At 44.7% G+C, this 130,850-nt stretch overlaps 2 protein-coding genes across 2 annotated transcripts; both read left to right on the plus strand.

Moving 5' to 3' along the window:
* Positions 1-31,230: 31,230 nt before the first annotated feature.
* FAM124A (family with sequence similarity 124 member A) lies at positions 31,231-97,497 on the plus strand. Its single transcript, XM_075919087.2, has 4 exons — positions 31,231-31,436; positions 46,142-46,173; positions 77,017-77,756; positions 93,748-97,497. The coding sequence occupies exons 1-4, from the start codon at positions 31,378-31,380 to the stop codon at positions 94,579-94,581; spliced, it is 1,665 nt and encodes a 554-aa protein (XP_075775202.1). The 5' UTR covers positions 31,231-31,377; the 3' UTR covers positions 94,582-97,497.
* A 16,699-nt stretch (positions 97,498-114,196) lies between these two features.
* Positions 114,197-129,775, plus strand: LOC149525769 (protein CFDP2-like). Its single transcript, XM_089777329.1, has 2 exons — positions 114,197-114,877; positions 129,710-129,775. Exons 1-2 carry the CDS (start codon positions 114,197-114,199, stop codon positions 129,773-129,775), a joined length of 747 nt encoding a protein of 248 aa, XP_089633455.1.
* Positions 129,776-130,850: the final 1,075 nt, after the last annotated feature.

The raw sequence follows: 130,850 nt of genomic DNA on the forward strand, positions 1-130,850 counted from the left end.
GCCCATGTAGCAGAGGAGAGGCACAGCAGCATTCCACAGCAGCATTTCCAAGAGCTGATGGCTTCCTGCCCAGGCCAGACCAAAACTGTGCTCCTGACCACTTCTGCACAATAAAGAGCCAATAGAACTTTTCGTAAATATTAGACATAGGTGCTGGGACTAGGTGTGTGTGTGTGTGGGGGGGAGGGGGGGATATGCTGCTGCACCCCCTGGCTAGGGGTGGTTTCCATCATGTACAGGGCTTACACTTTGGTTCAATGGCTCTCAGCACCCCAACTATAAAAATTGTTCCAGCATCCCTGCGTGAACCCTTCTGTTTTGGCCAAATTCCAAGCGGAATAGCTACTTTTGGCTTAGGTCCTGTACATTTCCTCTACAGTTTGACAGTTTGGAGGTGACATGTTCATCTTGGCAAGGCCGGACAGCCCTTCCAACCCCGGGGGGAAGAAAGGGGAGGGGGCCGAGCATGAAGCGGCAGCCCGCCCAATGTCAGACGTGGTGCCGGCAGGCCATTCAAGAGGAGCACTGCTGGCATGAGAAGGGAGACCCATCCGGACGGAATAGCCAGAGGGTGCGAGAGGAAGGTAGGAAGCGGCCCAGGGCATGGCTTATGGATTAGCGGCGGGTCACAACCCCACCAACCGGACCTGGGGACGAACCCCCCAGTCCTTAGGGCCCTGGGTCGGGGCTCGGAGAGAGGGCGGGCCCGAGCCTCCCTACCTTCCCTTGCTGCTCACCCTACTAACCTTGTGCAAGAGTTTGAGTACTGGTCGTGCGGATGCAGAACCGACATTGTTAAGCCCCAGCAGGCTGATTCAGGGGACGGGGGAAGTGTAGGACGGGACAACCCTCCCCTGCGGGGTTACACGTGGTGGAGAATGTGGGTAATGTCCCATCTCTGAGGTGAGGGTTTAGAAAAAAAAGGGGGGGGGATGATATAGTGCGGGTGAGGGCCTTGGCGGCCCCGAGAGAGAGATTTGTTACTTTATTCAGGGAGGTTTTTCAGAAAGAACTTGTGGTCTGCGATGCAGACCCGCAAGCTGCTAGAATGGATGGCAGAAAATCAGACACAGCACCACCAACAGACACAGCTAATTCAACAACTGATGTCCCAGAATCAAGAACAGCAAAGGCAACTTTTACGGGAGTTATATGAGCAACAACAGATCCAGCAGGAGAGGTGGCTGCAGCAACACCTGGCTTAGGGGCCCTCGGCATCTGGACTAGCAGGGCCAATGGAGGCCGGCCTTGGCAGCGGGTCCCAGTTACTGATACATTTAATGAAGATGGGCCCAACTGATGATCCCGAGGTGTATCTGGTGACCTTTGAGAAAGTGGCCACCATAGCCTGGTGGCCAGAAGATCAGTGGGCTACCCTCCTGGCCCCCTATTTGTCGGGGCCAGCCCAGTTAGTCTACCACAGCCTGCAGAAGGCCCTCCACTACCACAAGGTCAAGGAGGCGATCCTAGATCAGTTAGAGAAGGGGTTCTTAACCAGTGAGGTGCGCCTCCCCAGGGGAGGTGTGAAGGGGATATAGGGGAGGTGTGAGGTGCCTCCCAAAAAATGTATCGCAATTGCCTTCTCACTGGATAAAATTCTAAAGTTTAGATTTCTTCATAATTAATATTATGAATGAAAATTATAAACATTAATTTCTTATTAACTTCTAGAGATCGGCACACTACAATAGCAGTGCGAATCAATCAGGCCTATGTGACGACACACTACAATAACAGTACGCGAGCATTGCCAACTTTCATCTTCAAATATTACGTAAATTCGATAGGAAAAGGTTCAAAGTAAAAAGCTCATATTATTCAATTAGGCATTGTAACAGGGTTCACTCACCCCACAGCGCCACCAGCTGTTGGACTTGGGAATTAGCTTGGATGGCTGGTTCGCGAGGTCCCAGGGTTCAGGCAGGCCTCGGGGTTCGAGCCGGGCCTTCAGCTCAGGCTGGTCCTCCGAATCGCCAGGCACCAGTAGAGCCTTGGGTCAGAGGGTAACCCTGCTGGGCAGCTTGGCCAGGCCTCAGCGGTCCAGGCAGGGAAGCCTTCACTGGCCTGAGGGAAGGCGGCTGTGGAGGCCCGGGCCAGGTCTCAGCCTCGTCAGCCAGGAGCTCTGGGCAAGCCTCTGTCTCCCTCAGAGGCTGGGCCCTTACTGAGCTCCATGGCAGAGTTCTTATCGTCCTAGCCATGTCCCTTAGCTTCCTGTCATGTGAGGGGGCGGGGCTAGGCTGTGCACAAAATGGCTCCCAGGCGGGTGTGAACATGAAGTTCACTTTCAGGGGAGGTGTGAAGGTAAAAAGGTTAAGAACCCCTGAGTTAGAGGTTACGCCGGAGACCTATCAACAGAGGTTCCACCAGGAGCACTACCCCCCTGGGGCCTGCCCGAGGACCATGGCTCAGAAGCTCCGGGAATCTGGCTGACGTTGATTGGAGCCCAATCAGAAGACTGGGTTGCAGGTGGAGGAGATGGTCTTCCTAGAACAGTTTATACAGATCCTGCCCACGGAGGAGTAGTGATGGGTCCAGAGACACCGCCCCACCTCCTTCAACAAAGCTGTGGGCCTCATGGAAGACTACCTGGCTGCAGCGGGAATAGAGGAGAAAGGTAAACCGAGGAGAGAGACGCCGGCCCCACAGAGGGGGATGGCCAGGTTCCAAAAGGGCAGAGAGAATCAAGAGAAAGTAGCCCCAGGGCTGGGGGAAAGTGGAGGAGGATGACGATTGGCCCCTGTGTGTCCTGGCCCTTCAAGAGAGGACCCCGCAAGAGTGCAAGCTGGTCCCGAAGAAGGTAATCCTACTCTACTGAGTAGGGCAGGACCCAAGAACGTGTGTTTTGTGTGCGGCCAAGAGGGCCATTTTAGACGGGACTGCCTGTTCATGGACTGCTCCTTTGGGCAAGTGCTGATGGTAAGCCCAGGGGGACAGCCTGGAGGGGGAGGGAGAATAATGGTAAGGGTCTGGGTGGAGGGCACGACAGTGGAGGTCCTTGTAGACACAGGCAGTAGTCAAACCATCGTGAGGGCAGACTTGGTGAGGTACTTTCAGTTGGCAGAGCCCCCACTGCATATGCAATGTGTGCATTGGGAAGTGTGGGCTTACCCAACCGCATGGGTCCATCTGGCCGAAGGGGAGGAGGAAACAATTTGCAGAGTGGCCTTAGCCCCAAAGCTCGCTTACCCGGTTATATTGGGATGGGACTGGGGTGGATTTTGGCACATTTGGAGGGTCTGGAACAGGAAGGAATTGAAGGGGCAGGCCCGCTTGAACCAAGCAGATTCTGCAGGGGCCCAGGAGGACATGGTGGGACTGCGACGCTCAACACAGAAGGGGAAGGAGAAAAGCCAGCCCGACAGGAAGCTTACACCTGATGGGGTGTTGGAAGGGAAAGGCTTCGTCGAAGAACAGCGAGACGACCCATCCTTGCAAAGAGCCTGGGAATACACCTTGGACGGAAAGAGGGACCAGACAGAGATGCAGGCACAAGGGCCCCGTTTTGAGGTACACGCCGAAAAGCTATATTGGGTGGGAAAAGGGAGGAGACAAGCCAGTTATTAGTTCCAGCATGCCATCAGAGGGTGGTATTAGAGTTAGCCCATGACAACCCATGGGCTGGACACTTCGGTCACAAGAAGACACTGCAGCGAGTCCTTCAGAGGTTTTATTGGTCCAGCATACATAGAGAAGTAAAGAACTTCTGCGAGACATGCCCTTCCTTTAGTGCCTTTGTCCGTGGTGAAGGTACCTTTTGAACGGATTGCCTTAGATATAGTTGGCCCCCTGGAAAAGTCACGAGGGGGTCACCAATATATAATGGTAGTTTTGGATTACACCACCCGCTACCCCAAGGCCGTTCCATTGTGAAATACCACATCTCCAACATTAGCCTCGAGAGGTCTTGACTGACCAGGGTACAAACTTGACGTCCCGATTGATGGACGAATTGTGCCGCCTGTTAAATATTAAGAGCTTAAGGATGTCCGTATATGACCCCCAGTCAGCTGGGCTGGTAGAACATTTAAATAGGATATTAAAATCAATGCTCTGTTGGTTCGTAGAAGATGATCCAAGAAATTGGGATAGGTTACTTCCCGCATCGTTACTCGCCGTGAGAGAAGTCCCGCAGGCCTTCACCGGGTTCTCCCATTTTGAACTCTTGTATGGTCGCCAACCCTGGGGAACACTGGATGTATTGTGGGAGACCTGGGAGGAACAAAGTCCTTGGGCCATGGGGTCAGTTCAGTATATAATACAGCTAAGAGAAAGGCTTTGGAAATTGGGATAATTTACAAGAGTTAATCTAACCAGAGGCCAGGAGAAACAAGCACATTATTATAATCGAAGGGCTAGCTTATACACCTTTAAACCCGGAGATAGTGTATTACTTCTGCTCCCCTCCAAAGAATCTAAATTGATGGCTAAGTGGCAAAGGCCCTTTAAGGTATTGGACCAGGCTGGGGAGGTAGACTACGAAGTTCAGCTGTTAGGCAAATGGAAATACTCCTAGATATATCACATAAACTTGCTGACAAGGTGGAATGCCAGGGAGCAACTCCTTGTGATGCCAATCCCACCCGAGCTGGAGTTGGGACCCTGGATAGGCGACTTGGACTTACCAACTTCGGTGCAGCTAGGAGCCCCGAGCAGCAAACTGAGCTCCGGACCCTGCTCCAGAAGTACCCTACAGTGTTATCCTCCTGGCCGGGACGGACCTCACAGATGAGCCATCACGTTGCCACATCACCTGGTAAGAAAGTGCGGGACGTGGTCTGGCCCTTCCTGAGGAAAATGTACACTGTAAGGGGGGAGTTGTAGTCTATGCTCCAACACAGGGTAATAGAAGAGTCCCGTAGTGAGTGGCATAGTCCCATCATACTCGTCCCTAAGCCCAATGGGTCGGTCAGGTTCTGCATAGACTTCCAGAAGATCAATGCAATCTCACAGTTTGACGCATACCCCATGCCACGGATTGATGAATTACTGGACCAGTTAGGGAAAGCCCAATATATTTCCATCCTAGATTTAACCAAAGGGTAATGGCAAATCCCCCTTATGCCAGCATCTAAGAAAAAAACGGCCTTTTCCATACCGTTCAGCCTGTTTCAGTTTGTAACCATGCCATCCAGGCTCCATGGGGCGGTAGCCACATTCCAAAGGCTCATGGTCTGAGTATTAAGGGACCATCAACAATACGCGGCCGCTTATATTAACTTCCTAGTGGTATATAGCCTATTGTGGCACCACTTAGAGGTGATCCTGGGAGCACTACAGGAAGCAAGGCTTGCCACTAACCCGGGCAAGTGTCTGTTCAGACAGTAAGAGGTATCGTACCTTGGGTATACGGTAGGGGGAGGGACCATAAGGCCCCTGGTAGACTAGATCATTGCCCTAAGAGACTACCCAAGCCCAAAGATGAAGAAGCAAGTCCAACAGTTTCTTGGCCTGGCCAGCTACTATCAACAATTCGTGCCCAGGTTCGCAACAATAGCCGTCTCCTTGTCTAACCTAGTGAGAAACACACAACTAAATAAGATTCAGTGGTCCTGCAGTGTGAAAGCACGTTCCAAGAGCTAAAAGAGCGGTTGACCCACCCTCCCATGTTAGTACAACTGGATTTTTCCAAACCATTTTTGGTGCAGACCGACGCATCAGAGCTAGGCCTAGGCTCAGTATTATCTCAAGAGGTAGAAGGGAAGGAACACCCCATCTTCTACCTGAGTAGGAAACTTTTCCTGAGAGAGCAGAATTATGCAACGATAGAAAAAGAAGCGCTTGCAGTAAAATGGGCTATTGACTTGTTAAGATACTATCTTCTAGGAAACCCGTTCAAGTTGATAACGGATCATGCACCACTGGGGTGGATGCACTCGATGAAGAATTCCAACCTGATGGTGATGAGGTGGTATCTCTCACTACAGCCCTATCACTCTGAGGTCGCCCACTGGCCGGGTAAGGCGCATGAGAACGCTGATTTTTTTTAATTGACCAAAGATGACAAGGATGATGGGATAGGGACAGAATTAGGAGTGAGGGTGTGTGACGGGGATGCCCCGGCGCCCTGCATGCTACCCACGCTGTCCCCGGCGCTTTGGAGCGAGGCAGTGCTGCGAGCCCGGCCCCAGCTTTGCCGCACATGCTCAGCAGCTGCCAGAAAGGCCAGACAGCCCTTCTGACCATGGGGGGAGGATAGGGGAGGGGCCGAGCATGAAGCGGCAGCCTGCCCTATATCAGATGTGGTGCTGGCAGGCCGTTCAAAAGGAGCACCACTGGCGTGAGAAAGGAGACCCATCCAGACGGAACAGCCAAAGGGTGCAAAGGAAGGTAGGAAGTGGCCCAGGGCATGGCTTGTGGATTAGCCTTGGGTTGGTGTGCTGCAGGTCACAACCCCACCAACCAGACCTGGGGATGAAACCCTCCGGTCCTTAGGGCTCTGGGTCGGGGCTCAGAGAGAGGGTGGGGCTCAGAGAGAGGGTGGGCCCAAGCCCCCCTACCTTCCCTTGCTGCTTACCCTACTAATCTTGTGCAAGACTTTGAGTACTGGCCATGCGGAGGCGGAACCGACATTGTTAAGCCTCGGTGGGCTGATTCAGGGGACGGGGGAAGGGTAGGATGGGACAGCCATCGCCCGCGGGGTTACAAATGTACAGTTTATCTACAGAAGAATGCTTTCAAAGGTGATATAAGAAAAAAGATTTTATGATTCAACATCATTTATTTAAACGTTCCTAGTATCTGGGCTTAACAGGCCTTACACTACAAATCAATAACTACAGCTGTAGTGATGCTCAAAAAAATCCCTCTTTTACTAACATCTTTGTAACTATTGCTGGCAGCATTTCTTAGAGTGTGACACAGGGCAAAGGGTTGCCACATTTATTAACACAGTACCTAGCCTTAAATAACTCCATGGCTCTCGTCAGCTTCATCTCTGTGACAAGTTGACAAGTAAACTCTGTTTTGCTCTCAGTAAATCACAAAGGATTAATAGTGATAGAAGCAAAGGATTAAGGGACAAACAATTGGCCTTGCTTTCTTCACTGGAGGAATTTGTATGCAACCTTTTAAGGCTTTATTGGTCACTCTGGGGTTACTCTTCTGCCTATTGGGTCTTTTGTTCCAGAGATGGCTGAGGAATTATTGTAAGTTCTGGCTAGCAGCCTGCCTCATCCATCAATTCATTGATAAAGCCTCTGGTGGCAGAAACAATAAATATTTGAGATTCCTTAGTGATAAGTAAATAATGGATGGATTTTGCTAGCAAATTGAGTACATAAGAGGCAAATATGTCACTGATCTGTCCTGATCTTTCCCTGGACTATCTACTTCTAGTTCCAACTAGACTCTGATATGATATTTTTCCTTCCTGCAAAGGATTCCTACTGTAGCAATTGCCAGAGCAGCCCCTATCCTCCATGGAGACAGAGTTTGGCAAAAGCCACATCAACACTTGGGGCAGGCATCAGCCATGAGGCTTTCTTGAAACCCGGGCCAGACTGGCCTTCTCCTACCCCACAGAGAGGGAAAGAATAGCAGGAGCAGTACCAGACCCACTCTGGGCAAGGACTTATGGACATGAACTATAAACATTTTTCACTACCATGGGTACCCTCCAACTGGCTACTTCCTGTTCCCTCCCTTCCCAAAAATATGTGTTGTGGAATGGTTTGTGGGAAGCAGGGCACACTGGGCAGCAAAGGACAAGCAGGCTGTCTGAGACTGAACAGAACTTAAACATGGATTCACCAAGGGCCAGTCATGCCTGACCAACCTGACTGCCTACTGAGGTTACTGGCTCTGTGGACGTGGGGAAAACGATGAACATGATATACATTGACTTGAGCAAATATTTTTATATGGCCTTCCATAGTATTCTTGCCAGCAAGTTAAAGAAGTATGGCATGGATGAATGGACTATAAGGTGGCTAGAAAGCTGGCTAGATCATCGGGTTCAATGGGTAATGTTCAACAGCTCTATGTCTAATAGGCAGCAAGTATCAAGCTGAGTGCACCAGGGGTCTACCCTGGGGCTTGTTTTGTTCAACATCTTCATTAGTGACCTGGATGAGGGGATGGATTGTACCCCCAGCAAGTTTGCAGATGACACTCAGATCAGGGGAAGAGGTATATATGCTGGAGGATAGAGATAGGGTCTAGAATCACCTAGACTAATTGGAGGATTACGCCAAAAGAAATCTAGTGAGGGTCAGCAAGGACAAGTGCAGAGTCCCTATTCTTAGGATGGAAGAATCCTATGAACAGCTACAGGCTGATGACCGACTGGCTAAGATGCTGTTCTGCAGAAAAGGATCTAAGGATTACAGTAGGTAAAAAGTCAAGTCAACCAGATTCAGCCTAAGTGCTTCACTTGTTAGCACAATGAGTAATCCATAAAGCATCAAGACTGCATGATCATCAAGCATCTATGTCAGTCACAGAGTTACATGAATGAAATATTCTGGGCAGGTGATAAAGCAGGAATCATATTTAGGTGTGAGCAGACAGATGGAGCAAAATGATACGTGTCTGGTTTAGTTACCATGTTACTAAAATTTTCACATCTTTAGGTGAACCTGGGGTTTAAGGGCACATGAAGCTTTATACTTTCACACTAAAACCACACAGTGACAGAACTCGTAGTTTCAACCCGAAATTGGGTGAAACAGAGTTTTAAATATGTTTTTCTTTGAAAGTTTTCAGCAGAACACAGGGAGTATGAAGCCAGCTTAACTGAAACTGAAGCAAATGTTTTCATGACTCCAATGAACCAAAATAGCTGACTCTCACAGAACTGATACTCTGGGCACCAGCACAAACCCACAAAACTCAGAAGAAATGGAAAAGCTTGAGGGAATGAGTGCTCCTTTTGTGACCTTTTTAGAACCGTTACTAATAAAACCATCTCCAGGAGAGCATGATGACATACGAACATTGGTTAAGCAATGTTGGCAGACAAAATTATAGTCAGAACCAGCAGCATGAAAAGATCACAAAAGATCTGACTCAAAATGGAGTAGCCTAAGCCTCCCATGAGGCGCTTCTGTCGCTTGTCACTATAGCTAAATGGGTACTGTAGAAATGTCCACAACTATTTATTCTAGTAAGCCAATGAAGCTGCCTCACCGTACCTGATAGCTGACTCTGACCTATTATCCTCCTGTTTAACCCAGTTCAGCACACTTTATTGACGTCGATATTCTGCATGACAGCTCTGGCTTCTGTTGCTTCAAACAAGCTTTGCCGTTCTCCATTTTTATGTATTTATTTCCATAAGGGAGCATGGTCTCACAATATAAGCAAATATTAAGAGTTCTCGTGCAATGTGAGTTTACCACATTCTTTTTTTGATAAAAATCATGAAATTGCCTGTCTGAATCCATGTGCTTAAGGTACTTTTTTCACACAAAGGAGTAAAAGCTGTTTCTGCAAGATAGTAGCCCTCTTTGTTTACAGAGTTCACTGCATGCAATACAGCCTATAGTTAGCATGTAACAGGCATTACTGTTTCCAGGAAAGGCTCCATTTGGTGCATCACTCCTGCACTTCCTTCAAGAAGAGATTAAACAGCTTACATTTCGAAACCATGTGAGAGATAAGATATGCTCAAGGGCTTTGGACAGAATGATCTTGACCAGGAAAATTGTACTCATCACCGTCAGTGACAAAGGCAGCTTTCAGTGATTAAGTTTGAAACACAGGCCAATTCATTTAGACTCATTTCTTTTTATACCCACCCTTGTCTTACACACTCTGTCATACTTTATGATTACCACCCACCACCTGATTAAAATTACATGCCTGATCTTTAAAAATAGACGAGATAATGCCTCACCATAAGCAATATTCCCTTTGCCTCTCTGGTCTCTTCCCCTTCCTTTTCCCAACTTTGGAATTCTGTTTAGGTTTGATTCTTTTTGGAGTCTCCCCCTCCTTCTACTGTCCCTCTCTCCTTCCAAACCCACTGAGTTATGTAACAGCAACCTAATTCACAGGAAGCCTTCCGATCACTCTCCTTCCCTCCTTATCTGAGGCCAGCAAGTCATGCTCTCTGATACTAAGACTCTCTTTCCCTCATCCTTAGAAGCAACTCTATATGAATATTTTCACGAGTTTCAGCCATTTGAATTCCAGCTCATAGCTACCTTTGCGCCTCCACACTTCACCGCTAGATGGAAGCCTTGGCCTCCTGAGTTACAGCATGAGACTTCATTTCAGAGTAATGAGCTGTTTCTTGTAGAACTGTGTTTAATCAGACATTGATATAGGCATTGGCTGTATTGGGACATTCGTTGTTGCCCTCCCATTCTTACGAAGGACTGCACTTCCCAACCTCCAAGACTGCAGTCCCAAACTAATTATAGTAAAATTACAGATAGGTACTATAAATACAGAGCTAGAGTGAGCATGCTCCTGCATCAACGGAGAAGAGAGGTTGGAAGGAACAACCGGGTCCCCTTTCCTGTGTCCCAGCACAGGGGTCAGGCGCAGTGATGATACTTTGCGCTCACAGATCACAAAGACAACACCAGACTGCTGCCCGCAATGGCATTAGATTCTCCAAAAGAGGCAGGCGGGAGCTTATCCCATGACCTATCCAAAGGAGGCACAATGGCTGTGCTGTCTGAATCTCCTGACATTTTTCTGCCCATGCACTGATTGTGCTTTTCCCATATTTGTTTGTTATTAGACATTAATCACCCATCACTTCCTGTCCATAAGTTCATGGCTATTAACCAAGATGGTTAGGAATAGTGTCCCTACCCTCTGTTTGCCAGAAGCTGGGAATGGGTGACAGGGAAAGGATTACTTGATGATTGCCTGTTCTGTTCACTCCCTGGGGAACCTAACATTGTAGTATTTGAGTGTTTTGCATGTAAAATCAAAAGTGATAATGAAGTGTTTAGTGGATTTCATGACATCTGTGGCATTTTCCCCTTTTGGGGATAAAAAACTGTTTCGGATACATTTTAAAATTTTATTCATATGTTAATACTTTAGATTTTATTTAGCTTGTGTTTGTTTAGGTGGTTTATTTCAGATTTTTTTGTTTGTTTTTATTGTTCATTGGGAACAGTACACAGAAATTTCTTGTTACAGTAAATATTACTGGAATGAGCAACTTATACAATATGCATTACTCACTACAGTGCATACAAAGAGAAAGAGCATACATTGACATAATATTCAAAAAATGGTAAAAATACCTCTCCTCTCTCCCCCAATGAAAATAAATAAATCCTGAGAAACAGAAGCCCTACTGATGAGCCAAACAGTAAAGCCTTCAAGCCTGCTGACACCAGCTGAGGAGCAAATAGTTGCAAAGAGTCCCAGGGAATGAGTTGAACAGCTCACTGATGTGGGAGTAAGAGATTCACAATCTATCTGCACGCAAACCGATATTACAAATAAATAGAAAGTGCCTAAAGTTGCCATGCATCGTTATTGTAGGTGTACCAAGTAGGTGAGCCAATATCTTTTATTGGACCAACTTCAGTTGATGTATAAGCTCAAGAGCTTGTCTTTCTCACCAACATAAGTTGGGCCAATAAAAGATATTGCCTCCCTCATCTTGTTTCTCTGGGAGACATGCTAGTCCCATTTTTAACAGAGCCTGTGTTATTCATGGTGGCTCTGATAACTTTGCCCTATACAAGTAGGTGAATAGACTAAAGCCAATGGGGTGTGCAAAGGCAAGCAGACTTCCTTTTGCCAGGAGTCACAAATGTAACATTGTTTGTCCTTGTTATCAAAGAGAACAAAATTGCCAATGACAACGATGGCTACAAGGGTCTTTCCAGAAATAAAAGCTGTCAGTCTTTCATTGCCCTCTCATGCCCTGGGGTAGTTGTCCTTCAAATTGCTCCAAGTTTCTCAGTGCTTCCGTGGCCTCTTCTGAATGCTGACAGAGACATTTTCACAGCAAGTGAACTAGCAGTCCTAATGCAAAAAGCAACAAGCTGTCCATGCTCTACGGGCCTGATTCGTGTCTCACTCATGCGGGTGACATGCCAGGAGGAATGTCACAGAAGTCAACAGAGTTCTGTGAAAATATGGGAGATCAGAATCAGACCTCATTTCTGTGTTTTGCAATAGCTCAAATCGCCTTTCTTTGGAAAGATCCTTTCTACATTAAAGAGCTCATGGCAGTTTCCCTAAGTGTAGGAGTTTTCTCCACTGTCCTTAACTAAAAGATTCCCCTGCAGATAATCACTGACTGGTTGCCACTCTCCTACCCCAGAGGTGGCTGCATTTCAGTTGTACTATGCTTTGGAATGAAAAGCACTCTACCTTTCACTCTTTTCTAGCCATATCACAGCCTCCCTCAATGAGTTTCTTGCTTTCAACGCCAGTCCTTGAGACGGGGTGTACCAACCCTGCATTACGGCTGCAGGGGTTAAGCCTGGCTACCTCTTTGAGAAGGCCCTGTCCCCACAGCCCTGCTGGGCATGCTCCAGCTGGAAGCTAGGTATAAAGGCCTGTGGAACAGCTTAGTCTGGACTGGCCATCAATGCGGAAGGAGGTGCTCCAGGAGCTCCTGAAGGAGAAGTGCAGGGGCACCCAGACACCATCACCAGTCAGCAGGGAACCACAGCAGAAGCCCCCAGCCTGGAGGAAAGAGAAGGGGAAGATTACACAGGAGAGACTAGTAGGAAGTAGCCCAGGACAGGGAGTTGTACCCCAGGTGTTTGGCATATTTCAGTAGGATTCCCTACTGAGCTACTAGCGATCCAGTCCTCCCTGGGCTGGGATCTGGTGGAGAGGGCAGGCTCAGGTCTCCCTGGCTTACCAACCCCACAAGGGGCTCTACCTTCCCCATTGCCATTGACTCTGGCTGCTAGGCCACACTACCCTGTGCGAAGGGAGTTTCCCTATGGACTTGGGCCATTAGGCCTGACTACCCGACTGAGAGGGGGTGTTATTTTGTTGCTGGCCATTCGGCCTGACTGCCTTAATGAGAAAAGGCGTTACTATTGACAGTGGCCATTGGGATGCACACGGGGGTGAGCACCACTCGACGGCCTCAGAGGCCCGATGCCTGTCCCTCCAAGGGGAACAGGTGGGCCTGCGGGCTCAACCTGCAACAGTCCTGTATCACTCTACTCTTCTCTACTTACCTGTTCTTGTTTCTAATCTAGGTCTCTCCTTCTGTTCTCCATTACTAGAACCCTGCAAATCTGTGAATATCTGCTTTATAGCTGCAGATAGCCATGAACCATGTTTGCGGCTCACAGATCAGCTGTGGATACAAAATTATGTATCCATGCTAGACTCTACCAATTCCTGCCATTCTGCCAGCAAAGCCAGCCTTGACACCCATTTGTCTACTCCTACAAATGTCTCCTTTTGGCAGTCTATGGAGAGAGGCATGAGATATGCCCAGAAGGGGCAGGTGTGAGGTAGGTTTGTTTGTGGATTTGGGGAGTGCTGCTAATCGGGAAACAAGAGGCTTCATTTTATTTGGGGAGTTGCATTTCAGCTGCTGATGGACTGTTTCTGTCTGTGTGTGCGCGTGTTCAGAAAAAAAAAACTTGCAGATCTCACCCAATTCCTCCTTAGCATGGAAAGGTGTGAAATTGGGAGGGGTTAGAAGACACAGTGTAGATAAGATAGGACACTTCTGTTAATAAGTTGGCTCTTCCCTGTACTGACCGTGGCAGATATTGCTCTTCTCATGCCTACCATTTTGGGCTAGATTCTCAAATGAGCTAATGCTACATTGTGCCACATTAGCCCATTAATAGGTCAGCAGCTCAAAGTGGCCTTAGATCATCCAGACATGCTGGTGGAGAATTTGCCTTGTAATAGGGAAGGTGTCACCTCCTACGCCAGTCCCAGCACAAGGGGAAGGAGAGGCGTGGGTGAGGCAGCATGGAACTGGGCTCCTGAGCCTCATTTGGTGCCAAGTCTGAACTCACCTCAGTGACAGAAGCTAGCGTGGGCCTGCTGCTGCTCCTCATACAGCCGTCTCCCTCCTCCATGTCTGAGCAGCTGGCGAGTCATGCAGAGTCGGAACGGTCGTTTTTAGCTTTTGAAGAGACGCCTTCTTACAAAAGAGAACTTAAGATACTGAGGATTTTTACTCCAAGCTAGTGGGGACTGGTCTGCATCGTGAGTCCTAGCAATTGTGAGGTACAGCCTTCCTAGAATGGCTTTGATTGTTAAATGGTTGTTCAGACAATAAGGCAAGGATAAACAGCAATGGCATCTCTTCACATGGGTGATTTCCTATAGCTTTACCTCTCAATCTGCTTTTTTCACACATCTCAGACAACACAGTATTTGTTTCCCCTGATAATCATTACAAAAACAGATGTTACAGGGAGGCTAAGTGGGAGGTGGCGCAAAGCCTGTGAAATAAAAGTGATGTCATCGTGAGTTCAAATTCTGCCTTAGCTTGCAGTTCCTTTGTGTCTACTGCAGCCATCATGACAGTATGAAGAAAATGAGAGTCATAAACTGCTTGCCTTCTGCAAGCAGCACATATGCCCTAGGCACCAGTGGCCTCAGGGAGAATGTGTTCCTGTCACACAGGAGACCACAGAGAGCCTTTGGAGACAGTGGATAGAGCAGAGGTCAGCTCCACAGGTTCCCCATCTGCAGAACTGCAAAGAAGTACTTTGAAAGCAGATTGAGAAGGGAGGGAGACAAATGCTAAGGGAGCCCCTGCACAAAGGCTATTTGCTAGAGTTTTGTGCAGAGGAGAAGATTGGGACCCCTCGTAAAATTCTCAGATGCAGCAAAACAAACTACAGAACTGTTCTGTCCTACAATTAGCTCCGAAGCAATGCAAATCACAACACCAGAACTGCATGAGAATGAAAAGTCTGAGTATCAGTATCACTCGGACCAATTAAATACACTGTTGCTGACAATTATGTTGAAAGTAGAGTGTATTCTTGCTCTCTTTATTTACCAGATAAACAGCAGGATGAATAGTTCTTAATATACTAAGAATACTAAGAATATCTCTCTATATTTATATAGAAAAAAAATATCCTGCAGGATGACAGAATGACGTCATCATGTCATCCACATCCACATGCCACTGCTGGCTTCTGTCTCCGTCCTCAGCCATTTGCTGTTGCCAGCCTCAGCACAGTCCCCTCCAGGCATGTGCTGCTCCAGCTCTGGCTCCCACTTCACACCCCGGGGGGGCTGCTGGAGCTGGGACCCCTCCGCCATCCAAGCCTGAACCCCCTCCAACTCCCAGGCTGCACCGGATCCCCTCCGCCATTCGAGCCTGACCAACCCTCTACCTCCCTCACCCCTTCCACCAAGACCCCACATCCCTATCCCACTCCTGCCTCCTCTCCCCTGGCCAGACAACTACCCTGGGGGGGAGGGGGTGGCGAGCATAGTGAGCAAGGGGCTAGTATAACTATAATAATAAACTTAGCTGTTAAACAGCACTTGATATCTTCAAAGCATTTTGTGAACTTTATGTAGTTAATATCAGAATCCTTGCTGTACAGAACAGCAAAGCTCTTTGTGTATGACTCACTCCTCCCTCCAGAGACAAATTCTTGGGGTGATAGCATTGCTTACTTTGCATACCTGTTCATCAGTGTTCCCTGTAAGTTGAGTGTCTGGCCAGCCATCCTGGGCCGTGTCCAGACTCAGGGGTTTTTTCGGGAAAAGTAGCCTTTTCCCGAAAAAACTTCCCCTGCGTCCAGACTCAAGCCGCGTTCTTTCGAAATTATTTCGAAAGAACGCGGCTTTTCTTTCGATGGCGGTAAACCTCAATTTACGAGGAAGAACGCCTTCTTTCGAAAGTTCCTCTTTCGAAAGAAGGCGTTCTTCAATGTAAAGAGGCCGTCTTCGAAAGAGAGCATCCAGACTCGCTGGGTGCTCTCTTTCGAAAAAGCGGATTTCTCTTTCGAAAGAAGCCTGCAGTCTAGACATAGCCCTGGAGAGATTCAAATGCTGCCTAGTTGATTAACAGGGCACCCATAGTGCCTGCAATCAAGAGCATGTCTTTCTGTTGGTGGTGCACATCTGTACATGCCTTGCTGCATATAACCAAAATGTATTCCACACACAAATGGAAAAAATTAGAGGGAACATTGTTGGTCAGACCTTTGCCTCAAATTAGGCTGCTGAATGTGGTGTTTTAGGGACGTGGTCATCTGTTCACTACAGTGAAAACTCCAGTTCATTGCACATGAACCACTATTTAGATATGGACTTTAAATCAGAGCTGACCTTTGGAGGATGGATTGAATCAGCCACATAGAGATAAAAGGATCTCCAGCCTTTTTCCAATCCTCTGAGCCTTCTAATACCCTTCTTGCACTAATACCTTCTTGCAACTAACTATTATTAAAACAGGTTGCAAAACTATACTGTAAATCTCCAGCATTACCACACCTCAGCCTTCTTGTATACATAGCAAATGTTTAAACATATGGTGATATATTACAGCTGCACTTTTTTAGAGACATTGTGGGTGGGGAAAGTGAATGAGGGTTCCTTGTTCCATGTACTTCTTTCAGAGCCCAAAGCTTTGCCAAAAAGGAAGAGTGGAAGCAATCACTCCAACAATAAACATTTTCTTAGCAGTCTTCATGTGGGTGATCTCATAATACAGCAACCACAGTAACTAAAATAGTTACTTAAAAGAACTATTACACCATGAAGAAATGTTTTATCCTACAAGAAATATTGATCTAGGACTGATACGTTAAAATAATATTAACTGCATGGTAGGTATTCAGAAGATCATTTCAGGGGTTGGAATTTGAGGGAGCCACCTGAGGGGCAGGAGCAATTCAGATTAATCGCTGTATCTCTTTGGGATAGCCGTAGCTCCTTTGGAATAAATTTGTGTTCACCCCTTTTTCCATTGAACTCTCCCCCTTTTCATGCATCAACATCTTTCCTTTTATTCTTCAGATCACCCTTTACAACACTTCCCTTCCTTGAAACTTTTCAATAAGCACTGCAAGAGTTCTCCACTGCTGCAACCTGGCAAGTGACATGGCTGGCCTGTTTTATCGGTATCTACACTTAAACTGTAAGCTCCCTGGGGCAGGAACTGTGGCTCTACAGCCTCAACCACAGTCACTCGAACAGTACAGAGAAGCAGATCAGTTATAAAGACTACCCTTCTTTTAGATGTAGAAGATTAATATTATTTATTACTTGCAGTGTCCATGATGTGCTTAGTGCTGTCCAAATGTTAGCTCACAACGGAACGTCAGGCAGGCAGGTGGAAAGAAGTCAAGGAGAAAGGAACAAGGAGAGGCAGTTTATACACAGGTCACTTTGATTCACTGCCGGCAGCATGGCAGACATGAGTGGGCCCTGGAACCTCTAGGCTTCGCACTGCATAGCCTTGGCTTGCTGAATCAGTTGGGAATATAAAAAAATTGCTTGAACCCCAGCACCTAATTGCTTCAACCCCAGAACTTCTTTCATTACAAATAAAGCACTAAGTGGGACATGAGTGCATACAGGGTAAGAGTCTGGCAGAAGAGCTCAAGGAGGTCAGACCAAGACGTCTTAAAACTGTCAGCCCTGAAAAGTCATCTGTGGGGGTTGAGGGAGAAAGAAGAGGCAAACCGAGCAGGTGAAAGTGAAAGCAAAACAAACAGATGCTGGAACCAGAGACGGGTGCAGTTTGACACTAGCTTATGGCGCCGCTAAATTGCAGTGAGTACAGTACCCCTACCTAGCTGTACACTAATCAGGCCACCTCTTCCTTGGTTTCATTTCTAAATATTTCTCTATTCTTACAGCCAATATTTTTCAACCTGGATGCTGACAGTTAAGCTCCTAAATTCATAGTTAGGCAATAAACAGCAATGCCCATTTACAGCTGTGAGATTTGTGGGTGCTCAACACTTCTAAAAATCAGCCCATCTTTATTTAGGAGCCTACACAGGGATTTAGGAACCTAACTTTAAGCATCCCGGTTTGAAAATGTTGGTGTAAATGTACAGAAAGGTGTATTTGGTAAATCTTAGCTGAATAACTTTTAATCTGGCTTAGCCTCCTCATATACAAAAGAAGCCGCAGTAGAGTGGAGGAGGGGATTCTAATTATGTCTGAATAGCTGCCAAAACTTTTATTCCTATAGTTGACACTGAGTACTTTATCTTTAAGACTGATAATACTTTGTATCTTCTCTTGGTAGCTCTGTATTATAAGTTTGGTGAGTTTTATTTTGTCTGTACTTTTTCTCTGTTCTTTTTGTTCTTGTCTTTGAGTAGCTTTTATAACTGTAGCAGTAACAGGAAAAACAGTTGAAAAAGTAACAACTTATGGGCCAATCCTACAAACCCTTACTCATGTGAGCAGTCCTTATTTATCAATAAGAGCAGTCCCAATAGTGTCAGTGGGACCACATAAATGATTAATAGATCTCCCATTCAATAAATACATAAATTTGAAACAAAATGTAAATTTTGAAAGCATTGTTACACACTAATAAATTATTATATCTTAAGATTAGCCATAGGTTGTTAAACAATGAGCCCCGTTATTTAATTGTGTGCATGCCTGTATTTCTGTTCTGCTCTGGATACATGTGTGTAACTCCCATAATGAAAGTCACACATTTGCATTGAATACAAATAGCATCTTTCAGTTCCAAAAGAGAAAAACAAGGACATGAAGATCCCATTTCTTGAATTTCTAGGTACAGAATGGCTGCTAAATTCATTTCTCATGATCTTGCATGGTACGGATTGCTTTTGTATGTGCTGTCATGCTAGGATGAGCACTTCATATTGTATAGCAACCCGATTCTAATACTGCTTGATCCCGTTATAAATTAAGAGACAAGAAGCTGTAGCTGATCATGTAATTTGATTACTGGGATTTGGATTAAGACCATCCTGTACGTGTTGTTGTCTTTCTTTTTAGCTGCAGCATATTCAATGCTTTGAGTGTAGCTTTTGTAATCCTTTTTCTCAAGACATCCTTTCACTGCCTGTCTCTGTGCTCTTGAAGGTCTGTCAGGCATATTTATCTATGAACTAGATGGGCCAAGGCCTGCGGAAAGATCCAGCAGTCAACAGAAAAAAGAGTAAGTGCAGATAAATGATTTTTTATAAATTAGTTCCATTTTCATTTGTCTTAATAAACATAGATTTGACTTACTGCTTTTATTTGAATTGCAATTTCTAGAACATTATACAATATTGTCTTATCCATTGTTTTATGGAAATGATTATCTTCCTAGTGGATCTGTGATAGTAGCTGTCGTGGTTACAGGATTAACTGCACCTCTGCCCCTTTCCTGATCTCTGAATGCATCCCTGCAATTGTCAGAATCTTATTACATACAGTTTACAACAAACCCTATTCATTTTTAGCTGTTTTATAAGCTTTCTAACTGCCTACATGGAAGAACAGAAATTTGACAATTGGCTCTTCAACACAGCTGACAAAAGTATAAGAAAACCCAGAGGCTGGAAGCTGAAGCTAATCAAATTCAGATTTGAAATAATGTGCATGTTTTTAACAATGAGGGTAATTAACCATTGGAACAACTTACGAAGGTTGTGTTAGATCAGGGGTGGGCAATAATTTTTGACCAGAGGCCACTTCAGAAATTTCCCCACTCATAGACCCTGATTGGTCTGGGGATGGGAGAGCACGCAAAGTCTTTGCTCCCACCCTCCCCCCCCCCACCCCCAGAGAACCGCCAGCTGTGCCAGCTCTATTCAGACCTGCCAGTTCTGAACAGCTGGCAGTTACCTCTAGATACCCCTGCCATTGGCAGTGGGAGATTTCACATGCTCCCCCTTGGTGCCCCCAGGTCAATCAGGACCTGGGGAGAGGAAGCACGTGGAGTCTCTCACTCCCTGTCTCCTCCCTGCAAGGGAGCACCGCACTGAGAGTCAAATGCCAGCTGAGCAGCAGCTGGTGGTTGACTTTAAGTGCTGAATGCTTTGCAGGGCAAGAGGAGACTTTACATACTCCCCCTGCCCCCAAGTCCTAATTGGCCTGGGGGCTGGGGGAGCTCATGAAGTCTCCTTCCATCCTGGCCCTGTCTAGCAAGGCCAGTCAGTGCTTGGCGGCAGGGAGAGAGTGTAAAGTCTCCTCCCGCCCTTCCAGTAGCGCACTGTGCTTCTAAGTGCCACACACTCCTTGCAGGGTGAGGGCTGGGTGGAAGAAGACTTTGCACGCTTCCCTCCACCCCCGGCCCTGATTGGCCTGGGGGCAGTGGGAGCGGCAAGGCCTCTGCAGGCTGGATCACCTTGCTTGGCAGGCCAGATCTGGCCCACACAGACCCTTTGCCCACCCTTGTGTTAGACCAGGCCTGCACAACTCGGAAAGTGGCGGAGGCCATATTACTCTAAAGAAAACAGCTGCGGGTCGCAAGTAGGGATACTCTCCCAAAAAATACCGAACACGCAGGCTAAACATTTTTGTCAAGAAAAAAAAAACACGCATGTCTCCACTTGGCCCCCTGGCATTTATCTCTCCTTCACCCTGACCCTTGGTGCCTTCCCCTTTCTCCTGACCTGCCCTCCTCCCATCAGCACAAGTCCCTTCCCCTTCCCGACTTGGCTTCTGCCTTCCAGGTTGCGAGGCTGCTGGAACCTTTTTTAATCCGGCGGATGCTGGCCGTGACGTCATGACGCCACGTCACGCCAGCATCCTGGTGTCTGCTGGCGCCCTGACCTCTGGCTCGCGCCTCGCCTCCTCGCGCCGGAGCTGCATGCAGGCAGCCTGGCAGCAAGAATTGCTGCACTTCCCCCTCGTGGTGGCGCTCCGCTCCAATGCCCGGCCAGCAGATCGGATGGGGCTGTGCCGCCTGTAGTCGGCATGGGCCGCACAGTGAGCCCCTGCAGGCCGCATGTGGCCCTCGGCCCGTATGTTGTGCAGGGCTGTGTTAAACTCACCATTGCTAGTAATTTGCTGGATGTTTTTCTAAAAGGTATGCTTGAATTCAAACAGGAATTAACTCAGGGAAATCCTATATAGTGTGTTAGACAAGAGGCGGACTAAGTGATCACAATGGTCCCTTCCAGCTTTACAATCTATGAATCACTCAGCCACCTGCAATCAATCAATGCCCCACACCTGGCATTTATAGTCTCTCTCCAAGGAAACCCCTCAGCCCACACAGCTTAGCCCACTTGCTATGCTGGCCAATGTCTTGGGTGGTGGCTTCTATTGCTTCAGCTCAATTTACATAAAGGACCATTTAATTGCTCATTCCATTTAACTTTAATGAAGCTGCTTAATGTAAGGCAACTGGTAGAATCTGCTAATACATTGCAGGATAACAGTATCACATATCATTTAAGAAAAATGTTTTAAATCAGATTTCCATGATCTGTTTTCTGTGTTCAGAGTTATATTTTACATTATGGTTAACTCTCGCATTCTTGCAATTTACCACATACTAAACAAACAATACTTTGGAAGACTGAACACAGGAAAAGAAAACACTGCATAGCATAAAACCTTTTGAAAGTCATGAGATGATGCTGAAGTTTAGTAAGTCCATCATTTAAAACCAGTAAGTGTATCTGATTGTAGAACACTCCTATAACAAAAAGATTGTGTCACAAGTCATTTCCTAACTCGGTGTGATGGTGTGCTTCCACACTGAAGGCCACATGGAACTGCAACACTCTGTCCCAGAAAACAGTAGTGGAGGGGAGTTCTCCAAACAGGCTACGGAGGGTGTGTAGGCCACAACCAGTCACAGAAGGATTGCAAGGAGCAGCCATTCAGGGCCTAGTGGCTGCAAGGGCAGTTGGGATGGGGAAAATGTAGGGTTGCCAGATGGTTTAACCAAAAATACTGAACACCACCCCCAAAAAAAAAAACAGGGAAAAAATTCTGTTGAGGAAAAAAAAAGGGGGAGACGAAAGTTGTTGAACAAAGAAAGAAAAGAGAGTTAAGCAAAAAAACCCAAAACAAAAACAAAAAATAAAACAGCATTAAAACAGCATGGCCCTTTTAAGAAAAGTCTTTAGGCTTTTTGCCAGTGGCCATCTTGTTTTCTTGATCAGAGCCAGAAGGCAGCTTCCCTTCAGAACCAGGTAAGGGAGAGGGGCAGGGGGTTGAACCCAGTTGCTCAGTGTGTCCGGTATTTTTGCCTTCTGGCAGGGAAAAAAAAACAGAAAATACTGGACATTTTAGGTGTCTGGTATTTTCTGAATTTTTTTTACAGGACAGACGGCAAAAATACCAGACTGCCGGGGTCAAACTGGACACCTGGCAACCCTAGGAAAATGCACAGAGACACCCCTCCTCCCAGGGGCTGCAGGAACATGCTGACAGCTGTGCAACCAGCAGGAAGCTACTCTAGCCCTACTGCGCTACTGATGGGGGCGGCTGGGCCATTTTAAATGCTCCAGGGGTGACAGGCAGGGCCAGGGAGAGACCCAGCTCTAAACTTTGGTGAAGGCTGGCCCCAGGTCAGGAATATTCCTTGTGCCCAGGCACCACAATTCCATAGAATGTGCCACTCCTGGCTCTACATGGGAATAAGGGTCGTGTACAGCCCCCGGGACTTGAATCAAAAGGCTATATCTTCAGCTGGTGTAAATCAGCCTAGCTTTATTGAAGTCAGTTGACGTTTTCCCAATTTACCCCAACTAAGAATCTGGTCCTAACTGCTTAAATGGTTCTGAAGGCCTTACACAGAGTCTCTTCACTAATGTGACTTTCACCCAACAGCCACAGTGCTGCAAGCTGATGCATATGGAGGGTTCCTTGCACCTGCACAGGGCTCTATGTGGATGTAAAGCCCTGTCCATCTGGATCATCTTGCAGGATTGGGGCCTAAATACACACTGGAATTCTTTAAAGTATACAAAGCTGAACTGCTTCTGATTTCCATTGCCTAACCTAGTAAGCCTCTAATTTTGCACTTATTGAAAGATGGGGATTCAATCTCCCTCCCCTTTAAATCAATGGCAAAACTCCCTTTGACTTCTGTGGTACAGGACCAGAATCTAAATATTCAAGATTTTATAACAGCTGATATTGACTGGTAGAATTTCTCACTAACATTTTAATATACTATAATTAAAGTACTACAAGTCATTTACTTATCAAGATGTATATTTGATGCAATGCACCACTCACTGTGTGGAATACATGTATGATAACCATAGGAGATTGGGTGCACAGCTTGAGACCCACCATAAATGAAATGTGACTTAATCTTAACCCTTTTTAAATGCCTGCTGCATGAGAGAAATTGCCATCATTTTAGGGATCACCTAGCATGAAGATTGAACAGTATGCCACACTCTAGGGGCACGTTTACACTGCAACGCTATTTCAGGATACTGGAGTATCCTGAAATAGCTATCCCATGTCTTCACAGCAAGCCCATTATTTCAGGCTTGCTATTCTGACATCCCTGAAAACCTCATTCTACAAGGAGTAAGGGAAGTTTCAGAATAGTGCTTTATTTTGAAATTTGGTGCTGCGTAGACAGCACCAAATGATTAAATAAGCTAATTCAAAATAGCATCAAAATGTGATACATAATTTGCGTAGCTCAAATTGCATATCTCATTTTGAGTTATGGTGCAGTGTAAAAGTTCCCTAACTCTCTTCTGCCTTCCAAAAATGCAGCTCTCCTGGATTTTGTATCCAATATCCAACATTCATTTCCTCAGTTTGGTACTTCACTTTAATAAAGCTTTATCCTGCAGTGCAAACTGCTGGCTTCATCAACACCCAGTGAGAAAGCCAGCATCTTGAGAACAAAGCCACTAGCAAATAGCTGATGTAATTTCATGTATTAAGTGCTATCTTACTTTGTACAAAACCACTCAATAATAACAGTTTATTTTTCAGGGTTCTTGCATGATTGCCTCTCGTGCTGTCTCAAATAATTTTTAAGAGCATTGTTGCTACACAACTGAAAGATTAGAAAGTGGGGAAATTTAACCAGGAATAGTTGCACTAACATTAGTCTAATCTTTGTAAGTACTATCATTCCCCCAATATAGGAAAGAAATTTATATTAACTTGCCTTTTCAACATACCCCAATCAGTTCATGTGAGGTACAAGTAAATGAGAAACAGCTAAGTGAAAGAGATGGCTTAGCACCTCATTCCCTAGAATCTCTGACATGCTTGGAATTTATTGCAGAGTACAATTCTTTTCATCCTAATTTCATAAAAGACAAAAATTAAACAGGATTAAATTAGGCAAATGTATAAATAAAGGCATCTTCTAGTTTGTGGTAGCTTTCCTTACTATCTTAATTATATATTTCCTTTAAGGTTGTGGCAGTTTTCCCCCTGGAATACATGGGCTAAACTAATCTTGAATGCGGCATTAAATTTTCCAGATCCTCTCAAAAGTCAATGGCTGTGTCTAGACTGGCCAGTTTTTCCGGAAAATCAGCCGCTTTTCCAGAAAAACTTGCCAGCTGTCTACACTGGCCGCTTGAATTTCCACAAAAGCACTGACTTTCTACTGTAAGAAATCAGTGCTTTTTGCGGAAATACTATGCTGCTCCCGTTCGGGCAAAAGTCCCTTTTGCACAAAACTTTTGCGCAAAATGGCCAGTGTAAACAGCTGAGATTTGTTTTGCGCAAAAAAGCCATGATCGCAAAAATGGCGATCAGGGCTTTTTTGCGCAAAAGCGCATCTAGATTGGCCACAGACGCTTTTCCGCAAAAAGTGCTATTCCGTTAAAAGCATTTTTGGAAAATCATGCCAGTCTAGACGTAGCCCTAGTGTATACATTACTAATTAGAATGGTAAAAGTCGGATATGCAAAAGAGCTATTAATTGTTCATTTAAAACTATGCTTAAAGGATTTTGCATCAATTTAACTGCTGTTTTTAAATTGGTTTAGTCAAAATCAGTATAACTCCTTTATGCAGACACTCTTAAATCAGTTCTAGCTTCTCTTAAACTGATTTACTTCAATTTGGTTTGAAGTTAAACTTATAATCAATTTTAAGTGAATTGATTTAAATGCAGTTGCACTGATGTAATTAAACTCATTTATAAATCAATTTAGGTAACTAGTATTATATCTGTGTGTAGAATGGACTCAAGAGAGGCAGTGAGGACTAGTCACTAGTACATCAGAGCCCTTGTCTTACAAGTACTGAGTACCTATTGAGAGGTGTTCAATGATCTCAAGTGAAACTAACATTGTGGGGCATTATACATTCAGGGCCTCGCAGTATTGAGGCCCAAGTTGGGAAACAAGAACTGAATTCTAATCCTGGTTTTGCCCCTAATTCATTCTGTAGCCTTGGGCAAGTCACTTAAGCACATCAGCTGTAACATGGGGGATAATACCTTTTATCTCACAAGTTTCATAAGGGTAGCCATGTTAGTCTGTGGGGCTATGTCTACACTGCATCATTTTGTCAGCAGAGGAAATGCAAATGAAGCGCTCATTAGCATGTCTTGTGCTGTCATTTGCATAGTCTCTTCTGATCCTTTTTGTGGAAGAGGTTTTTGAGGAAGAAAATGCAGTGTAGACGTGGCCATTTTGCACAAAAAAAAACCCCTTTTGCGTAAGATCCTGTATACCTCCTTTTTTGAAAGATAAGAGATCTTGTGAAAAAGGGTTTTTTTTGTGCAAATGGCCCTGTCTACACTGCGTTTTTTTCTGCAAAAAACGTTTCTGCAAAAAGGATCAGAAGAAATTATGCAAATGAGTGCTTCATTTGCATTGCCTCTGCCAACAAAATGATGCAGTGTAGACGTAGCCTAATAGGAAAAACTTAAAAAACAACAAATAGTTCTGCAGCACCTTAGAGACTAACAACAATGTAAATGGTATCATGAGCTTCCGTGGGCACATGAAATTATATCACATGGTGTTTTGAGGATTAACACCCTGGTTTGGGGACAGATTCTGCCACCATTATTCATGTTGCCTAGTACAGTACTCTGTCTCCAGTCCTTCAGCTGTATTCTTGCACATATAACTAATCCTGTTGATTTCAGTTGTTTCTCTATGTGACCATGCACCTGGGGCGGACCCGATGTCTTGAGTCTCAAGTCCTGCACAGTCCTGGGCGTCGTGCCCTCTTAAGTCCAGCCGACCAATCCTTCCTTGGCTGCCGGCATTACTCGCTTTATCAAGCGTCTCATTGTGTCCTGCCTCCACATGAGACGGAGGAGAGAGGGGGGCCCGGGCCCGCCCTCACTCGCGGGCCCCAGCCCAGGACCTTAAGAACTTGGACCACACTGTAGTCCCAGATGGGGTTGTTGCCCTAAACACGTCAGCCCACAGGCTTGGTTCGCCGCCCTGCCCTGGGCTACTTCCTCTCTCCTCCCCGTTCCCCTTTCTGTGCTCGCCACCCCTCTGCCAGGGTGAGCCCTACCAGCTCGTCAATGGCATCCTGCGGGGCCTTTCCGGGTGCCTCTCCCCCTCCGCTCGGGTCGGCTTCCCCCATGCCCCCTCTCCTCTTTGCCCGGGCAGCTTTTGAATCCCCTGCCGCCGCCAGACGTCACCCTGACATCACTGATGTAGCCTTGACCCCACGCCGTCGTGATGCGGGGTCGACTCCTCCCCCTCTCGGCAGCCGCACTGGCGTTCCCCAGCCGCGCCGCAGCACGGGAGCATCCGGCGCACGGCCGGTAAGCGCTCCCCGGCAGCGCCAACAGGGCGCTTACCCCCTGGGGTTCAGTGCGGGGTCTCAGTGCCTCATCACACTCTACATGAGTAAGGAAGAAGTGGGGCAGAATCTGTCCCTTAATATTTAAATGTATAAATATTGTAATGTATGGATGTGACATCCCCTGGATAGTGCAGGATTGCTCCTTATAGGACTCTGTCTAGTACTTTATCCAAACTTTGAAGAACAGACTTCAAAGAGAAACTGCTGAGCTATAGTTCATCTGCAAATTTGACACCATCAGTTTAGGATTAAACAAAGACTGTGAATGGCTGGCCAACTGCAAAAGCAGTTTCTCCTCTCTTGGGCTGTGTCCAGACTCCATGCCTCCTTCGACGGAGGCATGTAGATTAGCCACATCGGAAGAGGGAAATGAAGCCGCGATTAAAATAATCGCGGCTTCATTTAAATTTAAATAGCTGCCCCGATCTGCCGATCAGCTGTTTGTCGGCAGATCGGGAGAGTCTGGACGCGATGCCCCGACAAAGAAGCCTTTCTTCATCGACACAGGTAAACCTGGTTTCACGAGGCTTACCTGTGTCGATGAAGAAAGGCTTCTTTGTCGGGGCATCGCGTCCAGACTCTCCCGATCTGCCGACAAACAGCTGATCGGCAGATCGGGGCAGCCATTTAAATTTAAATGAAGCCGCGATTATTTTAATCGCGGCTTCATTTCCCTCTTCCGATGTGGCTAATCTACATGCCTCCGTCGACGGAGGCATGGAGTCTGGACACAGCCTTGGTGTTCACACCTCCACATCAGCTGCTAGAAGTGGGCCTCATCCTCCCTGACTGAATTGACATCGTTATCTCTAGCCTTACTCTTGATTGGAACTCTTTTCTTATGCCTGTATATTTATACCTGCCTCTGGAATTTCCACTACATGCATCTGATGACGTGGGTCTTTGCCCATGAAAGCTTATGCTCCAATAAATCTGTTAGTCTATAAGGTGCCACAGGACTCTTCATCGCTTTTGCAGACGGCTACCCCTCTGATACTTTATCCAAACTAGTTTTTACTAACTCAGTGGAAGGGGAAGGGGACATCAGTGAACAGAGCTTATATTGTATATAAGCCTTCAGGCCTACCAACAGAGGGGGACAAAAGAGACAACGCCCCCAGGGTGTGGTGAGTCAAAAGGTCACAGGGCTCCTGGCCACCACTACCACTGCTGCTACTGTGGCAACAGCAGTGACTGAAGCCCTAGGCACTTTAAATTTTCCCACGAGCCCTGGTCAGTGCAATCCAAACAGCGCTAATTGCTGGCAGGGAGTGGGGGCACAGTGCAATGTGGGTTCAAGTGGCTCTGAGGGTATGTCTACACTACAGAGTTAGTTCGAACTAACTTTCATAGGCGCTACACTAGCAAGTCCACATTGAGTGGACCCTGAACAGGGCTTAAGGATGGCCGGAAGCAGTGCCAGCAGGGCATCAGAGGAGGACTTAGAGCATGGAGCTGCTGTCTCAGGCTAGCCGAGGGCTGCGCTTAAAGGGACCCGACCCCCACCCCGGACAGACAGTTCTCAGGGTGCCCCGCTTGCAAAGCAGTCCTGGCTTGGATTGCCCGGAGTACCCACACTGGGCACATCACACCACTCGGCCATCAGACCGGCTGCACTTGCCACAGGCTGCCATCTGGGGAGAGAGGGCAATCGGGGGGCTGCAGGAGAGCTTCCACCCCCAGAAGCCCGCAGAGCCAGCCCAGTCCTCCCCATCGGGGGCTCGTACCCCATTCCTCCCTCACCTCCTTCCACTTACCCTTCCCTAGCCCCCCTTCTTATTGATGTACAAAATAAAGATAACGTTTCTTCCAACATTGACTCTGTCTGTATTGAACAAAACTGGGGGAGACTGGGAAAAGGAGGTGGGAGAGGGGAAGAGAAAGGCTGGGAGAGGGGAGGGCAACTAACATGATCAGGGGTTGGGAACAGGTCCCAGATGAAGAGAGGCTACAGAGACTGGGACTGTTCAGCTTAGAAAAGAGGAGATGGAGCGGGGACAGTATAGAGGTCTCTAAAAGCAGGGGTTGGGTGGAGAGGGTGCACACAGAAAAGTTCTTCCTGAGTTCCCATAAAGAAGGACTAGAGGACACCAAAGGAAAGGAATGGGTAGCAGGCTTCAAACTAGTAAGAGAAAGTTGTTCTTCTTCCCAAAGCAAATAGTTAACCTGTGGAACTCCTTGCTGCAGGAGGCTGTGAAGGCTACAACTAGAACAGAGTTTAAAGGGAAGTGAGATCAAGTCATGGAGGTTGGGTCCATGGAGTGCTATTAGCCAGGGGGTAGGAGTGGTGTCCCTGCCCAAAGTTTGTGGAAGGCTGGAGAGGGATGGCACGAGACAAATGGCTTGGTCACTGTCTTCGGTCCATCCCCTCCAGGGTCCCTAGGGTTGGCCGCTGTCGGCAGACAGGCTACTGGGCTAGATGGACCTTTGGTCTGACCCAGGACGGCCATTGTAAGCTCAGGGCTCAGGGTCGGGGGTCTCAGTGGACCCCCTTGATTTTCATGCACACCTGCTCCTGGGTGGCCAGGCTGGCAGCTCTCCTGCCCTAGACGGCCACTTTCCTGTGCCTAGTGCGGAGATCGTGGACGAGGTCCACGATGTCCGCACTAGCCCAGGAAGGTGCCCGCCTCTTGCACCAGCCTGGTCCCGGGAAGAGGGGGTGGGCTGGGGGACATCGGATGGGTGGCTCTGTGCCGTGCCAGTTGCAGGGTCTGCTGGCTGGGTGCTGGCAGGCTTGCACCTGGCACGGGCACCGTAGCCAGCCCGTGCCCCTTTAAGGGTTCCGGGGCCGGGAGGGGGGCATAGAGTTTCCCTGGTGTTGGCCAGAGTGGCCACCAGGGAAACCTGGGGAGGGCTAGCCTCCCACTAGTTCGAATTAAGGGGCTACACACCCCTTAATTCGAACTAGTAAGTTCGAACTAGGCTTAATCCTCGTAAAATGAGGTTTTCCTAGTTCGAACTAAGCGCTCTGCTAGTTTGATTCAAATTCGAACTAGCGGAGCGCTAGTGTAGCGGCTATGAATGTTAGTTCGAACTAACGTCCGTTAGTTCGAACTAACATTGTAGTGTAGACATACCCTTAGTTCAAAATAATTTCCTAGTGCAGACATTCCTTAAGGTGCCACAGGACTCCTTGTTGTTTTTACAGATACAGAGTAACACAGCTAACCCTCTGGGTACATCTACACTGCTGTCTAAAGTTGAGTAAAGATATGTTAGTTGTGTAGCTGAAGTCAAGGTAGCTTAACTTGGCTTTTGTCACTGTCTACCCAACAGGAAGTTGAAGGAAGAACACACTTCCTTCGACTTCCCTTACTCCCCGTGAAATGAGGGTTACCGAAGTCAGAGTAAGAAGCCCACTATTTTGAAATTATTTCGAAATAACGGACTTGCTGTGTAGATGCGCACTCTGTTATTTAGATATAACAAGTTATTTCAAAATAAGCATGCAGTGTAGACAAAGTCTCTGAGGGTGTGTCTACACTACAGAGTTTTGTCGGAAAAACAGCCGTTTTTCTGACAAAACTTCCCTTACGTCCACACAGCCATTGCATTCTTCTGCAAGAAAATCGAAAGAACAGAGGGGCTTTTCTGGCATTGGTAATCCTCATTCTATGAAGCCTTTTTGTGAAAGAGCTTTTTTGCAAAAAGGCATTTGTGGATGGGGAAGAGGGAGTTCTTTTGGAAGAAGAGGAAAAAACACAGGTGCCCCGGTGGCCATTCCGTCCATAGCAATCACAGCTTACATGCCAGAGAGCATCCATTCAGTCTGGACGCTCTCTTTTGAAAAAGCAGATTGCTTTTTCGATGCACTTTTGCAGTGTGGACACTCTCTTTCGGAAGACTTTTTTTGGAAGATCTCTTCCGAAAAAAGCTTCCTCCTAAAGAAGCCTGTAGTCTAGACACAGCCTGAGGCTTTACACTAGAGAAGTTACATGTTGCTTTAAGGCTGATTTTTTGTAACTAGTATCATTATACTGCTGTACACCTAACCTATATGCAATTTTAAAGGGCCTTATGCCCATATAACTTATTTCACTTCCTAAACCTGAATAAGCTCTACCATTCAATGTAAGCATCCTTATAGCTACATAACTGTGCTCACCACAGGGAAGTTATGTCTTTAACTAGTATGGCTAAGTTGACAAAACATCCTAATGTAGACATGCCCTTGATCCTTTGAAAAGCCCTGGCAATAATCCTTTCCATGTCATCCCAGCAGATCTCAAAGTACCCCAGGTCACTGAAAGGTAGCTCCTGGTAACCGGCAAAAGAGGGGGAAAGGGGAGAAGGCAAACTTCAGTCACAGCCACTGGAATTAAGCAGGATGGCTCCTTGGATATAGAATTTGTGTCATGTACTCCCAAGCGCGTGTGACACTCATAGATGTGCTTAAGAGGGCCTGGTGGGGAGCTTTTATCAGTGATGATGGCACCTGTGAGACAGACCCACTTCCAAAGCGTGGGGCCTTCTCCCCAGTAGGGCTGCGCCCCTTCTCAAGGAGCGCGTGGCTGCTGTAGAGCGGGCAGGCCACTGGGGGGTGCGTGGGGGGCGAGCCGCGCACAAAGGCGGGGAGGAGGCCGGGCCAGAGGAGCGGCGCTGACACCCGGCGGCGGGGCTGGCAGGGGGGCGGGCAGGCTCCCGCACACGCTCCGGCTGCCACCGCGGAGAGGAGCCCGGCGGCCTGCGCGGCGCAGCTCTGGCTCCGCACCCAGGGCGCTGGGGCTGCGGGAGGCGGCCGCAGCCAGCCGCGGGCAGGAGGCGGGGGATGGAGCAGCCCTGACGCCTGCCATGGAGCGGAAGGCGGGCGGCGAGGATGACTGCGTGGACTCGGGAGCCGAGACTGGCGGGTGAGTCCCAGGCAGGGCGCGGGCAGCGCAGGGGCTGGGGAGAGAGGAGGCGGCGCAGGACGGGGTGGGCGCGGGGGCCCCGATCCGGCTGGGGGAAGCCGGCTCCGCAGCCCAGGCTCTGGGGGAGGGAGAGCCTGGCCAGGGAGCGGTCCCGCCTTGCTTGGCCCGGGGGTGGTGGCGCTTCCCCTGCCCTCCCCTCTAGTGACACCTGCCGCCGCGGGCGCTAGAAAGCGGCTGGGCATCTCGGCTCTCGCGGAGGCGCGAAGGCGGCTTGTCCCGCCCGGCTCCACCACTGGGCGGCAGATGGGGTCGGGGGGGGGGGATCCGCTCCTAATCCTGCGTCTTGCTGGTTTGGGTTTCTTTTCCCAGCTCCCGCAGCCAGAGGGGCCGAGATGCTGCCGCACTTGTTGCGTTTCTCGGCTTCCTCCTTTCTTTTGTGCCTGCTGCAAGAGGCAGCCGCGGGTCCGGAGCTGCCCCCCACCCCGTCCACACACATACAAAGTCTGTTCTGTGGCTGCCTGCTGAGTGAAGTTTTGTACTGTCAGTGTTCAGTTGCCGGCTGGAAAAAAAGCGGAGCTGAATCTGGACTCAGTCCTAAATATTCAGGGTATTTGCTCCCAAGGTTTGGCTTTCAGTTAGCGCCAGGGCTGGATTACCCAATGGGCAGACTAAGCACGTGCTTAGGGCACAAGCAAAGCAGGGGCACAAAAAAAAGAGATTTTATGGTATAGTATTGTTTTTATTTTGAATTTCATGGGGGGGGCACCATGATCTTTTCAATGCTTAGGGCCTCTAAAGATCTTAATCCGGGCCTGGTGAGCGCACACAAAAGACATATCTGTAATAAGTCACCAATAATCATTACACGATGCTGACCCCAAGTGCCCACCTCAGTCCTCCCGGCTCCTTGTTGGCATGTATGCGAGTGGTGCTGTGTGAGAGGCCCACACAGACAAGGGAGGCTGCAAGCGCACAGCAGGAGCTCTCCAGGGATATGCACAGGAGCTCAAATATACTGTGTACAAGACTAGGAACAGCTGCAGGCAAAAAGGGGTCTCCTTCCAGCTGCTGCCTCCTCCTGCCCAGCTCCCCAAAGGACTTGGAGGGTTGCTCCACCTGTTAAGCCTCCTCTGTAGTGTCATGGGGAAGCAGGAAATAGTTCTCTCTCAGGCTAGGTCTACACTGCAATGTTATATTGGAAAGTTGCGTATCTTTTTCAGATTTTCTTTTGAAAGAGGCTTTTTCTACAGGGAGCCAAATGTTGAAGTAAAATGCTCTTTTGACACATCCCTTATCCTCGTAGAACGCAGTTTACAGGGATGGCGAAAGAGCACGTCCTCTTTTTTTGTTTTGTTTTTAAATGTGTTCCTTGGACGCGATGTTGCTTTTCTCGGATACCTCCAGTATCCCAAAAAAGGAAAGCGGTCTAGATGTAGCCTCAGAGAATCAGAGTGCCACACAATCTTAATGAATTTACCCTCACAGCACCCAGCTGTCCTCATCATCATATCCTCATTTTACAGGTGGGGCATCAAAAAGCCTACCAAGTGATTTGGCCAAGGTTACACAGAAAGGTTCTGGCAGAATCAGGAACACAACCAGGGGTGAAAGTAATTGCCAGAATTTACCAGTGGACTGTGGTCTTTGGCAAGGTGGGAGGTGGCTCTGGTCCCCAAAAAGGGCAGAGCCTCTAGTGGAAGGGGTAGGGCTGGGGCCAGATCCCTCCAACCCCCCAGCCAGCTCTTGCCTTTCATGGCAGCAGCAGCAGCAGCAGCTGGGAACCGTGGGGCTCCAGCTGTGATTTGAAGGGCATGGGGCTTCCAGCCACCATTGGTGCGGTAACAGAAGCCAGGAGATCAGAGCCAGAGCCATCCCATCCATAAGATGGTTCAGGGCGGTCGCCTCTGTCTCCACACTTTGGGGTCCCCCGTAGTCACCACCTCAGCCATCCTGTGGATGGGATCAGTGGAATTACCTGGGAGACCTGGCAGGGTGGCAGCAGGGGTCACATACCCCCACTCACTGGAATGGTGGGAGCTGGAGCAATCCAGCAGCCTGCTCCACTTCGCCCCATCACCCTCTCCTGGCCTGCTGCGCTCTACTTCACTATAGCAGCAGCAAGCAAAGTACCCCAACCCCAAGGCGCTGCTTCCTGACCCTGACCCTTTTAAATCACTGTGGCTCAGAGAAGCTGCCCCTTTTTGCTCCTCCCTCATTGGTCGCCCTGCCAATAGGATCTGGCAGCGCTGCTGGATCCTACCAGCAAAGACAGGGGAGCAACAGGGGCAGTGATGTTAAAGTGCTAGTGTGGGAACATTTTAACATCAGCCATGTATGAGCCAGGAGCAGTGGCCGATGCTTACTGGTATGCTGTACCAGCCCATACTGGCCCACTTTCACCTCTGAATAGAACCCAACTATCCCGAGGCTCAGTCTAGTGTTTTGCTCACAAGACAATTTTTTTTTCAAGTCCCCTTCTGTTCCTACTCTCATCCATTGTTGATGCAATGTTCAGTTCAGAAGAGAGCAGGCTGCTGGGGAAATTCTCTATCTCAGATGCTGCTGTCTTCTCTTGCCATCTGGCTATCTGTGGGGAGGACGGCTAATTCCTCAAGTGGAACTCCTGTGGAGGGAGCCATGGACAAGGGATTTACACCCTTATAATCTCTTGGTCTCACTTCCCTCCTCTTTTTAGACTGAGGGAGAGAGAGCATAGACTTTAGCCCTTGATGTCTCTTGGTCCTGCTCATCCTCTGGCTCCAACAGGACCAGAGAAAGCTGCCATCTCTCCATCATATTTCAGTTGTGCTAGATATTTTCTGGGTCCTGCAAAGGGGCTTAAAAGTATTCTCTCTCCACCCTTCCCTCCTAGGTCAGTACCACCTCCTCGCCTAGTCTTTTTCTCTCTAGTGTGGAACCTGCAGAGTGGCTTATGGTTGTCTATGTGTACAACAGATGCTTCCTTTCCATATTTAAAGAGGTGAGGAGTCGAGCATTCCTGTTCATCACCTTGGTCCCTGGCTGAATTCAGGAGTCTGAGGAACAAAGAAGAGAGAAGCTTTCTCTCTTTCTCCCTCCCGCACCAGTCCGTGCATTCAAATTACTATTCTGAGTCCCATGGCAAGGTTCAGGGAAAGAGGAGGCACCCTGATCTTGTTCTAGTGAATTATACTCTCTGCAGTGTATGAGAGCCAGGTCCTTATGCTCATGTATGAGACAGAAAGTGTGATAAAACAGTGAAACTGATTCTGCCAGCAGTGCTGTCAAAAGCTCTTTTCATATGATACTAAACTGCTCAAGATAGTTAAGACTAAAGCAGACTGTGAAGAGCTTCAAAAACATCTCACCAAATTAAGTGACTGAGCAACAAAATGGCAAATGAAATTTAATGTTGATAAATGTAAAGTAATACACATTGGAAAAAATAATCCCAACGACACATACAATGTGATGGGGACTAATTTTAGCTATAACTACTCAGGAGTGAAATCTTGGAGTCATTGTGGTTGTGGATAGTTCTCTGAAAACATCCACTCAATGTTCAGAAGCAATCAAAAAAAGCAAACAAAATGCTAGGAATCATTTAAAAAGGGATAGAGAATAAGACAGAGAATATTTTATTGCCTCTATATAAAACCATGGTAAGCCCACATCTTGAATACTGCATACAGATGTGGTCGCCTCATCTCAAAAAAGATATATTGGCATTGGAAGAAGTTCAGAAAAGGGCAACAAAATGATTAGGAATTTGGAACAGGTCCCATATGAAGAGAGATTAAAATGACTTGGAGTTTTCAGCTTAGAAAAGAGGAGACTAAGGGGGGGGGATATGATACAGGTCTATGAAATCATGACTGATGTGGAAAAAGTGAATAAGGAAAAATAATTTACTTGTTCCCATAATTTAAGAACTAGGGGTCACCATATGAAATTAATAGGTAGCAGATTTAAAACAAACAAAAGGACGTTTTTCTTCATGCCGCATACAGTCAACCTGTGGAACTCCTTGCCAGAGGATGTTGTGAACAGCAGGATTTAACAGGGTTAAAAAAAGAGCTAGATAAATTCATGGAGATTAGGTCCATCAGTGGCTTTTAGCCAGGATGGGTAGAAATGGTATCCCTAGCCTCTGTTTCCCTGTAGATAGAAATGGGTAACAAGAGAGGATCACATAATGATTACCTGTTTCATTCACTCCCTCTGGGGCATCTGGCATTGTCCACTGTTGGAAGACAGGATACTGGGCTAGCTGGACGTTTGTTCTGACTGAGTATGGCTGTTCTTAAGTTCTTATGCACAGAATAAAAAAATTCAAAATAATACTACAGGTTTTTAAAAAAGGTTCAGCTGAAAATTGGAGTAGGTTTATCATTTCCTTTTGTATTCATTATAATCAAATGAGCAAAATGAAATATCTTTGTTATAAATTACACATTTTTCTCCATATTTTTTAATAATGTGGCTATTTTTCCTTTCACCTTAAATAGCTATAATATTGTTCACATGACTAATCTCTGTTTTCAGTATAAAGGACAAAATCCACATTTTTTTCTATTAGTTAGGCAGCACGTTATTCATTTCACCCTCTAGGATTCTGGAATGTGAATAAAAGGAAAACAACATAATCAACTAATTCATACTTGGGTCAAAGTTCAGAAGATCCTTGACATGTCAAGTCACTTTTAATTTACCATGCTCTTCCAAAATAGAAAAACCTGTATTTTGTTTGAAGGGGCACTTGGAAGGATTTGCCCCAGATGGCCTTTAGGTAGCCTTTAGACATTATTGATCAGCATGACAGCTGCTTATGTCCGATATTGATGAGTTGTTAATGTTGATGATTTTGTGTCCCATCCCTGTTACACTGCTGACACCGAAACATGTAGCTTTAGCAGAATGCGCTTTTTTGGGGAATTTTAATTATCATCTATTATGCTTTACTCTAAAATATATCTTCAGAAGAAACAGGTCATTGCATTTTCATTATTTTATTATCTTGAGCAGATATTAATCTATGAGACACATGATACAGTTATATGCAATACATTTGTATTTCTGTTTAGTCACCAAATAAATTGTCCATATTTAGGCTTCTGAGGGTTAGATTTTTATCGGTAAATGTTGATTTCACCATACATACACAAACTGTTGAGAGAGAATTTTCATCAATAATAGAAATTTACAGAAAAGTTCTCAAGTTTTTCCTGCTTTGCCTTTTAGAGTTTGACTGAAGGTTATTGGGACGGAAGAATCCCAAGCGTTGTTACAGGCTGGGGACCAACCAGCTAAGTAGTAGTTCTGCAGAAAAGGACCTGGGGGTTACAGTGGATGAGAAGTTGGATAAGAGTCAACAGTGTGCCTTTGTAGCCAAGAAGGCTAATGGCATATTGGGTTGCATTAAGAGGAGCATTGCCAGCAGATCCAGATATGTCATTATTCCCCTTTATTCAGCTCTGGTGAGGCCACATCTGGAGTATTGTGTCCAGTTCTGGACCCTCCATTACAAAAAGGATGTGGACGCATTGGAGAGGGTCCAGCGGAGGGCAACGAAAATGATTAGGGGGCTGGAGCATATGACCTATGAGGAGAGGCTGAGGGAGTTGGGTCTGTTTAGTCTGCAGAAGCGAAGAGTGAGGGGGGGACTTGATAGCAGCCTTTAACTTCCTGAAGGGAGGTTCCAAAGAGGAGGGAGAAAGGCTGTTCTCAGTAGTGACAGATGGCAGAACAAGGAGGAATGGTCTCAAGTTGTGGTGGGAGAGGTCCAGGTTGGATATTAGGAAAAACTATTTCACTAGGAGAGTGGTGAAGCACTGGAATGGGTTACCTAGGGAAGTAGTGGAGTCTCCATCCCTAGAGGTGTTTAAGTCTCGACTTGACAAAGCCCTGGCTGGGTTGATTTAGTTGGGATAGGTCCTGCCTAGAGCAAGGGGCTGGACTTGATGACTTTCTGAGGTATTTTCCAGCTCTATGGTTCTATGATTCTATTATTCTATTTACTTTGCATGTTTTGACATACAAAGTTGACAGTTTGTGTTTTAAAGGTTATAAAGTTTTAACTGTTTTAAAAATTTCAGGGGCTGCCATTATTGGCTGACTCCACCAATGATTTCCCTGAATCATGAAAACATTTTAAGTGATTAAAAAACTGAAAAATATTTTAAAATATCCATATGATGAGTCAAAATTATATTAAGTTTAATTCTATCAAGGATTTCGTATTGTTTCCTTCTTATTCTTATAGAAAACCCATAATGGCTTCCCAAGTAGTATTGCAAAAACTCAGCAGATTTCCTTGTTATGTAACTATTTCAGTGATGAGAAAGAACCAATTGACACCTATTTAAAATTCAGCAATCATACTGTGAAAGTGTTCTTAGAATTACTGTCAAAATAATTCAATAGCAGTTTTATTATTACATTGAGTGGCCTCTTTCTGTCTTTTAGTGTATAATAGTATGTTGACTCTCTAGCAAATCCAAGCTTTGTGAACCATTTTCATCTCTATTCAAGCATGGCCTTTATATATATATGTATTGCCAAAACTGTTATATAGCAACTAACTACAATTATAATTTATGAAGTAGTTCCATAAAATGTATTTTTGAGCTGATGTTACTGTTAACCACGATAGCAGACAAAGTAGTAGGCGCAGTATTTTGCAGCAGTTTGATTCCAGTTTTAAACCATCACTTTATAAATCCACTTGAATGTATCTTTGTGCTACTCTGTGTTCTTCAGTTGATCAAGTTGAAAAGCAGATAAAAAATGCTATATTTTAAGTTACTGAATCCAATAAGAATGGATTGGGCTGAGTTGCCAAGTGCCTAAATAAAGAGAACAGAACATATAAACCAATTAAGTTGTATTGGCTATTTATTAATGAGATTTGAAAGAGCTCCAACATCACCTTTGGCTAAACTAAATGTATCTGTTTCTCAGAACAATGTAATTCTGGATTTTCAAAATCATTACTGAACACTCTTCTCTTCCCTCAAAGCTAAGAGCTAAAAACACTCCTTCTTCTTGAGGAAAGTGGCATATGTATATATAGAGAAATATACAGTGTATGGCCTCTTTTTTCAGGCATGTAACCTCTCCTTTAATTAGAAAGAAGGGAGAGGGAAGCAACAAATAAAGGGAGATGATGACATAAATGTGTATGCAAATAAAAAATTAACACTGAAATGTCTGAAAGAGTAACTTACAATAATATGTTTTCTTTGTCTTAGTTCTACTAAAAATAATACATGGTGATTTTATGATCTGTGACCTTTTATATGAGCCATAAAGTACTGTTTTTTCCATGCAACACATATTTTGCAACACAAAATTATCTTTTCAAATAATTTTAGAATTTGTTGTATACTTTTTAATGCCCGGGATCTATTCTTGCTATCTTTAAAGTCAATGGTAAAACTTCAGTTGAGTTCGGTGAATGCAGAATTGAGATCTATAGTAAGTTTTTTAATGCATAGGAAAACTTGAGATATTAATGTTACTAATATATTCAAAGCTCTAATATTCCCATTCTTTAATTAGAAGTTATTAGAAATTGCAACTTTAAGGAGCTTTTCCACTTACAGTTCAAAGAATTAATTGTTAACCTTTTTAGTGAAAGTCAGAGAAAAAAAAACCCCTATGAACATGAGAAGAAAGGCAATTATAACTTCTTGTATAGATAAAAGATAAATGTGTTGCTTATACTGTATATGTCTTCCTGGTTACATTTTGAATTAAATCAATTGCTTGTTATATTGTAAAGCACTTGCCTAATTTTGGGAGGTAGAAAAACAGTAGTAACTAGGAATTGCTGGGTGATACTTTAAATTAGGTATGTAGCAATGCTTGTGTTAACATGGAGAAACCCAACCTATTTGGTGTCTTTTTTATTTTAGATGATGAGGAGGCAATGTATATCAAGTACATTTCACAAATTATGAACACTTTTCACCTGGCTGCATTGTTGCTTTTTGTATTAAATGTTTCTATAAACATCCCTCATCATTGTATTCTCAAAGTTGATCACTACATGTCAACTTCTTGACTACATTACAGTTATGTAGTGGTGCTACTCATGGTTTGTCACTGGTTTACGATGTAATCATGGATAAGTCATTTAGTTCCTATGTGCGTTGGTTTACCTAGCTGTAAAATGAGTGTAAAGTACTTCCCTGTCTTCTTGTGGTGCTTATTGTGGCTGCAGTGGCTATAAAGTAATGTGAGAATAAACTAAAAAAATGCTCTGTACATACAAAATATTTTTGTTGGAGGGATGTAAAACAGCAAGCAGAAAAAAACATCTAAAATATTAGATTATGTTAATTCTGCTTTCAAATAATCTATTTTATGTTAATCTTCAGACAGTCCATGATACTTAAAAATAAAATGAATAGTTCCATGAGGTTACAGATATTCACTTAAGAATTTTTACATATACACAGAAAATAAAAACACAGCAGAGAATCTCATAAGCTTGGGCCAAGTGAGTGGAGGTTGTGGGGCTCATGTTACTGGGCTAAAAATAGTACCGTATTTTCCGGCGTATAAGGCGACTGGGCGTATAAGACGACCCCCTAATTTTCTTAAGAGGCCAACCGGCAGCGCCCCAGCGCCCCTCCGCCTCCCCGGCTTTGCTCCCGGTGTCCCTGGTCTGCTGGAGACGGTCCCCAGCAGACCAGAGGCACCGGGAGCAAAGCCGCAGCAGCGGCGGGGTCCCGCGCCTCTGAGGCTTTGCTCCCGGTGCCTCTGGTCTGCTGGGGACCATCTCCAGCAGACCAGGGACACCGGGAGCAAAGCCTCTGAGGACGCCGGCAGTGGGGCATCCCAGGCGCGCCTGGGCTGCCCCGCTGCTGGAGCCCCTCCGCGGCTTTGCTCCGCGTCTTCCTGGTCTGCAGACCAGGGAGACGCGGGCAGCTTTTCTCGCCCCGGAGTACACGGGCGGCGGGACCGCGAGGTCCCGCAGTCTGTGTCCTCCGGGGCGAGAAAAGCCCCGTTCGTACCTGCAAGTCGGGGACTGCCTGTATACCCGGCGTATAAGATGACCCCCGATTTTTGGGGGATGTTTTTTAGCATAAAAAGTCGTCTTATACGCCGGAAAATACGGTATATGTTTCTGCTGGAGCCCAGCTTCTGAAATCTAGCTCACTTGCTCAGTGAGAGTTCCCCACTTACAATTAGGGAGGTTAAGAAGTGGATATGTCACTAATCATGTAGTCAATAAGAATTCAATTGACTACAGGATTAGTTGATAAGGAAAGGCGTTCAGTCCCAGCTCATGCTGGGTATGGGAGCTACCCCTACTGTGACTCTGCAGTTTAAATGTAGCAGGAGCCACTGCGGCTCTGCAGTTTAAATGTAGTAAGACCTGGGCGGGCAGGCTGCCCAGCTCCTACTATATTTAAACTACAGAGCCGTAGCTGGGGTAGCTCCCAGACCGGGCACAAGCCGGGACTGAGCTGGCCTTCCTCAGTCCTGGCCTGCACTGGGTCCAGCAGTCCCTGTCCACAGGGGATCCCAGAGTGCAGCTGGGACCCTTCTGCAGATGGGGGCTGCTGCTGAAGCAGCCTCTACCCGCAGCCAGCCCAGGCCACCGTGCTCTCAGTTCATTTCTCATATCTCAATAGAGAACCCTGCAAATTTGTGTATTATTATAGATATGGTCCTTGAAAGCAATTTTTAAGTAGACTTCAATGGCTAAATTTTGCTGGTAGGGAGATATGTACTGACATCTACTTATAACTAATCCAGGACAGTGTGTGTATTATTTAGTTAGTGGTTCATTCTTGTGGCGTATTGTGCAGTACCATGTAAAGAACAAGGTACAAAATCCTAGGCAGGTGAGTATTGTGCTTTCAGCCACCTGAGAAATACACCAGAAGCTATGTGGCATATAATGGTGTGATTATTGCTATTCCACTCTATTTAAAAGAGTGATGGCTGTTTGAAGCTCCAGAATAATACAGCCATCAGAGGCTCTCCAAAACCATTAAAATGTTAATAAGCATCCCTTTGTAGTAGTTAAACCAAGACACAGATGGTAATATTCTGACCTCAGTCTGTTTGGTAGATATCCAAACTAATTCAATTGAAATAACATGTTATTACTTATACCAGGGGTCTCAAACTCTCAACCTGTGGGCCATCCCTAGTTGGAGCAATTGTGTAATCTGCCCCAAGGCTACCAGTGAGCAGGGTAGGGACTGTCTGTCACCACTCCCCAAACCCAGCCCCTTTCCACCATCACCTTGCCTTTTCCCCTCAGGCACTGTCTGGGGTGGTTATTACTACATGGTGTCAGCAGTTGCATCCTCTACACTCCCAGTGGTGACAGGAGCCGTGGGAGAAGCAGAGCACAGTGGAAGAAATGCATCCACCCAGGGCACTCTGCTTCGCAGGGAGCGTAGGGGCAGGGCCGGATTAAGACCTTTAGAAGCCCTAAGCACTGAAAAGATCATGGTGCCCTCCCATATGTAATTCAAAATAAAAACAATACTATACCGTAAAATAAAATTTTATTTTTCGAAATGACACACAACTTACATGTATGCTGAAATTAAAATAGCTTCTTTCTAGATTTTCTGATTGCAAAATTCTGGGTAAGTTCATCGAAGCTGACTCGACGAAGCATGTCTGCTTCCATACACAATAGGGTAAGTGAATCAAGTCTGTCCTGACACATTGTTGTTCTCTGAGGGTTTTTTATTCTTTTCAGCTGAGAAAAAGAGCGTTCTGCGGAGTTCTGATTTTTCCCATGATGACTACTTCGATGCTTTTTTTGAAATATCAAATATCAATTTTTTTCCCAAAAAAATCCTTTTTTTTTTTTTTGGTGCCCCTGCTTTGTTGGGTGCCCTAAGCACGTGCTTAGTCTGCCTATTGGGTAATCTAGCCCTGCGTAGGGGGGTATGACCACTGCTGTCACGTAGCACCAGACTCCCTGTCCCCCCTGTGATCTCTGAAGCCACATCCTGAAGAAGGGGTGCCATGGGGGAGAGGGCAGGGCAATGGTAAGAAGGGGCAGGGATTGGGGGCTGGTAACAGACACGCAATCTCCTGGCTGTATTGTTGAATCACTCTGGGGATGTTCCACAGGCCAGGAATCTGAGACCTCTGATTTGCACTAATGCAGTGATCTCTGGTACGCTGGTGGAAATCCAGTTAAGTCAGTGGAGTTGCTTTGGATTTATACCAATGTAGTTGAAATCATAATTTGATCCATAGGAATTGAGGGTATGTCTACACTACCCTCCTAGTTCGAACTAGGAGGGTAATGGAGGCATACCGCACTTGCAAATGAAGCCCGGGATTTGAATTTCCCGGGCTTCATTTGCATAAGCGGGGAGCCGCCATTTTTAAAAGAGGTGTACCGGTAGTTCGGAATAGGAAGCCGAGTCCGAACTACCTAGTTCGAGCCCCATGTAGCCGCGCTGCACGGGGTTCGAACCAGCGGGGTTTTAAAAATGGCAGCTCCCCGCTTATGCAAATGAAGCCCGGGAAATTCAAATCCCGGGCTTCATTTGCAAGTGCGGTATGCCTACATTACCCTCCTAGTTCGAACTAGCGGGGTAGTGTAGACATACCCTGAGTGATTTGCTCAGAGACCCCACAGCAAGCCAGTCTCAATCAGCCAGAGAACCTAGTTCTCCTGACTCATAAGTCTAGTTAAATCACTATGCCATACTCTTCCCTGATGTACCTGTTTAGCAACTGTTTATTTAAGGAAGAAAATAATATTTTAGGCATACCTGTGAAGTTAAAGAATAGGTAAAATGCAGAGGGAAAAATCTCAGTACAATAGGGCTACGTCTAGACTGGCCCCTAATTCCGGAAAAGTCATGCAAAGCAGGTAAGTCAGAATAGGGAAATCCACGGGGGATTTAAATATCCCCCGCGGGATTTAAATAAACATGTCCGCTGCTTTTTTCCGGCTTGGGGAAAAGCCGGAAAAAAGCGTCTAGACTGGCGCGAGCCTCCGGAATAAAAGTAAGAATCCTTGAAAGTAGGAATAAGAGATCCTCCGGAAAAGGGCTTTATTCCGGAGGATCGCGCCAGTCTAGACACTTTTTTCCGACTTTTCCCCAAGCCGGAAAAAAAGTGGCGGACATGTTTATTTAAATCCCGCGGGGGATATTTAAATCCCCCGTGGATTTCCCTATTCTGACTTACCTGCTTTGCATGACTTTTCCGGAATTAGGGGCCAGTCTAGACGTAGCCCTATAGGTGTCATCATGCCAGTGTTGGGCAAGCAAAGGGAGTAACAGCAGGAGAGCAGTATAAAGAAGCCTGGGGAAAGAGACTTTGAGAGAGAGAGAGAGAGAGAGAGAGAGAGACGCCCCCCACACACACACACAGGCCCTCCCCCCCTTGCTTCAGAGCCTTTGTTACTCCACTACCTCCTTCTGAAAATTATTCTGTATGGGAGAGGTGTTTTCCTACCTATTCTTGCCTGAATTTCTCTTCCCCCTTTAAGGCTAGGTCTACACTATAGCCTTTTTTCGGAAAAAGCTACGCAAATTGCTCTCTGCAATTTGTGTAGCTTTTTCCAATAGCTTTTCCGGAAGAGGCTTTTGTGCCATTTGGCCCCGTCTAGATGTACCGAGGGTATCCACAATCTAGATGTACCCTGAGGATAACATCCTTCATTTACAAAATGTGGGAGCAATGGCTGCTACAAAGTCCAGTCTCTGTCCCCCAGTGGTGCAAGTGGGCCGGTAGGCCTGGTAGGCCAAACCAACAAGTTATTTTTGGCCGGTACGGCTTACCAGAAGGATTCCCTGCTGGCCATTCCCAGCCCCTTCACTGGCTGCTGCATCTCTGTATACAGTGCTGGGGCCTGGAGGCAGGGCTGGGAGCTCTATGGCTGCCAGAAGAGCTGCTGACAGTTCTGCTCCTTTCCCTGCTGTCCCTTCCCAAATCTGCCCCCTGTCCCCAGCCCTGTACACCGGCACCGCTGCGCCGCGTAGGGGCAGGGCCTGGGAGGGGCAGTGTGGAAAGGAGCAGAACCGCCAGCATCTTTCACCTGCCTCCAGCCCCCTTATTCCCCACATAATGTGGGATGTGGAGTGGAAGGGAAGAGCATGTGGGTTCCAGACTGAGGGCAGGGTGGACTCACATGAGGGATCACATGGGGAAGCCACATGGTCTCCCCTCTTAGTTGATGTGCCCCCCCCCTCCGGTACCAGTAAGAAATTTTATTTACTTGCACCCCTGCTGTCCCTGGTTCTGTGTGAGACTCTGGCCTTGACATGTCGCCATTAAAATCAATAATAGGTTTGCCAATTACTTCAATGAGCATAGGTCAAGCTCTATAACAGCTGCTGTTGCTCCATTAGTCACTTCTTGCATCCCTCTCTACTCTATGTTCAGAACACAGACCGTGGAAGAGTTGGTAGAAGCCACATTACTTAGAACAATTAAAATGGGGATGAGAACAAATTCAGAACCTGAACTAATGATAACAAAACTACATTCCAGGAAGCTAGGCTAAATGGCTTAGGAAATTTGTATTTCTATATTTAATTTGTATACATTTATGTGATGGATTATTTTGTATAACACCTAGAAGGCTTAAAATATTTGCAAGAGTTATAGAACTCAAGTACTCCAACTAGCTGTCTCTATTAGAAAAAGGCCTCAAGGTACTGTTTTGGAGGCGAAAGGGGTTATTTGTTTATTCCATGAGCAAGTTATCAGTGCATGTCACATGTCTTCTCATTTCTGAGTCTTTTGAGTAACTTTTTAAGCTTTCCTCAGAAAACATGAGGGCTGGGAATTTACTTTTCTTGAAAAATAAATAAAGCTGAAAGCCTCATATACTCACTTTCTTCCAGGACCTGGGGCTTTAACAAAAACATCAAATATCACAAAATTGAGAGCTGTCAACACATTGTGAACACCCTGCAATTTCCATGAAAAATCCCTTTAGAAACTTTCAGCCCTGGGTCACAATAAAAGGGACTTATATTTTGATTTGTAAAATGAAATCTCAGATTAATTGGTGACCATAAAAGTTTATTAGCCCCTTAAGGAATGAATAACATTTTCAAAGGTTCAGAGTTATATAGTGAACAGCTGCAAAATTAACTACCTAGAGTTCTTCAAAATACTGAACAGCACTAGTTGTTGTGGACAATAAAATGAAAACAACTATCGTGGAAATTATAGCCTGAGGCTTTGTTGAGATATGACATTATAAAGAAGGGGGAAAAGAGACAGAAAAGACTTCTCCAAAAGGTAAAAGCCCCATTCTTCAATGAATCGTATTTCTAAAATCAATTTTCTGGCTTCCTTCAAACTTTGTGTAAAGCACAATTCAATTTCTCCTCTATCCATATAATGCACATTAGAAATTACAGGTTCAAAGCATTTTTGGAGCTATTAAAGATGTAGGATAGAGAAGATCATAATCCAGCAGTAGTGGAAAACAAGCTGCAGCCTCAAAAAAAAAATGCTTCCCTAGTTGCATAGTCTCTATAGATATTTTAAACATTCCTGCAAAATGTCAGCTATTCTGAGGACACATTCAAAAACCTTTTCCATATTGAGTTATGTTACCATAAAAAAATAACGGTATGTAGTTTTTAGGCAGTTTGACTGATTAAAGCAAATTAAATTAAGTCTATAGTTTCCTTTGCCAAATTTGTATATGATCTTTTAAAGATTGAAATATAGTACAGCTCTGCTGAACTAAGATTTTTGTCTTGCAGGTCTGAGTACAGCCGCATGTCCTCTACAAGCAGTGAGTATAATTTTAAGACCATTAAAAATAAAATCTCACCCTTTTTTTTCATTTGCTATCTGTTAATGTCTGCTTAATGTAATAAAGTAATCTTTAGTTTTTCAGGTTTATATTATAGTGATATGTCTTGGATCTGTCTACATTACTCTCCATCACTAAGAGCAATGTTTTTTAAAGATCAAAGGAATAATAATAACATGACATTTAAAAAAAGTTTTGTCTTACACAGAGCCTGTATACAATTTAAAAAGCCCTTTGGCAATTCTGTTTACTGAAATCAGTTCATCAGTATATGGGTGGGATTTACAAAAACACTTGGCACTAGATTAACTCTGCTGCCATTACGATCAATAGTGAAATCCCTAAATCTTGGTCCTGCTTTATCCAACAGCACCAAACACACTTACCTCTTATATTCACCATTTACGCTGATTCAGTTGATCCTTTTATGATTTGACCTGGTGTAGAGGGAGTTTGTGTAAATGAACATCTAGAAATTTCCTATCACCATCTCTTTCCACCACCAAACAGATCTTTTTCCCTAGACCCTCACTAGACTCCTGAAATTCACTATAGGTAGGCTGTGGAGCTTCAATAACCCATGCAGAGCTGTTGCATGTAAAAAGAGGGACTGAAATGAGTCCTCAAAGTACAGTCAGAAGAGGCAAAAGTAGCCATCAAATATCACAGGAGGGAGTGGCCCTGATCACCATGTGGGTGTTCTCCTAGATTGGTTTTGTATTCCACTGCAAAGTGACAGCTTGGTTTCAAAGCTGTTAGCAGGGAGATAGCTGAGTTTCCAGGGAATTCCACGTACCAGTGTATGGTTAGGATGCAATCCATGCTGTGCTTCGAATTCAATTTGGAAAGAGTAGCTCAGTGAATAGATTGCTTGGCCAGTGTGGATAAGGCCAGGCTGAGTTTCAACTGGATAAAAACCTTAAATGAATAAAAAAATAGGGCACAGTGAGAGCACAACTCTGAAACATGGTTTGGCTAGTCAATGTGAATAGGACCTCAGAGTTTGTAACGATTGTTGTTTCAGCAAAAACCACAGGAATTAGAAATGATTCATTGCCTATTGTAAATTGATGCCAAGAAAACACAAGGGGGGATAAGATATTTCTTCGTTTGAGTTTAAAGAAGGGAGAAAGTGAAAGAAGGGAGAAATGTTTTCTGGCTTTTCCAAATATTTCTTAGTTAACCTGATATCTAAATCTGATCATAAGTGATAAAAGATGAAACATAGTATCTGGTTTCTTTTTTCCCTTTTTTTAATAATGTGATATGACACATTTTTCTGCTTTTACCAAAAGGAATTTTCACATGGTGCTTTTTAATAATGGCTTTATCTTCCCAAAAATATAGTAGATCCAGTTCTTCCAACAACCACTCTCTGAATCCCATAAATGGTCTCTTGTCAATGTAAGGTGACATCTCTCCTCCAAGTTTCCTCCTGATTCCTCCTCATAGGTGCAAGTTGTTACTCAAAGTGAACACTACAGAAATTCACAAAGATGACTTTCCCACCCTGCAGTCCTAATTCTCTTATAATCAGAAGACAGCTGTCTTAATGGCAGGGTTTATTCTCTATGGGTACATCTACAAAGTAGCAGGTAGCTCGAAATAAGACATTCAATTTGAACTATGCAAATTGCGTAGCTTATTTTGACAGAGCCTATTGCAAGATTTGGCAGTGCTAATTTCGAAATAGAGCGCTATTCCGATGAGTCCCTTAATCCTTGTGCATTGAGGTTAATGGGACATTGGAGTAACAAGTCATTTATTTCAAATGTATTTCGAAATAACGGGCTTGCTGTTAAGACACGCAGAACACTATTTCAGGATAACGGACATTATCCAGAAATAGTACTGCTGTGTAGATATAACCTATATGATTGGGGGGCTAACATCCAATAAATCAACACTTTGCATTTTTATTTTAAAAAATTATCCGATGTTCTGTTCCTATTCATTTCCCTTCATTAATCCAGTTTTGGCCATGTATGTATTAGAACATATACTACCAGGCCCTGTCACCACCCTGGACTGGGACCCAAATTATGGTCCCAATAATAATAATTTGATAGATGAACTCACTGTTAATGCTTGATGAGAAATACTTTGCTTTTAGACAATGACTTGTAATCATTTATGTATTTGTGTTACTACTGTGTTGAGTAATTTGATTTGTCCTTTTCATATGTATTCACTTTTTAAAATTGTATCTTTTGGTATATATGGTTGTGACTATTTTCTTCCACTATTGGATCTGAGGAAGTGGGTCTGGCCTACGAAAGCTCATCATCTAATAAACCATCTTGTTAGTCTTTAAAGTGCTACATAGTCCTGTATTTTGCTTCAGCAATAGAAGCAAACTCATCTTGGTAATATTTACAATAGATTTGTGCATGCAAGAGATTTTAATTATATATCAGCTGCGGTTTGTCACATTACGTGTGGTGATCTAGATGTTGTGCTAACCAAGCCAGTCCAGGATGTGATGGGATTGTCATGATTATGAGGGTTAGCCAGCAGCCTGGAGATTAAGGGCTTAACTACACCTAGCCAGGTGGAGTGACCAGTAGGAATGTAGGTGGGACTTTCAAACTGGGATAAATGAATTTGGGTTTTTTTCCTTGCTCCTTTTGTCTCTCTGGGGAGTCCTCTGCAGCTACAGGGAGGGACAAGCATGTCTCTCTCTCTCCAAGAAACAATGCTTCACTTTCTGTAAGTAGGGTAAAGTTTAATTAGTTTTGTTAGGCTTTATTGTTTTAAGGGTTGGGTATGGGATCTGATATCTGGCACTTCTTAAGAGATGTTTTGGCATTTCTTTGTAACTAAATTCTAGCCCATGGTGTAATTCCTCCATGAGTATATTTTGTTACTTTTCCATCTGATCCTTATGCTTGCAACAGGAATACTGTTGTAATAATAAAAAGTTTCTCTTTTCTTTTTATTAACCTGGCATTGCTTACTTGTGTGTCCTGATTTTTATAATAGGGGTGAGATTTCCCAAATGATCTTTCCCCTAATCTCGTTATTAATATTCGGGTGGTGGCAGCGGAAGTTTTATTCCCAAAATCTAGGTTTTTAAGATTTTGGGGGAAGTTTTATACCAAAGCCTGGTAGATAAGGCTTTGGGGTACACTTGCTGGCCCCCACTTCTGCATTTATCATGCCAGAGTGGGGAAGGAGCCATGACAGGGATTACAACAGTATTTTAACACCCGTCCTTTGTCAGTACTGGGAAGTAGTATCATTCCAGCACAGACAGAAAAGTTCAGTAGATAGGATAGCCTTTGTATATACAAACTTAAAAATGTGATGTCTCTTTTGTGCTTGCAAGACAAATGAGGCTGGTGTAGCTCCACAAATCATGGGATTTAGCTTTGTATTTCATAGGCATTGTATGGTCAATCTGTTCAGACGACACAAGAGGAATAGTAATATTTGCATAAATCAGACTGTGAAATCTTCAGGTCAGGAAGTAGTTTTCTGTTTTCTCTAGAGCACCTGCCAGGCACCAGATCTGATGGGGGTCTCTAATTGCCACTGGATTACAAAAAAAAATTGTAATAGCTTGTTTTAAAACACTCTCTTGATTTTTTTTAAAAAAATAATAGAGGTTAGCTCTTGGCTTATAAATCCACATGAAAACTCATTGCTTCCACATCCCAATATAAAATCACTTGACAGCAATGATTTCCAGAATGTCTGATTTCCAGAGGTATAATGTTTACTCGTATACCGCTGTCTTCATCCTAAAGGACTTCACAAATTATGTGCATACCATAGAGATCCATTAAAATGAACTGAAGCTATTTCCAAGATTGAGAATAGCAACTATCCAACACACGGCAGATTGCCAAACAATTGGAAACGGGAAGAGAAGAACTTTAGGGAAGTGATACTAGGGTAAACCCTTACTTTTATTATAGATTATCTGGACATTTTAATTTTTGTCTGATGTGGAAGTATCTCTTCTGAAAGATTTTTTTCCTGTAAATGGGTTTTCTAACCTAGAAGGATAAAGAGCTTTTCTGGTCCTGCCAGGATGGTAATCTGGGATTCTATGGAGTTTTGGGTTTCAGATTTGAATCTTGAACTGGCAAATTTCTGAATCAAGTCAGCTGGGCAATAGTTTACCACTCAGAAGCTAAAGAGACCATGAAAGAACTTGCCAGGTGACTTCATTGCACTCACTTAAGTTACTCAGGGGAATGTCTACACTGCAGAGTTTGTCGGAAAAATGGCTGTTTTTCCGAAAAAACTTCACTTACATCCACACTGCAATCGCATTCTTTCAAAAAAAATCGAAAGAACAGAGGGGGGTTTTCCGACATTGGTAGACCTCTTTTATGAGGAAGAAGCCTTTCTCCAAAAGACCTCTTTCAGAAAAAGTCATGTGTGGACGGGGAAGAGGGAGTTCTTTCGGAAGAAGAGGAAAGAGGAAAAAGCACAGGTGCCCTGGTGGCTAGTCTGTCCATAGTAATCACAGCTAAAATGCAAGATAGCGTCCATTCAATGTGGATGCTATCTTTCGAAAAAGCAGATCGCTTTTTCAATGCGCTTTGGGAGTGTGGACACTCTCTTTCCGAAGAAGTTTTTCTAGAAGATCTCTTCTGGAAAAGCTTCTTCCGAAAGAAGCCTGAAGTCTAGAGATAGCCTCATTGTGAAAGCCATAAAACTCTGCTGCGGAGAAGATGGCAGAAGTTTTGTAGGATATTTGCCAGTCAAAAGAATGAGAGAGCCACAGGCTTGAGGGGAAAGAGAGGAACAAAAAGTGTGTTTGTTTGATTAATAATTCTTCTACTTTAAATCGTTAGCTCTTCATGTTCTTCACATTAGCGATAACAAGTGTTGGGTCACATTTTTCAGCCAAAAATTATTTTGGATGAAAAAAATGTAGATTTGGCTCAACCTAAACATTTTGTGTATTTGTGTCAATTTCAGTCAATTGTGTTGGTTAAAACAAAACTAGAAAAAAATCAGAAATGTCAAAATTTTGTCATTTTGATTTTTCAGGCTAGCTTCTCGAGGGGATTTCAACATCATTCAGGAATAATTGTTGCTTCTTCCAGGTCTAATAGCATAGAGGTTAAGGCACTCAGCTGACTTACACAAGACTCAGGTTTGAATCTTCCTGAAGCATCTGGACCCTAACCCAGGTCTTCCCCTATGTAGGGAAGCATCCTAACCTACTAACTATTCTGGGGTGCAGATTTCTTAGACTATCTTGTGAAATTGTTTTGCTTTGCATAAAATATTTGAATAGTTACTGACTCAAGGAGAGTATGAGACTGACTTTTTAGAACTGTCAGCAGAATGAAAAATTGGTCATTTGCACAGCTCTGGCTAATCATTCTCCAAATAGCTTTGGCCAGAAGTGGGCATTTTTAAACAAAGCCTTCATTTGCCTTATAGTATTTGAGATATATATTACTTAGATCTGCAGCTAGTTTAGTGTTACCAATTTTTGGCATTTTTCAGGTATGCAGCCAGTCGTAATTGTCTTGATGAATATATTTTACCAGTCTTTCAGCTAAATCAGTGAGCAAATCCATGGATATCTGCAGGTTTCTGCCTCCACAGATATCAATACGGAGAGCCATGGCTCATTTTTGCAGATACGGATGCGGATGTGCATACAAATTTTGTATCCACGCAGGGAACTTGGGATCTGGTGCTTTAAATAGATTTATATTCATGTCACAACCACTCCATTTTCTTATAACTTTTTCAGAGTGTAGTATTTGCAGTGAACATGCTGTATTGCCTTCCTCCCCCTGAAAAATATCCCATGTGCTCCTTATAAGCATAATATCTAGTCATTAGTGACAAGGAGCCTAAATGCGGAAAGTTGTCCTAGCCTACTACTTGTCCTAGCCTACTGCTTGGAATTTACAGTTATCATTAGTGCTCAGTGTTAATTATTTCACTGCTTTAAAAGATACATACAGAATTTTCAAAAGTGCTCAAGTGACATAAGCACCTAACATCTCATTAAAAGTCAGTTGTACTTAGGCACTTTCAAAAACTCTAGTTCTAACAAGTAAAAATGTTACTTTAAGAAGCACTCTAAATACATACCCTGGTGATCTTTTCTTCCACACATATACACACAATCCTGTGTTGTAAAGTTGTTGGAGCCCCACAGAAAGGGGAGATTATCTAAATAAACAAGTCTGCTAACAATTCAGTGCTAGTGGTTAGATTGCAGACTGAGTTATTTTTCCTAGGGTACTTCCTGTGTATCTGTCAGCACAATTTACAGTAACTCAAAGGGGGGTAAAAACTTCTCCCTCCCTGGTTCTTAGGATGGGCAGGAACCTGGGCTGTGTGCCCTGTTACATCAGTCTGGCTCAATGAGTGGAATAATCTGCTCCCCATAAGAGATGTAATGGTGAGTGTACTTCCCCTGTGCATAAGGGAATTCAGGAAGGCAGTCTATCTCTATAAGGGTATGTCTACACTACCCCGCTAGTTCGAACTAGCGGGGTAATGTAGGCATACCGCACTTGCAAATGAAGCCCGGGATTTGAATTTCCCGGGCTTCATTTGCATAAGCGGGGAGCCGCCATTTTTAAATCCCCGCTGCTTCGAACCCCGTGTAGCGCGGCTACACGGGGCTCGAACTAGGTAATTCGGACTAGGTTCCTATTCCGAACTACCAGTACACCTTGTGGAACTGGTACACCTAGTCCGAACTACCTAGTTCGAGCCCCGTGTAGCCGCGCTACACGGGGTTCGAAGCAGCGGGGATTTAAAAATGGCGGCTCCCCGCTTATGCAAATGAAGCCCGGGAAATTCAAATCCCGGGCTTCATTTGCAAGTGCGGTATGCCTACATTACCCTCCTAGTTCGAACTAGGAGGGTAGTGTAGACATACCCTAAGATAGACTGGCTCCCTGTGGCTCTGACAACTTTTTACTCTGTGCCCAAATGGCATGAATCTAGTGCAGAGACACTATTTTTTTGCCCTCATAACAGCTCTTTGAAAAACAAATAAATAAACAACAAATAAAAGGTACAAAGGTCCACTGTAGAGATTAGTAGGCTGAGAAACCAACCTACTATTTTTTCATATTCATTCACAGTAATTCTCCAGATGTACTTATTGAACAATGTCTCGATGTTCATTTTATTTAGAGAAACAATGCTAGTAGTAAAATGCTCATCACCATCAGTAACCTTTTCACTCAATGAATATTTTTTTAAAGTATCCTAAAGGGCATGGCTCCATTTCAGGCCAAGCCACTGCCATTTGCTGTAGTAGGAACAATAATTTTACATTTATATACAGATACTTTCATCTAAGAGGATCTCAGAGAGTGTCACAAATGTACCAACATACACCCCATTGAAATACATCTGGGGACATAGAGAGGCAGTTAGCATAGGGTACATCTACACTGCATGCTTATTTGGGAATAAGCTATTTCGGAAGAAACACTCTGAAATAGCCTATTTCAAAATAGCATGTCTGTATAGCAAAAGCTTGTCAAAATAGCGCTTAGCTATTTCGAAATAGAGTGACCACACTGATTAGATGCTGAATTGCATTTAACGCCACCTGGAACCACTTCAGGCAGGGCATCAGCACAGCAGTTACTTCCTGGAGCTGCTGCCTGAGGCTATCTGAGGCTCGTACTTAAAGGGACCCCCACCCTCCCGTATAGCCATGTCTCAGGTTCTTCTTGTTTGCCTACCTCATTGAGGGACAGCAAAGCCTTTGCTCTGACTGCTGTGGTTGCCCTTGAGGACACCTCAGCACTTCTGCCATGGAGCTGGAGCTATCTCTGTGCAGTCTATGGCCCTCATCTGTCATCCTGCAGTTCCTGCAGCAGTTTCTGCAGGCTGCCCTCCTGGCCCTGAAGGAACACAACCCCCAGCTTATCATTGAGACCCTCATCATCTCTTTGTAAGTGCAGGTCTTACAGCTGCACTGATGTCTGGACACCAGTTCCAACTGATGAGACCTGCTCGTTATGGAGTGCTGGGACAACCAGCAATGGCTCCAGAATTTTCACATGCAGAAGGAGACCTTTCTGGAGCTGTGTGAGTGGTTTGCCCCTGACCTCAGGTGACGGAACACCACATGCGACCCTCCATCCTCCTCGAGAAGTGGGTGGCCATTGCCCTGTGGAAGCTTGCCATGCCAGACAGCTACCGATCCATTGGAAGTCAGTTCAGTGTGGGGAGATCGACCGTCGGGCTCCTGGTCATGCAGATATGGCGCTCTCAGGCTATTGTCCTAGGAGGGAGTGAAGTGCTGGACAGAGGTACCCTAGGGAAAGGGGAGGTTTGTGGTGGGGGTAAAAGCCCCCTTTCCTAGGTGGTTTTTCAATCCCGCCCTCACAAAGCCCTGCCAGCAGATGGGATAAGTAGGGAGTTGCTCCTGGTGTTTTGGGGGCAAAGGAGGGTTGGCTCAGGGACCTCCTGAGAGCTCTGTCAACCGTGTTGTTTGTTTGTCTCCTTCTGCTAGTGATGAGGGCCATCAATACACCAAAGTGTTTTTAATGTAGTGTTTGAACGTAATAATCTGTGTCATCCTTTCTTTAAAAAAAATTAACATTCACATGTTTTGCTTGGAAAGTTTTTCTGCATTTCTGACATTAAAAGTTCAGCAATGAAATTATGATTTTAAGAGGGATAAAGGATCTTTTGGAAAAGGCTTTATTTTCCGAAAGATCCGCGTCTAGACTGGCCCTTTTTTCCGGCAAAGCTCCGAGCCGGAAAAACGCGGCAGCCATTTTTATGCTAATGAAGTGGGGGGATTTAAATCCCTGCTTCATTTGCACTTGCAATATGTCTAATTTGCATCCCTTTTACGGAAAAGGGATGCAGTCTAGACACAGCCCCCCAGTTTTTACAATCTTCCCTCATGGGTCATGTTTTCTAGACCTCTAATAATTTTTGTTGTTCTTCACGTCTTTCCTGAAATGTGGCACCCGGAACTGAACACAGTACTCCAGTTGAGGCCTACTCAGTGTGGAGTAGTGCGAAGGATTAATTCTCGTATCTTGCTTGGAACACTCCTGTTAATACATCCCAGAATGTTTTTCTTTTTTGGCAATAGTGTCATGCTGTTGATGCATATTTAGCTTTCTTCCTATAGGATCTTACCTACCAACTCCCTGAGTTTGCTAACGTCTGCTTTCTTGAAATCATTTTTCTGTGTTTTGCTGTTCTCCCTCTTACCATTCCTTAGAATCACGAACTCTACAGTTGCACAATCACTTTCACCTAAGCTGCCTTTCACTTTCAAATTCTCAACCAGTTCCTCCCTATTTGTAAAACCAAATCTAGAACAGCCTCTACCCTAGCATCTTTCTCCACCTTCTGAAATAAAAAAAATGGTCTCCAGTGCATTCCAAGAACTAGTTGGATAATCTGTGCCCTACTGTGTTATTTTTCCAGCAGATGTCTGAACAGTTGAAGTCCCCTATCACCACCAAGTCCTGTGTTTTGGATGATTTTATTAGTTGTTCAAAGAACAGCTTCTTCCACTTCTTCCTGGTTAGATGACCCCCTACCATGACGTCACCCTTATTTTTCACTCCTTTTATCCTTACTCAGAAACTTTCAACAGGTCTATTTCCTATGTCCATCTCAACTTCAGTCCAGGAATATACATTTTAACTATATAAGGCAACACCTCCCTCTTATTTTCCCTGTTTGTTCTTCCTGAGCAAGCTGTACCCTTCTATACCAATATTCCAGTTATGTGTATTATTCCACCAACTCTCTGTGATGCCAATTATGTCATAGTTGTGTTTATTTACTAGCATTAGGAGTTCTTCCTGTTCATTTCCCTTAGGTTTCACGTTAATATATAGACTTCTAAGATACTGATTTGATTCCCCTCGCCTCCCCCCAGTTCTGTCTTGTCTCTCCTTTACCGGTGCTGTTGCAGCCCGTGGCCCCTCCCCCAATTTCTTACCCATCTCCCAGGTCTCTGTGTTTATAACTTACCTGCTTGGTCACTTGCCCCTGTCAAATCTAGTTTAAAGCTCTACTCAGTATATTAGCCAGTCTGTGTCCATGTACTCTCTTCCCCTTCCTCGATGGGTGGACCCCATCTCTGCATAGTAGTCCGTCTTCCTGGAACAGCATCCTGTGGTCAAGCAAGCAAACCCTCTGGGCAACACCATCTTCTCAGCCAGGCATTCACTACCAAGATGCAGCTGTCTCTGCCTTGGCCCCTAACTTTTGACTGGAAGGATCAAAGAGAACATCACCTACACTCCAAACTCCTTCACTTCTACCTCCAGAATTGTGTGGTCACTTCTGATCTGCTCAGGACCATACTTTACAGTATAGTTAGTGCACACCTGGATGAGAAGCATGGGGCAGTAGTCAGAGGCCCAGATGAGCCTCGACAGTCCCTCCATAATATCTCAGATACGGGCCTCTGGCAGGCAGATTACTTCCTGGGATGCCATGCTAGGTTGACAGATAGGTGCCTCTGTTCCCCTCAGAAGAGAATCTCTAACCACCATTACCCTGCTTTTCCTCTTGGGATTGGGGGTTGTCAACCTCTCAGCCTTAGCAGCGAGCTCTACAATACCAGGCATAATAAAAGAAAAAAAAAAGGTTTGAATACACTGTCTGTTTGTAAATCAGTGTTCTTTCTCTTTAAGGTCTAGGCCTAATCTTATTTTGACAGCTGGCTCTTCTTAAGTGTAGTCAGAATAAATTAATGGTGTTTGTGCAAAGTAACACTATTCAAATAGGAAATAATTCTTTCAAAATGTAATGATATCCTCTAATTCTACTGCAGAATATGTGCATGGATTGAATTTGAGGTAAACCTTTGTGGTTTCTTGTAGCAGAGTTGCATTTTGTTGCTGATTAGTTTCTAAACTGTTTAGCTTTTTTACTGAATTACTGTTTTTACTTTTAAGCCCAGCTGTTGGTTTGGGGCTCTGTGGCTTCCAGTTTTAAAATTTGAAACAGAAATTCAGTATTTCTACATTCATACTTGCATTCCAAAGAACAGCCACAACCTAGATGTTGATAGTTGCATAGATTATGATGAGTCAGCTTATGGCCACCTGAACCATCAGTGCACAGAGTTGTTTGTGGTGCAAATTGTTCAATTTTCAAATATTTCAGTCATGACAAATGGCTTCCCTTCCTTTTTATTATCAGTGACTCTCTCCCTTCTGTCCTCCTGCTCAGTCTTGTTTGTGTTTTCCTCCACCAGAAAGCAGTCTTGTCTCCTCTTCTAAACAGGATTGTTTTAATTATTATTTTTTGTATTACCAGAGCACCTTGAGGACTCAATAGAGATCGGGTCTCTATTGTGGTCGACACTGTACACACACATAGTGAGAGATATCTCCTCCCCCTGTCCCAAAGAGCATACAGTCTAAACAGGGAAAACAAACTGCACGAAGAGGGAACAGAGGCACAGATCTATTTTGCCCATAGTCACACAGCAGTTATTTTTGAAGAACAGAACCCAAGTATCCCAAATCACACATAGCGCGCTGTTGTCTAAGGACCAGATTTATAGAGGTATTTAGGTACTTAAAGATAGGGATAGGGACCTAATATGATTTATAAAAGTGCTAAGCTGGTTAGAAACTTAACTACTGTTGAAATCAGTGGGAATTAGGTGCCTGACCTGCTTAGGCTCTTTTGAAAATACTGCCAAGTACCTATCAGCATCTTTAGTTGCCTAAATACCTTTGGGAATCTAGGCTGGATCTCATGAGTTAGTCTGAGGTCCCTCCCCGCTTCTCCTCCCCATATCTTCATAGCTGGAGCTCTACTCCAGGAGCCAGGGAGTGGAATTCACTCTTACCTGACACACATTGTGACAGCATCGGAGCGGGAATATTACCTGCATGCTCTGTTGTGGAACAGATAGCAGCAGCTGGATGACCACAAACCTTACGTTTAATCAGGAATTAGGGTCGTAGTTTGGGAAAATAGAAACACAGGGGTATAGACATGCTTTTGGTGGGAGCAGAGTATATGTGTGCATGCACTAGAGAAAAAGAAAACCTAGCTCTTGAATCTCTCTTTAATGAGTAGTTTTGTATCACAACTAAATTGGTCCATTTTTAATCAAGTGAGATAAACTAGCTTCTGTTCTAAATTCAGTGTTTCCCTCATGGATGCAATCTCTCATTTTTAGTGGGTGAGGGAAACAGGCTGTAGCAATCCTGTGCCAACATGGAAGGGGGTAAGGAGCTGCTATAGGCTCGAGTGGCCATGCCCTGCTGTACCTGTTAATCATTTCAGGCATAAAAGGGGAATTTTAAAAGAAGGGAACACCACTCATCAGAGGCAGGCCTATAAGGGAGCTGTTTGTTAAGTTTCCCAGCTCCATGGAAGAGGTCTGGTAGCCAGAAGAACCTCTTCTCTCAGATATAGGAAAACTGACCCTCTCTGCTAACAGCGAGAAGAGACTGTCATATCTTATAACTTGTGCTGGAGTCTCACAGTACTCTGAGCAAGGAGAGTCCAATACCCTGGCTAGAACTTCCTAGGGGTTTTCTTTGCCCTTTTGTTTAGTTCCTTTTGTTGATTTTGTATTGTTTGTTTCACCTGAGATTCCAAAAGGGCGGAAAATAGCCAGAGAGCCTGCTACTGCTGGATGGACTGGATTGTGAAAGTTCACTTTCTGAGTAACATCCAAAAGTGAAACAGATCCTTGAAAGGGGGTGAAGACCCGCTCCTACCTCCAAACCTCCAGGTGTTTAGTGTCAAGCTATCTCAGGGTATGTCTACGCTACCACCCTAGTTCGAACTAGGGTGGTAATGTAGGCAACCGGAGTTGCAAATGAAGCCCGGGATTTGAATTTCCCGGGCTTCATTTGCATCTTGCCGGGCGCCGCCATTTTTAAATGTCCGCTAGTGCGGACTCCGTGCCGCGTGGCTACACGCGGCACGGACTAGGTAGTTCGGACTAGGCTTCCTATTCCGAACTACCGTTACTCCTGTAGCCGCACGGCACGGAGTCCGCAGTAGCGGACATTTAAAAATGGCGGTGCCCGGCAAGATGCAAATGAAGCCCGTGAAATTCAAATCCCGGGCTTCATTTGCAACTCCGGTTGCCTACATTACCACCCTAGTTCGAACTAGGGTGGTAGTGTACACATACCCTCAGTGACTCAACAGCACAAGTACCAGTCTCAGAGCAGACTGTTAAGAAGCAGGGCACAAACTCCAAAATGGTTGTGAATTCTGTACTTAGATTTCACCAACCAAGTATCAAGTGTAAACTCCTCAGTCTCTGTAGCAGCCTTAACATGGACTCACAAACAGTCCCTTTGGGTACATTGATCTTTCTTGCCAACCAGGTAATGGTCCCTTACACCAAAAATCGCAACACTATTCAGGTTACTCCCAGTCCTGAGGGACCAGTCACTAATCCCAGGTCAGTTGCACCTCAGATCTCACATAATTCTTTAATAAACTATCTAAAGATTCATGAATTAGGAAAAAGAAATAAGAGAGTTAGTTGCAAGGTTAAAACAGCTAAACATACATTCACAACTGCATTACAGTCTTAAGTTTCAAAAGGTAATAGAAGCTTCTATAATAAGCAAACGTTGTATGTCCCTTATGGCTAACTGAAACTAAACACTGGGGATCTCTTGTTTAGAAAATCTTGCCCCCACAGAGTCCAAGCAGCCTAGAGATACAATTCCTCCTCATTAGGGCTTTTTATTCCTTTGTCACTTCTGCTTCAAATTGCAAGCTTAGCTAATGGGAGGAATTCACTTGTATGTCTCCTCTTCATGTGGAGTGGGGAGGGCAGAGCAATCCAAAAAGTCTTTTGTCCTCTGATGTTCCACAGTACATCTGGTGTTGAAGGTCCTGCCCATGAGAAAAGGCCCATAAACCTTCTGTTGGAAGCCCACATTTTACACTCATTCTCAGGTTTGGTGGTTTACACAGTTACAAGAGGATTATAATGTGAACACTTAAATATTACCTTATAATGTGGGATACAGATATTATCAGTGATATTAATACACACAGCATTTTATAAAAGTATTTCATAAAGTCTATACATTAAGCACATTTTTATAACTGTATCTGATTTTAACAACACTAACAGGTGAGGCAAACTAACTCCAGCTATGTATTTGTCATTGCTAAGTTGAAACACGAGGGCCTAGGCATGATCTGGCACCTGGTTTGCCAGCATCATAGTTGACACCCATGAAATGTGATCTAAATTGTCAGAGTCAGGAACCAGGGTGGGAGTAGTCACGTTTTATAGTCGAAGCAGGAGTCCATCCTAGCAGTCAGGGTGAGAGTCTGGAACCGGGAAATGGAGCCAAGTGTCAGAATCAGAAGCTGGATGACAGAGTAAGGCTCAAACCAGAGTCAGAGCCACAAATCCAAACTGAGACTCAGAACTGAGCCTAGACCAATCAAAGGTCATTGGAGGACCAATCAGAGGTCAGAGGTAATTGCCAGTCAGCTTTCCTATGAGTGGCACTTCCTGCAGTTTCTGGTCTCTCAGTGTGTTGAGAGTGGCTGTGCTCAGGTTGTCTAGTGTTAACATGAAAATGTGAGCTGTGGTCCAAGATTCAAACCCCATACATCCTTACAGTCAGGTAACTAATTAAAATAAATGATTTTTAGGTTACTCGGTGTGTGGTAGAGAAACCTTTTTATGTTTGTTTAAAGATTCTTCATTACTCATACTTGGTTCCACCATCTCAACACTTTACGAAAGTTGTTGACAACGTTTATTCTCAGAGGAATAGTAAAAATCTTAGTACATTGAGATTACTGAGGTGTTTGTAGCTTCTTGTGGCTCCAATCGTCCAGGTAGAATGTGCCCACACCACTAAGTAGAAGAGAGAGGTTGGCATGTTTTTTTAAATGATTCACTTTCACACACAGTTTTTCTCCTTTCTGCCCTTGCCAATTTTTGCCCCTTTCTCCCCTTCACTTTGATGGCCAGACTAGGTTTTTTTACATTACCAGCAAATAGGAATTCTGTTTTGTTCAGCATCCATTGCCAAAAGAAATAGTGGAGAGAAAAGAAACTCTTTAGGAAAAGAAAGTGTAGGATCACTTTAGTATATAAGAACTGTGCTCCTTTACTTATTTGGAGTATGGAGTCACTCTCCTCACAGGTTCTTTTACCTCTAACTCCTAGGAGTTTGCATATATATATATAGAGTGAGTGAGTGAGAACAGCACAGGAAAATTTCCAGAGATTTCTATGTATGCTTTAGAATTAGATCTTTTCACTAAGGGTGCATGTACACAAAATAAGCTACGCAAATTGAGCTACGTCAATTGCGTAGCTTATTTTGAAATAGCTTATTTCAAAATTGGGAGCATCTACACAGCAGTTATTTTGAAATAGAGCACTCTTCCTCTGACTTCTCTTACTCCTCATAGAGTGAGGGTTGCAGGAGACCGAGTAAGAAGTCCTCCAGCTTGATAGTATTTTGACATTATTTCGAAATAACTGCCTGCTGTGTAGATGCGGACTAAGTTATTTCAAAATAGCGCATGTTATTTTGAAATAATGCTGCTGTGTAGACGTACTCTAAAAGACAAAGCTTTCACCCTTCTGACTGCAGAGATAACCTACAGTATGTAGGCCCATATGCAGGAATTTCTGGTGTGTGTGTGTGCTTTTTTGTAAATGTGGACTGCAAGGGTGAACACCCCCTCTGTAGTCCCCCAAGTAAGCAAGGAAATCAGCCCCAGCCTTCCCCCGGATGGCCAGAGCATGTGGGAGGGAGGCTTGGGCAGCACACCCCTCCTGCCTTCCCTGGCCAGCTGGAGCATGCTTACTTGGCGGACCACGAGGGGTGCTTTTGCACCCTTCACCCCACTCCGCTTATGAGTCTGGTGTGGTGACAGGCTTGAGAAGCTGCTGTAGCACATGAATTTATAGCAGACAAGCATACTGAGAGAGATGGCCTTCCTCCTCTGGTGTCACTGCCTGGCATCATTCACATAACTGCAAATAGTCATGAAAACCAAGCAGGGATAACAGGGCCTTGGTTTGATTTGGCCTTTATGGATCCACATCACAAAAATAATCCCTTCCAAGATAGATATCGTGTCCACTGCAAGCTCAGTTGTTTCAAACCAGCTTTGTGAAATGCATTACATTCTGTATTAAACATGTATTTACCTTCATCTGATGTCTCAGCAGACAAGTAAACAAATAACTTTGTTATGGATTTTTTTTCAGCTGCAAATGAAGAAATCTGTGGAGATTTCACCCTCCTTTTCCGGAATATGCAGAAATATTTTTCCTTATTTCTCATTTTCCCACAGATCTGTCTGAGATGCTTTTAAGAATGGCTAGCGAGAGTCTGTGCTAAATAGACTTGTAAAATAATTTTATGTTGGGCTTTACATTAGCAAGATGCATTTCCAGAAGATGTTACTATAAAAAGAAGACTAATTAAAATGTGGGCAGAGGAAATTGGAGCCAAGTAATTTGGAACTGTCTTCAGCCTCTGTCAACATTCAGAACTCAGACAGTGTATTTATGCTGTTCGTCCATCGAGGTCGATGAGAACCACCCAGTGTCATCAGTTTAGTTGGGAGTGGGTTCGGAGATGGCTAATTAGTCCAATCCGAGCCCGAAATTGACGGTTACAGTGAGGACATGAAAGATCGGACTGCCGACCGGAGGAAGAGAAGATACCAGCCCTGGACTTGCGAAGAAGACGTTTCTCTGCAGCATAATGCAGTCTCTTTTGTTCGTGGGCTATTGCACCATCATGTATTCGTCTGCGCCAGGTGGAACGATCAGCAGCAATTCTCTCCCAATTTCCAGGATCTATGTTACAGTTCTTAAGGGAGGCCTTAAGGGTGTCTTTGAATCTCTTCTTTTGACCTCCAAGAGATTGCTTGCCATGTTGTAATTCACCATAGAGCATCTTCTTGGGCAATCGATCATCGGACATGCACACAACATGGCCAGCCCATCTGAGTTGTGCCTTGCAAAGATGGTGTGAATGCTTGTCATATTAGCCTGTAGAAGAACATCAGTATCTGGAACTTTATATTGCCATCTTATCTTCAGCAGTTTCCGTAGACAGTTCAGGTGGAAGTGATTCAGCTTTTTCGCAGGACGACTATATACAGTCCAGGTCTCACAAGCATAGAGGAGGGTGGGCAAGACGACCGCCGAGTAGACTTTTAGCTTGGTCTCAGTCTTAATGCCTCTTCGATTCCAAACATTAAGTTTAAGCCTTCCAAAAGCTGCACTGGCTCTGGCAATTCTAGTATTCACCTCCTCGTCGATGTTGGCTGCCTTCGATAGAGTGCTGCCAAGATATGTAAACCTGTCCACATTATCGAGCTTCTGGCCATTGACAGTAATGGATGGCTCAGTGTAGTCACAGCCAGGAGTGGGTTGATGCAGAACCTTGGTTTTTTTGGTGGAGATGGTGAGGCCGAAGCTCATGCACGCTGCAGAAAATAGATTCATGCAGTGTTGCATGCCTGCTTGCGTACCTGAGTTGAGGGCACAGTCATCCGCAAATAGAAAGTCACGAATGGTCTCGACCTGAACCTTGGTTTTGGTCTGAAGCCTCCTCAAGTTAAATAGCCTTCCATCAAAACGGTAGCGCAAGTCGATCCTGAAATTATTTTCTCTAAAGGCATCAATCAGCACAGCAGAGAACATAAGGCTGAAGAGACTGGGGGCCAGGACACATCCCTGTTTCACACCGTTTGTGACTGCGAATGGTTCTGAATAATTGCCACGATCTTGGACTCTGGCAAGCATGCCATCATGGAACTGCTTCACCATTTCAATGAAGGTGTCTGGGCATCCAAATTTGGCCATAATCTTCCAGAGGCCCTCACAACTGACAGAGTCAAATGCTTTAGTTAGATCCACAAAGACAGTGTAGAGCTGGACATTCTGTTCTTGACACTTTTCTTGTAGTTGTCTGGCGGGAAATATCATGTCAGTAGTACCTCGTCCCTTCCTGAAGCCACACTGACTTTCCGGCAAGAGACCTTGGTCAAGGTGCTATGTGAGTCTGCTTAAAAGTATTCTGGCGAGGACCTTTCCTGCAACACAGAGCAGAGTGATTCCTCTGTAGTTGTCACAAGAGTGGCGATTTCCCTTGCGCTTGTATAGATGAATAATAGACGCATCTTTGAAGTCTTGAGGAACGCAGTAAAAGTAAAGTTGCAGTAAAAGACTGAGGGTGCAGGTTCAACTCTGTGGAAAATGTGAAGAGGGTATCTTCACCCCCTTGTCTCATTGTGTTAGGGACCCTGAGATATAGCAATATGTGTGATAATATAGATTCCTAGGAATTAGAGATGAAATGTATGAGTGTTACAAAAACAATTATAGACAGTGTCCGAAAGAGCTTATGATCTAACTAGACAAGACAGAAAATGGGGGGGGGGAACTGAAGCATGGACACAAAGGGTGCATCTACACAGCACCCTTACCTCGAAATGTGCAATACAATTTGTGCTATGCAAATTGCATAGCTTCTTTTGGGGTAATTTTGAAATAGCTTATTTCAAACTTTGGAGTGGTTTATGCAGTGCCAGATTTCAAAATAAAGCATGTTCCTGGGCGCCACCATTTTTAAATGTCCCGTAGTTCGAACTCCCTGCCCGCGGCTACACGCGGCACGGGCTAGGTAGTTCAAATTAAAGCTCCTAATTCGAACTACCGTTACTCCTCATTGCTGTTCTGGCCCCACTCCTGGGGAGCCCCAAGCATCTCATGCTGCTGCCTCTGTATCAAAGGCAGCAGCATAGGGTTGCAGGCAGGAGTCAGTCTGTGAGGGGAGCCAGTTTAAAAACCAGCTCCCTTTGCAGACCGGCTTGCTGTCCCACACTGCTGCCTCTCTATCTTAGGCAGCAGCATGAGGTGGCAGCAGACCCTGTCCATGGGGCACCAGAGCTTCCTGTAGACAGAAGCAGCTCCACCATTCCACAGTGATAAGCGTGTACAGTTTTTTTAGATGTCCCCTGACAGAGGGTGTATTAGGCTTGGCGTCCCGTGGCTGGAGGCCTCAGGTTCCTTCTATACCTTGCCACAGATAGGAGCAGTAGAAAAGTTCTCTAGGCTGCCTAGAATAGCTGTGAGGGGAAGCAGCCAATGAGAGAGGCTGCAAAGAGCAGGCATTCAGGGCCCAGCAGGCTCCCATAAAAGGAGCTGCAGGGGCAGAGAAGTTAGTCAATTGGTGGCTGGAGCTGGAGGAATGAGCATTGTTTTCCTGGCTGGCAAAGGACAGACAGGACCATGGACAGATCAGTTGGCAGAGACTGAGGGAGCAAGATAGACATCCTGTTTGGCTGCTGGGCCAGAGTAAAAAACCTCACCCCTACTGTAAGGTGAAGCATTTGTGAAGGTGCTAGGGCCAAGGGGAAGTGGCCCAGGGAACTTCCTGCAGCATAATGACTAGTTTAAAGGGGATGCAGTGGCATGTAGCTGCTATTTATAGGGTCCCTGGACTAGGACCTAGGGTAGTGGGTGGGCCTGGGTTCCTCCCCACTCCCCATTTCTAGAGAAGTGGCTTAAGTCCTGAGGAAGGAAATCGAAAAGGTGCAAAGAGGGGGCTGATTATTGAACAGTGAAATATACCCAGAAGGGGATTGGATGGTTAAATGACCCAGCTAGAGAGTGTGTGAAGACAGTGTCTCCCCATTCCGTGGCTGAGACTACTTAAAGACTGAGCCAGAGGAGGGCTAGGAATGCAAGGGTAAAGAGACAGGGCCTTTCAAACTGCATACTCTGGGAAGGGTCTGTTTTATTTCACATACATACTGTGTGAGAGACTTGGCTGACTGGTTGAAAACCTACCTGAAAAACCACCAGTAGGTCACCACAGACTTAGGGTAGGTACATCTACAGTGCACCGTTATTTCGAGATAACTAGCGTTATTTCGGAAATAGTGTGAATAATTTCAAAATAACGGATGGCTTATTCCAATATCTGTAAACCTCATTCTACGTGGAATAACTCCTTTTCCAAAATAGCTATTTCAAAATAAGGCATGTGTAGACACTCCACTGCTGCTATTTTGAAATAGCCCCTCACCAAGGCCATTCTAAGTTATTTCTCCCCAGTGCCTCCTGGGGCTTCAAATCGAGATAGCATGTCTACATTAGGAAAGCTTGTCTCAGACTAATTTTGAAGCTTCCCTGCAGTGTAGACGTGCTATTTCGAAATAGTTTATTTCAAAATAAGCACGCAGTGTAGACGAACCCTTAGGCTGTGTCTAGACTGGCAAGTTTTTCTGCAAAAGCAACTGCTTTTCTGGAAAAACTTGCCAGCTGTTTACACTGGCCGCTTGAATTTCCGCAAGAACACTGACTTCCTACTGTCTGAAATCAGTGCTTCTTGTGGAAATACTATGCTGCTCCCGTTCGGGCAAAAGTCCCTTTTGCGCAAAGCTTTTGCGCAAAAGGGCCAGTGTAGACAACTCAGATTTGTTTTGTGCAAAAAAGCCCCGATCGCGAAAATGGCAATCGGGGCTTTTTTGCGCAAAAGCGCGTCTAGATTGGCACGGACGCTTTTCCGCAAAAAGTGCTTTTGTGGAAAAGCGTCCGTGCCAATCTAGATGCTCTTTTCCACAAATGCTTTTAACGGAAAACTTTTCCGTTAAAAGCATTTGCAGAAAATCATGCCAGTCTAGACGTAGCCTTAGAGTGCAGGCGTACGTAAGGCGAGGGGGTGCTTGCAAGAGGTAAGTGCCACCCCGTTACATCTCCCTTAAGAACATAAAGACCTGATTCAGTTCTCACATCCTGTTTTGCAGAGCACTGTGCATGGGCAGAGTCCTATGCAGTTGATTTTAGTAGGAGTTCAAACAGTCATGGGAATCTGCCCATACACAATGCAGCGAAAGATTGGGGCATTTGTTAAATTTTAACTTATTTGGAGTGCTTTCCAATTTCCATCAGTATGCAATCAGAATTTGGCCCTTGTTACGAAGCATGCTTTCTGTTACTGCTTTCCTTTCTCATCAGCTAAGGCATGTATGTGCTTATTTCATGGCACCTTCCCATTAGGTGAGATGTTTATGTGCCTCAGAATAGTCTTCCATTATTAGTCCTAAGTAGTTTGTTATGTTTTGTGCAGAAAACATTGATTACCTAGGTAGGCACAACCACAGATATATTTTATGGCATATGACTGTGTCTCGGCCAATTAGGTTACATTGTGCAGTGTACAGAGTTAGCTCTTGGGCCAAACTGAGCAATGATGTAGGTATGCACAGCTTCAAACTATTCTTTAAAAGGCACTGTATTTTCTATCCTTTTCTAATCAATCATACTTTTGTAAAACTCTGTTTTACTTGTGAACCAGATTTTAGTAAAGTACGCACATATTAAACAGCTGCAGAAAAGAGTGAAAAGACTCTGATTAAGTCTTTGGAAGCATTTTGAAAGCTCATATAAATTGTACAGTTTTGAATTTATTGAGAGATTATTAATGGATTTATTTGCAGAATTAGTACAACTTGCAAACTTGGAATAGAAAACTGAAATATAACAAGGATCAGTATCCTGGATTTCTGCCAAGTATAGCAATTCATATTTTTATTTGGAAACGTTTTATGTCTGGAAGGGTTACATTTTGCAAACCTTAAATCTTCTAAAATGGAAATCTGGAGTTGGACAGAATCCATACTTCATTGTCTTTCAGCTTTAAGAGCATTTATTTTCCACTAAAAATGATGCAGCGCTAGTCAATTCTAAACTAAATGTGTTATCTAATAATCAAAACAAATACACTAATTATAAATTGCTACTTAGTTAACAGACTTCTCTACCTTTTTGCTAAGCCCATTAGAAGCAAGACAAGCTGCTATATTAAGGCCTAATTGTTCTACTGTTACTCATGTTGATGTGGAATTACTCACACAAGTCCAATTGAACACACTGGCACCAGTCATGTGAGCAACTGTTCACCAGTGCGAAAGAGGTTGCATAAACAGGATCTGTTTGATTACGCCATCTCTCTTGGCATTTGTGTGACTTCAGTGCTTATGAAAGATGCTGAATTGACAGCTCCCCTGTTTCTCTACAAAATAGGTATACCATGAGAGGTGGCAGGGAAAGTTTCCTGATAGAACTTCTCCATTTTACTTCAGCTGGCACTGTTTCAGCTCTCACGTGGGAACAGCCCACAGGTAACGATAGTAATAGAGAGGTAGCCGTGTTAGTCTGATCTTGCTAAAACAAAAGGAAAAACTATGTAGCACTTTAAAGACTAACAAGATGATTTAATAGGTGATGAGCTTTCGTGGGCCAGACCCACTTAACGATGTCATTTAAGAGGCAATTTTTGGCTTTTTGTGGAAAAACTGCTAACAAAGTCACCAATTAGAGCAGGTAATGACAGTGGCAATTACATGCGTTCTAAACCGTCATCAAACCACCTTGATCCATGTTTAAGGGTGGCCACTACCATTCCATTTAATTGTCACAATTTGGCAGTAAAACTCTACCATAGCCTGACAAATGGTATTGCCTGGAACACCTGAAAATGAATCTCTCTTCCAATACTACCTTAATACGAAAACTGTTGAGAATCTCCTGGGGATCAGACCTTGTGGTCCTTCATACTTCTGCACTGGCACTGGTGTTTGCTTCAGCTGAATACTGCTTTGCTTGTCGACATAGAGCTGAGTTTGACCATTCATGCCATTAGTAGCTAGCACACATAGCCCTGCCAGAGTATCAATGAGATGGTGTTAAGTCTGCTTGGAGAGCTGCAACTGATGAAACCACCTACTGCATCTCCTGTTGACTAATGCCCCGATCTCAAATAGGTCATGTCATGCTGTACTAACTCAGAGGTCTGCTCATATTCAGAGGATGAATCCCATTCCTATGGTCTGGGATATGACCCATGGCTGAGCTCTCAGCTCCCTTTTGTTGCAGCAGCTCATACACTCTTGGGCTGTGTCTACACTGGCATGAATTTCCGGAACTGCTTAAAACGGAATACTATTCCGTTTTCAGTTTTTCCGGAAAAGGAGCATCTACATTGGCAGGCTGCTTTTCCGGAAAAGCCCTTTTTCCGGAAAAGCGTCTGTGGCCAATGTAGACGCGCTTTTCTGGAAAAGACTACTGGGCTGTCTACACTGGCCCTTTTCTGGAACAGTGTTCCAGAATAAGGACTTATGCCTGAGCGGGAGCAGAATAGTTTTTCCGGAATAGCGGCTGATTTTGTACAGTAGAGCGTCGTTGCTTTTCCGGAAATTCAAGGGCCAGTGTAGACAGCTCGCAGCTTATTCCGGAAAAGTGGCTGATTTTCCGGAATAAGTGGCCCAGTGTAGACACAGCCTTGGACAAAAGAGCTGCTGTTCACTTACCAGACATAAGATGATGAGTGTCACCAGGTAGCGAAAAATTACATCTTTAGAATCAGTAGGAAAAAGAGTCTAACACACTAAGTAAATTCAAGGAGTCCATTGCTGCATTTGCCTCCATTTAATTGTAGGTCCCTGAACTAGACTTAACAGGTTACTAGCTGGCTGAACCAGAGTTACCACAAGTGTTCAATAGTTTTGGTTTCCTCCCTGTTCTGCAGCTGTGGTGAAGCACAGCAGACCGTAAATCATGTGGTGGATCAGTGTCCAATCAAATATCTGGAAAACAGTCTAAACCACTTAGCCTGTGGTTAGGCCATCCTGTGGTTATGCAACCTGGACATCTTTCTAGGTAGTGTTTTTTGATTTCTCAGTTTTGTAATATGGGCATCGATGCAATGGGAATTGGACCTTGTGAAGATCCTTTGGATTTTGGTTTTTGGTTTTTGTTTTAATCAAGTGTCTAGCCCTCATTCTTGTGCATCCTTTGCATCCTAAAACATTAAAAACAAGGAACCCATATGTGTGTAATTATATAAAGTATTTAATTATCCTGATTTTTAAGACAATCTCATAATTTCAGGCACCTAACTCATGATTTTTTTCATTGTTGGCAGTACAGGGTGCAACAGCAGCATATTGTCATGGAGGATAACAAGGGAGGTACGGCTTTCTGAGCCAGAAGGACTGCAGGCTTGAGGATTGTGGTTTATTACATTAGGGAGTGGGCAAGGTCATTGTCTCAGGAGTAAGAACTGAAGGAGGAGGTCACAGTGCAGATGAAGAATCCTTAACTATGCCTCAGGAGGAGAGGGAACTGGAAGTGCTCAATAAGAAGATGTGAACTAGGGGTTTACACACTACTCACCTTCTGCCACAGTGCAAGCCTTCTCCCCTTATTTTTGTTCTTTTCATTCATACCACAATAGGGCCCAGAGGTCCCAGCGAAGGTTAGAGCCTCATTGTGCTGTCTAGACACCAAGTAAAATGTAGTTCTTGCCCTGTGGACTTAGATTGTAAGGACAAGATGCAAGAAACAAGGGTGTGGGGGAATAAAGGATGTAGGTAATAACAGGAATCTTATGCATGCAGTTTAAAGGGTGAGTTTGGGGGGATTTTTTAAGATGATCTGGAGAACCCCTGCTGGCTCCCTGCCTTGCCATTGTCCATTAGCAATTTAGCAAAGGACTGACAGGAGAAGGGGAAATGGTGGGATTTGAAGGAAGGTGGGGTAGCCCTTTCACTCAAGAGCGTTTCTTACAGGATGTGTGATGGTGTTAGCTGGTGAAGTAATCAAATGGGCAATCAATGCCGGCACTGGTGACAGAGCAGAAGAGGAAAGGATGATAAGATGAGATATACAAATGGATACATAGGGAGGAGTTAAAGTTGTGAATCGCCTTAAAGGTAAGGCCATAAATCTGGGTATTTGTCGTGATGGTGAAGGGGAAAGGACTTGGCAACGGGGGTTATGTGGTTAGGATGGCAAGCTAATAAGATGGTCTTAGCAGTAGCCTATTGAAGGATTTGAGTGGGCTGAGGTTAGTGCCAGGAAGACCAGAGAAGGATGTTGCGGGTAAGGCAAAAAAGATAAAGACCTATGAGGAGGTGTTCACTTACCGCAGGCGCCCTTTGTGCTGAACTTAGGTGTGGCAGGCTCACTTCTTTCCTGGCACGCCTGCTGACAGACATTCCTGTAATGGTCTGCTCCTTTCTTGTGACTCCGCCTTGCAGCCAGGTCACATATATATATGCTGCCCTTTCAGGGTATATAAAGTAGGGATGTAATAGTGTAGTTGATTAACCAATTAACTGATAAGCAAAAGCTTATAGGTTAATGCTACAGACTACACTCATTTCCCTCTCCTGCCAGTAAGTTTTTCAGCAGGCTGGCCAGAAGCCTGGCTTAGTCTTGGCTCAAGCCGGGTCCAGGATGTACCCCCGCTGCGGCTCTGCATTTAAAGTGTATTAGGAGCCAGGCGGGCAAGCAGCCCAGCTCAGTTCTGGGTCTGGGAGCTCAGACCCCCCCCCCCCCAAGACAAGGGCTGTTGCAGCCTCACGCTGATGCCTCTTTATCAGACAGGCAGCCAGTCTGCAAGGGGAGTCAGTTTTTAAACTAGCTCCCCTCACTGACCAGCTCCCACCTGGCCCCCCACGCTGCTACCTCTGAAACAGAGCGCACTATAGAACAGTCGACTGACTGATAAGAATTCATGAGGTTACTCGACTATTCAGTTAACCGATATTTAACACCCCTAATATAAAGAGTCAGGAAAGTTCAATGGTTAGGTTAGGGGGTTTAGCAACCTCTGGTAAAAGTCTCATGGTCTTGAACCTTCGGGATCTTCACTCTTCCAGACTTCCCCCTATCAGGATAGGCTTTCTACCCTCTGCAGCTCTTAGGGCTGGAGAGGAGCTCAGGGTCACCCATTCCATCTGGTTCCATCCAGGCCCCAACAACAGGCAGAGAAGTACTGCAACCGAAAGTGCTATATAGGTATAGTATCAGAGGGGTAGCCGTGTTAGTCTGAATCTGCAAAAGCGACGAGGAGTCCTGTGGCACCTTATAGACTAACTGAAGTGCATCTGACAAAGTGGGTCTTTGCCCACGAAAACTTATGCACCTACACTTCAGTTAGTCTATAAGGTGCCACAGGACTCCTCGTCGCTTATATAGGTATAGGTGTCTCCTTGGTTCACTTCTTACCAGCTCTCTCTTTCTCAGACAATAAACACTGAAATCAAAGATAAAGTCTGAGACCTCGGTGTTACGAGTTATTTTTCTGTGGCCTTGGTGTACTCATGACAGCCAGAGGCCTGCAGTGCTCCTTTCCGGGAGCTGAGAGTGGAAGTTATGCTCTGGGAATTATTTTGGGCAAGTTCTATGGCTTGTGTTATACAGGAGTAAGGATGTTAAACTGCAGTTACCTAGCTAATCGTATAGTTGATACAATTTGTATTGACTGTACGATTAGTTGATAGGACCACTCTGCAGAGCTGCAGCAGAAGTAGCTCCAGGAGCCAGGATTGAGCCAGGACTGAGCAGTCTTGGCTTGTGCTGGCTCTGAGAACCACCTGCACTGCGACTCTGCATTTTAAATGTAGGCGCAGCATCCTGGACCAGCACGAGCTGGGACTGCTCGGTCCCAGCTTGTGCTGGATCCAGCATCCCCTGTTCACGGCAGACAGCCCTGTCCATCATAAACAGGAGCTGCTGCTGCCAAGAAGCCCCTGTTCGTAGTGGACAGGGCTGTCCACAGGGCAGGGCCTGCTCTAGCAGCAGCCCCTGTCTGTAGCCAGCCCTGGCCGCTGCTTGGCTGCTTCACAGCAGTCTCCACTATTCCCCCCTCCCGCTGCCTTTGCTAGAGGCAGTGGGGTGTGTGTGAGGTGGAGACGGCACCCAGAGAGGGTGTTGGGGGAAACTGTCTTTTGAGCTGGCTCCTGTCGCTTCCCTTCCCCCCCCCCCCCCACGCTCACTGCCTCTCATAAAGCCCGTGGGGGCTCTTGCTACATTTCAAAAGCTGAAGGCACCGCAGTGGGAACCGGCACAAGCGGGGACTGCTTCAGTCCCCACTCGTGCCATTTCCCCGCTGTGCCTCTGCCTCCCCTGCCCCCCCATACAGATGGTGCTGGGGGGAACCTGCATTTTTGTGGAAACTGCATTTTGTGTCAGAAAAATCTTTCCAGTTGAAATTTCCTCACCAAATATACTTGTGATAGCTGAATGAAAATAGGGAAGAATAGACTGATGCCTCGGCATTATCAGATCTCCAATTTCTTTGCTTATAGTGTAAACAGAGCAAACAACAACAGAATATTAAGCTGTACACATGGGAAAAGAAACATTCTAGATCCAGTCCAGCAGTCTGCTGAGCATCCTGGACTCCCATTGAAACCAATGGGTATGGAGGGCGCACAGCCTATGGGATCAGGCTTTTGGTTTGCTAACATATCTCAATTTTAAGTCTTCCAGCTGATGGCAGTAACACAAGCTAAGTGAAACATATATAAATATTGATAGTTCCCTTTTAACAGTTTTAATGTTTCTGCCTCCCCTCCCCAAGGAAACAATTCCTGACTGTCATGGAAGAAAACAGAACAGTTGTGAGAACTATACAGTTTAGGTTCAAATAAATGTTTCAGCTTTTGGTTTTTAGTGGGTTTAATCATTTACATAGAAAGCCTAATAATATATATGCAGAACTTTAATTTGCTCCTATGACAGTTTGCCAGAGGGCAAACTGAATTGTACTAACTTGAGAAGCAGTGGCACACTCCTTCTACCCCTTTCTTGATAAGCGAAGCTGAAGAAGAAAGGCTTGCTAATAACACAGAAGTAGTTCACACCATGTATAATCAGCTTAGTAGAAGTTTCATCAGACTCTTTTTCCTCATATTCCTGTTCCGCTTTTTCTCACCTTAATGAAAAGACCCTCTTTTGCAGGTGTAAAAGTAGGACCAGTTCTAAGTGTCCCTGCTAATGTATATTCAGTAGTGAAGCTCTTTCAGCTTTGGTTACACTCTTTCCCCCTTTAGCTTAGTTCATGGTTTCTTCTAGTTCAACAAAAGGTGATTTTGAATGGTTATGCGTGGCATTAGCTCTTCCTAATGATGGCTTTGTGCTATACTGTGGTGGTCCTTTGAGGCTGTTTGTTTTAGCATCTTGTGCTAACCAGCTCATTTGGTGATAGCTTCAGAATACTAATGCTAATGCTAATGCTGGTTCTCACAAAGCTTGGCTTTTGAAAAATGCTTTAGACCATTCAGCACCCCTCTGATATGCGGAGTGAGAGACAAGAGGGCAAGAAAGGCAATGCTCATTTTTTTATGCAAATTAAGCAGCCCACAGGAATGATGGATCTTTGCTTCACATCCTTGGGCCTAAGCTTCTGAAAAAAGGTAGCCATCTATTTGCATAAGCGTCAGGCCTGCCCCTTGTCTGTGTTATACAAATGCTGTCAAAGGAAATGGAGGGAGAACAGATTTGAACTCTGTTGGGAAAAGTATGATTGTATAACTAAACCACATTATTTTCTTTTTAGTTTTTATAAAATATCTTCCCCCCCTGTATCTCCATTCTTATTTCTTGTTTCAGAGTCACTGTTCCTACCCTGCAGAGGGACATCAGCAGTGGATACCTTGGAGTAATATCACTTGCAATAGTCTCTGCAGGAGAGCCCTTCTACATTATTATGATCAGTGACTGATTTGCTTCATACAAAATACAGGACTATGTAGCACTTTAAAGACTAACAAGATGGTTTAATAGGTGATGAGCTTTTGTGGGCCAGACCCACTTCCTCAGATCAAATAGTGGAAGAAAATAGTCACAGCCATATATACCAAAGGATACAATTTAAAAAAATGAACACATATGAAAAGGACAAATCACATTTCAGAACAAAAGGGGGATGCCGGGGGTGGGGGGGGAAGGAAGGTGAATGCCTGTGAGTTGATATTAGAGGTGGAGAAGGGTAGATGTCTGTGAGTTAATAGTATTAGAGGTGATAATTGGGGAAGCTATCTTTGTAATGGGTAAGATAGCTGGAGTCTTTGTTCAGCCCCCTGCGGAGAGTGTCGAATTTTAGCATGAATGCCAGTTCAGAGGATTCCCTTTCAAGTGCAGATTTGAATGTCTTCTGAAGTAGGATGCAGGTGAGCAGGTCATTGAGACAGTGTCCTTTCTGGTTGAAATGGCAAGCAACTGTTTTTTCTTTGTGATACTGTCTAATGTCTGTTTTGTGGGCATTGATTCTTTGGCGAAGTGTCTGAGACGTTTGGCCAATGTACATAGCAGACGGACACTTTTGGCACATGATAGCATAGATTATATTTCTGGAGGCGCAGGAATATGTATTCTTGATCTTATAACTCACTTGGTTAGGCCCAATAATGGTGTCAGCAGAGTGAATATGTGGATAAAGCTGGCAACGGGGTTTGTTGCAAGGGAAAGTACCAGGGTTGGTGTTAGTGTGGTATGTCCTGTGGTTGTTGGTAAGAATCAGCTTGAGGTTAGGTGGTTGTCTATAGGAGACTATGGGTCTGTCTCCCAGAGATTCTTGGAGTTTAGTGTCCTGTTCCAGTATAGGCTGTAATTTATTGATAATGTGTTGGACAGGTTTAAGTTGGGAGCTGTAGGTGATGACAAGTGGTGTTCTATTTGCTTCATGTTATTGTTCTCTTCATTAACCACTTGGCAGTGACTCTTCATCACCCATTTTATAGCAGAGACATGAGAACTTTGCTGCCACCATATTTCTGATCATCAGCTTGACTTGCCCAAATCTCCTGTTAATGTATGTTTGGTATAGGCTGTACTTATAGTTATTTAAATGAGTTCCCAAATTGTGGTATGTGGCACTTACTTGTGGTCTGTGGAGAGATGGCTGGCCACATCTGTTCTCCCTGTTTCCACTCGCTAAGACAGTTAAAAATACATTAAATACTTTCCTAATATTACTTTTCCATGCTTGGGTATCACAGGGATTAATTGCATTGGCAGTCTGTGGGGAAGAAGTTCACAAAGACACCAACAGAAGTGGAGACAGTCTATGTGATAATCTTCCTACTAAAAGGTGACCCACACAGTTAAAAGCTTAGCAAACCTTGATCAATCTACTATATTTAGACATCATGGCTACTCTTTAGTCTCATGAATATAGGCAATTTCAAAGTCCCAAATAAAGAGAACCACTTAAACTAAATAGTTAAATTAGCCAAGTGATTTATTGAGCTGTTTGGGGTTTCTGTTTAGGTACAGCTCTCTGCATACACAGTTTCAGAGTGAAATTGGCAATTTCTCCGCTGACCTCCACCCAGCTGTCACTTAATATTAGCCCTATCCACTTCTAGTCAGTGAGATTTCAGGGGCTACATCATAGAGATTCCTTCATGCATTTGAGGGGTAACAAGTAATTTTTGCCTGAGTGAAATTTGTCTTTTGGATACCATGATTTTTGTGCTACTTATTAATAAATAGATACATTTTCACTAAGCACTTAAAATCTTCAGGCTCCTTGAATACTCTTACTTGGTGAGAAACAGTAATGGCACATTGATAGAATAGAATTCCATGCACGAGGCCAGGTGGCACCAACTAAAACAAAATCGTAAAATAAACAAGCCAGATGTCCTTTTTGATCCTGACCATTTTGTTTGTTGATTGTATCACTTTTTCTCAATTCTTTATCTGTTTTGTCTTTCAGACTGTAAACACTTTGGGGGAGCGGCTGTGTCTTTCTACATAGGAATGTACAGCACCTATCCCATTTTGAGGAGTATAAATAATTATTGCAGTATACTATCTTGATAAATGTTAGCTCATTTTCAAACTATCAGGTTCTTATATTTATGACTGTACTAACCTCTAGATATTACTGACCATTGTAGGCGAGCTTCATACAGAAAAATCACTGCAACTCATTCAATAATTTATTTCTCTTTCAAGAACTACATAAATCACTACACAATAAAGGCATTACTAAGTACTTTTTAAAACCTAATACAGATTTTGTTTTATACTTCTAGGTGAAGTTTCTGTGGAAGAAAATCAAGACCCTTTCCTTGTCAGTATCCATATCATCACAGACCCTGGTGAATCCAAAGTTCTCCAGCAAGCCATTGATAAACTGTTAGCATGGATCCATCCAGACCTCCATTTGTTCCGAGTCTCAGAAAGACGGGTCTTGAGGAAACACAGGAAGTCTGATAAGGCTGCTGTTTCTCAGCCAGCCCTTGCAGTCATTCTGTTTCTGCAGGAGGAATATGGAGAAGAACCAATTTTACAACTCCACGAAACCTTTCAGCGGCCACCTTGGCATTACCACCATACAGAACGAGTGCATGGCAAGTTCCTCCCTTACATGCCATGCAGTCAGGACTTCTTCATTTTAGCCCCTGGGACACCTTTGTGGGCCATCCGACCAGTGCATTATGGAAGAGAAATCATTCGCTTTGCCATATACTGCAGAAATGAAAACTTTGTTGACATTATGAAACTGTACCAGATAATCCTGAAAAGACCGGTGTGTCAGAAAAAGGCAGACTTTTGTGTCTTTCCTGTCTATTCTAACATGGATATAGATATTCAGTTTTCTTTAAAAAGACTCCCTGAGGGCCAAATTCCAACCCCTACTGAGTCAGCGGTTCTGGAATTCCGAGTAGAAGATATTGGACAACTTGTCCCTCTCTTGCCCAACCCTTGTAGCCCAATCAGTGAAGGCAGGTGGCAAACAGAAGACCATGATGGGAATAAGATCCTTTTGCAGGTATTCACTAGCATCTCTAATTTTGTATGTGGTGAAACAGAAACATATTTATTAATTTGTGCTATGAATGTTAATTTGTCCTAGAACCACAAATTGAGTCGAGCTTTCATAACGTGTTGGTAGGCAGACCAAAGGAAATGCTGCTAAAAAGAGAGGTTATAAAGTCTTTATTCATGGAAACATTTATAAACCAGTACAGCTGTAGATGATATGATGTTCAAATACCTGTAAGCCCTATTTCAGCAGAGACAGGAGATGAGCCAAGTGTAGAAAAGGGAAACATAGTTTGGTTATCATCCAGAATGAGAAATAATAGGTCAAAGTGCACATTTTTGCAGTTTTTATAAGAAATACGAGTACTCGGACCAGACATCATTATAAAATAGCTATTAGTTACTAGATTTTATCATCATTTTATTTGAAAAGAGATTTTATTATCATTTTATTTGTCTGAAAAGAGAAGGTAACTAACAGCAGCTCAATAGATGGCCCAGGAAGCTCTTCTCTTATCTCTTCTAGTTCTTCTAAATAGCTATCAGGCCCAGAAGAAAGAAGAAAGTGGAGTTTACATTACAGCCTGAATCAATGCGCTGAGATCAATCCAGTACTGGTTGATTTAGCAGGTCTAGTTATAACCTATCAAATTGACTGCAGATTGTTCTTCAGTTGACCCCTCTACTCTATCCTGGATGAGAAGAGTAAGGGAAGTCGACAGGAAAGTTCTACCATTGACACCTCCTCTCTCCCCCTCCTCCGTCTCTCCACAGCAGTGTAGAATCCACGGTACAGTCACCTAAGCCACGTTGACTCCAACTACATTATTCATGTAGCTTAGGTTGTCTTACTGCGGTAATGTAGATGTCGCCTAAGGCTGTTCCAGTTTACTTCCGTGAGTTAAATAGAATAATAATTCAAAAGCTGCATTCTTCATTAAGATACATACAAAAACTTAACCAGAGGCACGTGACTTCACAGTTACAATTAATGTACATTGTGGAGTTTTGCTTAACCATGCCTCAAAGCTGCTGCTTCACTGAAGAGGTTTCCTAGAGTTAAACCTTTTATTTGTAAATATTGGGGGATTGTATTTCTGCTCAATAAAAATAGCTTATACCCTCTATTAATTTTCTCTTTATTTTTAAAAATCAAAGGGGCAGATCATCCCCTAAATCCACATGCTTATTAATGTTAACAGAGCTAAGTATGGGACACTTCCAGCCCTCTTAATTAGCCTCATTAGTATCAGTCCTACAATTGACAGGTACTTTTTTCCCCATTATAATATTTTGGTTTCTGTTATTGTCACTCCAGCTCATCTGATGAAGTGGGTTTTATCCACAAAGGCTCATGATACTATTATGGGTGGTCAGTGAAGATACAGATTAAAGGCCACATGTACCACAGTAATCTCTTGAATAGTGGCGTTCTCGCTGATTGCCAGATTTTAATTATAAATCTTCTAACTAAAGTAATTACGAGCACAATGACACTGAGTGCTTAGGGTATTGTACAGGGGTTTAAACATTCTGTCACTATTACCCCGGTATCTATATTAATTTTCACTTCCCATCAAAATGAGAGACTAATATTTTTTCAGTTTGCAGTTTTGTGTTATTAATATTTTTGATTGCTACATACTCTGATTATCTCCACACACCAAAAGTATTGCTTATATTTATGTGAGGGCAGGGGACTGGACTTGATGATCTCTTAAGGGTCCTTCCAGTTCTAGTATTCCATGATAAATTAAATAAATCTATACTTCCCCGTAATAAAGTATGTAAGAACATAAGAACATAAGAATGGCCATACTGGGTCAGACCAAAGGTCCATCCAGCCCAGTATCCTGTCTGCCAACAGTGGCCAATGCCAGGTGCCCTAGAGGGAGTGAATTGAATAGGTAATGATCAAGCGATCTCTCTCCTGCCATCCATCTCCACCCTCTGACAAACAGAAGCTAGGGACACCATTCCTTACCCATCCTGGCTAATAGCCATTAATGGACTTAACCTTCATGAATGTATCTAGTTCTCTTTTAAACCCCGTTATAGTCCTAGCCTTCATAGCCTCCTCAGGCAAGGAGTGCCACAGATTGACTATGTGATTAGGATTTTAATATACTTCAGCAATGTGACCTGGGTGTTTTTTTGATGAAGGCTTACAGTGTTAGGACTCCTATCAACTAGTAAAATTGCCCCGCATGTAGAATAGTGATAGAAATGTAGCCGTGTTAGTCTGGGGTAGCTGAAGCAAAATGCAGGGGAATGTATACCACAGCACCCCCTTTGTCAGCTGGTTTGATTATAATGTCCAGGTTGTTTTTGAGACTCTGGATGGCATGGTGTTCGGCGCGGCTAAGATTGTGTGTCGCTTGTTGTCGTTTGCAAATAATGTCAGTCTGTGCGTTGTTGCGGAAGCTTTGTCTATAGAAATCCAGATTGTAATTCTGACCGTCAAGGGGAGTCCATATAGAATTAAAGTGCTACATTGTCCTGCATTTTGCTAAGATTCTGCAAATGCAATTATCAAGGAGCTTAGATTAAGTAAGAGCAAGAAAAAAAACCTATGAATGGATGAGTCCTTTATTTGATATCCTTTGTTTGCAAACATTACACCCTACTCAAAAATGTTTTGTTGTAGCATCTTTGCTTTGGATGCTTCCTCCAATTATCTCTTCCATCTGAAGTGAAAGGGAGATCTGTTATTGGATTTAGTATGCACAAGATTGTCTATGATCAGTATTGGTTCTGTCATTTTCATATGTTGAATTTTACAAGGTATATAGGAATTCAGTAAATAATTGTCAAGCAAAGCATGTGAATAGTAAAAGAAAAGGAAGACCAAGATGGATTTTGACTGGAAGGACAAAAAGAAAAGCCTTTACAAAAGTTTCCTTTAATTTTGCAGTGTGCTGAAAATTAAAGAAACAAGATAGGTGAGGTCATATCTTTTATTGAATTAACTTCTTCTGGTAAAAAAAGACAAAGATTTTGAGCTACTCAGAGCTCTTCTTCAGGTGTGGGAAGGGAACTAAGAGCACCACAGCTAAGTACAATGTGGAACAGGTTGTTTAACATATATAGTTAATACATATTTCAAGGAACCATTCAAGGTGTAGTGTCCTATTAACATCCTGACACTCATAAGACAAAAAAGGGGTGTTAGTGAGGTACAGATTGTTGTACTAAATCACAAATCCAGTGTGTCTTTAAACTTTTAGTATTTAGTAAAGTTATGAATTTAAGCTTCTAGCCTCATCACTTGTATAGTCTTCCATTTGAGGATGACGACTGAAAGGTCAGACATGGAGCAATCATTTTGTGAAAAGTGTTTCCCCCATAGGTGAAGTGGTATTTTTATCTTTCATCATTTTTCTGTGTGAGTTCATTCAAGAGCGTAGTGATTGGTTTCACCCCCCTAGTTTTTGTTTGGGATTTTAGTGCACTAGATGAGATACACACTATCTTGTGATCGGTATGTGTATAATATGTTTCTGAACATGGCTGTTTGTATAACAGTAGACTCAATATAGACATGTGTCTAATCTACTATATATTTGAGAATTTATTTGTCTGTGAGCGAGTGAAGCTATCTGTCCATCTGTTTGCTCAAGAACTCCTCCTAAATGGTAAGAGTTAGGATCACCAAATTTCATATGCAGCTTTCTCTGGTCATAACTTAAAACAAGGCCAGGGTTTAGATTGAGATAGCAGGGAGCAGGGCTGGAGATAAGCATCCCTCTCGCTCCCTAGCCAATGTGGCCTGCGGGACAGGGAGCTGGCCTCCCCCTGGCCAGCACTGCCCCCCATCTTGGCCAACTCCAGGGAACTGCCACTCAGGAAGCATCTCCCCCACTCATGGCCAGCCCCAGGAAGCTGATGCCGAGAAGCATGGCCCCCACCAGTTCCTATATCTCCCACACCTCCAGCGCCCTGCCCTAAGCCACTCTCATCCCCCAAACCTCACACTCCCAGCCCCATGCTTTGAGCCCCTCCTCATCTCCCAACCCTGACTCCAGCATCCCTAGGCACAAGAACTCCATGCCTTGAGCCCCTCCTCACCCCTCCCCCCAACACTGATTCCTGCACTCCCTGTACTCCCAGTCCACTGCTCTAAAGGACCTGAGCAATGCTGGGTAAAATTTCTAGTTATAGATATAAGAATCTAACTTTTGCCTCCTATTTTTAAGAATCTTGTCCTTTCACTGTTTCTCCTCCAAGATGTGCTCTGCCTTTTCTGTCTTAGATGTTTGTGGGTTCTCTAGTGTCAGTGATGGTTTTGGCAAAAATACACAATCCTAAACTGAGGTTTTAGAAGCTAAGTAAATCAGAAAGTGATCTTTCAGCCAGTCTATCCTTCACCATGAGAGACATAACTTCTTTTATATCTTTTCATATAAAAATGACCTTTACTTAGCACATCAATATACTGAACACCAGTTTAAACGGAATATACAGTGTGCCTATATGCTACCAGGTTCCTGCCGTGGTGACTGGGACAACAAATTTATTTTAATCCCGAGCTCAACTTTCACACACATTTTATAAGCTATAAAATGTCACAATAATCCATAAAAACAAATGTTGAAACGGAAAGGTACAAAAGGGAGATACACAGATTGAATTAATACAAAGAGGCCTATTCATATAACTTAAGGACTGTGTTAAGATCATGCCTGGTAAACAAGAAAAATCAATGGATCAATAATAAAATAATGAGGGACTGGGCTATTCCATCACACACACCTCTTCCTCCCTCCTCCCCCGCCCCACATGCATTTTTTTTTGAGGTTTTGAAAAAGAAAAGACTTTTGGGAGATTGTAGATGGATGTGGATTCTGGCTGACTAAAAGTCCATTATGGCTGCCACCCCTGCTCTCTCCTGAAACCCCAGGATCTGCCATGACACTGTTCAGCCTTAGTTGTCCTGATCCTGAGAGATTTCCTGAACACACTGGGCCAGAGAGAGGGATCCTCATGATGTCAGCTCCTCAACAGCCTGCAGCTAAATCCAGCCACCAACTGGAATATGACACTCTCATCCCTGCCTCTCTTTTGTCCTTTTCCTTCACTTTGTTCTCTTTCATATCCCCCTCTTTCTTGTTGTCTAATAAGCATCTGCCTTTGCCCGCCAAGACGGGATATTTTGCAACCTTGTTGAAACTCTGTGACCAGAGAAGAAACTAAAAGCAAAACTCTAAGTAGCTGGTGCTGATACAAGTTCACCAGGTCCAGAGAAATTAATAAGGCTAAATGCCTGTGAAAGTCAGCCAGAGACCAGGGCAATCAACAGACTACATTGGACCCTGGACAAGATGGGGGTGGGTGCAGCTCTGGAGGTGTGGGGCCTTGGGTGGAAGGGGTGAGGCAGGGGGAAAGTCTCCTCAGCCAACCCTTCAATGCCACCTGGTCCGTGCTGCCTAAGGAACCAGCAGTGATGTATAGGGCCCAAGGCTCTGGCTGCTCTAGCAGCAGTGGTGGCTAGGAGCCCAGGGCTCTTTTCAATTGCCAGGCCCCAGAGTAGCTGTCCTCTTTTCCTGCCACCCCATTGGCGGGTCTGCCCAGACACAGAAGCTACATTTTTTTTGTATTTGCTGTTCTTTTCTCTCCCCTTTGTGTGTGTGTTTTTCTCATTTTGTCTTCTAGGAAATTGGATCAGACTTCAGCAACAATCTTAACAGCGACAGTTCATCTCCGCTAGCTTCTGGGTTTTTGGTGTTTTTTAAAGGACAGTTATAACTATCTTTAATACCATCTAGGAAACTGCCAAACTCAGGGTTTTCCTTCTAAAGGCTCTCTCCAGCTAAAGGGAAAGAGAACAAGGGAGGATATCAAAATAAAAGCCTTACTTAATACTTTACATGTCAAATGATGCACTGTTCCTTATTTTCTGTATCTTTAATAAAGATTTTAATAGATTTGCAATGTGTTTGCCATGTTACTAAGCGGACTGAGAGCTCTGTATACCTTGTTTAATACTGTTTAATCTTGGATATTAACAAGGTCATTTTTAACACCTTTTGACTTTCTGGGTACATGTCTTTCATCAAAATTAATACACCAGTCCATCTAACACAGTAGGGGTATGTCTACACTACAGCACTAATTTGACCTAACTTAATTCTAATTAGTTAATTTGAACTAAGCTAATTCGAATTAGTGCATCTAGACCTAAAAACTAATTTGAATTAGCGTTTTGCTAATTCGAACTAGCATGTCCACATGGAGTGGACCCTGAACCGAAGTTAAGGCTGGCCGGAACCAGTGCCGGCAGGGCATCAGGTTAGGACTTAGAGTGTGGAGCTGCTGCCTCAGGCTAGCGGAGGGCTGTGCTTAAAGGGACCCGACCCCCACCCTGGACAGACAGTTCTCAGGGTTCCCCGCTTGCTTGTCTACCTCGATGAGGGACAGCAAAGCAGTCCTGACTTGGAGTGCCCTGAGTGCTCACACTCGGCACATCACAGCACTCGGCCATCAGCCCGGCTGCACTTGCCGCAGGCTGCCATCTGGGGGGGGGGGATCAATCGGGGGCTGTCAGGATCCAGGAGGCCCTGCAGGAGAGCTTCCACCCTGAGGAGCCTGCAGAGCCACCTCAGTTCTCCCCATCGGGGGCGCGTGCCCCATTCCTCTCTCACCTCCTTCCAATTACCCTTTCCTAGCCCCCCTTCCTGATGTAAAAAAATAAAGGACACGTGTTCAAAAAGAGACACTCTCTTTATTTAACAAAACTGGGGGTGGGGGGGAATTACCCTTTGAGGAGACTGGGAAAAGGACGTGGGAGAGGCAAAGAGAAGAGCGTAGGGGAGGAGGGAGCTGGAAGGGGGAAGCCAGGGGAAGGAGGAGGAGGGGAAGTATAAAACTATGGTACGCCATATCGTCAGTACTGTGTACAGATGTGGTCTCCTCCCCTCAAAAAAGATATTTTGGCCTTGGAAAGGGTTCAGAAAAGGGCAACTAAAATGATTAGGGGTTTGGAACAGGTCCCATATGAAGAGAGGCTAAAGAGACTGGGACTTTTCAGCTTGGAAAAGAGGAGACTGAGGGGGGATATCATAGAGGTCTATAAAATCATGAGTGGTGTGGAGAGGGTGAATAAAGAAAAGTTCTTCATTAGTTCCCATAATATAAGGACTAGCGGACACCAGATGAAATTAATGGGGGCAGCAGGTTTAAAACTAATAAGCGAAAGTTCTTCTTCACACAGCACATAGTCAACCTGTGGAACTCCTTGCCACAGGAGGCTGTGAAGGGTAGAACTATAACAGAGTTTAAAGCGAAGTTAGATAAAGTCATGGAGGTTGGGTCCATGGAGTGCTATTAGCCAGGGGGTAGGAATGGTGTCCCTGGCCTCTGTTTGTGGAAGGCTGGAGATGGATGGCACGAGACAAATGGCTTGGTCATTGTCTTCGGTCCATCCCCTCCGGGGTACCTGGTGCTGGCCACTGTCAGCAGACAGGCTACTGGGCTAGATGGACCTTTGGTTTGACCCAGTATGGCCGTTCTTATGTTCTTATGTTCTGAGCTCAGGGTCGGGGGGTCTCACTGGACTAACTTGATTTTCATGCAAACCTGCTCCTGGGTTCACATGTGGCCTTTGGTGGCCAGGCTGGCAGCTATCTTGCCCTAGACGGCCACTTTCCTGTGGATAGTGCGGAGATTGTGAACGTTGGAGGCCTCCCCCCAAACCTTGATGAGGTCCACGATCTCCGCACTAGACCAGGCGGGCGCCCGCCTCTTACAGCCCCGGGCAGGCTCCTGGGAGCCACCAGCTTGGTCCTGGGAAGAGGCGGAGGGCTGGGTGGCAGCGGCTGGCTGGCTGATGCCGTGCCAGGTGCAGGGTCTGCTGGCTGGGTGCTGGCAGGCTTGTAACTGGCACAAGCACTGTAGCCAGACCATGCCCCTTTAAGGGTTCTGGGGCCGGGAGGGGGGGCAGAAGAGTTTCCCTGGTTTGGCCCAGAGTGGCCACCAGGGCAACCCGGGAAGGGCTAGCCTCCAACTAGTTCGAATTAAGTAGCTACACAGCCCTTAATTCGAACTACTTAATTCGAACTAGGCGTTAGTCCTCGTAGAATGAGGTTTACCTAGTTCAAATTAAGTGCTCTGCTAGTTCGATTTATATTCGAACTAGCGGTTTGTATGTGTAGCCGCTATTAAAATTAATTCAAACTAACGGCTGGTAGTTCGAATTAACTTTGTAGTGTAGACATACCCTAAGATACTAACTGGTATGAGGAATGGTGTCAAAATTTGGCCTTTAGACCTTTGTAATAGGGACTGTCTCTTACTCTGTGTTTGTGCAGGGCCCTGGTGTCAGCTGAGGCTTCTAAGAATACTGAAATACAACTAAGAGAAATTTTTAAAGATGGAAATTTCCTTTCTTTAGTCAACACACAAAACATTAACCAGCTCTCCTGGATTATTCTTATCGGACGTAGGCACTACCAGTATAGTCTCTATAGCTCTCTCTTTCACCAAAAGTTGTTTCCTTCATTTCTGAATGTTTGACTGGATTGCCTCCAAAAATTCTGTTGTGATGTGGAGAGATTGTAATTTACCATCAACTTCATAAAGATTGGTGAAGATTACAGGGTAGCAGATAAAGTATTAGTTTGAAAATATGTTTTATTATATAACTAATCTGTTCAATCAACAGCTATTTTCTTATAGGTATTCGTGCAAATGGTTAGATGGCGTGGACAGATATATTGTCCTTTCTATTTGGAATTTCAATCAAAACCAACCATTTTGGTGTTCTAGAGGCTGTGCAAGTGCCGTGTCAGTTTGTACACAGAGTTTTTGTTCTGCCAGATCCTTTTTCAGTGTAGCTGGAGCTTTTGTTTCTAACACAAGCAGCACAGATACACCAGCCAATGCTTTGTCAATCTGCAGTGACGTAATGGACATTGCAAAAAGCAACCTGAAAGGAGGCTAAAGGAAAAAAATTATAGTTGATGAGATTTTGCTTTTGAAATCAGAAAAAAAATATGCCCAAGATGGGAGATAAAAAAAGCATTATGCTAAAAAGAACCTTTGAGAAGTCCATGTAATTTACTTTAGCAGATAAAAGCAAGAATTTTTTCTATTTTCAGCTCTCCAAGGTCAGAATAGCAAAGGAAGATCTGTCTCTCTTGCTCATGTTTCAGTTTTCATTATGCCCATCACAGTTGGAAAATGTGTTTCAATTCCTTTTATTTTTTAAAATTATATTTAAATGTACTTGGTAAAAGCAAAGAGGAACAGAAAACTGCCTATCTCTCTATATTCAGTAGTAAGCTAGTCAGTAAAGGCAAGTCTAGTCGCCTCACCAACGGAAGTGGGAGCCAACTTCCCCAGAGTTTCATTCCAGACTAAAATATGGTTTCCTTCTGTAATCGCCAGCAAATGAGAGAATTTAGAGATAGAAAAATCCTATTTATTATCTAATCTCACACTCTCTACCAATAGATGATTATCTGCTAATCTACATTTGCTAGTGTTTTCTCTGGTCTGGTTTAAAATGTGTCAAGAGATGGAATTTCCACTACTTCACTTTGGAGAGTTATATAAAATTACAAATAAGCAAAGTTATACATCTCACTGTTAGGATGGTTTTTCCTTATGTGAGATAAAGGGCTTCCAAAAGTGTTCCAGCAAATCTTGCACTTGCCCATATAATTTCAGATAGTATTTGAAATGTGACCCATAAAGTATAGCTCAGCTCATTACAAATATTAAAATAAATATATTGCTTTCCAGTCACAGTCCCACGGATTTTGATTACAGTGCCAGCCTGAGCTGCCCCTGTGTTCTCACTACCTCTCTCATGAGCAGCTTTTCCAAGTGCACTTCTCTCAGGGTATGTCTACACTACAGTGTTATTTCAAAATAGCTTATTTCAAAATAGTTATTTCGAAATCGCTTCTTTTGAAATAATGTGTCTACAAACAAAATGCTTTTCAAAATAGCATTTTGCTATTTCGAAATAGCATGTCCACACTGAGTGGACTCTGAATCACATTTAAGGCTTGCCAGAACCAGTTCCAGCAGGGCATCAGGTCAGGACTTACTGTGTGGGGCTGCTGGCTGAGGCTATCTGAGGTCTGTGCTTAAAGGGAACCCCCCCTCCCCCCGGAGGGCCAGTTCTCAGGTTTCCCTGCTTGCTTGTCTACCTCAATGAGGGACAGCAAAGCATTTTGTCTCTGCATGCTCCGGTTGCCCTCACTCAGGACACCACAGCACTCGGCAACATGGAGCCAGAGCTGCCCCTGGACACTCTGGTGCTTCTCTTGGACGCATTGCTGTGAGCCTGGCTGCACTTTCTGCAGGCTGCCATCCGGGAGATCCATTGGGGAGCTGTCAGTATCCAGGAGGCCCTGTGGGAGAGCTTTCACCGTGAGGAGCACTAACAGCCTCCCTGGTCTGCCCCACTGGGGGTTTGTGCCTCATTCCTCCCTCACGTCTTTCCACTTACCCCTCCCTAACCCCCCTTCCTGATGTCAAATAAAATACACGTATTTTCATGAACACAAACTCTCTTTATGTAACAAAACGGGGGGGGGGAGGGAATGAAACTCTGGTGAGACTGGGGAAAGGAGGCGGGAGAGGGGAGGGGAAAACCTGGGAGGAGGGAGCTGGAATGGGGAAGCAAGGGGAGGAAGGGGGAGGGGAAGCTCAGGGCTCAGTGTCTCGCCGGACCAACTTGATTATCATGAAGGCCTGCTCCTGGGTTCACATGTGGCCTCTGGTGGCCAGGCTGGCAGCTATCCTGCCATAGCTGGCCACATTCCTCCATCTAGTGCGGAGATCATGGACGTTGGGTGCATCCCCCCCCAAACCTGAATAAGGTCCATGATCTCCATCTTGGGCCTGGAAGGCGCCTGCCTTCTCCGGGCCCTGGCAGGTTCCTGGGAGCTGGCAGACTGCTCCTGGGGAGCGGTGGAGGGCTGGCTGCCAGTGGCTTGCTGGTTCATGTTTTGGGGCCACTGGGTCTGGGGCAGTAACTGCTGGCTCTGGGCTGGCAGGCTTGGAGCTGACACAGGCACTGTGGCCAGAGTCTTACATCCTTAAGGGCTCCGGGGAGAGCGGGGGCGGGGAGAGAAGTGTTCTTGGTTAAGGCTGGAGTGGCCACCAGGGCACCCTGGGAAGGCTGGAGACCCCTTATTTCAAAATTAGTGTCTACACAGCACTTATTTCAAAATAGCAATTTTGAATTTGGTGTTATTCCTCATAGAATGGGGTTTACCAAATTCAAAATAAGTGCTCTGCTATTTCGAATTTATTTCAAAATAGTGATTTGGCTGTGTAGACGCTAGGAAAATTATTTCTAAATAAGGGCTGTTATTTCTAAATAACTCTGCTGTGTAGACATACCCTCACATTGGATCCCTGCCATTCACCCAGCTTTTAGTACCCCAATTACCTCCAGCAGGTCCAACTGTGTTTAACCCCTGCTATGGAATCCTCTCTGGGAGTTGTAGCTCAGTGGTAAAAACAGTGACAGTAAAAAACTGCTTCAAAACAAAGTGTGATTCAGCTATAGGATCATGCCAAGCAACTTCAGGGGGTAGCTGAGTTAGTCTGTGCAGGATAAACTTAAAAAACAACAAATGGTCTGGTAGCACTTTATAGACTAACAAAACATGTAGATTGTATCATGAGCTTTCGTGGGCACAGCCCACTTCTTCAGATGACCGGGGTTTGGAGTTTAGAATGTGCAGACCCAAAATAAATAGGGGAGTAGGGAGAGAGGGGAAGGCAAAAAATGGAAGGGGGCAGTCTGAGAAAAGGGTTAAAATAACAAAAACATTGCCAATGGAATGCTTTCATTATCTACTACAATGACTTTAGAGGTAATAAGGTACTTTCATATCTGCAAAAAATTGTTTGCTTATTTGTAACTGTCCATGCCAAGGGTGTTTTATGGGACATAAGCCCTGTTGAGTTCACATATGTATTGTGTATGAATACACTAAGCTGTGAAAGCTATGGTAATTCATAATCCATCTTTTCATAATATAATAAGCTATTCTTCTTTATGCCAGAAGTGACTGAATCTTTGAATAAAATTAACTACAGTACCAGATTTGCTAACAGATAAGGGATCAAGGTTTCAGAAGCATCAAACGAAATGGATCTAATGGAATGGAAGTCAATGAAGTTTTATTAGAGACGAATGTGGATCTTTGTTTCCAAGCTATCTGATTTTTCCTAATGCAGAAGACAAGATAATTATTTTTAAAATTATGCACAGGCTTTTAATAGGCATGTGAGGATGAAAAAGCATCCATTTTTATTTGAAGCCATTTCTGGATAGCCTACATAATGCAGCATTTCATTTTAAAACACACACACACACACACACACACACACACACACATTTATCCTACTCACTTCATGGGTTTGTGCAGGAAATTATTCTGTTATATCATTGCCCAGTATATAAGTACAGTTTACACTCATTAATGTTTCTGATTTTCTCTGCAGAATTGTTCTGCTCTGAGATAAACTGCATGACAAACAGATGGATTAAGTAATTAAACAGCTGATAAATATTTAGACAAAACATGCACCTGTAGACATTGAAGCTAGACTCAGTGGGACTCCTTGCAGCTGTTAAGTGTCCTTATTTGTGCATTCCTTGACTGAGGCCTTTAAAACATTAGGTCACAAACACAGTTATCAAGTCAAATGACTTGCGCTAGAAAATCTTTAAAAAAAAAACCACACACGTTGTGGAACAGATCTAGCATTGGCAAAGAGAATTCCAATTATCTTAAAAGTCTTAACAATGAACTTGTAATATCATTTAAAATATAAATAATGAAGCCATTTGCTGACTAAGCAGGGTGTCAAGTAATGGATGCAGAAGCTTGAGAGGTGAGATAGTGTATCAGAGCTGAGAGAATATCTGTGCGATACAGTATTTGAACAATGTTGCGTTAAGTCACGAGTTGGAGGACAATAAATAAGGTATTGGCTTATTTGGGCCTACTTCTAAGAGGCCCCTGTTGTAGTCTGTGGGTACTGCATATGACTATATCTTGGAACAAAATTTGGCATTTTGCATCATGTGTGGAATTCCAGTGAAGCTTTAAAAAGAAGTGATTTACAGGTTGGACCTCCTTCGTCTGGCACTACAGGGACCTGACCAGCCCCGAATGAGAGAATTTTACAGGACTGGGAAGGTCTCCTGCCACTGGCTCCCAAGGCTGCCCCAGCAGGCACCCTGCCTCGCCTGCCCCCCCACTCAACCTGACTGGGCTGCTTGCCCAGCTGCTGCCAGCTCCCCAGGCAACAGAGGCTCAGACTCCTGCTGCAGACCTCCAGCCCCGTGCATCCGGGGCCAGCTGCAGGACTTCAGCCCTGGACCCGTGCTCCAAGAAGCTACTGGAGAACTCTGGTCCCGCACTGCGGGGGTTGCCACAGGGCTCCAGGTCTGCCGCAGAGCGCCAATCCAGCGTGAACTGTGCTGCCAGGGGCTCTGTCCCGGCCTCATGCTGCTGCAGGATGCTAGAGGCAGCTGCGGGGCACAGTCTCTCACTGCCCCCAGCTGTGCTGCCAATCCTGTTGCCCTGGCCTTTTGTCCCAGCTGGCCCTCCTGCCCTTAGGCTCCTGGGCTCTCTGATCCAGGATGACGGATGTTGCTGGACCAGTCCAGAGAGTACCAGTTTTTGGAGGTACAACCTGTAAATATAAACTACTGAAGCCATATTGAAATAACTAATATGAAAAGGAGAATCCAGAAAGTCATTAACTATTGAAAAAAGGTTTTCTAGGAGTAGGGAGGTTGGGGGAGGGAGGAGAAGGGCCCCTGCTCAGAAAATAGATCATGGAGCTAGGTCAATGTGAAAAGAGAATAAGGATAACTTGAGTATTTTTTAAAGAGTGGGAGATTCTGGTTTTGACTGACACAAAGGGTGTGTCCAGACTATATCCCTCTTTCGACAAAGGGATGTATGTTAGACACTTTGAAAATGCAAATGAAGCCGGGATTTGAATTTCCGTGGTTTACAGGATCTTTTGAAAAAGGCCTCTATTTTTTAGAGAACCGCGTCTAGCCTGCGGTTTCACTTTCAAAAGAGCACTTTTTCTAAAGAGTGCCATGACACAATTATGCAAATGAAGCATGGGAAATTCAAATCCTGTCTTCATTTGCAATTTTGAAGTGTCTAATTTACATCCCTCTGTCGAAAGAGGGATGTAGTCTAGACACACCCTAAGAATAGAAGTATTGGAGGGTAATGAGGTAAAGGAAAAGCTATAGGTGACATTGGTGCCCTTCTATCATTAGAATTGAGGCTGGAAGGCTGAGGAGAAAGGGCTGATGATGGCCATGCAGTTCTCCTTCAAGTGATGGTCCATATTGTATTCCACCGAGGAGATTGAAAATATGTGCTTCCCTACCCTCGCTTATTTTCTCTTTGTGACAAGTATTGCTCCGGGGAGTCCTGCATCACGTACAGGTACAGCATCTTCCTCTCCTTTCCTGTCCATACGTGGGAAAGCTGAGGTCTTCAATCACTTCATGGAAGCCACAATGGCACTGAAATCACATCCTGGCCAGGGAATTGCCCCTACACATCAGCCTGAGCAACCTAAGAGCACTGCTCCTAGCATGGAACCTCTAGCTGGATCCACCAGAATCAGTGGTACAGACCCAATGCAGGGATCTAGCCATGGGTCATGCAAGCATGCTGATAAGCATGAACATAAGTCTTCCTCCAAGTCCAAGAGGGATGTTGCACTGTCAGTGAGTTCCAGGCATGGAGGAATGAGTTGTTCCAAAGCTCAAAAGGATGACAAAAGGGAGGAAGGAACACAGATTTTGAATCCCCCCCCCCCCCCCCATGGAATGTAAATAGGGATCATGCATCTCAAAGAGCTTCCAGTTGTGGCCATTTCATTCCTAGAAAAGATAAGGAAAGGGATGAGATGGATGGAGGAAGAAATAGAAGGGGGTAGTGAGTTTCAACGAGAAAGCAGGAGGATGAGATTTCTGAGTTAAGGCAGCAGTCAAAATCACAAGGAAGCACACAGCAAACTTCTCACTACCCTTAGCAAAGAAAAGAATGAAAAAAGAACAGTAACAATGGTTCACACTTACATAAAGCTATTTAACTTCCTTTACTAAAGGAAGAAACGCTGGAAGTAGAATATGAATGAAGTCCTATAGTAATCTATCGTAGCTAAAAAGCCCATTCTAGTTTAACTTGTAGAATACCAATAAATACAATTTCTCTTCAATTTATTTAACCTTTTAAGTAAAACCTAATCAAAACATTAAATTTCAGAACTACAAAAACTGGGATTTTGAGAAAAAAAGGAAAACCTGGTGAGCTGGAGGAATTCGAGCTCTTCTCACCCTTCTAGTTTTTGCCTGAGCTTTGACACACAAGATTCAGAGGGGTTTTTGGGAGAAGGGGTGTCAATTTCCTCTAGTTTTATTTTTTCACATACTATGTAAGTGGGTAATCAGTCAGTTCAGGCTTTTACTGTATGTCAGATGAGACATAAAAACAAGTACAGAACTAGGTTGTTTTAAGCTGGAATGAAATTAAATGTCCTTCATAAGGGTCTTTCGGAGCTCAGCATTTTGAAACCTCATAAAGAACACTACAGTTCTTTAAAATACTACATAGCAAATTCTCAGAGCACATCTGAAAAATTTGCTACAGACCTAACGTCTTAAAATTTCACCGTCTTCCAAGAGATGAGTGTCTTTCTCAGGTTCTCACTCTTGATTGATGGAATTCACCCTGTGAGGCAAAGCAGGACAGTTTTAAAGCTCCAGGCCTATTCACTTTTGTTTTCCTCCAAGGACCCTTATGCAAATATTTGGATTTTGGCACAATGCTTTCTCTTTATTATTACAGTGAAATACTTAACTGTGAGTGTACTGAGTGACATTCTGCTTTACAGTTACATGCAGTTAAGTCCCACAATGGAGACTTACCGTTGTAAAATTGCCAAGTCTGTGTTAATGTGGTCTTTCCCTTTTCTTTTCTCTCCTGCAGCAGGCACGTATTTGGTATAGGAAGTCTGCTAAGCAGAACAAGCTTCATTTCCCATCTTCAAGGGATTCCCATTTCACTCCTTCACCAAGCTACATTCCTCATAGTCACAGATGTGCCCCTGATCAAACCAGTGAGCATCTGAAGTCAGCTGGTCAAATCAAGCTCCGTCGGGCAAATGGCCTTGGTCAGTTCCTTGGCATCTCCCAGCAGGACTTAAGAAATGGTGACCGAGGAGACCTCACCCGGCGATCCAGTAGTGTTTCCAGCATTTCATGGTCTTTTCAGCGAAGCAAGTCTCTGTTCTGCTTGCCCACAATGAGTTCCTCTCCAGCCTCTGACTCCTTTCACTTTAGTGAACCATTCCAGTTTTTCAATACTGGGTCACCTGTGAACAGGTTAAAAACATGGAAATGCAGCCCCAAACTTAATATTGAGGAGTTGGAGGGTTCACAAGAGACTGATGTCGACACGGGAATGAAGCTATCCTCAGATCTGTCCGTGGTCTCAGCCTACTCTACCTTTAATGGATTTTGTAGTGATTTGGAAGCGTCTCTTCCCTCACAAAGGCAAAGTGTCAGTAGATCTAAACAGGCTGTCTCCAGAGGAAGGCCGTTGTCAGCCATGTGCAGTACCCTCGAACTTCCTGGTGGTTCACTTCCATCTCTCTGCAAATGGTCTCCCAGCTTTTTCTTATCATCTTCAGCATCCCCCTTAGCATCTCATTGCCAACTCCAACAGTCACCAAGAGCAACCCCTTGTTTTTTGAACGATAGGAAACCCCCTGGCAGCATTCAGCCAGGTTCCCCAACTGACGAAGAGGAATTCTACATCTGAGCTTTCTCCATGCTGCACCTTTTAATGTAAAGTTGTGCATATGTGAATTACAGCAGTGCATTGCCACCATCTGAGCCATCTGGGCTGGCAAGTTCCTTGCTCCTTCCTGAGGACAAGGTATTACACCATTGTGTGCTAAATGTTGTAAAAGGCTTCCACACACCACCATAACGGATGCCTCAATTGTGTATCATAATACAAGGTGAGATTGTGTCCACTGGATTCATGTGGTGGGGATTCTCAATGTGTAGATCTGTCCATAGCTGTGCAGGTAAGGCATTTATGCTCAGAGGCCTTCAGCTCTTGTGAAGGGGGTTTGGGAAACTGACCCATAGCATGTAAAACAGGAAGTGCCCAGGGATGTGCATGGTAACCCAGTTCACTCTGACAAGCAGCTGTAAAGGTGCTGAAAATACAACCTCACGCTGCATTAAGTTATCCGAAAAATTCTCTCCATGCTGGCGAACCCTTCCCCGCCTCCTTCATGAGGTTGTAAAGGAAGCTGTGTAAAGGGGCGGCCCCCAGCAGCATGGCTTCAGTGGAGCCAGACAACGAGGCTGAGGACCCCAGAACCAGTGCTGATGCATAGGCCTCCAGCTGATCTTTGAGAATCAGCAGATTTGAGAAGACAACGTCTTGTTTGCTCCATGGGGAAGAAGGAACATTACCACATCCCCAATCTGATGGGCTGCTTTTGGGAAAATGCCATGAGAGAAACCGTGAGGAGCTTTTCTCCCCACCCTCTTCCCAAAATCAAACATATTTTTTCATTGTGTGGGAAGGGAGCAGTGTGACCGACAGAACTGCACTGCAGTTCCCTATTTTTACAGGTTTATTAGTTTAGTCGTAAAAAATTCACCTCATACATAAACTTGGTATTGGAGGTCCCAGCCCCATTTCTGTGTAAAATAAATCTCTAGCCAAACCTGTCTGAATTTTTAATTTATCCGAAGGAAAAAAAAAAACATGTAGAATTGTACTGGCCTTTTTATTAGGTTACATTTTTGGCAAGATGTCACAGTATAATATGGCAAGCAGTTACAGTGTAATTACTTTGCTATTTTGGAAAAAAGTTTAAATGGAGAAGCCATTAGTCTGAGAAATGGTGAGTACGTTTATAAGGGTTCCTACCATCGATTCTGACGACATATCTCTGTGTTAATCAGTAATGACACTGAGTGCTGTTCTGGGCTAGACAAGAACACTACCTGGGTTAAAGTAGTGTATACAAATCTGTATCTAATCATAGACAAGTACAGCTGCAGAGGATCCACACTGATCAGTCAGTAAATAAGCCTATGGAGAAAAAAACCCAATCTTGTGTGTATTACTCAGCAGCCTTACTCAGAACAATACTATTCATTTTAAAATAGCCTAAATAAATAATTACATAAGAGAATGGAACAGCTCCAAAACCTCCACTCTAACCCCCAAGTAAGTATACAGTTTATACCTTACCACAAATCATCCTTTAAAAATGCAGTCTAGAAGAATTAAGTATAAAATTATTCTGTTTAAGCACCACTAAAGTTGTAACCCAAATCTACAAAGGCAGGAAACTGACGGCCATGCTTGAAGGAATTGGCAGCTAATTCACTGACCCTCCTTTATGCTGTTAAGCATTTTTGCCCCCCACTCCCACCCCGGCAGTGCTAGAGAATGGTGCATCTGCTTCATCTATGAGTTTCCTGCCTGTTGTCAGATACAAGACATCCTGAACTATGTGGAAACTTTGTCTTTTGCATTAACTATACAAATGGATTTTATTCCAGTTCTGGATACCCAGCTGAATATTATCATTTTCCCCACCACTACCACCCAGAACATTTGGGTTCACTCCAACTCTTGATAAACGACCCTACTCAGAGATTCTTGGAAACAGAAACAGCAGAAGTGAGGGATTCAACTTGGTGTTTAATGTGGACATTCAGACTCCAGCTGCCACTGAGGTTCTGAGACCTTTCTCCTTTGCAGGGTCTCATTACTGTTAGAGCACAATAGGCCTGGTTCTCCACTGTCATGGGCTACATGTAATTATTTACAGCCCTGCAAAGTATGGCATAAAACTCTCCACCATGGGCACCTCCAGGCAATTAGCTCTTTAGTGCTGGAGCACCTCCTTCTGGCTGGTGTCATTCCTGCTGATACCTATTCTGCTCCACCTCTGTGTTTAAATCCATGTCCCTCACAGCATGTAGCATCCTTCCTCTGGATACTGCCCTGCCACAGTGCCCCCAAACTCTAAGGTCCTCCTCCTCTGGGAATCCCCAACCTCCTATGCCCTCCTTGCCTCAGTGACCCACGGCCACTCTTCATCTAGCCCCTTATCTCAGGGGCAAACTGCAGTCTGAAATGGCCACTCACCATTGGCAAGGGAGTGTGGACATGCTGCCTTTGCCTACCCTGGCTGCCTCTCCGCAGCCCTTGTACCTTCGGACCTTGCTTCAGGCCCTACAGCCTGGGAGTTTGCCTGGCCAGAGCTTCCCCAGGTCCCCTCGAAGTCAGGAAGCTTCCCTGACAACCAGGTTCCTCCTGCTCCATTAGCCACTTTCAGATATGACAATAAACAGGAAAGATTTGGCTCAACCTAATCAAAAGAGTGTCATTTGTTATTTGGGAAAAAGCAAATAAAAATATTGTTAATACTTATACAAAATTGATCAGAGCATGGAATTAAAAGATCTTCAGAGAACTGACTTCAGCTGACATGACTATTAGTTCCTGGAACAATATCAGTATTCACACTCCTGACAGAAGCTGGCTTGTTCTGCTAATCAAAGAAAAGACTTGAAAATATCTGTCAGTCTACAGTGTGCCTTACGATTGGAGTTCAGCATATCTGAATGCAATAGCCTGACTTAATCGGAAGTATTGATGATGTTGAATGGCTGCATATTAGCACAGGATAGCAAATTACCAAGTAGCAACTAATACGGTGTTAACATATGGGAAAGGGAACATCTAAACTCCAGATTCTTATCTCACAAACCAAAATAGGAAGGAAGCTGAATTAATGTTAATAGACTCAGAAGAGATAATATATATTGTCTCAGATGGTTCTGTTTCTCCAACTACTTTGACACTGTTTACTGCTATTTAACTAGAAATTAATATTTGAATTTTTTAAGTTCTAGATGAATAATTCATGGGGTGTGTAACAACATTTTGGAATCACAGAATCCTCCATTCAGAGGAATAATAGTATTGTGATGAGACCTTTTATGTTACAACAATAAAAGTCAGCTTTTGAAGTGTTTTTCGGTGAAGAGAAGTTTTATTAGTTCCCTTTTATATCATTTAAAAGGGAGTTGAACTTATCTAGATAACTGGAGATGCACAAGGCTTGTTCTAAGGCATTTTGCTTATGTATTATATCACTGTTGATATTTTATGATCAGAATCAATAGAAAATTGCAGATTTCCCCTTAACTTCCTGTCTTCTCCCATGCCAGCATGTGTTTCTTTTATCTAATAAAATAGAGACAGAAAGTTAATTGTATTTAAACTGCTGTGTGTTCATTTATTAAAGACAGTGGACTCATATTGGTCACTTTGGCTAGGCCTTCCTCACATTCCAAAATACCACTGTATCAGACATAAACACATTACTTCTGGGGAATGTTGATCAATAAAGCAAATATAAAATAAATATAGCCCTAAATACAAACAAAGGTTGTTACTTACTTTTGACTCACATTTCCATTTCCAAACAGGTCTTATTTCTCTTTTCTTCTTGTAAATTGATTAGCCCTGTAAAGCTAAATGACTAACAGAACTTATGAAAAAATTTACATACGTGACTCCCACTTCACTTTGTGTCCTGTATTAGAATAATAGAAATGTAAGGCTGTAGGGTTGAGAGGTCGTCTAGTGTAACACCTAGTACACCTAGGCCATTTCTGAAAGGTGTTTGTCTAGGCTGTTCTGAAAAACCTCTAATGATGGAGATTCCACAAACACCCTTGAAAGCCTAAGTCCAGTGCTTACTTATCCTTTACAAAGCCACAAATTTTAATCTCTACTCCATTGTCTAGGTTATTCATGTAAATATTGAAATTTGGACCGGTGGGTGGGAGAAGCAATAAACCAGACACATCTTGACATGGTTAGCTCCAGGCAGGTTGCTGGTGCTTCATTTACCTGCATCTCTGCAGATATAGTCACTTGAAGCTCCCATTGGCCGCAGATCGCTGTTTCTGGACAATGGGAACTGTGGAAGGTAGTGTTCGGGCCCATATCGTTTCCCAGAGCTCCCAGTCTTTCCACTAATTTTGCACCTTCTAGTAATGTCATTTAGTCTTCTTTTTTAAAGCCCATTGTCTTTACAGGGAGTCCTCTGACTTATGACATCCAACTTACGCTGGACTCTACTTATGACATTTTTCAGCTGACTGCCTGTTTTGCCCCTACAACTTTTGTTTTGCCCTTAGGGTGAAAGCCAGCAGGGAGAAGAGCAGACATCAGCTGAGCCTTAGCCAATCACTGATTTCACTGTTCAAGTTTTCTTCTTGATTGAGTTTGGGGCCAGGAACCAATCAAGAACAGGTGGCAAGGCTACCCTGACTGTGGAGCCAATCAGACAAGTGACTGCAAGAGACCCCTTCCAGCTCTGTTCTGGAAAGTCAAAGCATACGTGATTTTATGTGTTTATTTGAATGTGGTTTACCAAATCAATACATTGATGTTGCTACATTAGCCAGCTATAATTCATTTAGTACAAAAATCTAGGTTATTGTGGTGAAAATAGTGTATCCAGCCTTGGTTCGGGAACCAATTCCCATTGATTCCTATGGGAACAGCAATTTCAACTGACAACGTTCCAACTTACAATGAAGTTCTGATGAGTCTGTATTCTTCTGCTCTCATTCCTTCTTTTCCTTAGAATCATGAAATCTATCATTCCATGATCATTTTCACCTAATTGACTTCAACCTTCGGATTCACAACTACTTCCTCCCTGTTGGAAAAATAGCACTTCTATTTTTTATTGCCTTTGTTTTTTGTCCCATAGTGACACTATGACAGTCTCTTTCTAGCTGGCAATGGTCATTCATCATCATGGAATATGAGTGCATCCCAGAATTGCACAGTGTACACAAAGATAGAGAGGGAGTCACCAGGTTATAGTGACTAAGGGCTTGCTACATTTCCATTGTAACCAGTGGGAGTTTTGCCATTGACCTTAATGGGAGCAGGATCATACACTGCAGAAGTATGTTTTGCATGCCACACTGAAGGTGTTGAGATTCGTGGTCATACTGATCTCTTGGGAGTGATTTTCAGATCCCACGTCCTGCTTTCTTGTACCTGATGGTGGTCCAGCAAAATGTAGCTTATGAGGTCATAGAATCATAGCACTGGAAGAGACCTCAAAAGAGCATGTAGTCCAGTCCCCTACACACATGGTTTGGAATAGTTTAGTGGGGCATAATTAGTGGCTGCTGCTAAGGTGGAGGAAACGAGGCAATTGCAGAGTCCTGCACTTAGGGTGGAAGAAAACAGTGCACAGCTACAGATTGTGGACTGCCTGCCTACGGGGCAGTTCTGCAGAAAAGGACCTGAGGATTACAGTAGACAAGAAGCTGGATATAAGTCAAGAGTGTGCCATTCTTGTGAAGAAGGCTAATGGAATATTGGGCTGTACTGGTAGGAGCATTGCCAGCAGATCTAGGGAAGTGATTATTCCCCTCTATTCAGCACTGGTGATGCCACATCTGGAGTATTGCATCCAGTCTCCCTCCCCTACCCCCACTACAGAGAGGATGTAGACAAATCAGAAGCCAGCAGAGGGCAACAAAAATTATTAGGGGGCTGGAGCACACAATTTATGAGATGAGGCTGAGAGAACTGGGTTTATTTAGTCTGCAGAAGAGAAAAATGAGGGGCGGGGGATTTGATAACAGCCTTCAACTATCTGAGAGGGGGAGAGGGGTGCCAAAGAGGATGGAGAAAGGCTCTTCTCAATGGTGGCAGATGTCAGAACAAGAAGCAGTGGTTTCAAGTTGCAATCAGGAAGGTTTAGGTTGGATATTAGGAAAAACTACCTCACTAGGAAGGTAGTGAAGCACTGGAATGGATTACCTAGGGAGGAGGTGCTAGCGCCATCCTTAGAGGTTTTTAAGGCCAGGCGTGACAAAGCCCTTGATAGGATGATTTAGTTGGGGTTGGTCCTGCTTTGGGCAGCGGTTTGGTCTAGAGGACTTCTCTTCAAATCCTAGTTTTCTATGATTCGATGAAAGATGGGATTTCTTTGCTTCTCTCAAGGGTATAGGCTCGCAAGAATTCCTTGTATCAGATCCTTTCCTCCTGCAGGCTCAGTTTTTTTTCTTTCTGTTTTTACACAGTTCATCAGGGACATAGAGGTATGTGCTGGCAGTCTGGAGGAGTGGCCTTCATATCAGAGTGCTAATGGCTGCAGTTAGTGAGAGGTTATGGTGACTAAGAGTTTGATACAGCTCCATTGTAGCCAGTGGGAGTTTTGCCATTGGCTTAAATGGGAGCAGGATCAGATTCAACTGGGTTTTCTATTCCATGCCCTTCCAGTTAAGGTGGATTTGCCTGCATGGGTGTTTATAATGTGACAAGGTTCATGAGTTTCTGAGGAATGGGCCATAATTTTGGTGATTTCACAGAATGTGTACAGCCTTTTAAATGCCTGCACTTGCTCTAATATGAAAAGATTCTGTGCATGTAGGTGTGTATAAGATTGTCTAGAATATTATTTACACCATGTTACTACCTTTGTGAGATTAGGTCACTGCATGTGGCATGTCTGCCATGTGCCGGAGATAGAAATTACTGGAATAAACTGACCACTCAGTGTATGTTGCCTCGGCAATGGATATAGTATGCTGTACTGCTCTTGTACAATTCTCTTGCTCATGCTCTTGTAACATGCCTGCCAGGAAAGGATGGACGAAGAGACACCTAGAAAGCAGCACCCTTCATGAGCACAGTGTGGCGAGGTATTTGCTTTTACACATCAGCCTGTGATCTGAAATATACACTTATCCATGGGTGGCAGGTAAAGCTTCCTCTTGGGATGCTAACCTCCTGCCTGGCCTCTTCTCCAGCCTAGGCCTTGCCCCTACTCGCTGCGCTCTAACACACATACCCACACTCTGGCACAGAGAGGAACCCAGAGCTCAGCCCTCCCCCACATCGCCCCAGCCAGGGCCAGGGAAGGGGAGGCTGAAATCCCAGTTGGGGCCACAAGAGGGAGGGTTTAAAACTTGGCACCAGCTAGGGTCAAGCTCTCTGCCTCGGCCTAGACAGCTGCTCTGGCCTGGCTTGAGCTCCAGACCCAGAGCTATTCTGCTTCCTTCCATCCATAGCACCACTTGTGGCACTGCCATTCTGCCCCTTCCCCTGTGGCCCCACCCTCATTCCTCTTCCTCTGATGCCTTCGCTCCCAAACTCACTTCTCCCCTGCGCCGCTGCAGATCCAAGACCAGAAAAGGTCTGAACCACCTTGCTGTTCAGGGCCACAGCAGGGAGCCACAGCTCCTCCAACTCTGGGACCATTAGGAAGGGAGGGTTTTTTTCTGAGCACCACAGATCCCATTCTCCCTCCCCACTGCCCAGCCAAGCAAGGTTTGGGGAGACTTAGCCTCACCTCTATTGCATGCTGTCCATACACTTGTCGCTTTGCAAATCAGGCCACAGAGAGAACAGCTGGAGTCCTAGATGATTCCCACCTTATACTGGCCCCTTCCTTCTGAGTCTCTTGAATCATATATGACTCAAGCAAGAGCTAATTGTCCATTTAAATTAAATTTCTCCCGAATATATGATGCACGAAATACAAAATGTCTTGCTCAATGGAGGCATTTAAAATCTAATCAAGTTGTCATAAATGAAAATTACTGACCATTATTAACACTGAGTACAATTAGAAAGCAATAGCTTTGCTAAAGCAAAACAATCTGCTAGAACTGATGGATAGCTCAGTAGAGTCGTAGTGTCCTCTAAGCCAGTGTTTCTTAAACTTTTTGAGACCACAGAACACCAAAAATAATATTTTTTATGCGGAACACCTATGAACATTTTCTTTAAAAAATTGTTGTCAGACAAAAAAAGACAAAAACAAAGAAGAGGTCACGGCACACATGCGAGTTGTTCACGGACACGAGTGTTCTGCAGAACATAGTTTAAGAACCACTGCTCTAGGCAAATACCCAGTCTTACTGTAGGTTAGGAAATAGAGTTCAGGAATCTCAGTCTGTAGAATGTTTCTTTACTGTTCTGGGATGACAGGGGTTTCTGCAGACTGGACTTACCACCTAACGCTGCCTTATAGATGTTAAGCAGGAAGCCACTGAATATGGTCTGGGAAAGCTGATGGTGCCATCTTGTGGTTATTTTAAAAAAATATAACAAGTGGCAATATAATGTGAAGCTGTAACAGAAAAAAAAGTGACATCCCTCCAAACTATCCACTCGTAGATTCTTTTGATAGACCTGCTCTGGAATGAAGACAAAGTGCTACCTTTCCTTAGTATCATCATTTTCCCCTTTGAAAGTCTAGTACTCTTCCTGTTCACAATAAGTGCTGTGAGGTGATTTTCTCTCACAAGATCAGTGGAAAGCATTTCACTATTTACAAAACAGATCTATCTGTCCTGATGCTGCGTTAGTTCTGTATTTCATTATGCTTTGCTGGCAGATTTGGAGACATGTGCACATACTGTCGTTATGTTCCATTGACCATCCTTTAACTACCAAACCCATTGACAGACCAATCAGATTGGTTTTCAAACAAACTTGATCTGATTTATAATCTTATACAATCACATTTAAAATTATTTATCTTGCTAAAGTATTACATTACTATAATATGTGTACAATATTATTTTAAGTGAGGTACATTTTCAAAGCTATGCCTTCGGATTTAACTGCTTATCTCCTGTTAACAGAGCACTGTGTACAACGCATAAGGCTGGCTGGGTGTCACAAATGCCACAATTTTTGCAATTACAAAATAAGAGTCTTGGCAGCTCAATAACTCTGCAATTTATCATAGCACAAAATTCACATCAATCGGTAAGAGGTAGATTGCATCAAAATCTACACACTATGCTGTTTAAAATAGTTTATTGTTCGCTGGCTGTCTTATTCTCTTTCAGCGGGAACCCAGATATAAATTTTAGTTTCCCGCGCTCATTGTAGTCAGACAGAATGCAAAAAGCAGAGGCAGACAGAAATATTAAAATTGGAAATCAAACTGAAGCTGAAGTTCTAATGAAATGGATACAATACATGCTGAAAACACAATAAGCACAATGAGAGGAAATACTTTACCAGGAGAAACACAGAGGGCCAGATCTACCACCGGGTTTTAAGCAGGGGCACATATCAAGTATACACATCTTTGTCTATCACCATGACACCTAATACCTCAGCAATGCCAGTGATGTGTTCTGCTTAAAACTAACCATGGTGTGTTATGGCCCGGGGAATGGCATACAAGAGGCACGGTAAATAAGAAAGCAAGCAGGAGACTTTAGAGTCTTTGAGACCACTCAAGAGCAGCAAATGGTAGGTTTGTGTAACCTGACAGAATAAGTCTGTGCACAAGAGGAATTGTAATGTGTTGCAAGGGCAGGGAATGTCCCTTTTAGAGAAATGCATGAGGAGTTGGGAATGAACAGAGGGAATCATTGTATCCTGTACTCTGTAAACAACAAATTACCTAACTATTGTAGCTCAATCCCAAGAGAATCTTCTCCGGCAAGATCAACATTTTCCTTATATTAGAAATAAATCCATGCTGAAGATCTTTTCTGTTGTGAGTGGCTTGTGGCATGCAAAAATCCCATTTGGAACTGGCCGTGTAAGTGTATCCATTGGGAACAAGAAATGGGGAACACCAGGACAGAGTCATACTGTTGCTAAAGTCAAAGGCCAGGCAGCCATGCTCTTTTGGCTTTTAACCAAAAACCAGGGCTGTGGTAAGAGCTGCCCAAAGAGCTCTGGACTCTCCATCTGCCCTGGCCAGTGCATCCTGGGGGGCAGAGACCTGGGGCTGCTCTTGAGCACCTCAGCACCCTGCCATGTGATGATCATGATTTTGCAAGAGCAAGTGGGACAAATGCCCAGTTTTTCCAAAAAGAGTCTCAGGAAGGGAGCAGCAAGGCAGGTGGAGAGGGACTCAGGCTAGCTCCATGTGGTAGGAGGGAGAGGAGAGAGGTTTGCCCTAGTACTGCCAGGCTCCAGCTTCTGCCTGGCCAAGTAGCAAGGCTCCAGGCAGAAGAGGAGGGGCTGCGGAAGCATACCAGAGTTTCAGCACTCCAGCAAGGGCCCCCAAATTGGCTAGACCTCAGGGGAATGGGCCCCATGGACCTGTGCAATAATTCACCTCTGATCCAATGGGCAAATGAAGATGGCAGATTTTGTTCTTGTGAATTGCAGATGGAAATCAAGTGTGTTGTCATGCAGATCATTTGAGGTCTAGCAACAGATTAGATAATAAATTACTGTTGTCATCAGTGAGCTTGAGCCTGGAAAGAACTGAATAAAAGTATTGAAACCAAGATTTATTATGTGGACAACTGGAAAGAGCCAGATACCAGGAAAGAATACAAAGAAAAATATTGGGTGTCTAGAGAAAGAACCAAAGATTGATGAGACATGGAATAGTGAGTGTAAAAAATTGCATTACAAGAGTAACTGAACAAGTTTTGGGCTATATTCCAAATCAAGAAAATCGAGGTGGGTAACAGATGAAGTGCTGCATTTGAGTGACAAGCCTAAGAACTTGAAGGAAAATAAAAAAGAAGGTGAAAGTCTAAGAACTGATTACAACAGTATGACCAGGAAGATAAAGCAGAAAGCAAAAAGAGAAAAAAACCACTGCATAAATGACAAATGTAAATAAGTAGACAACTATGCAAAGAAAAATGCAACCCAGGGGTTGTATTGCAAGATTAGAGAACTGCATTGGAAGTGCTGGTAGTGAAAGATAAGCCCTGACAAACAAGTGATGATGAAAAAAAATATTTTGAAGAGCTTTATGACATGCAGAACACAGTAGGTGAAATGGTCCTGGAGAAGCTTCGCAGTACAAATGAGGGAGAGCAGATGTCAGAATTTTAGAAGTAGTAAAGATCTCAATAGAAAGTTTGAAAAGGAAAAGGCACCAGGAAATGACAATAAAACCTCGGGGCTCTTGCAAACAAGCGAGAAACACATAGTAAAGGCAGTGCAAATGCTATACAACAAGATTTACAAGCAAGAGCAAGTGCCAAGTGAATGGGGTAAAATGATAATAGTACCAACCCGTAAAAAAGGAGATACATGTGAATTTAAGAACTATAGCAGAATCAACACAGCCAGCTCTATGCTGGCGACATGAATTGTGTAGCTGGAGTCGATGTACCTTGCACTGACTTTCTGGGGTGGCCCCATTGCGGGAGGTGGATGGAAGAAATGCTCCTGTCAACTTCTGTTACTCCTCACTACAAGAAGCACCAGCGCTGATAGGGGACGCCCTCAGTGTTTGGTTTAACAGGTCTTTACTAGACCGCTAAATCAAATCCCAGGAGATCAATCGCCTGAGCAGCGATCCTCCAGTAAGTGAAGACGTGGCCTAAGTATGCTAGGAAAAGCATTCACCAAGACAGTGAGGGCAGAATGAAGAGGAACATGGAAGTGGTGCTTGCAGAAGTACAGGCTGGATTTAGGCTAAGACAAAGTATAATAGATCAGCTATCAGGGAAGTACATAGACCAGCCCCAAGCCTGTTGCAACAACTTTATAGTCTTCAAACAGGGTTAAAGAGTATTTGGCTTGATTAGCATTTGTCAGAAAGGTTTATGGCAAGTCTTGAGAATGTATTCCACACAGAAAACATCAAAAGGAAATGGATGAATGCAGTCAGAGTGAGTCGACAAGAAGCTGGCAGAAAGTTAAGGAAGAGTATTGGCATGAGACAAGGATGCATGCTATCTCCGGATTTGTTTAACTTGGCATTGGAAGCAGCGATGGCTGTAGCACCAAGAGATGAAATGAGGAGTTATCATGTTCCATGGGAGGACAGTGAATAACTTCAGATGTGCAGACAATACTAACCTCTTAAAATGGACCGAGGAGGAGGTATAGAGACTAACTGACAAGGTCGACCAGAAAAGCAGAAAATTTGGACTGAAGATCAATACGGAGAAGATAAAAACTACATCAAACAGAAGAGCAAAAACAGGGCCAAAAAACCAAAATAAGTAAGAAAATGTGTGCACAGTGGGGGTGTGTCTAGACTACAGGGTTTTTTCAAAAAAAGTGCCTTTTTTTGAAAAAACTATACCTGCCTCTAGACTACCGCTGCGTTCTGTCAACAGTAAATCAACAGCGGTAAACCTCATTTTACAAGGAAGAATGCCTTTTTCGACAGAGATCTGTCAAAAAAGGTGTGTGTGGACGCAGGGAGCCAGTTCTGTAGAAAAAAAAGGCCTCCAAGAAGAAGCCCTGGTGGACAGTTTAGCCTTTACATGTAGAGCACCTCTGAGGTTCCTGGCCACAGCCTCTTAAAGGCACAGGCACCCAGACAAGCCTTGCTGTCTGGCAGCTAGCCAGAGCACCTGTGCCAGCCATGCTAGCCATGTCCCAGCCTCAAGGCCCCCCTGGCCCTTCTCGGCACAGAGAGGAGGACCCACCCAGGGACGCCAAAAGGCGGGCACCAGCCTGGTCAGGGCCAGAAATAAAAAACCTGCAGAGAGCCCCAGAGAGCTGCCCTTACTGCCAGGAGTTGGAGCAGATCCTGGGTGATGGGGAAGCCCAGACTCCACTGCATGTGGTGGAGTCCGGGTAACCCCACCACATCATGGACCGACCCCTCCTGAGGGAGGAAGACGAGGTAGGAGAGGAGGGAGAGCTGCACTAGGAGGAAGCGGAAGAAGAGGCAGCAGGGTCCCTCTCCCAGGAGCTGGTCCTCCAGACCCCAGAGGCCTCCCAGGCATCCGTGGACATTGGAGAGGGAACATCAGGTGAGTGCTTTGAGGGGTCACCACACACGGGTGGGTTGGCAGTGGTGGGGGCCATCTAGTCCCATTGCAACACTGGGGCCCCTGTGAGGCTTTCCGGCCACTGCCCAACTCACACGTGCTGTTACGTGTAACACTCCTGAGTCTCCTGTCCAAAGGAGAGCCCCTGACAGCCACAGCATGCCCTTGGGGACAGTGGGGGTGCACCAGACATTGATTGTCTCCTCCTCTTTTCCTCCACAGCCGGACCCTCTACCCAACAGGGGAGCACCACACCTGCCCCACCACCATCCTGGACCTGTGGCACCCGCAGGTACTGGCAGGTCTACACGGATCTGCTGAGGGAGCACGTAGTGGCCCTGCAGGACCTGAACAGGACCATCCAGCAGAGGACGGAGGCAGAGGCCGAGTGGTGCACCAGGCTGCTGGCTGAGCTGATCCAGCAGTGCACTTCCATCTGTGCCACAATGCGGGAGGTCCTCGGCTTGCCTGCCTCTGTCACGGGCACCGCTCCTCCTGCACACCAGGCCCCTGCTCCCCCTGCTTCTCCAACCCCCCTTCCCGCCCAGCTCCTCCAGCCCCTCTAGCCCCTCCTGCTCCCGAGCCCTCACAGGCCCAACAGCTGCTGCCCCCTCCCCTCCGCCCAGGCCAGGACTGGCTCTCGCTCCACCCGATCCCAAGGCTGTGGCGATGCCAGGACGCAGGAAGGTAGCAGGACCCTACAATCAGGGAAGCAGCGGCCTACTTGAGCTGCCCTCCCCCTCCAGGTTTTCAGTCCCCTACTACCCCAGTTAAAGGACATTTCTGTTATGTAACAAAATCTTTATTTTTGACTGACAGATTTACTTTGTTTATAAACAGTTGAACAGTAAGAAGAGAAAGGTGTTTTATACACAGTTCGCACCTGTTCTGTACTGCTTGGCTACGTCTTGACTGGCATGATTTTCCGCAAATGCTTTTAACGGAAAAGTTTTCCGTTAAAAGCATTTGTGGAAAAGAGCGTCTAGATTGGCACGGATGCTTTTCCGCAAAAAAGCCCCGATCGACATTTTCGCAATCGGGGCTTTTTTGCGCAAAACAAATCTGAGCTGTCTACACTGGCCCTTTTGCGCAAAAGCTTTGTGCAAAAGGACTTTTGCCCAAACGGGAGCAGCATAGTATTTCCGCAAGAAGCACTGATTTCAGACAGTAGGAAGTCAGTGTTCTTGCAGAAATTCAAGCAGCCAGTGTAGACAGCTGGCAAGTTTTTCCACAAAAGCAGCTGCTTTTGAAAAACTTACCAGTCTAGACACAGCCCTAGTGTTTCTAATAAAAAAAAATTCTGTCTACAAAGAAATCCGGGTCTATGTCTTCTTGATGGGAAGCGAGTGAAGGTTGTGGAGGGAAAGGTAGGGGTGGGCCAGGCCAAACCCCCCATGGAGGAGACCCTGTGAGAGTCAGTGGGCTCCTTCTGAGAATCTCTCCCTCAGGGCCTCCCAGATTTGGACACTAGCCTGGTGAGCCTGGTGGATGGCAGCCATCTGGGACTGCTGAAATTGCCTCTCCTCACCATCAGCACCTGTTCCCCACCCCAACAGGAAGGCCTCCCCTTTCTGAAAGGGGAGGTTCCGTTGCCTCCTCACATGCGTTCGCCCATCTCCAGATATGTGAAGAGGCAATGGAACCTCCCTTTCAGCCGGGCGAAGGGGCATTCCACCTGGATGCGAGCCTGGCTAAGATGCATGTTGAAAAGCTCCTTGCTCACATCCAGATGGCTGGTGTAGGGCTTCATGAACCATGGCATCAGGGGGTAGGCCGCGTTGGCCACTATGCACACCCGCGTTTGCACGTCCCCGAGCGTGAGGTGCCACTGGGGGAAAAATGTTCCTGCCCGCAACCTGCGGTACAGGTAAGAGTTACAGAATATGTGGGCATCATGTGCTCGCCCCGACCACCCAACACAAATGTCCATAAAGTGTCCCTGGTGGTCAACGAGGGCCTGCAGCACCATGGAATAGTAGCCCTTCCTGTTTATAAACTGGGCTGCTCGATGGGGCGGTGCGCGGATTGCGATGTGTGTCCCATCAAGGGCTCCTCCGCAGTTCGGGAAGCCTAGGGTGACAAAACCGGCAATGATGTTGTCCAGGTCCCTGAGACGGACGAGCCTCTTCAGCAGCTCCGCATTGATGGCCCTCACCACCTGCAGCACAAGACAAATAGACAGAAACCAGGGAGTTAGACAGGTTACCTAAGCGCTTGGGAGGAGAACCCTCCCCCTCTGCAACCCACCCCTCTCCCACATCAGTGCAGGGGTGGCCGAGGAGCGGCCTCCGAGTGCCACTCCATCCCTCACTCCCTCTTGCCCTTGCCTGGCCATCCCCCCTTCTAAACCCCCCTCCCCCCCCACTCAACAGGGCCTGTCCCCTAAAGTGACTTACCTCCATCAAGACGGCCCTGACAGTAGACCTCCCCACGCTAAAGTGGTGTCCCACGGAGCGGTAGCTGTCGGGGATGGCCAGCTTCCACACGGCAATTGCGACCAGCATCTGCAGGGGGATAGCGTGCCTCAGGTGGGTGTCCTCATGTTGCAGAGCAGGGGTGAGCCAGACACACAGCTCCAGGAATGTGGCCTTCCTCATCCAGAAGTTGCATAGCCAGTGTTCATCGTCCCAGAGCTGCATGTTGAGCTGGTCCCACCAGTCCAAACTCGTCTCGTGCCTCCAGATCTACCTGTCCCCAAAAAAGTTTGAAGGCAAGGACAGAGCTCCTGCATCCCAGAGGAGGGTCTCCTTGGTGTGGTCGGGGTTCATATGGGGCAGGAGATTCATGACAGAGTCATGCAGATGCAGCAGAAGCTGCTGTATGGCAGTGTGAGGCCATTGCCTGCCCAGGGGCAGCTCAGGCTCCATGGCCAAAAAAACAGTGAAAAGCAGGAAAAAAACCCTGCAAATAAACTGCTATGGTGTCTGAGGAAGCAGGGCAACCAGAGCAAGAACTGCAGCAGCTTTGCTGTCCCTCTAGGAGGTAGGCAAGCCAGAAGCAGGAGTAGAGCAACGGCTGTCCAGGGGGATCACTTTAAGCACAGGTCTCTGCAAAGGGCATGCAGCAGCACCTGGAAATAAAGGCTGCCCCCTGCTCTGCCAGAAGCACTTCCGGGTGCCTTCTTTTTTCAACAGATTTTTTGAGCCACATAATGTAATCTAGATGCTCTTTTTCGACAGAGGCTTTTTCGAAAGATACTGTCGAAAAAGGCGTGCAGTCCAGACATAGCCTGGAGGACTGAAGCATGGGAATTGTGAGGCTGATATAAAAAGAGACTCAAACAAGTTGCTGCTGGATTTCTACTGATATTGCTGTATGAGCGGTAATATCAGAGTATAAGGAAAGCTGACGAACATAAGATATTGACTACAGAAATGAAGTGGCCAAGGGTATCAAGACAGAAGAAACTTTAAAAATGAAGTGACAAAAATAGGGCAAGAAATAATGCTCTTATAGGAGATTTTAAAAGACAATTAGGATGGCTTGGACACATGTCAAGAATAGTGTATAGTAAGGTTACTATAGTAGAGGTTACTATAGTAGAGATTCAGAGGAAAAGACCACTGCTCACTCCAAGTGGGTGGGTCTTTTTAAATCTTCTGTAACAGCATTATTTCTTATACATGCAATATGATGGGGACTAATTTAGTTTCAAGTATTCAAGAGAGAGATCTTGGAGTCCTTGTGGATAGTGCTCTGAAAACATCCACTCAATGTGCAGCAGCAGTCAAAAAGGCAAACAGTGTTAGGAATCAGTAAAAAAATAGATAAAGAATAAGACAGAGAATATCTTTTTGCCTCTATATAAAACCATGGTATGCCCTCATCTTGAATACTGCATACAGATGTGGTCGCCTCATCTAAAAAAAGGTACATTGGCATTGGAAAAGGTTCAGAGAAGGGTAACAAAAATGATTAGGGGTTTGGAACGGGTCCCATATGAGGAGAGATTAAAAAGTTTTGGAGTTTTCATCTTAGAAAAGTGAAGACTAGGGGGGGATATGATAGCAGTCTATACAATCATGACTGGTGTGGAAAAATTGAATAAGGAAAAGTTATTTACTTGTTCCCATAATATAAGAACTAGAGGTCACCAAATGAAATTAATAGGTAGCAGGTTAAAAACAAACAGAAGGAAGTTTGTCTTCATGCAGCACACAGTCAACCTGTAGAACACCTTGCCAGAGGAGGTTGTGAAGACCAGGACTTCAACAGGGTTCAAAAAAGAGCTAGATAGATTCATGGAGGTTAGGTCCATCAATTGCTATTAGCCAGGATGGGTAGGAAAGGTGTCTCTGGCTTCTGTTTGTCTGGAAATGGATGACAGAAGAAGGATCATGTGATGATTACCTGTTGTGTTCACTCCCTCTGTGGCATATGGCATTGGCCACTGTCGGAAGACAGGATACTGGGTTAGATGGACCTTTGGTCTGACCCAGTATAGCCGTTCTTATGTTCTTGTCCTAGTCATATTTTTATAACTTCATTTTTTATTTTCTGCTGTCTCGACACCCTCATTTCTGCAGTCAGTATCTTATGTTCATCAGCATTCCTCATTGTCACTGAGCTGACAGATAAGAATCAAAGAAAAAAGAATCCAAGAAAGCAGCAAAATCAGGGTAACTTTATTTAGAAAATGTAAGGGTATGTCTACTGCCACCCTAGTTCGAACTAGGGTGGCTAAATCCCCGTTAGTGCAGACTCCGTGCCCGCGGCTACACGTGGCATGGAGTAGGTAGTTCGAATTAGGCTCTCTAATTAGGCTCTCTAATTCAAACTACCGGTACACCTGCTTCCACGAAGAGTAACGGTAGTTCGAATTAGAGAGCCTAATTCGAACTACCTACTCCATGCCGTGTGTAGCCACGGGCACGGAGTCCGCACTAACGGGGATTTAAAAATGGTGGCGCCCGGCAAGATGCAAATGAAGCCCGGGATATTTAAATCCCGGGCTTCATTTGCAACTTCGAATGCCTACGTTGGCCACCCTAGTTCGAACTAGGGTGGCAGTGTAGACATACCCTCTGTGGTAAGGGAGTTTATTGAGCTTTGGTTTGATAGGGAATTTTGCTCTTTATGTCAGCAGAGTGCATCCACATGAGCAGCTCTTGGATTGACACAGAAAGCAGTGGATTGTGGGGATCTATCTCACAGTGCAGCTGGCCACAGTGAACTTTGGGAAGGATTTTCAGTGCCTCGTGGGGTAGTACAACATCACATGATGCAGGTTTTTCAGGCCAATCATTCCTTGGGACTCCTACTAGATTGCCACATGCTTTCCCACTGACTGTAGGTGGGACGGGGAGGAAGGGAGGAAAGGGGCGAAAGCATGGCTTGGGGAGTGGGAGGAGGAGAAACAGAGACAGTGTGTGTGCTGGGGAGGTGAATGTGTTGGCATGCTGTCTCTAAGTTTGGACAGCCATCTGAGCAACCAGTTCATAGGCCTGGGGTGGGAGACACTGCAGACATCAGCCCGTCCCTCTCTCCCTGGCTGCTTAGCACAGCAGTCTCTCTCACAGGCACACCCGCATTCACCACTGCATGCCTGCCTCTGCATTTGGAGTACGGGTGACAGTAGCGTTCCATGTTCATTCTTTGCTACCAGAGCAAAGCCACACGGAGCTGCCAGAACTTCAGGGAACTTGCAAAGGGGAGGGGCACATGCCTGCAGGACAGGCGAGTTCAAACCAGTGAGCCCAGCAATCATGGGGGAGGCCTGTTTTGGCAATATGTTGAACAGCAGCATCTACACCAGTTATCTCCAACCTTTTTAACCGCAAGATCACTTTTTCAATGTAAGTGCAATGTAAGATCTACCTCAATGTAAGATCTACCTCAAACCCAAATACCCTGGTCCCGTTTCCTTCCCGCCCCTTCTCTGAGGCCCTGTCCCTGCTTCACCCCTTCTCCGATGCCTCACCCTGCTCACTCCATTCTCCTTCTTCTCCCATCCTCACTCACTCTCACCAGGCTGGTGTAGGGAACTTGGGCGCAGGTTCTGGTCTGGGGCTAAGGAGTTTGGAGTGTGGGAGGGGCTCAGGGCTTAGCCCAGGATGTGGGATTGGGGTCCAGGAGGAGTTTCAGGGTGCAAGCTCTGGGAAGGAGTTTGGGTGCAGGGGGACTCATGTCTGGGACAGGAGGTTGGGGGTAGGAGGAGTTCAGGGCTGGGATGAGTTCAGGAAGCAGGCTCTGGCTGGGCACCATTTGAGATGGCTTCCAGGTGGTGGAGCAGTAGAGTTAAGGCAGGCTTACTCCTGCCCTAGCCCTGCACCACTCCTGAAAGCAGCTGGCATGTACAGCAATGGCTCCATGGCGCTGTGTGTTCCACCTCATCTACAGGCACTCAGCCCACAGCTTCTATTGGCCACAGTTCCCCATTATTTATCAATGGGGTTGTTCAGAACTGGTGTCTGCAGTCAAGGACAGCCTGTGGAGACCCCCTGCTCTGCCTTTCTCAGGGGCTGCAGGGACATGTCAGCCATGTCCAGGAGCAGCAATTCCCACAGGGATAATTACTCCACCCACAACAGGTTAGGCATTTTAGAACTCACTGCTCCAAGAATTACATTTAAGCAAAAGAGAGAAATGAATATCATGACATGCACAGACCAGTCAAAACAATGTTGATGGGCCTCTCCGAAGACGTATGGGACATTGACGACCTACGAAAGACAGCAGTCATCAACAACGAACTTCTGAGGCTGAACGTAGACATCGCCGCCCTACAGGAAACACGACTGGCAGACTCAGGCATTCTGAAAGAAAAAGACTACACCTTCTACTGGCAGGGAAAGGCCCCAGACGAGCCCAGACAGCATGGCGTAGCTTTCGCGGTGAAAAATAGCCTACTGAGTATGGTAGAACCAGGCAGTAATGGCTCAGAACGACTCCTCACCCTTCGTCTCAACACCACCACGGGCCCTATCACCCTCGTCAGCGTATACGCCCCAACTCTGAACGCAACATTGGAAACTAAAGACCGGTTCTATGAGAACCTAACATCTGTCATCAACAGCATCCCCGACAAGGAACAACTCATCCTTCTGGGTGACTTCAATGCCAGAGTAGGTGCGGACAATGACTCATGGCCTTCGTGCCTCGGAAAATTTGGCGTCGGCAAAATGAACGAGAACGGCCAACGCCTGCTCGAGCTCTGCGCTTTCTACAACCTGTGCATCACCAACTCATACTTTCAGACCAAGCCCCAGCATAAGGTCTCCTGGCGACATCCGCGCTCGAAACACTGGCACCAGTTGGACCTTATACTAGTTCGCCGCTCAGCTATCAATTGCGTCCTGCACGTACGCTCTTATCATAGCGCTGACTGCGACACAGACCACTCCTTAGTGTGCTGCAAGATCAGGCTGAACCCGAAGAGGTTTTATCGTTCAAGGAAACAAGGAAATCCTCGCATCGACGTCAGCAAGATGTCGCAGCCTGACCTGACGCAGAAATTCGCAGAAGCGCTTGAGAAGGAACTTGACGCCACACAGACAGGAGACTCTGCCATGGAAAAGTGGGAAACACTGCGGAACATAATGCACTGCACTGCCCTGGCAACCTTTGGAAAGAGGACCACAAAGACGCACGACTGGTTTGAAGCAAAGTCCTCTGTGATGATTCCAGTCATAGAAGCCAAGCGCGCCGCCCTGGCAGAATACAAGCGGTCACCAAGCCAGAGGAACCTACAAATTCTCAGGGCTACTAGGAGCAAGGCTCAACAGGTTGCCAGACACTGTGCGAACGAATATTGGCAGCAGCTCAGCAACGACATCCAGAAAGCAGCCATATCAGGGAACACAAGAGGCATGTACGACGGCATCAAGAAAGCGCTGGGCCCTACCAAGAGCAAAACAGCACCCCTCAAGTCATCTACTGGAGAAATAATCTCCGACAAGCAACAACAGTTGGGGAGATGGGTGGAACACTACTCTGACCTCTACTCCAGACGGAATACGGTGACCTCCGCAGCATTAGATGCCATTGAATGCCTGCCAATAATGGAAGAACTTGATGCAGAGCCAACAGTAGAAGAGCTCAGCAAGGCTGTTGATAAACTGGCCTCAAGAAAAGCCCCCGGCAGCGACGGGATTCCTCCAGACCTGCTGAAACGGTGCAAGTGTTCCCTACTGCACCCTCTTCACAAAGTGCTCTGTCAGTGCTGGAAAGAAGGAGCCGTACCGCAGGATATGCGGGATGCTAAGATCGTCACCCTCTACAAGAATAAGGGCGAGAGAAGTGATTGCAACAACTACAGAGGCATCTCCCTTCTTAGCATCGTAGGCAAAGTATTTGCTAAGGTCATCTTGACCCGACTGCAGAAGCTGGCTGAACGTGTCTACCCGGAGTCACAGTGTGGTTTCCGCGCAGAACGGTCAACCGTAGACATGATTTTCTCCCTACGACAACTCCAGGAGAAGTGTAGAGAACAGCAGATGCCCCTGTACGTCTCCTTCATTGATCTCACCAAAGCCTTTGACCTGGTCAGCAGAGACGGACTCTTCAAAATCCTTCACAAGATCGGCTGCCCACCAAAACTGCAGAGTTTGATTGAATCCTTCCACACAGACATGAAGGGAACAGTGCAGTTTAACGGCAGTTGCTCCGAGCCTTTCAGCATCAGCAGCGGCGTCAAGCAAGGCTGCGTTCTTGCCCCCACATTGTTTGGGATCTTCTTTGCCCTGCTCCTCAAGCATGCCTTCGGCTCAGCAACGGAAGGAATCTACCTCCGCACCAGATCGGACGGCAAGCTATTCAATCTCTCTCGCCTCAAAGCCAAGACGAAGATACGCGAGACGCTGATCAGGGACATGATATTTGCCGACGACGCAGCAGTCGTCACACACACCCAGGAAGAACTACAGTCGCTGATGAGCCGTTTTTCCATGGCCTGCAAAGACTTTGGGCTGACTATCAGTTTGAAAAAAACAAACGTCCTAAGCCAGGACACTGTCACTCCACCAGCCATCACAGTAGACGACTACCAGCTTGACGTCGTCCACCAGTTCACGTACTTGGGCTCCACCATCACCGATAATCTCTCCCTTGACGCTGAGCTCGACAAGAGGATCGGGAAGGCAGCCTCTACTTTAGCCCGCCTGACAACCCGAGTGTGGACCAACCCCAGGCTGACAACCGCAACAAAGATGGCAGTGTACAACGCCTGCGTCATCAGCACCCTGCTGTACGGGAGCGAGACATGGACCACATACGCGAGACAAGAGCGGAGACTGAACGCCTTCCATCTACAAGGTCTGCGCCGCATCCTGGGTATTACCTGGCAAGACAAAGTCTCCAACTTCGAAGTTCTGACTCGAGCCGGCCTCCCCAGCATGTACACCATGCTCCGACAACGTCGCCTGCGTTGGCTTGGCCATGTACGCCGCATGGAGGATGGGAGGATCCCAAAGGACATCCTCTACGGGGAACTGGCATCTGGGAAGAGAACCACAGGGCGCCCGAACCTGCGATTTAAAGATGTCGTGAAGAGGGACATGAAAGCCATCGACATAAACACGCAGTCCTGGGAAGACCTCGCAGCAGACCGCCCAAAGTGGAGGGGCACCCTGACCACACAGCTCAAGTCAGGCGAAACGAACATGATGCGTGCATCAGAAGAAAAGCGAGCCCGCAGGAAGTTACGCAACAACAACAGCCAGGGAACCACCTATAGCTGCGACTTCTGCGGCAAAGAATGCCTGTCCCGGATTGGCCTTTTCAGCCACCAACGACGCTGTCCCCGACGCTGTCCCAGACAATTCGACACGAACCAAGACGAGAACTAGGATACGTCATCCATGGTCAACTGACCGACGGAGGCTCCAAGAATTACATTTAAGCAAAAGAGAGAAATGAATATCATGACATGCACAGACCAGTCAAAACCCCAAAATAACACACTTTGAAAGCAGTCAAAGAAGTAACAACAACCCACATATGTGTTGGGTTGGGAGATGAGAGTGAAGGACAGTGTGTGAGAGAGAATGACAGACACACAAAGGCTATGTCTACATTGTGAGTTTTGCAGCAGAAAATATGCATTAGCATGTTTTCTGATGTTTCTTTTTGTGCAAGGGATTTTTGCACAAAAAGAAGCAGTGTGGCCATTTCCGTTTTGCACACACACCCCGTTTTGCGCAAGATCTTTCCGGGACAGGCATAAGGATCTTGCGCAAAAGGGGGTTTGTGCAAAATGGAAGCGGCTACACTGCTTCTTTTTCTGCAAAAAACCCCTTGTGCAAAAAGAAATGGCAGAAAATATGCTAATGAGGTTGCAACTCATGCTAATGAGTCCCTCGTTTGCATATCTTCTGCCGCAAAAACTTGTAGTGTAGACAAAGCCACAGTGTGAGAGTTGCAGAGATTTGCATTGCCAAGCTCCCTCCATCCGCTTCTCTCTGTATCGAGATAGGGTACAAAAGTGGGGTGAGGAGGGACACCCTGACCTCAGTACACCCCCTCTTCTCTCTCCAACACCTAGCAGAGCAAGCAGGAGGCTCCAAGGGGGGCAGCTCCAAGGCAGAGGGAAGGAGCAGCATGACAGTGGCTAGAGGGGCAACTGAAGTGCCAGCACTTCATAGCTTCCTAACCAAACCTGTCAGGATCACCTGTCAGAGGCTCCAAGATCTACCAGTAGATCCCGATCTACAGGTTGGTGACCATTGCTCTACACTAATGCTTTGTGGTTTTAACTTTGCTGCAAAAGACCCTATATCTCTCAGGCTATGTCTAGACTGCAGGCTTCTTTTGGAAGAAGCTTTTCCGGAACAGCTCTTCTGGAAAAGCTTCTGAAAGAGAGTGTTCACACAGCAAAAGCGCATCAAAAAAGCGATCTGCTTGTTTGAAAGATAGAATCCACAGTGATTGAACACGCTCTCGCATTTAAGTTGTGATTACTATGGACAGAGTCGCCACCAGGACACCTGTGCTTTTTCTTGGAGGCCTCTTTTTTCGGAAAAAAAAAAAAAAACCCTTTTCCCGTCCACACACGCCTTTTTCCAAAAGAGCTCTTTCGGTAAAAGGCTTCTTTCTTGTAGAAAGAGGTTTACCGCTGTCGGAAAAACCCCTCCGTTATTGCAATTGCAGTGTGGACATGTCATTTTTCCAGAAAAAAAACCGTTTTCCGGAAAAATTCTGCAGTGTAGACATATCCTCATTGACAGGGCTTGCCAAGCTGCAGCGAGTCCTGCTCGCCAGCCGTGTGGTTTTGCGTGGTTCTGCGCATGCGCAGATCGCTCTGCGCCAGCCCTTCCGGGTTGTAATCTACTCGCCACAGGCTTCATCTTAGGTCATCTTAGGTCCCTAAGTCCCCTTTTAAGTCTCCACTGTGAGCCACAAAACTCCAACTTGTCCTGTACTCCTACACAACCTTATGAAATGCCACAATCTTTTCATTTTCCCGCGGGAGTTAAGAGATGCATAGGATTAAAGTTTTAATATGCTGGTTCACAAGCTAAAAATACACATGATATTCCTGAAGGAATTCAGCTCCAACAAATTAAAAAATGTATGTCAAAAATTAAAAACTATGTGAGCTACATTTTGAAATTCTGCAGAATTTGTTTGTCAAAATAAAACAATATAATTGTACCACTTTCAATTATTTGCTGACAAGTATTTTGAAATAAATTACCAAAATAACTGAAAATGGTGTGATTTTATATTATTGTGTTTCCGTGGTAACTTGACAAATAAAATATGCAGAATGTTGCAGAATTTTACAATGTTTAAGTTTTTGGCCCAAAAGTACCAGGGTTCTGTGTGGTGCCATGTCATTGGGGGTTATGGGGAGAGGGAGATCTGGATGCACAGAGGTTTGGTGCAGGGTTCTGGATGCTAGGGGAATGGGACTCTGCAGGGGAGTCCAGATGAAGGTGGTCAGGGTTCAGTGTGTAGGGGAAGGAGTGGGGGTGAGAGGCTTGCTGGGGAGGGTCAGGATACAGCTGGCTGGGGCTCAGTGTGGTGGGGGTCTGAGTATGGGAGGCTCCTGATGCAGGAGTGAGACTCATGGGAGTGAGTTTGATGGGTGGGAGTTTATGAATCTAGGGGTCTCTTGATTCAGGGAGGTTAGGTGGGTGTGTTCCAGGTGCAGAGGTGGAAAAAGGAGTCACTGTACAGAGAGCTGCTTCCCTTGTCTCAGAACTCCCAACCCCACGTCCCACCAAGTCCCATGCTTGCTCCATAGTGCGGAGCTTCCAGCAGCCAAGGGAAGATTCCAGAGGTTGAGCTGACCCAGCCCTGGCTACTCTATGTAGGGAAGCGGAGGAGATAGTCCGTCTCCATCCTCCTCCCTCCACCCCACCTCTCCCAAGTGATTTTCTTCTCCCCCTGCTGCCCGAACAGAGCATCTGAGCTGCCAGGAGAGTTGAATGAACAGCTTGTCTTTGTTTCCCCACAGAAACCTTTTTCTGCAAAGAAGCAAAGGGAATCTGGGGAGGGCAGTTCTGTTGTGCTGCAGAGGCACAGATTAGCCACCAGAGGAAAATAAAAAGGTTATTTTGGATCCTCATAAAGTGACAGAAAAATTAAAATGGTGGTAAAATGCCAAAATAAATAACTACATACACAAACACAACTACACAGCCCCTTGAGATGGCATGAACCATATTCTGAGGGAAAACATGATATGGAAATAAAAAATGAGGGAGAGAAATTGTAAAAATGCAGAAATATCATCTGTGTTTATCCCAATAAGACCTCTGCTGTTGAGAGGGTCTGTGATCTTGTAAGCTAACAAACATGGAGTCCTCAGCAGATGTTAAGTGAAGCTTTAAAGGCAAAAAGGCAGATTTACAAATTATCATAAAACATAATCTGGGGTTTTAAACACAACGTTGTTTTCCCTTGGTGCTTCCAACATTATATTAAAGCCACATGAATCTTTAGTTTTGAAACCAGAAACCAGGCAAAACTCCTCTGCAGCTCCCCCACCTCCTTTCTGGAGAGAGAAATGGAGATGCTCAGAACTGGGGAAGCGCCTATTCTTTGGTGTGCCCATGCAGAATGTCGGCACTGGGGAATGTTTGCTCAACCCTGATATCCTCAAACAGGAGGGATATGTGAATTTTTTAAAGTGGTGATAGATTTTTCTGGGTCCACAAAAATGAGAAGGGTGAGACTAACAAACAGAGGAAATGGTACATAGGAAGTAAATTGAGGGGAGGAGGAAGGAAGGAAAAAACCTGGAAATTTTCCTGAAAACATTTAGCTCTTTCTGGAGATTAACTGCAGCAGATAACTGCCTGAGGACTGAAGAATTAATGGTGATAGGGTTGCCAGGTTTTCGACCAGAATGCCAGGTCAAAAAGGAATCCTGGCTCAAGTCAGCACCACTGACAGGAGCATTAAAAGTCTGGTTAGCAGTGCAGCAGGGGCCTGGGCTACGGCAGGCTCCCTACCTTCCTTCACACCATGCTGCTCCTGGAAGTAGACACTAGGCATTGGGAAGTACTGCATGCTGGTCCTTCCCTGAGTGTTAGCGCCATAGCTTTCATTGGCCAGGAACCGCAACCAATGGTAGCTGTGAAGGGCAATGCCTGCAGGAATGCCTGCACATGGAACCTCCCTGACCTCTCCAACTAGGGTCTGTAGGGACCAAACAGCTGCTTCCTGGGAGACCCTAGTTGGAGACTGCCATTAAGTACCACCAGAATCCCCCCCCCCCCGCAGCCAAAACCTCTTATACCTGACCACACTACAGAGCCCATTCCCCCAATCAAAGCCCAAATACCCTCCACCCCAAAGTCCCTCTGCATCCCAAACCTTCTCAGCCCCACCCCAGAGCCAACACCACCTACCCTGCACTCCAAACTCCCCAGGCCCAATCTGGAACCCCCTCTTACATCCTAAACCCCTCTTGCCTTGCCTCACCCCAGAGTCCACAGCCCCTCTCCCCAAACCACCATCCCCTGCCGTGGCATGGTGAAAGTGAGTGAGGGTGCGGAAGAGCAGGTGACAGAGGGAGGGGGAATGAAGCGAGTGGGGGCAGAGCCTTGGAGAAGGGATGGGGCATGGGCTAGGGCTTGGGAAAGTGGGCAAGGAATGGGGCAGGGCCTGGTTGTTTGGTTTTGTGCAATTAAGAAGTTAATAGAATCATGGAATCATAGAACTGGAATGAACCTTGAGGAGTTGTCAAGTCCAGTCCTCTGCACTCATGGCAGGGCCAAGCAGCATCTAGACCAGTGGTTCTCAAACTTTTTGGGCTCTGGAGCCCTTTACGTGCACAAAAATTTATGCAGGGCCCCAGAGGTCCACTGATTGTATGTGTTGTACCTATTGATATTTCCAGTTTGTCAACCTCACACAGCCCCCAGAAGGCTCCACGAAACACAGTTTGAGAAACACTGATCTAGACCATCCTTGACAGGTGTTTGTCTAACCTGCTCTTAAAAATCTCCAGTAATGCAGCTCTGCAACTTCCCTGTGCAATTTATGCCAGAGGTTAACCATCCTGACAGGAAGTTTTTCTTACAACCTCATCCCCCTTGCTGCAATTTAAGCCCCTTGTGCTCTGTCCCTGCTCTCTCCCCTCCTCCCAGAGCTGGAATGCCGCAAACAGGTGGCAGCGGGTTGCCCACCACTGATCTAGGCACTGCGAACACACTTTGGGATTCTATCATTTTCGTGTATACTTTTTGCAGGACTTGGACTGTATTCAAATATCAGAGGGCTATCTGAAGGAGAGTCTGATCATTGCTAAGTTCGCCTTGTTCATACCTCAGGTCCACAGTCTTTTAGCACAATATAATGTTTCTTCAGGTCTATAGATTCAGAGATTCCAAGGGCAGAAGGGAGCATTGCATTCATCGGGTCTGACCTCCTGTGTAACACAGGCCAGAGGGCTTCCTTCAGTTAATTTCTGTTTGAACTACAACAGAACATTTAGAAAAACATCCAAGCTTTGTTTAAAAATTGCCAGTAATGGAGAATCCACCACAATCCTTGTCAAATGGTGGTAAGGGTTAATCGCCCTCATTGTTACACATTTACATATTATTTCCAGTCTAAATTTGTCTAGTTTCAACTTCCAACCATTTGATTGTATTGTACCTTGGTCTGCTTGTTTGAAGACCCCCGTATTCAAATATTTTCCCTGTGTTTATAGACTGTGATCAAGTGACACCTTAATTCGTCTCTTTTTTTAAGTTAAACAGGTTGAGCTCCTTAAATCCTCATTCTCAGGTACGTTTTCTAATCCTTTAACAATTCTCATGGCTCTTCTCTGAACCTCTCCCAGTTATCAACATCCTTCTTCAGTTGTGTTCACCAGAGCTGAACACAGTATTCCAGCAGAGGCTGCACCAGAGCCTGGGTTGCTGCTATTTGTTCATATGAGTTGCATTAATATATTCAGGCAACCAGTAGGTGGAAGGCACCATGCACCGAGAGTCCATTTTAGCTCAGGGATCAGCAAACTAAGGACTAACACCTGCCATCAACCCAAGGAGCACAGAAAACCCATGTCCATTGGTCCTAAGGTGGGACACAGATATATGAGAGAAGAGCAAGAGGATTCTGCCATGCTCGGGGATAAGGATTTGTGGTCTCTGGAGAGACTGCAAACAATTTGATTTCCTGGAGTACAGGTACACCAGCTCTTCTGGTCCACTCCACTGGAATGTTGCAGCCTGGATGCTTTTCTCCATCTTGCGTTTCATTCATATTTTCTTTTCTACTTCTCATTTCCTCCCAGAAGGCATGTTCATTTCTTTGCTTAGGCTGTTGCTCTCTAAGGGTATATCTACATTTGAGCTACAAGGTGTAATTTCCAGCTCCAGTGGACTCATCCTCACACATTTAGACTGCAGGCCTCTTTTGGAAGAAGCTTTTCCGGAAGAGATCTCTGATTGAGCTAGTCCGCTAAAAATAGCAGTATGGTTACAGCAGTGCAAACGGTGGGAGGGGCCAGCCACCAAGTGCTGAGATATGTACTTGAGGCAGCTGCCCCTCCCACTGCTTGTACTGCTATGGCTATACTTCTATTTTGGCATGTTAACTCAATCAAAGCTAGCTGAGGTAAGTCTCCTGGAGTCAGAAGAGACAACTGTAGCTCCTAAGGTAGACAGACCCTGAGGCTATGTCTACACTACAGAATTGTTTTTGAAAAATGGCTGCTTTTCTGACAAAACTTCATTTACGTCCATACTGCAATCACTTTCTTACAAAAAAAATTGAAAAAACAGAGGTTTTCCAGCATTGGTAAACTTCTTTGTACAAGGAAGAAGCCTTTTTGCGAAAGAGCTCTTTCAGAAAAAGCCGTGTGTGGATGGGGAAGAGGGAGTTATTTTGAAAGAAGAAGAAAGAGGAAAAAGCACAGGTGCCCTGGTGGCCACTCCGCCCGTAGTTATCACAATTTAAATGCAAGATAGCATCCAATGAACGTGGACACTATCTTTCGAAAAAGCAGATCACTTTTTTGATGTGCTTTGGCAGTGTGGACTCTTCCAGAAAAGCTTCTTCCGAAAGAAGCCTGCAATCTAGATGTAGCCTAAGAGAGCTCAGCATTGTGTGGCTTTTATAGCTTGGCACTTTCTCTCCAATACGGTGTCTTTTCATACGTAACTTTCTTTTTTTATTTCCTTTTGGTTTATAGGCTTTAAGATATATGGGGAAAATAAAAATAAAAAAAACCCCACCAGTTCAGCACAGTCTTCTGTTTTCTTAGAGAAATATCTATACTAATGCAATAATGTACATATGTGCACACACATGCACACACACAACACTGCCATCTCCTAACTGGAGTTAGAACTGCTCAATAGCAGTTCATAAATCTTGTGTTGCTCACACAGCAGGGAAGTTCTCCTTTAAACCTGTGGGTTTGACACTGCGGATGGTGCTGAGCAGCGACATATGGAGAACTTGACTATCAGAGGCTGAAAGAGTTCTGACGTTTCATGTTGAAAAGATTCTCCTTTAGTTCAATGCCTGGGAACTGGAAATCTGAGATCTGTCCCTACTATTGCCATGAAGAGTTCCTTGGCCACAGAGCTAATATGCCATGTTTAATGCACCTAGTATCTATGAATTGTATTTGTGTATACATATATCCCATTTTATGAAAGCTGTCATTCACATTTCCTGTTGAAGGGTCAAAGCAAATGGATAGACCCAGGTTCCAATGACCAGGCACTGGGAACAGAGTGTTCTTGGGCCAAGAACCGTGGAACTACTTCGCAGATAAGATTAGACAAAAGCCAAACTTTTTCTAATCGCAACATCTCTCACACATGTCCACTTAAAGAAGATGAAAAGAAAGGAAATTTTTTACCCACACAGTCACATTCCTCTACCCCTGAGAAACAGGAAAAAAATGCCTCTTTCTCTGGGCTTTTGTGCTCTTGATTTGGTGCTGCATTTAGTTGCCACGGTGATAGATGCCTCACATAAAAATCTAACCTAGATAGATAAAGGACCTTTAGGCAGAGGCCTGACAATCATTTGTTTCCTGTTTCATTGTGGCTCCAATTTTGCACTGCCGTTTCCATGCTCTCAATTTAAAACCATCTCTGTACATAACTCATTCACAATACCAAGTGTTAGACCTCCCTCCATGAAGCACATGCACTGGCAGATAATCCAGCTCAGTTTACCTCTGTGTACCTGGCAGCACGCTACTGTGCAATGACCAAATATCAGAAGAGTTTGAGGTTAATTAGGATCAGATTAATCCATGCTGACTGCCTGTCTCTGTGTAAATAGGGCACTAGGGGTTAGAAAGTATTAAGTACCTTAAATGTCTACTTGCATAATGGGAAAAGCTACTGGAGATGCAGACTATGTGGTTAGAAGCATTGGTGTAAAAATGTTTTTTTAAATTAATCTTATCATGACAAAACAAGAAACAAGAGTTTTAAAATTCCCAAGTAGAAACTTATAATAATGTTTTAACTATGGATAACTGTGCTTTGACATCATCCGGTATATTGGGGACATATGCAAAGAATGATGTTGGTGAAGATTCTGAAATTATTCTGAGCTTGTTAAATTATATATCAATGTGTGAAGTCTACATTATTCTAGTTTGATTGCAATGAATACCTTACTGAGTAGCTTCATCTAGGCTATTCTTGTTCTAATTTTCCATTCTGATCATTCCTAGTTACCATACAAATAAAAAAATGTAAAAACCAAATAGCTTAATATATACAGTCTCTGATACTGCCTGCAGAATGGTATTTTTCTTTCTATATACATAACTTTGTTTTTAAAAAAAATGAAGATTTAGGTCACTATGTAGCCAAGCTCATAAAAACCTACAATGATAGTTTCTTGTTTGCATGTTTCCTTTTAGAGAATAGTTTTATACACACATATGTGCAAATTCTGCAACAAGTCCCTAATGATAAAGGTATGTTTTACTTATGTGTTGATAGGTATCAGTGGTTCCCAAACTTTTTGGCATCACGCCCCCTTTTTGATTTTTGAAAAACCCTCATGTTCCCCTCCCGTGCCCAAATAGCAGCAAAACTTGAGGAAAAAAAGGAACTGACCAGGGCAGCAAAACTTGATGGGGAGGGGGAGGGCTGGGTCACCTTGCACTCCCCCTGGAATTTCTGCACACTCCCAGTTTGCGAACCCATGCTTTAATGGATATAGAAAACTAAGTATTGTAAAAACTTCTATTTTTCTTTTCATTTAAAATATAACAATAATTTGAAGAGATTTTTCAATTGAAGAAACAAGCTATGTAGTAATATAAAACTTTGAAAAACTCTATAGGATTTTAGATATAAGAAAACTCTGAATTAAACTCTGATTCTCATTGGAAACCTTGAACATTTAGAAACATCTCTGCCAATACTGTTGTATTGTGTATCTTTTCATATTTTTTTCTTCTTGTAAAATTATATAATAAGGACATTTATATAATAACAGGATATTGGTTCCTTAGGAGTTCGTCTGCTCTTGAGGCTTATTCTGTATTTAAAGTCGTAATCTTCTTTTTGTGACATCACTTTGGTCACTGTGGCAATGACTATGATGTCACCAACAAAGGATTATGACTTCAAATGGGGTCTAAGCTGCAGGAACAGATCAGCTCCCAAAGAATAAAGACCCTGCTTTGACGTAAACTGACCTAGTAATAAAAGAAAAAGGAAGAATCTTGCCCACACTCTCCTCTAAACTGCAGAAAATATGACACCAGTAGGACTGTAATTAAATAGACCATTATTCAGAGCTTTTCCATGAAGTGTCAGCTGACCCATCAAAGAACCTTTTCTGTTCCCACTGAAAACAGCGAACATTTTGCCATTGACTTCAGTGGGAGCAGGACTCATGAGCAGTGAATAAGAATGGAGAAGCAAAGATTGAATCTAGCTTCAAACTTGTCCCCAAGGGCTGTGTGACTGATTCAAGGAGCTCAATCTATTTGTCATAACAAAGAAAGGGTTACATTACAGTCTATGAGTATCTACATGGGGAACAAATATTTTTTGATCTATCAGACAAAGTTGTAACATAACCCATTAGCTGGAAGTTGAAGCTAGAACAATTCAGACTATGAATAAAGTGTTAATTTTTAACAGCGAGAGTACATGAGCATTGGAACAATTTATCAACTGTAGTGGTGGAGTTTTCCATCACTGACAATTTTAAAATCAAGATTGAATGTTTTCTTGAAAGATACGTTCTCGGAATTGTTTTGGGAAAGTTCTGTAGTCAGTGCTACGTAGGTCAGAATAGATAATCACAGTGGTCCCTTCTGGCCCTACAATCTATAAAAGTGAACTTACACGTTTAGGAGGAATGAAAAGCTGAAATGATCTTTCTCTAAGTCACATTTACTCTTCCTTCCCAGCAGAGACCACTATGCCATCTTCACCTCTCAGGCAAGGATAGAAGAACTAATTCACTTAAAATAAGGACATATTGAAGCTTCACTCTCCCCTAGATCTAGACATTTTTAAATTCAGAGAAGTCTGACCAACTAGAAAATGTCTTCCCACACTGGTGGTTTGTTTTGCCTCTTTTTGATTTCTGCCTATTACAGAGTTCATAAAAACTTGCGGTCATTTTAAGGTTTGGCCAATTTCTGGATCTTATTCAGAGGACAGTTGTGCCCAAGGAAATTCAATGTTCATATCACTTAAGTAGAAAAATGTAGGGAGATTAGTTTCACTTAAATGAACCAGGCAGTCATCAATCTTATTTATCACAAGATGTTGTTCTGTACACCAGAGACATTGATCAAACGCACAAGACCAAGAAGTATCAAAGCCAGGATCTTAACACCATGTGGCACGCTTCTCTAATCATCAATATGATTATCTAGCAGCTTCTAGCCCAAGAGTTTTTGTTGCTACTGAATACTCCGATAGTTGTAGGGGACAGAAAACTATTTTTGACTCAGTTTGACTCTTGGGGGGGGGAGGGAGAGTCAGACAGGTCAATGCCTGTTCTTGGTCGTGATGATGTAACTCCGCGGTTCACAAACTTGTCCTAAAACAGAGGGAAATGACAGTGGAGATATGCTCTGGTCAAGGACAGGGAACAACAGAAATCTCTGAAGAGCAAAACATTGTTTTCAGCTTCTTCTCTTCCAAGTCTCCCCTGGGCCATATTCTACTCTCACTTCCATTAATGTAAAGCAGGTATTAAATCTGATGTAACTCTGAACTATATCTGAAATGAGTGGAGGTACTTTGGATTTACACTGATAGAAATGAGAACAGAATCTGGCCTAGAGAAGGTGTGGGAGAGGAAAACATGGAGAACAGCAGCTCTAAATAAGGCTTTTCTTCTCTGAGCTCACTATACGCCTTTCCCGTTCCTACACCAGCCTTGTCTCAGCTGCCAGTCCACTTGGTCTCTGTATTCCATCTGCTCTTGGACAGCTCTCCACCGACTTTGTGACACTGCCAGGAAGGGTGTCAATTAATGCCAGTTGTAATGGGTTTTGTGGTGTGTCTCTGTCCACAAAGGTGTCCTGACAGGACATTGAATTGTTATTTGACAGTAAAACAATGGAGAAAAACTGATGACCAACTGGGGAAAGATTCTGTAGCCTGTTATCAATCCCTTGAGCTTCCCATCAGCAGTTTTTGTCTGACTCTTCCCTAGAATCACAGAATCCTAGGGTTGGAAGAGACTTCAGGAGGTCATTGAGTCCAGCCCCCTGCCCAAAGCAGGACCAAGAAGGCAATTAGGTTGGTCAGGCATAACTTATCCTTAGTGAATCCATGTTGACTATACCTGATCACTTTCCTCTCTTCCAAGTGATTCAAAATGGATTCCTTGAGGATCCCTTCCCTGGTTTTTTTGGGGACTGAGGTGAGGCTGACTGGTCTGTAGTTCCCTGGATTGTCCTTCTTCCCTTTTAAAAGATGGTCACTACATTTGCCTTTTTCCAATCATATGGGCCCTCCCACAATTGCCATGAGTTTTCAAAGATAATGGCCAAAGACTCCGCAATCACATCAGCCAACTCTCTCATCATCCTGAGATGCATTCAATCCATCCCCATGGTTTTGTGTATGTGTAGCTTTTCTAAACAATTCTTAACCTGTTCTTTCTCCACCCAGGGCTGCCCACCTCCTTTCCATACTGTGTTGCCTAGTGCAGTAGTCTGGGAGCTGACTTTGTCTGTGAAGACAGAGGCAAAGAAAGCATTGAGAGCTTCAGCTTTTCCCACATCATCTGTTGCTAGGTTATCTCCCTCATCCAGTAAGGGTCCCACTCCTTCCCTGACCAGCCTCTTATTGCTAACATGCCTGTAGAAACCATTCTTGTTACCCTTCGCAACTCTTGCTAGCTGCAATTCCAATTGCACTTTGGCCTTCCTGATACACCCCTGCGTGCTTGAGCAATATTATTTATACTCCTCCCTAGTCATCTGTCCAAGTTTCCATTTCTTGTAAGCGTCCTTTTTGTGCTTAAGCTCACCAAGGATTTACCCGGTAAGCCAATCTGGTCGCCTACCATATTTGCTTTTCTTACTGCACATCAGGATGGTTTATTCCTGTGCCTCTATTAAGGCTTCTTTAAAATACAGCCAGCTCTCCTGAAACTCTTTCCCCCTCATGTTAGCATCCCAGGGGAATCCTGTCCATCAGTTCTCTGAGGCAATCAAAGTCTGCTTTTCTGAAGTCCAAGGTCCATATTTTGCTGTCCTTCTTTCTTCCCTTGGTCAGGATCCTGAAATCAACCACCTCATGCTCACTGCTTCCCAGGTGGCAACCTACAACTACATGTCCTAGTAATTCTTCCCTGTTTGTAAGCAGCAGGTCAAGCTGTGTATGGCCCCCGGTTGGTTCCCTATACTCAGTGTTGTCATTTCAGGTTTTTTCCTATTACACAAATTCCCCAGATTTCTTCTCTGGCTGGTGCTAGTGGAGAGAGGAGTGCCACAGACTAACCCTGCAACAATGCAGGCTTGTTCCAGCCTGCTTCCTAGGTTTTCTCCAGGGTAATCCTAAGAGTTCCAAATACTGGGGCCTCCATAACTTCCTTTGGAAGACTATTCCACAATCTAATGTATCGCAGCATCAGCAAGTATTTCCTCATATTCAGTACAGGACTATGTAGCACTTTAAAGACTAACAAGATAGTTTATTAGGTGATGAGCTTTTGTGGGCCAGACCCACCTAATAAACCATTTTGTTAGTCTTTAAAGTGCTACATAGTCCTGTTTTTTGTTTCAGCTACACCAGACTAACATGGCTACATTTCTATCTCATATTCAGTGTTATTTTTTTCCCTTATTTTCTGCTTTTCAGCTAATTTCCTTAATATCTTCAGATGCACATGCAGATCAATTGATCTCTTATGTTCCTATTTCCCTAGTATTCCTCTACTTGCTCCTCTGTCATAGTTTATAGGCTCTATCCTAATTGCCTAAGTTCTTCACTGTATTTTTCTTGTATTTTTGAGTTGTCATTTCATCTCTCTCCTTAATCACTAATAAACATACTTTTTTTCCCTGTTACATTTATAAAAGCTCATTTTATTTTCCATAATTACTATGACTGGCTTAATTTTCTTGATGCCCACTGTATTTTCCTGGAAGCCTGAGTTCTTCAGTTTGGTTGACTCTCCATTTTCCCATTACTAATATACGGCTATAGAAAATCTCAGATGTACGAACACCCCATGCAAACTACATCAGCCAGTATGTTTTTCTCTTCCGTTATTTTCCAGAGACCTTGTAGTCTGTTTTATCGTAATTGCGGGGGCCTAACTCTCCACTACCACACACCTTGCATAGCTATCTGCCCTTGTGCAATGAGGATGTAAAACAATGCCAAATCAGAAGAGTAGCATTTGACACCAATT

Source organism: Pelodiscus sinensis, chromosome 1 (assembly GCF_052426305.1).
Source record: "Pelodiscus sinensis isolate ZL-2025 chromosome 1, ASM5242630v1, whole genome shotgun sequence".
NCBI classification, from domain to species: Eukaryota; Metazoa; Chordata; order Testudines; family Trionychidae; genus Pelodiscus; species Pelodiscus sinensis.

Bases quoted from the DNA above. Each gene is read 5' to 3' on its own strand.
- FAM124A (XM_075919087.2), top strand. From the start codon at position 31,378: ATGGAGCGGAAGGCGGGCGGCGAGGATGACTGCGTGGACTCGGGAGCC. The intron at 31,437-46,141 runs GTGAGTCCCAGG...TTTGTCTTGCAG, and splicing joins TCGGGAGCCGAGACTGGCGG to GTCTGAGTACAGCCGCATGT. The intron at 46,174-77,016 runs GTGAGTATAATT...TTATACTTCTAG, and splicing joins CCGCATGTCCTCTACAAGCA to GTGAAGTTTCTGTGGAAGAA.
- LOC149525769 (XM_089777329.1), top strand. From the start codon at position 114,197: ATGTTGATGGGCCTCTCCGAAGACGTATGGGACATTGACGACCTACGA. The intron at 114,878-129,709 runs GTACGCTCTTAT...TCCCTTGGTCAG, and splicing joins CTATCAATTGCGTCCTGCAC to GATCCTGAAATCAACCACCT.